The following is a 110,548-nucleotide window of genomic DNA, read 5'->3' as shown; positions in this document are numbered from 1 at the left end:
ACCACCACCCCTCGACCCGCTCTGACTGCAATCAGCACAAGAAGCTTCTCTGAGCTTCATATTGAGACTAACATCCTTAATCCAATGTCAAAAAGAAATAACACATACAAGTAATAAAAAAATAACAACATCCAGCGCCGAATGGCTAAATCTTTTTTTCATGTCATCCTCTAGTGGACAAGCAATGTTTATTAGTGTGTAACAAGCCTTGGGACAGGGATCAGAGCAGGCGTCTGAGGACAGAACGACTGTTTTTGCGTCGCTGGGGCTGTGTACACATGCTGTAGACATGCTGTAAAACCTGTAGGGTCCTTCCCCAGGCCCCCGAAGAACACTTGTTTGTTCCTCACCGTGCTCCAATAGTGCACAAATATTTACCCTTAAACACATTTGCAACACTTGCTAACGGACATTGTCTACATGTGTAAAACAATCTTGTAAAAACAGAAGGGAAAAAATTTCCAGTAATGAAGAGAAGAGATCGCTACATTTCTAAGAAAGGGATTCAGCGCTCAAATGCTAGTGCTGCTAGAACGCTAGCACAGCTAAACAAGAAAAAATGGTAACCTGTTTCTGCCCATGGTCCAGCAAAACAGCCGCACCGAGTGCTAAATGACCTGCTCGTTGATTACCACCCCCCCCACCAAACTCCCATCCAGGCAAACAAAGAATCGACTTTGGAGAATTGATGGCTATAAAAGAAAATGCATGTGGGCAAAAAGGCTTCCATGTAGCGCCATGGTCCACGTGCATAAAATGTCAGCTATGATTGATCTGACACGGCCGGCCAGATTTATCTTGCAAATGGAATAATTAGCAAAGGAGCGGAGAGGGTGGTCTGCTGCCTGGCTGATAGTGCAGGGAGAGTGAGAGTGGAGGTACAGTCCCCAAAGGATCCTGGGAACACTAAAAATCCTCCCTAACTGTTGTGGAACAGACTGTCCTGGTCAAGGGTATGATGCAGTCATTCGTCTTAAAGAGTGTTCCTCTGTGTGTGCGGCATGTTACACCCCCTCTACCCCCGCCCCACCAAGAAGAGGAGCATCTTCTCAAGGTGACCGGACGATAGACGCAGCCTTGTAAGGGCTAATTATTTATGATGGAAGTTTGTGGAAGTGGAACAGTGGGAAAGAAAGATGGCATAGAGAAGCTTGGTTCATTTGGTTTATTGTGGTAAAATGAACTGATTTGAATTTGCTGTATCAGTATAATAAAAAACAAAACCTGGTTAGATCTGTAAAATCAGATCTGAATATAAAAAAGTATATAGGTCCACCTGAACTTCTGCAAACTACTCTTTAATATATTCTGGAAGAACAGAATTCTTAGACAAAGACTGCTACTGTTATAATTATTTTTTATTTTTATTCATTTTACCACATTTGTATCCCTGAACAAATTGTTTGTTGTATTAAAATAAGTAAAGATTTCATTTTGTCACTATAAAAAAAACAATTACGCTGTTTCAGTAGTGATAATTTTACCTAATTTTGAAACTCAAAAATGATAGTAAATGACTAGCAAACATGAATAGTTGTACACACTATATACACACACAGTATGCATGTGTGTGTGTGTGTGTGTGTGTGTGTGTGTGTGTGTGTGTGTGTGTGTGTGTGTGTGTGCGTGCGTGCGTGCGTATACACTATTCACTGCAGTTGGAACTATTTTGGTAGAATGATCCATTTATCAAAATGATATACCAGGGTTTACTCTACTGCTTACACCATATAATTTACACAGCCAATCAGCAGTACAAATTTTAGAAAAAACATGCTTACTGGCTTACTGACACTAAGAAAAGAAATTCAATTGAATTTGGCATTGGTATGACACAAAATTTTTAAAAGCAGCATTAAAGTAATTCTGTCAATTTCACATTACATTCAGTCAATTCCCAGCCCTAAAATTATCCTGACCATCCTTGATCTACTGTGCTGTACTGTAATGTGCCGAAAAACTGTGCTCAAACCCACTTACTGCTTATTTCAAAAGCAGCCCAGTTCAAGCTCAGCCCTCTCTCTCTTCTCTCTCCTACACGCCATGCAAATGCATAGAGTGTCGTCTCAAAAGAATGAGTTTTCCATCACAGGCCGTCACCCCCAGGTTCCACTCAGAAAGCTTTAGCAGCCTCCTCTTCCGTACCTTTATAATTGAGAAAGTGTTGCCACAAATCAACAGTGCAAAAAATATCAACAGGATTTCCACATCACAACGTTTTAGCCCGAATGTGTTTTTTTCCCTCTTCAGGGCTGAGAGAATAAGGCAATTCCTGAGGGTTGTCTCTGATAATGTTTTGTTTATATCACTTTGAGAAAAAGCTCAGGTCTCGGTGGAAAGAATATGTTTCGCAGGTATCCGTCATTCAGCTGTCAATCCGGCCAGCACATTTCACACTCCACTGATACACGCTCCAGCCTCACTTGTCAAATCACTCTCTCTCTCTCTGTCTCTCTCTCTCGCTCCCTCTCTGTGAAACACACACACATTCTCACAGCACCCATTCTCACTCAGACAGTTCACAAAAATGTATCAAGAACAGATGAAAGTAAAAAAGACGAGAAACAAATAAAGAATGTTTAAAAAGTCAGCGTCTAGAAGACATATCTTCCCAGATTGGTCATTCAGAGGCTAAAAACCACTTCACAGTGGTCGAACAAGAGTACTGTCACTAAAACATTTATCCACTAACCCCTTAAGTAAAGTTCTTCAATCTCATAACTACATAGCATAATAGTTACAGAATAATTAGTAGTAGTTGCACTAGTTGTGGCCTGCTGTAATTCTTCCTCAGATATGACTTTTGTATACTGGTACATCACAAATAAGTGCAGATAATGTAACGTGCAAACAGTGTAAAACATGCTAGCATTAGCACCTTTAGCTCAGTTGCTCAGTTAGGGGCCGAGTTTGGTCACATTTCAAATGAAAATGAAAACTGTGCAAACCCTTGGCCATGCCTGTTCCATCTGAAGTAGTCCACTTTGTTTTCGCAGCTGTGGATATACAGGAATGGCTGGTCTTATGGGGACATTAGAACGATGGCTTCTTTCTTAAATTTCCAGGTCCACCTTAAATGGGGCAGCAGCTGCATGCAGGCATCTATATGATGCTCAAACGTAAATGCTGATCTATTAAGCTGGAACAGAAAATTAGAACAAGACCAGGCTCCTGTCTCTTTAAATGCGAAGAGACCTATAAACCCAAAAGCCACAGTAACCTTTCAAAAACATCTAAAATCACTAGTGAAATCTGACAAAACATCATACACAGTTAGCAGAGTTTGGCTCAAGTACTGCAGAAAAACATGCTTTTTCAGCTTGTTCTGGCAATTGCATATGGACGTATCTCCACAGCAAGGGACACCTTTTTCAATTTGCAACTTTACCTGCAAGCTGACTGGCTCTTTTTACTGAAGAGTGGGACATTCCCTGTAAAAAGACGCCACATTGAGAATCCTTATTTATTTTTTTACCTAGTGAACGGTCTCCTTTATAATACCTCTGGCACTGTAAAACCACGTCTGTGTTAGTGCACGCGAGTGGGTTTGAGTTTTAGATTTAGCAGTACCACTCAGGGCTGGCCTGGTCCTGTCACAGGTGCCGGTCGGGTTTGGGCTTTCACTTCATGCAGCGAAACAACTGTCACTAACAACAGAACACCCCTCAAATTACCCAGTCTGTGCTCTTTTAATGTCCAGAATACAGTGATAACACAAACCAAACAAGCTAGCCAGATAATAATAATTATCATTAGCTAACAGAAATGTTTTCTCTCCTAAGAGATCATGTTTATTTTTATCACGTATCATGTAATCTGTTCTCTGCACATATGACACACATGTACACACTCTTGTTTTTGGGGAACATTTCAGCAATGATAACATATTACATACACTAACAACAGGTTTGTTCTGCACAGGACAATGCTGGCAAGCACACAATCAACCACTATTTTAAGCTTCGCCTTCATGAGGTCCCACCTTATTAAGTCTACATTCCCACTCACATTTAGCTCAAAATTTCTCACGGTTGTCCTCAGACGTTCTCATTACAAGATCATGTCTGGCCCCATGAGAGTAGGCATGATCTCACTTGGAGCTCTGGTTGGTTAGGATGTTCATGGCACAAAGAAAAAAAAAGAAAGAACAAACATGGTTAGAGGACTTATTTGCATATTGCAGCTTTTGGAGTGTTCAGTGCTTTTTAAATACGAATAGTGCACAGCATCCTAAAAAAGGCAGTAGGGTGTGTTAAGACATTCAATTGAAAAGCAGGCAAACAAGAAAGCAATCCGAGGGAACACGAAAGACTGAAACAAGCAATGTACACTTCATCAATAACATTAAAAATAGACTGAAAACACTTTTTATAGGTTCAAGTTGTGTTAATCTTTGTACAGAATGTTGTACAGTTCAGAGCATTTGAAAACAGCCAGTACAAGCTTTTCCTCCAATGGTGACTAGAGAGGAGATGCTCTTAAAATTAAACGGTCAGCTGTGATGACATCCATCTATCCATCCATCCATCCATCCATCCATCCATCCATTTTCTAAGCCGCTTCTCCGTCAGGGTCGCGGGGGGGTGCTGGAGCCTATCCCAGCAGTCTTCGGGCGGAAGGCAGGATACACCCTGGACAGGTCGACAGTCCATCGCAGGGCAGACATACAGACACAGACAGTCCTGTGATGACATTTTCCGCAAAAGTTGAGTTTTTCAACTTAAACATGTGGTTTAAAACAGTGCTGTACACGCCAGATAAAACATTTTAGCCACTGTGCACAATTCTAAATAGACCACAACGAAAATAAGCATGCTTAAGATTGTTTTAAAAGGCATCGCCTGAGCACCTCCTTCTGCGGTAGCCGTATTGCAAAGGATACATTGCGCAACCCTAGCCGTTACTGAAGTAAGCCTAGAGTTAAAGCACTGGTTTGGAAATACAATTTATACATAATGTTCTTCACTTGTGTACTATTTTTAAACTAATTCTCCATTCTGTAACCAAAATTTTGTGCACACCATTTTGAATCATACAAAAAATAAGTTTATACCATGTTGTTTGCAAGACTGTTCAAATCAACTTAACCAGATTAACAACACATTGAAAAGAAATGCATAGTAAACCACAGTACAACAAAGAATTAACATCATGTAAACTAAAAAATATGTAATGACACCTTATTCGGATTTTCAGTAAAGTGCAGTGACGCCTCGTCAGGGGTGAATCTCTGTGCAATTTTTCACACACTTTTAGTGACATGGTTGGTGTCAGCGCTGCCACAGTCTAATCTTCTGTGTGTTGCTTGCATGTCTTGGTGTCAACAGGCTTTTAATAAGCTTTATAAGTATTACACTGATGCGTGTGGTCCTCCTCCAGTGCTGCCACACTGAGCTGGCACTGCGCTTTGCCAGGTATCATACAGTAGGACAACTTAAACCTGCTTTACTCCTCCTCCACATTCACTTGCCACAGAGTCAGCACCTGAGTACTGACTTTCAGTCTCACATCTCTCTCTCTCTCTCTGTTTTGCTATCATGTGTTCATGAAAAACACCACACTTGGGCCTTTGCAGCCAGAGAAAGAGAAAGACAAACAGAAAAAGAAAGTCAAGGGGGAAAGAGAAAGTGTGAGACACAGAAAGTAATAGAGAAAGAAAAAGAAAGAGTGAGAGACAGAGAGAGAGAGAGAGAGAGAGAGAGAGAGAGAGAGAGAGAAAGAGAGAAAACTGAAAGTGGAATATAGAAAAATACGGGCAAAAGAAAGAATTCTGATAGAGAGAGCAAAATAGACAGAAAATGAGAGCGTGAGAGACAGAAAGATGAACAGAGGGAGACAGAAATAAAGAGAAAGAAAGGTAAAGAGAGGGACAAAAAGTGAAAAAATGACAGAGGTAAAAGAGGAAGAACGAGAGAGAGAGAGAGACAAAGAAAGTGAAAGAAAAAAAGAAAAATCAAGAGACAGAAGCAAGAGTGAAAGAGAGAAACAATAAAAGACATTAAGAGAGAGAGAGAGAGAGAGAGAGAGAGAGAGAGAATACCTCTAGATGAATCCTGTGTAGTACACTTAATTCCCGGAGGAACACGGCGTGTGGGACGCCTCAGAGGGGGGGCAGAAAGGCGCGTGTGGGCAGATTAAGCATATGAACAGTAATATTGCTGGCTGCTGTGTGTGCGCACCGCATGGGATTACAGGGCTCTCAGGAGATTAACAGCAGGGAGAGAAGGGTTACAAGTCCGCAAAACTTTTCATCTTCACCCAGACCATACAGCAGACGTACGCATACACACACCCCACTCCCCACACACCCCCACCCAATCACATACACACACAGAAAATCTGCAAGTGACATGTACTTAGACACGCCGTATGAGTGCCATCTTATGCCTTTCTACTCTACATGCGCAACTTCACATCTCTTTATTTAAACACAATACAGTCCAAAAGTTTAGCATCAACTGCTGCGTAAGAACTGTATTGTATTATAAACTCGGCACGATTAACATATTTTTAGATCTTTTATCCAAAACAATTTATTTTGATTAATAATATATTGCAATTAACCATTTTCACAATTTTTGTCGTCATCTACCCTTTCATTTGCACTTTTGATTTCCTCTCATTAACTACAAGTTAATCATTTTTTCAATTTTAGAAAAAAGGTAAGACATCTATCAGTATTTACATTTCCTCTCTTCCAGAAGTGGGAACCCTACTAACACGTCTCCTTCCATCCTTGCAATCTTAAAACCAACAAGTTACAGATGTGGCCTCCCAACAAAAGCTGTTCCCAAAAAATGTCACTGATATTATGTTCCCAATTCAAAAAGACACTAATATTCACACAAGCAACTAAACAAACATACCTTAGCTGCCTTGCACGTTTGTTTTTGTGTACATCTAGAATAACTGGATAAGCTTCACTTGTATAAATTTACTTGCATAATGAAGGGGAAAGTTAAAGAAAAAAATGAATATATAGGGAAAGATATAGGGATATATGAAGATATAGGGAAAATGGGACTCCTAAAAACTGTGCATGACCTGCTAGACCACCAAAACTGTCAGATAAATAGTAGTTTTCGCCTTTGAATGACATCCACAGGTGTTTCTGTCAGTCCTTCCACTGTAAGAATACAACAATATGGGTCTGAAAGGCTGTGTAGATGTCAATAAAATGAAATAGACAAAAAAACACATTTGCACTAGAACACAGACAGAGCCCAGATGAGATCACCTTTGAATGTGTTTGAGATTAAACGTTTTGTGAGAAACAGAAAATGCAACCAATTTCTAAGATTGAGCTTTGAAAGTGTGGAAAAATTTCCCTGCAGATTTTTTTGAAAAATGAAAAACAAGTCACCTGAAAAGAATATGAGCTGTAAAAAAGGCAAATGATGTACGCACTGAATACTGAAAAAAAAAACCAATATTAATACATGTTCAGGCTTCCTGTTTAATATGATTTCTGCTTTATTTCCTAATGCAGCAAGATAACTAAATGAACCTTCAGATTGGATCACCACTTTTCAAAATAAGACATATCATATAACATAATAATACGTAAACATAAAAATCATTATTATATTGAAAACAGTGCTTCCAAGCTTTAAACAGTACTGTACAAACAGTGTGCTAACTGTAGTAAAGGCGATGTGGAGACAGGAACTGTGCAGTAGGCTATGTTTTCCTGACAGTGATTAGAGCCTACACTGACCTGCTTGGCTTGATTTGGGCCCTCGGCACCAGGGTGTTTCCCTTAGCACAGAGCGGCCGGCAGGCAGCCAGCGGGCCACGTGTCTGGAGTAAAGTACAGGAAATCAGTCGCAGGAGTCAGCTTACAGCACGGCAACCCCGCAATTTCCCTCTGCGCACCTTCCGTGTGAAGAAAACACACAACACACGCACGCTCTGCTCTGCCGCCATGTGCTACCAATCACACGCTTTAATGAAGGCCAGTCAGACCAACCAAGTGGTGTTATTGTGTGTGTGTCTGTGTGTTTTGGAGACAGGGAGGCCCTAAGGGGCTCAGACAGGCATCACTACCAAAATTATCCAAAAGTAAACAAGAACATGCTGCTGTTTTGGCACAGCACAATCTGAAAAAAGACAAACAGCAAGATTTCTACTTTTACCCCCCAAAACCACAAAATAATCATTCAGTTAATAGTGTTGAGTTGTTATTTGGAGATGATTTGCACTGATATGGAATTTATGTGCTGATGATGATAACCAATAGCAACCACGTGCTACAACTGATACCAATACCAACAAATAGGCTGCATCAACAATTATTTCTTCACAGCCAAATTTGCTGGTCACAGTTGTTTTAGGGCTGGATTTTGATTCATCATTTTTTTCAAGCCACAGCCAACAAACACAATGACATTACTTTTTTACCCAAATCACACTTTGCAGGCTAAACGAATACAGTGATATGAAAGAAAGTCATGAGAGATGCACAGACATGCGCTTCAGACTAAGCATTCAGAAAAGTTTCACATAAAAAATGCCTTACAAGGTTCTCACCCTAAGTTTTTAAATATATGACAACAGCATCCAAATTCAGGCGTATTTTCCATAACACACAGTGTGGGCATAAAGTAATCTGCCTGAAACCAACTTTAACAGCCAGCTAAGCAGAAAGCTAACAGGGTAACATGCTCCTTCAGTTCTTCTGCAAAAGGTTTCTAAACTAAATTAAGTTTTACTTTGTATGGCCTACAAAACTTATAAAAGAATAGTCTGGACAGCTTTTTGTCTTATGAGTGGTGAGATAAATTGCCCTTAAGTTGTAATTTTTACTGAAGGATGCTCATTGTAAAACTACAACATATGAAGTATGTGTTACACATATGTCTTACAAACTAATGCTACGTGATGGCCTAGCAACACCTTAGCAACCACCTGGGATTCCATGGAATAGACTAACAACACACTAGCAACCACCTGGAATATCACGGCAATGTATAGGAACACATTAGCAACCATCTGGGATACCATACCAATGGCCTAGCAACACCTTAGCAACCACCTACAATTCCATATCAGCGACGTTGTCAAACCGACTTAAAGTTTGTTCGTAAACTTTCCCCTTCTAGTTTAAACAAATTTGATCGCCGCTTGCATATTAAGAATGACAATCAGTTGATTATGATTCTGATTCTGGTCCATACAAATTGTGCACCCATACCAATAAACAAAGATCAACACTTGCAAACATACATGCATGTTTGATTGACTGACTGGTTGATTGATTAATTTAGTACCCTTATCACACTGTATAGTCATTGTCACTGGACTGCGCCTATATTTAATTACTACTATGAAACTAATATGCTGAAATGAGTGCCCACATACAGTCCCTTTAGAGTATAAGGCGTTAATTTTCCTTCTGAAACAGGAGAGAGGGTGAGTTTTATCTCGACAGCGAAACGCTGAGGTGTTTCCAGGCCGCAGACGGCACTGGCTTTGTAGCCATCGCCGAGGGGCCTAGCGCCTGATGTGAGGAAGGAAGGAAGGAGGGAGGGAGGGAGTGACATAGCCGCCCCATGCAGCGCTGTGCTCAGCCGTTAGCCCTACCATTCCTACAGAGCTGCCAGTTCAAAGAGAAACCCTAGAAAACAGCTATCGCCACCCCTCCCATGCCTTTCCGTTCAGTCAGCTTCCGATACGCAGCCACCAGTCATCAATTAGCCATCTGACGGCCGAAGTCTTAACTTAAATGCAAGCAAACATACACACGTGTCACATACAAATACAGCCACTGTTTAGGGCTCCAGGCGACTTAATGAGGCTTGACATCCAAAACGAACGCTGAAGCCGGCCTTTGACAAGCAAAGACCTGCATGTTGGTGAAAATGGCCAATAAACTTATTGTTCCTTGTGTACCTTAGCGTGAGAGCTAGAGCCACCATGTCAGGGCAGTTTTACAGGTAAATATCTTTGCAGTGAGAGGATATCTCAATAGTGTTGAAGTCCACACTGAACTAAGCGGAATAGGATAGACAGATAGCCCTTTGGGGAGTGACCCTTTCTAAAACATTTAAAGGTTCAACCTCAAAGGTTCTTTGCTTGTGTTTATGGTTCTAGGAAAAACTTTTAACTGATACAAGTCCTTAACATTATGTGGAAATTCGTAAAACTTTAAAAAGATTCTCTGCATTCATAAATATCCAGTGGCGAACCATGACTATTAAAGCTAGGCCTTTCAGAGTTCAGGCTATAAATGTTAAAACTCTTGTCTAAAACAAGAAAAAAAAACATGCTAAAATGTATCACAATCCTCAATGAGATTGTAGTAGTATGTTAGCGCTACGCTGATGGCAATTGACATGAACATATTTTGGCCATTCTAGATTAAACACATATGCAAAACTTGTAAAACATATTCTGTGCTTTTTGCTTATGGACATATTCATACTGTACCTGTCCAAAATAAATAAAAATAAAATATCTCCGAAATGGCAATTTGACCACGAAAGTAAAAAACTTTTTAATGTAGGTTAATGTAAAGAGACCTTTTTCCGATTTTGGACCATTTCCATTGGTCTATAAATCAGCAATTTTTTACACAATGCAAAGGGCAGCCACTGTGCACAAATGATACAGAAAAACACAAATACAAAAACTGATCCTTTTTTTGTTGTTGTTCTTGTTTTTTTTTTAAAGATATACGTTTATGTGTTAAAAGTGATGTGATAGTAGTATGGAAATTGATTATGAAGTGGTGTTACTTCAGGGGACAGCTTGGGAATGCCCACACCTGTATAAGTTGTCATCTTGTGAGTGAGGCTGAACACTGGTCAGCACGCTTATGATAAAGCGATGTGAATTATCCAAGTTCTAACGAGGCATGACATTAGGTGCCAGACTGATGGGACATTGCATTTCTGAATCGTGCAGGCATCTAACACTCCTCGATCCACTGTGTCACGTGTGTACCAGGAATATATCATAGAAGGCATTACCAACCACAGTGGGCAATGCAGTGGCCGTGCACAGGTGCTTAATGGCTGCCGGAATCTGGCTAGAAATGTCCATGTGAACAAACAAGCAACTCTGGCAGAAACCACATCCACATTCAGTGCAGAAGGCCCCAGATGCATATTTCGCAGGACAGTGCAGCATTCTTTATCTTCCATGGTATATGGGGACAGAAGACCCACAAGAGTACCTTGTGAAGTTGCTGATTGGGACCCAGAGAAATGGCAACATGTAGCGTGGTCCAATGAGTCACAGGACCAATTGTTTCGGGCTGATGTTTTGTGTGGCACAGACCCCAAGAAGCCATGGACTCCAGATGTCTACAAGCCACTGTGCAGTCTGGTGGTGGTTAAATACTGGTGTGTCAGGTGTTCTCATGGCATGGGTTGGGTCTGCTGGTCCACCTAAACATGCCACTGCTTGGTGAGCATTTGCAGCCCTTCATGGACTTCACACAATGATGGGATATTCCAGCAGGATAAGTCACTGCGCAATCAGTCCCAAGTTGTCCAAAATTGGTTCAAGGAGCATTCTGGAGAGCTCCAACAAATGTGGCTTGCACTGTCACCCAACATGAGCCAAATCAAGCATTTATGGCTTAACATCATGGCTTAACATCTCTCCAGACATCTTCCATCGTTAGAGGAGGTCCTACACAATCTAGTTTCTGTCTCTTCGGTGTATTTTGCCTTGTATGGTCCATCAGCCTTCAGTTTTCCATTTCTCACAACAAATAAACACAACATTCACAGTCTGCGATGTATCTAAGACTTCCTGAAGGCCTAGAGTGGTGTTTCTTCTCACAAAATTAATCACACAAATTTTAAATCAAAACATAATTGGTTGATTCCACTGTCAGTTGCTAATTATGGTCCTGAAGTCCTAAGCAAGTGTGATTATCCTAAATAAAAATTAACAAAATATTAAGAAATGTATTTTTTATTTCACATTCATTATTAAGTCCTGAGGGCTCCCCACTGCAAACATCTCCTTTACAAAGATGGTTCATTAAAGAATCTTCCACTGAAAATTATTTTACTGTAAACTATAATGGTATTAGTATGGCATCAAATCCTTTTTTTCAGCAGGACCATATTATACTGTTAAGCCAACAATTCACAACAATGATTTCACTATATATGCCGCATTTTTCACCTTTGAAAATCTACACATAGTGTTTACAACCATTTATATCTTTTATAAACGAAAGCCTAGAAGGTAGTCCTAACATGCATATTTATACATATTGTCTTCAAACAAATAAATATTGGGATGCACCAAAATTGAAGCCTCTAAAAAGGCACTTTCAGCTTTCTGCCAAAAACAAAAATAAAAACAAAAAAAGCAAAAGATTAAATAGGTCTACAAAGTAGTGCCTTAACAACACTTAACAAATAATAAAAATGATAATGAAAATCAGAAACAGTGATTAAAACATTCGTTGTATCCTTCACTTTCCTAAGCTAGTCAGCACAGGCACATTCAAACAGTTTGAGCAGCAGCTGATAAACAGTGAAACGCACATTTTAGCATTAACTGATTTAATAACTTTTTATCTAAAAACTCATGCAAATAATACTGACTAGCTTACTGTTTTGATAATAAACTTTTTTTAACCTTTCATTTTGAAAGTTACTGCAAACGTACACTCACCGGCCATTTTATTAGGTACAGTAAAAGGCTTCACCCCCTTTTGCCTTCAGACCTGCCTTAATTCTTCATGGCATACTTTCAACAAGGTGTTGGAAACGTTCCTCAGAGATTTTGGTTGGTTATTTGAGTTCCTGTTGCCTTTCTATCATCACAAAACAGTCTGCCCATTCTCCTCTGACCTCTCACATCAACAAGGCATTTTTGTCCACACAACTGCCGCTCACTGGATATTTTCTCTTTTTCAGACCGTTCTCTATAAACCCTACAGATGGTTGCGTGTGAAAATCCCAGTAGATCAGCAGTTTCTGAAATACTGAGACCAGCCCGTCTGGCACCAACAACCGCGCCACGTTCAAAGTCACTTAAATCACCTTTCTCCCCCATTCTGAGGCTCGGTTTGCACTTCAGCAAGTTGTCTTGACCACCTCTACATGCCTAAATGCATTGAGTTGCGGCCATGTGATTGGCTGATTAGCTATTTGTGTTAACAAGCAACTGAACAGGTGTACGTTTATTGTACCTAATAAAGTGGCTGGTGAGTGTACGTTAGTCAGATCCAGCTACGGTTTACGGCTGTTTGTTCTCTGAGTGAGGAACAGTAACCTGACTTGCATGCTAACAGCGCCCCTTGTTTGAGAAACTTCACACTGCTAGGCGAGAGTTCTTTAGACACAAAAAAATTAAGTATTTCCAGATGTTATAGAAGAGGCGCTCTGGAATTCGCCGTTAGATGAATTTACGAAACCATGAAGTGTTACATTTTCAGAATTTCACCATTTTTATATTTTATATCCCTGTGATGGATTGTCAACCTGTCCAGGGTGTATTCTGCCTTCCGCCCGATGACCGCTGGGATGATAGGCTCCAGCACCCTAACCCCCCCGGTGACCCTGAGGGTGAAGCGACTTAGAAAGTGTGTGTGTGTGTGTGTATTTTATATTATTAGTAAGCTAAATAACAGTAAATTAGACCTGTAGTTCTCCACAATCTATTTCCAAACACCATGAGTATTGCTTTTGAAGCATCATCACTATTATTTCATTCATTCAAAAGCAGGATTAAAACTGCTAAATATATATTTAGATTCTTAGCCTGAAGAATTTTCATTTCAGTGCATTATTTATCACTGATAAATACAGTGTTCATTAAACTGTACCATTCAACCCTGTTACTAAAGGGAGCACTGTACCTTTAACCGGCCACAGCCAGGACATGACTTTACCACAGCAAGCCAATGTGCTCTTTACGCATATGATTCGCATATGATTCCAGTTACATGGTGGAGCCTCATTGCCATCTTCAGGATTGCAGAGGACAAAAGTGATCCGAAAGCCTTCCAGAATACTATTTAAATTGCCATCAGGGAAAACATCTCAATTCATAAACCATGGCATATATCATTATTGAGAAAATGCTGAGAATGAATTATAGCATGCGTGTAAGCCGTGTGAGCACTGACCCAGGAACAGCCTCAAGAGAGCTGAGGAATTCATTTTCATATAGTAAACGGTCACCCTAATCATCACACTTTATTGTTCCATGGAGGAGATTCACACGACTAGGACTGGCTCAGTCAAAACAATGGTTATTGTACTGAAGAACTCAAGGGCTAAGGCTAATGTTGAAAAGTGCAGAAGCCTTGTATGGATCACATATTTAACTCAACCATGAAATTATGCTGTGTCAGGGTAGTTACTCAAAAAAAGTAATCCATTACAAATTACTAATTACTTCTGTCAAACTGTAATGGGATTACTTTCTGTATTCTAGAAGAAGTAATCTCATTACTGCACTAAAACCCATATAAATCTGTAACAACTGGAAAGTACAAGACAAAAGTCAAAAGCACTTTTTTTCACATTTTTAGAAAAAGAAAATACTTTTAAATACAAAATAGCCCCTTATGAGGTTCGAAAGCCTAGCCAGTACAAACAGTCCAGAAACAGAAGCCTCAAGAAATAAATATTTAAGAAAAAAATGTAAAGCTCACAGAGCTGTTTCTGAATGAAAATTGAGTCGAGTCCATTTAGGTGAGGTTGAGCATCTCTCTTCTTCAGTACAGGGATCTTCATCCATCAATTTCATATTACCCTGATTATATAAGTATGCAAAAGTATGGGTGACCCTGGTCAGATGACAAGTTTTGCTGATTTTCTTAGTTAAAAGTGATAAGTTAACACATTCTTTATAGGTAACAAACTTCAATATGCCACTGTCTGCTAATTTTAGTGCACAATTTCTATTTATTAGCTTAACAGTTTAAAATAAAAATAAAATATACAAAATATGAAAAACAACAAAACATGATATGAAATGTGCCATAACGTCTGCGCAGCCAATATTTTATGCAGCCCTAGCCCTTAGTTTGTTACATTAAGCAAATAAATAGTAATTGTGCATTCAAAAAGGATAAAGAGGAAATGTATGTTGAAATGCATTGCATGTAATTAATATTGTTCTCTAGTAACAAAAGAAACATAATTCTTATTAAGTCAGTAACTCTGATGTGACTACAGGAATTTAAACAGTAATGTGTTACACTACTTTGCTAGTGTTACTGTAATGTGTTACTTTATGGCTTATTATTCAGTAATTAGATAATAATGCAATCTGAGTTATTTCTAGTTTTTAACAATGTTTGGTCATGTAAAAGTGTTAAAATTTGATGCTATCTACATTCATATTTCTAAAAATCTGGGTGCACATGGTCAAATAACAGGTTTCGCAACAGGTTTTGCAAAGGTTTTGGTACATTTTTTATTTCAGGTGTTTTTATACCATATAAAGTTCAATTAAACCAAAATTGTGTACTAAACTTTGCAGAAAAATGTCAAATCTATTTTGACAAAGTTATTGGGCACAATGCTAACTTAAGCTTTGATCAGATCAGAGAATAGGGAAGAATAAAAGAACAGAGCTCAGTAAGTCATCAGGAATTAGTTACTGTGCAGTGTCTAATCACACAAGAGCACGTAGTCTCAAACAAGCAGGCAACACCACTCACATAAAAGAGAGCATGTCTGCTACTGAGCTATCACTGACCACTGTACTTTGCTATAAGCCTGGTACGCTAATGCCAAATTCAGTCTGTATCACCTCGACTAGCTAGTGATGTTAACTGGTGTCAGGACAAAAAAATGGAATAGGTTACTTCCTGTTTCAGCGAAAAGTAATCATGGAGGGCTTGTAACTATAGAGATGGATGTAGGTCATGGTGATAGTGACCTTTGCTTTCCGTATTTGAACCCCCAACACCCCAATCTCATACGCACATGCTCCTAGCAAGCCTGATCCCTCTTTCAAAGTTGATGGAGCTCTTAAATGATTTAGCACAGTGATCTGGAGACATGCAGAGCAATTTCATACGCCACTGATATTCACAATGCAGCACATATGGGATTTCAGACACACACCCACATCCAAAAATCACAAAAGCGAGTCTGACATTGGTATAAGACGGGCAAAAAAAAAAAATATTCACTGTCCCAGATGCATTACTGAAATCTAAAAAATAATGCTGGGGATTAGGTCTTGATACTCGGCCTTATTTACTCATACTTGTATTAGGAAAAACACCTGGCTCCTGCTTCAATAGGATCAAGAGATTAATCTTAGTAAGTCTTAATACATACAGATGGTCAGACAGGAAAAATTAGAAAAATATGAAATACGAATACATTCGTCTTGTATAATTTGAAATATGATTCATCTGCTGGGGAGATTACGGCTTGATGTATTGGTGTACTTAGCAAGGAGACAAAGTTAATTTCTTTATAGGCCAAATGTTGCTGGCAAGATCCCTGGAATAATAATGATTCTTCGGGGAATATTATATAAATTAAACCGAAGCCGTCTCTTCTGTTTGCATATTAATGGCTGCCGCTCCAGCACAGGTTTTTGATTCATACGCTGTCAGATCCCTCTACGGCCAACACAATGCACTTCACGCGGACGCATGACAGCTTAGGACATCCTATTTATTTATTCAGTGCAGAACCAGGCATACCTTTAATGTGGCAGGCACGCTGCTGAGCCAAGGATTAGGGCACCTTTTCAACAAGGGCCTGCATTTATGCATGCTGTATTTCGTATAAGGAAAGCTGTCTGGGATCAGGTTCTCTTTTTGTCCTCATTCAGGTTTGTCACTAGTGTGCCACATTATGACTGATCCTGAATCAGCTCTTCTAAGAATGGTTGCTTTGATTGAATACACTGTGGCCATTCCACCTGGATTCGTATGCAATAGAACACTTGAGGTTGTGTGTTATTGCATATAACATCACAGCTGTGACCAAATCATAGCCATGATGTTATACTTTATAGCACAACCTCAAGAGTTCTATTGCACAGTGAATAAACTGGGCCGCATTTAATGTGTTTTAATGTCAGCAATTCCTTCTGCCAAATTACATTTCCTTAACAAGCAGTTTGTTGCTACGTCACAGTAATGAGCTCCGCTCACTCGCTGCACAGCCAGCAGTTCGTTCTCCAGCTCCTTACACTACATTCTGAAATGGTCAGCACCACTGAGCAAGCTTTTCTGTTTTTTATTGCAGTGGTTTTACGACTCACTCTGATCTGGTCAGACTCTGAAGATCAGACTACATGTTAAGCGAATGTTATCTGGTTAATTTCTGGCTGATTCCAGCTTGTTAAGCTGTTCTTCTGTCACAGCTGCCGACTGAAAAGCTGCTCAGCGGTAATGACAGTTTGGGAATTTAGTGTAGTCTCACTTTCAGAGTCTGACCAAATCAGCTGTTGGTCAAATGTGATCTTAAAAGTATCCATTTTCTTTTTGTGCGCAAAGTAAGAAGTACAAACTTATCAAACTTGTTGCTTAGCAACAGCGTCTTAGCGGAGTGACACAATGTTTGTGAAAAACCTGTGATGTTATGGTGTGATATGACATCTGCACGGTTAGAACACTTCTCAACCAATCAGCTTGCATGAACTGTTGTATAATTGCTGTCATCGCATCTTATTTGTAGTACTGTGTCAGAAGGAATATGTTTTGTCCCGGTCGATGCTGTCACACAGTATGTGTAAGTGACTTTTGTGACATTCAAAATGATAGTTTGGTCAAAAATCTACTTTGCACAATTTGGCCCTTATCAGAAATACACTTAATCAACCAAGACATGTTTTGTGTTTGAAGTTTGCTTTTTTAGTTTTGGATGGGAGCTACAAGTAATGGAAGCTTATAGGCACCAGTTACCAGTTAACTTGCCTTAAACTACTCTGAGTTGTTAAGTAATCGTGAACAGTTTTGACAATGTATGATGTACCTCCTTCTAGGGGTGTAACAATACACAAATTCCATCATGGAGTTATTACTTTAGTCCATTCAGAATCAGCACTTAACAGCTGACTGAATCCTGAGGGGAGAAGCAGCAGCTGTATGTTTTGTCCTCGCTGTGGTAACATAGACATTGGTGATGTTTACACAAACATGTAAGCATAGCTGAGGTACTGGCAAAGATATTTCTTGCTCACACTGAGGACGCTGTCACTGTTCTGACTGGCACTCTTTGCCCATCATTATTGTACTCGTCTGGGAAATCAAACGGTTCCCGAACAAGAGATCAAAAACGACAACAACTTCACTTTTTCTACCCAGGCTTACTCTCTCCACTCACTGTTTCCAACAACTTGGCTTATTATCCATTCAAGACAAGGCTAAACGTTGCTTCTTAATTGCCAGCTTCTTATTCCTGTTCTTATGCATTTTATAGCATGAAATCAGTGTGTATCATTTCGCACATCCCGTTTGAAAACCCCCCTACAACCTATCAAATAGATAAAATATATAATTCAGGCTTCAAAATGGCTTTCAGCCCTGCAATTTACTTTTGCCCACTTTAATTATTTTGGTTAATAATATCATTCATTGATATTGGCAATCTACCGGCAGGTCTATGAAGTTAAAGAGGGTATGTGACTTGAGGTTCTTTGGAACAAGTATATGATCATTTATTTATGCACTTTACACGATGCTAAATCACTGACTATATGGTTCCATTACTTTTTAGCTATATTAGCAGTGCAAAACTAGAATAAGAAGCAAATTTTAGGCTCCAAACAAAAAAATTCACTTAAAATCAGGGCAAAATCTGTACAAAAAAGTGCAGAACAGAGACATGTCTGACCTCGCTATAGCTATGAAACTGGTCTTGGAAGTACCTGACGGCTGAAAGGTGATACAGTAATTTATCACAGTGGGCTCCCTCTCAATGCCCCATGGGCCTCCCCTTCCTGACAAAGGTCTTACTCAATATCCTGGATGGAGGGAGCAAATAGAGGAGGAGGTGCAGGAAGAGAGGAGAAGGAAAGAAGTGTCGTGCCAGGTCGTTGTAAATATGGAAAGGAGAGGCCAGATTTAGATCACACTGCAGGAATCAATGGAGGCAAAGCTGCCTTACCGGACACAGCAACATCCTCAATGTTTAAGCATTGCTCAGGTGAACACGTACACAGACGCACACAAGAGGTGGGTAGAAAAAGGTTTTGCTACTTCAGTGAAAAAAAAATCAGTTCAATAAAAGTACCTTTCCAGTACAAAAGTCCAAAAAAAACCAAGAAAGGCACTTATAAAACCGCAGTGAAACAACATCCACTTGAAGTAGCAAAAAAAAGATATGAAATCTAGTCAATATGTACTACTTCTTTTCAGATTTATTATAATTTATTGTAAGATTATTTAACTTATTTCTAGCCTTTTTTTACTTGTTCTAAAATATTTCAGTAGGTCAAATTATCTTATTATATTGGCAGACAATTTTAAGTCATAAGACTTAAGTTTGTAGGAAATATGAATTAAACAAGCAGTTGTTTAATATTTTGACTCACTAAAATCGCTTAAAACAAGTAAAATATAATCTTAGAAGATGGTCTGTTTAAGTGAGGCTGGGGCTATTATTCTTCAGCAATGGAAGTTGTGTGTGCGCACAAATTATGGAAAGAAATTAAGCAAAGACAGATAATATAGGTCAATAGATATAGATAAAATAGGCCAATTTTAAAATACAAAAAATAAGTATATCAATTGCAATTGTTCAAACACTGAGAATGTTGTGAACCCATAAATTCATATTTTATCTAATTTTAAATAACATTAATTTAGCATTTTTTTCCATCTAGATGGAATGGCTGTGGCCTTAAAAAAAGTCATGTGGTGTGACCATGATTTATGTCAAAATTAATTCATTTCCTTGACACATGTAACCTTTTTTTTTTTACAAGTTCTCCATAATATGAAGTGTTTAGAAACAAAGGGTTTGCATTATTTTTGAGTTTTATAAATAATAATCTCATATTTTTGTTCTGTAATGTCTCAGTCACCTTCTTAAATGAACACTTATTTTTCCTGCAAATTGCATAAAACATTTTTCAAAAAGCCATTAACTCAAACATACTGCATCAGCAATTACGATTTCAGCCACAGAAAATAGATATTTTATTTTAAATGTAATACAGTTATTGCTATTATGTGACAAACCACATGATAAGGAGTCATAGTAATGGTAAATTCCATACAAAAAAATACATTTTTTTACTAAAAATCTCATCAAAATTCATAATAAGTGCATAATCAGCGTTGTTTAGAATTTTATTTAACCTAACAATGGAATAAATTCACTTTGATTTTCAAATCATTTTCATCAGAAAGTATTATCTATTGTTTATTCTCATGTAATCATGGTATATAACAAGCAGTTTTAATTGAAGCACACATTCATGGCCTTGTTGTGAACAAACATTTCTTTTCAAACTTGACAATCGTCATGCTGCTAATAGGTATTTGGAATGTCCATCTAAAAGTGGGCCATGTGACTGACCCTGCATATGTTTATTTTTAAATGTTTGCACATCTTTTCTCTCCATTTTTGAAGTTACCTGTTTCCATTGTAATAAAAATGGCAGACTATGCACAGAAATGAATTTATCATATATTATACACTGAAAAAAGTTTGTTGGTTCAACCTAAAAAAATACTTCTTTCATTTCTAAAAAATGCTTCTTTCATTCAAAGTATTTTTTAATTGAATAAGACTCATTTAATAGCTTTTTACATGAAGTAATTTTTTAGGTTGAACAAGGCACTTTTTACAGTTGTTGACAGAAAGGAATTTCAGTGCTGCACAGTGATGTGCAAGAGTAAAAATAAGTTATCGCATCTCCTACAGTGAACACACTCAATTATTACATGTTCCTGCGAATTTATGCCATGAATTTATGTTTATCTGCTGAGTTTAAAGATACGAAAAACTGTACTTCCATTGGCATTGCTAAATAAGAAAAGTTTGACATGAACCTGACACACCACACAGCTCAAACTGTGCTGTCTCTTCCTTCAAATGTAAATCCTGCATTTGTAAAAGTGGGCAACAAAACAGGACAACTTCTATTTCTATTATACTATTTTTACCTGTGGAACATTTCCTTGCCATTTTTTTCTCTGGTACACAGTAAAAAGATTCAAAGTAAAAATTAAGTAAAATTACTTAATGTGGTAATAAGTAAATTAACACATGTTTTACTAACTAAATTACCTTGAATTAAAGTTATTTTGTAATCAAAGTAAATTGTAAAGTTGAGTACAGCTAATTCAATTGTTACCATAAAGTAATTTTTAGGTAGAACTGAAGAAACCTTTTACAGTGTAGGTAAAACAGTAATATAATACAGCATCATACCATAAATCTGCGTTGTACAGTTTATTTTCATTTTGGACTAATGATAGATAGCAGATGCAATTTTAACAAAAAATTAATTTCCTCCAAGTAATGAAAAAATACACATGAGCAATTTTTACTTTAAAAAAAAAAAAACAAAAAAAACATTCATTTCACTTCTACTAGCAAGGTACTCTACTCTTGTTACAGAGTCAGAATTAATACACTGCCCATGTTGAGAGATATTTACAATGGTATCTGGTAAAAAAAATTAAAAGTTATAGATATATAAATAAAAGTTAAGTGAAATTACATGTGCTTTATTTTCTGCATTTTCTCATTAAACATTCAACATTAAACATGTCAGATTAAACATAAACTGTTGTTTCCAACATATTAGAAAAAATTACTGAAATTTCATTAAAATTGATTCTGAAAACTCATGTATATATATATATTTGAGGTCATACCACATGATATACAAAAGTGGCAACGACATGCCAGCCGTTAAAGAAGATAAAACTATTCAATCCATTGCTTGTTTTTTTCTGTTAGCAGATCATTTTGTTTATTTCAAGAATTTATCTGTAAACACAATAAAACCATTTCACTAGATAAAATTATTTAAACCAAGAACAAATGTAGAGTTATCTTACTATATAGTTTCAACAATCTCAAAATGGAAAATATTAGGACTATCGACTGGATTTAAGATTTCACTTGCCAAGATATATTTTTGCAGTGTAATTTCAGAGGAAATGTCTGAATATGATTTTACTGTGAACAAAATAACTTAGGTTTGTTGTAAAACCCTGGTTATAACAGTGTACATGTATACATATTGTGTCCCCATGTGTTTAGGTTGTGTGGGGTTGCAAAGTCGGCAAACACTCCAAGTAATAACACTAAAGCATTAACAAGGTGCAGAGGCTGTTGTGCCAAAAGAAAGTGTCAGAGCTTTATTGGATCACCCTCTCTTTAAGACTGAGGGGCAAATCTCAAATTAGTATTGACAGGAGAGGAAATTCACTTTGGTGAGGAACTTGTGACTTGAGAACCAAAACAGCACTGCATTGACACCTCTAGCTTTTCCGGAGAGAGGCTCACTAAGAACGACAGACTCATGAAAATCAGAAGATATAGTTATAAATATTTTCTTAAAGGTCAAAGGATACACAGATGTTCATGTGTTTACATGATGTAAAAAGGTACGTTACAGCTGTTGATATCTGGAGTTTTTCTTGAGTACGACCAAAATAATCATATTCAACTAGGCTAAAATTTGACATTTTGTGATGAACTGAACCATAGGCTAAAGCATCAATTAAATTGATTGTAATAATATTCAACAAAATATGCGCTTAATTATTGGCCAAAACAACATAAACATTAGCTCATTCCAATGATAACCCCCACCCCGGGTTATAGTAAATAACTCCTCCAACTACATATGTGACTGGAGTTGAGTGTATATTATTCTCTTAATATAATTCTGAATAAGGAAATCAAATTCAACTGTAGCAAAATTGGACATTTCATGATGCACCGAATCATTACATAAAAATGCAACCATAATACAATATTATGAAGTAATGTTTGTCCAAAATAAACTTTTTGCCCCTCCCCACCCAAAAAAGCTTTGTGGTGTTTTGTTTGAATCAGAATAAGAATCCTTTATTGATCACAGAGGGAAATTGCAGTTATTACAGTTGCAATAATTTATGTAAAAGAATAAACACTTTAATCATTTAAAACAAAGGAGAAAGAGAAATTTGTAATATGTACACGAGATTTAAGTTCTTATGAATACAATAAAGTGGCAGTGGCTGTGATAATAAATATGAAACATCTCGTATAAAGCAGTTAAATGATTGCATCCCTGAGTTATTGCACCCAATTATTATTATTACACATGTGAACAGTACAGTTAGGTATTGAGTTTTGCACAGATGAACCACACTCTGTGAATCACACATTGAGGGAGGAGTTAAAGAGTTTAATGGCTACAGGTAAGAATGACTTCCTGCTGCGCTCTGTGGTGCATTTCGGTAGAATGAGTCTTGCACTGAATGAGCTCCTATGTCTCATCATTGTTTCGTAGAGTTGTTGGGAGCCATTGTCCATAATGGCCTGCAGCTTAGACAGCTCCTCCTCTCCGACACTGCCATCAGCAAGTCCAGCTCCACACCCACAACATCACCAGCATTGCAGATCAGTTTGTTGAGTCTGTTGGCGTCCGCCACCCTCAGCCTGCTTCCCCAGCATGCAACAGCATAAAGGATAGCACACACCACCACAGATTCACAGAAGCTCCTAAGCATAGTCCGGCAGATATTGAAGGATCTCAGGCGCCTCAGAAAATAGAGACGACTTTGGCCCTTCCTGTAGAGGGCGTCAATGTTCTTAGTCCACTGCAGCTTATTGTCAATTTACACTCCCAGATATTTGTAATCCTCCAGTGTCCACACTGACTCCCCTGACGGACACAGGGGTCACCAGTGCCTTGTCCCTCCTCAGGTCCACCACCAGTTCCTTTGTCTTTGTCACATTGAGCTGCAGGTGGTTCCGCTCGCCCATGCGACAAAATCTTTCACCGTCACCCTGTACTCTTCCTCATCAACCTTGCTAAGACATCCAACTATTTCAGAGTCATCAGAAAACTTCTGAAGGTGGCAAGTCTCTGTGCAGTAGCTGAAGTCTGTTGTGTAGAGGGTGAAGAGGAAGGGAGAGATGACAGTTCCTTGTGGAACTCCAATGATGCTGACCACTCTGTCCAACACACAGTGCTGCAGGTGTACATACTGTGGTTTGCCAGTCAGGTAGTCAACAATCCAGCACACAAGAGGGGCATCTACTTGCATCACTGTCATCTTGTCACCCAGAAGAGCAGGTGAAACAGTGTTAAATGCGCTGGAGAAGATAAAAAAACATGGCCCTTGCAGTGCTGCCTGGCTTGTCCAGGTGAGCGTAGACTCGGTTGAGCAGAAAGATGATGGCGTCCTCAACTCCCAGGCGGGGCTCATAGGCAAACTGGAGGGGGGGTCGCGGTCCAGGGGGGGCTGGACCATGGGTTGATCCAAGACGAGCCTCTTCATGGTCTTCGGTGCCTTGTAACTCTTCTCAGACCATCTGCTCACTGTTCGTGTGGTCACAGGCTGACTCTTCACCAGCAGCACATAACAGGGACTGAGGTTCACCAAGTTGTGGTCTGACCTACCCAGAGGGGGGGAGGGGGGAGCAGCTGTATGCGTCTTTAACATTAGCATACAGCAGGTCCAGTGTTCTTTCCTCTCTGGTGGGACAGCCCACATACTTAGTGAAGTTTGGTAGTGCCTTGGCCATATTGAAGTGGTTAAAGTCACCCGATATGGCGATAGTCACTCGGGTTTTGAGTTTGGAGACGCGCTATAGTTGAATAAATGATTTCACACACCTACGTCAGGTTGGCAGAGGGGGAACATAAGCAGCCATGATAATAGCATGGGAGAACTCCTGTGGTAAATAATATTGCCTGAGTCCAACAGCCAACAGCTCAATGTCAGGGCAACTGACATGTTCCTTGATGGTAATGTGACCAGGGTTACCCAGCGGTTATTAACTAGCACAGCAAGCCCTCCTCCTTTGCGCTTACCGCTCCCGGGGCAGCGCCAGTCGGCCCGAATAGTCTGAAAGCCATCGATGGAAATGTTGTCATCCGGAATGTCTTGGTGTAGCCGTGTCTCCAAAAAGCACATTAAACTACACTCCCGGTACTCCCTCTGACTCCTGGCTAGTGCTGTTAGCTCTTCCATTTTATTAGCCAGTGACCTAACATTGCCCATGATGAGAGAGGGGAGACACCCCTCTTCTCCATAAGCATTGTTCTCAAGTCTCACGCTTTGAGCGTGTGACACACGCACCTCAGCGAGTTCACACGCTCACACGCCACACATGCTATTTCTCACTCTTGATTTTTTTTTTTCTAAAAAAATCAAAAATTAATTCTCCCTGTCTACAAACAAGTCACAGCCACTGGTCACTGCGCTTCTGTGCTCAGAGAAGTTACCCAGTTACCACACCCTATTCAGCCAATCCATCGGTTGCATATTATAAAGTACTTTCGTTGAGCCAATCAGAATATAGATCGCGCTGTCGTTTGGCAGATCCAGTCAAAGAGGGTGGAGTTTCAGCCAGAGTGTCAGGCGCGAAGACCTGTCCGATTCAATTCTGACTAACACACGTCGGTGAACAACTGAAGGAGAAATTTGATCAAATCAAACTTGTTCTCTTTTAAGTTGAACACACTTGGAGGGTCAATGGGCCGTTGGCTCGATGGGTGACCCCCCCAAAATCTCACTCCCACCAAACTTAAAAACTTGAGAGCCCTGTCCATAAGCCTCCGTCGTCTCACCTTCGCTTTCCCTGTGCGCTGTTTTGTTCCCACTCTGCATCCCCTGTGCGTCCTTCTCCAAAGCTCTTAAGGGATGTTATCTGTCCTGGTCGCCATGCCGGCCAGCTTCAGTGCAATCAGCTGATCCCGGATGTAAACAAAGCAGCCATGTTGTGCGCAGCAGTGGACCAAGAGAGTGAAAGAAGCACTTTCACAGTGAAAAAACAGACCAAGACTGTCTCTACTAGCATGTTTCGAGAGGGTACAGTTGCCTTGTCAAATAAATAAACTATTAAAAAAAAACGAAAAAACACAAACGGGAGCTACTGTAACAGGCAGCATGCACACACGCGCATGCACACTAGATTAGTTGTATTGTCCATATTTCACTACTGTGTAAATACTGCCTCCAGTTTGCAGTTATTGCAATTTTAAACATAATTCTAAATTGTAGCAAATTCATTTGAATTTTTGTAATTTCTTGCTTATTTCCTACAAAAATGTAATTGAATCAAAACACTGTAAGGTTAGAGATTTGTTTATACGTGGAAAGCCTGTGATAACACTGGCAGATTGATTTTTCTTTGACTATAAATGACATTAGTTATTAAATCTTCAGTAAGATTATTTTTGATTCCATATCGTGAGCAATCAAGACACTTGCCCTTGCTTCTTCAGCAGGGATGAATCTGTACAGCTCTGAAAAATTCATCTCCTCTGTCAGCTCACGTATATTACTGTGCCCCATGCACACCTGGGTGAATATTTTACAATAACTAAAAGCAATTCAGGGTAGCCATGCATATTTCATCTGCGCCTCCATGCACACACACTTCTTGACACCTATGGGAGTAATCTGTCTACAGCTTGAAAAGGCATCAATATTTCAAGTTGGTAAAAAGTAAACACAGATTCAAAAGAAGCCATGGGCTGATGCTCATTCTCTGAGCTAATTTCCTTCAGTAAATCCATCCAGAGCAGACATGCCTGTACCAGCCAACTGCTGGCTTTCTCCATTAATATGGATGTGTCTGCACTTAAATTAAAATCTGTTCTGAGCTAATCTAAATGTCAGTAACAGTCTGATTGTTCTATGATAGAGAGCTTTGTGTGTGTGAATGCTGTCTAGGTGTGTCTGCTTGTATGTCTGTGTGGGTTAAGCCTACTTGTGTATGTTTGTGTGTTTGGAAATGTCTATGTCTGTGTACCAGTATAATATATCTGTAATCCAATGACGCAATATTCTCCAGCAGTTTATCAAATATGTTAGGGGGATCAGGGATGCCACTTTTCCCTTGGACATCCGATGCCAACACATTTATATAAGGGGTACGCCGATTTGGGAATTTTGGGTAAATTGCGATATCTAATTTTTCATTTACTCATCTGTCACTGCTGATACATTTCTGTTAGGAATGCACTAATTTGGAGATTTTGGTTCAATGACAATATACAGTATTTTTCATGTACATATCTCCCAACTGTACCACATTTATATTAGGGATACTAATAGAGCAATTTTGAGTGGATGTTAGTATCCAGTGTTTTTCATATACCTATCTGCAGAACCCGACACAATTATATTAGGATGCACCGATATGGCAATTTTAGGCTGATGCCAATATCTGAACATTTTCATGTACATACACTCCATGGACAAAAGTACTGGAACACCCTGCCTAATTATTGAGTTTAGGTGTTTCAGCCACACCCATTCCTAGAAAGTGGATAAAAATAAGCATCTAGCCTTTAAACATGGCACTGTCATAGGATGCCACCTTTGTCACAAGTTAGTTTGTGAAATTTCTGTCGTTAGATCTGCCCTAGTCAACTGTAAGAGCTATTATTGTTAAATAGAAGCAACTAGAAGCAAATAGCTTACTCACAAAGCAGCAGACCATACAAACTCAAAGAGAGGAGTGTGCAGAAGCACACAGTTTCTATCCTCTATTGAATCACTCATGAAAGAATTTCAAATTGGCTCTGGAAGCAACATCTCCAAAAGCACTGCACATTAGGAGCTTCACTGAATGGGTTTCCATGACCAAGCAGCTATACACAAGCCTAAGATCAAAATGCACAATGCCAATAAAAACGCTTTACATATGCTTTTCACAATGAATGGGCAAAAATTCCCCCTGACACTCTCCAAACTCTTGTAGGAAGCCTTCTGAAAAGAGTGGAAGCTGTTTTAGCTGCAAAAGGGGACCAACTCTACATTAATGTTTTGAATTTAGGATGGGAAGTCATGAAAACTTCTGTAGGTGTAGGTGTCCCAATACTTTTCTCTATGCAGCATTGATATATTTATATTAGGAATTCACTGATACGGGAATTTCAGGCTGATATTAATGCTGACAGCTGATCATTTTTACGTACATATGTGCTGATGCCAGTGCCAATATCAGACACCTTTCTCCACTTACAGATCTACCAATGTACTAGCATGGGAATTATAGGAATTTTAGGCTGTTACTGATATCAGATCATTTTCATTTACATATATGTTGATGTCAATACCAATAAATTTAATTACACATGCACCAATATGGGAATTTTGGGCCGATGTTTTACCGATACATGAACTTCTATAAATTGTAGAAACACTAGGACTATGCTGACATGAGCATTACAGAGAAATGTTGCATTTAGTTATTAAAGTATAACAAATGCAGTAAATTGAATAAAACAAAACTTTCTGCTCTTCTGGAGCACAATAAATGCATCATACACTGGTTAAAATTACCAGTCAAAATTAAACATCTGTCCAATACCAATCATTCTTTAAGTAATTATCTAACGATACCAACTTGATTCTTACTTATAACGCGTGTGCGTGTATTTGTTTATACACCCAGAGGCAGCACAATGAAGCAGCCTTGTCTTGACACTTGCCCGAGTGCCTGTGAGTTGCAGCCACAGAGTGGCGCGCACACATTCCCGTGGCACATCACAGGCTGGCGCACAACCGCCCCCCACCCCCTTCCCCGACACGCAAATCATTTACATGCTCTTCTCATCAAAGCAGTGCCTCACAGCTCCGCCGAGACACCGAAGCCTCCCACCGCATCTCCAGGCGCAGCGGCTAACCTTTGCGACTTGCCAAGAAATGCTGATTAATTTTTTAAATGCAGCTGTTGACCTATTATAGAGAGCAGCGCGTTATTCCATCAGTGTTTACAAGCCGCCTCTAAAGGAGAAACAGAGACGAGCAAAAAAGCATTAAACAGAAATCATTCTGGGTCACGTTGGTGTGCAAAACGTCAATCAAAGCGAAGGCCTAGATCCATCATGTCCCGCTTTCGCTTCAGCAGTCACATCAGAAACAAGAACGATGGCACAATAGAACAATAATTACACCGCGCCGCTTAGGCTAAGTCCCAGGTCTGCTTAATGCATGCATAAATAAAAGATGATGGATTCATGTTCAATAATTAATCATAATGTTTCCATCATGCGATCACAGCGAGGTGTATAACCACGCTGTTATGAAGTACTTAGCAAAATTAACTTCTGTTTAAGACAGATTTATTGGGCGTGCCAAAGCAGAATTGCATTGTTTAGCGGGTGATTTTTTTTTTCTTTGCTCCTTTGACATAAGAATCAACTTTCAGTCTCAGTCAGCGTGGTTTTAAAAGTAGCAGTTCATTGACAAACCAAACGTACACAATTTCCCTCAACTCACAGCTAGCAGCAGTCGTTTTAAAGCCTGAATGCTCACACTTTTTCAACTCCTATAACAATAGTATTGCATTATACAGTGTCAGAAAGAAATAAGAAATTAAAATGTGGCATACAGTTTGTAAAGTGCTAATTTTTAGATTTTAAGGGTGCCAGAGAATGCATTTTTCAGTATTTTACACCATTCTTTGATGTCTACATAGTATTGTGACATTGGTCAGGGCAAAAAATGCCCAGATGCAGTTTTACATGCTCAGTTACAACCCTATGATTTGGCCCTAGAATGAAACAAGCTGTTTTCCCTTTTTTTTGCTGGGATCATGAATAATTTGATGAGCTCTGCTCCGATTTGTTGGTGTACAGTGAAGCACCGTGATGGCAGAACACAGAAGCAACATTTCAAAACAGACAAAGGCATGAAAATCATCATCATACTATTTAGTTAGCTAAGCTAGTTATGTGGAGCTTGCTAGTTGCCAACGTTACCTATATTAGCTGCTTGCATCAACACAACGTGAATTAAAGTTGTTGGCTCACTATGAAACTTTAAGTTTAGTATGATCTGGCTTCAACAGTCAAAAAGTAGATACAATCACACAGCATGGCTAGCTACTTGCAGGTTGCCGTTGAGGTTGTGATGCTAGCTAATAATATAGGAACTGCCCCTCTCTTCAGTGTCAAAGACTTTCATTGCTTGACAGCTGCATATCCTTTCAGACCTACAGAGTTGAGGTTTCATCTCACAGTTGAAGGAAGTCCAGAAACAAGGGTTGATTTTTTTTAAACCTGAAGCAAGATTGGAACTGGAATCTCTTGAAGATGAAAGCTGTAATTACTGTTTATCTGATGAAGACTGTCTTGTCTACAAAGTTTTCCATGGTTTTTAAAACTCCTATATGCTCTATATGTTTAAAACCCAGTTTTTCCACTTATATTTTTCACTTTTTTATTCTCCCCTATGCAAGTGGATTATATGCAAACTCTTATATGTAACCTCTTCAGAAATATCCCTTGAAAAAGGAAAAAACTTGTACTTTTGACTGGAAATTAAATGAAGGATGGTTTCTGAATGAAATTGTTTCTGAATGTTTCACATAACTGTACATCAGCTTCATAACTCCCAGCACAAAACTAAAGAACAAACTTTACCACCCAAACATGTCTTGGCTGATCATCTACTATTGGGGTAAGTATTTGGAGTGAGTGGAAAGAAGTGCAAAGAAGCATCAGTTTAAAAAACACACCTTAGTTTTAAACCAGCAGCCGTCTTGAAGCCTGAATTTTGTCCATTTTCAAAGAGTGCGACATGTGTCCACCACAGCCATCCAACTCTCAGCACACCAGCCTGCAGAGTTTTTTGGGGACTTGCCGCCAGCATTCACTTTGTAGTGTACACTTGTACTACATACAAACTGTGATTCACTTTGTAGTGTGTGCTTGCACACTTCCACATCAAAACTGGAATGAGACCATAAGGGCTGACAGCAGAGTGCTGAAGCAGAGGGGACGTCCCCGCGCAGCAGCGCATGCGGACACATATGGAGCGGGTCCCAAGTAGAGAAGGCATCTGAGGGTTTGACACCGCTTCTGACATGACCCAGATGAACAGGCCAGCGCTTCTCAGAAATGCCAAAAAGCCCCTTCTGGCCGCTCATGGGCCCAGCAGTACACGTTCCAGTCCAGACTAGAAGATATGAAGCCAAAACACAGTGTAGTGAGCTGGGAACACAGACAGAGTGTATGTCAAAGATTTCTTTTAGCATTCCTCCTATATATACATACGACATGCATAAGTCCAAAGTGAAGATGCCTGCATAACATCTTCAGCAAAAGAGAGACAAACAGATGCTCCGTTTCAATGCTGCCCTCATCATCTTCGCCTCACAACTTGGAATGGCTAAGCATTTATATCACATAAAAGACTGACAGGACAAGAGAGAATGAGAATGAGAAATGGAGCACATCTGCCTCCAGCTAGGTTAGCTTCAATAAGCTGATTAGCTACAAAATGTAGTGATACAAGCCATTTTTTGAGAAGACAGTGTGACAGTGTCACACAGTTGTTCTTCTGAGATGGAATTTTCTCTGGATAAAACAATTCAAAGTTTTGCATTTGCAATTTATAATTGTCTCAACAGTTTTTGAAAAAAATAAACAGTGAGTTCTTAATATCATGCAGTACAGCACGGCTACTCACGTTACACATTGCGGCTGGTGGTGCCCTATGTTTGCTGGGAAGGTACGCCGTAGCACGAGTTTTCTGCAAAAAAAAAAACTTGATTTAATGGGAGTTTGAGATGTCTTGAGAACTAAATGAACATTTAACTATTAAAAAAGACAAATGCCAAACAAAATCTGCAAAAAAACACGTGTTTACAAGTAATCATATGTTTTTTTCACATATGAACACGTTTTCACATGTGCTCACACATTTTTTCATAGTTGGTCACATGTGTTAATAACACATTTTTAACATTATTCTAGCTGCGTTGGTTAAACACTTTGTGCTCTACGGTAAAATCCTCAAACCACAGAGCCAGATTTTAGACTTTGGTCTCAGGAGAGAAATGGCCAGTAAAAACAAGTCCCAGCTCTCTTTCATCAGAGGAAACGGGTCACTTCAAACGGCCTTTGGCAAAATGGCTTCAGAGAAGAAGGCAAAGGGCTAAGCAAAGCAGCCACAAACTCTCAGAGTTTGTTTTACATTCCCAATTTCATTGTTTCTTACTGTGTTTATTACAGGTTTGGGGCCAAATTAAAGATGGCAGTGTACTACAACTATGCTTTTTACTGAACAGTACTTCATTATTTATTATGTTCTGTTATTTGACAAAGATTGACATTCAACTCATACGGTATCACTATATTTCCTCCTGTGGTCACTCAGTGTAAGGGACCACCGTGAAATTACAGGATGACACGATAAAGCAAAGGAAATCACTACCAACCCCCCCCCCCCCCCCCCCCAACCTGGTTTAACTGTTTATCAGTTACTGCAGTTATTTGCCACACGATTACCAGAATAAGAGGACTTTCACATGCATAACTTCTGGGCAAGTTCTGCTGCTGACATAATTTATGTTTATATTTATTGTTCCCTCATCTTTCAAAGGCATCATCTGACAAACTTCACTTGGGGTAGATCAATAATGGAATGGCCCTTAATATGGCTTTGGAATTTCCCTAAGTTGAAACGGCAAGTACAAGTTGACGAGGGCATGTTAAAAACAGCACTGAAAAAGAGAGAGAGACAGATGGGGAGAGAGAGAGTGTGTTTGAGAAACACAATTTTAACAGGCACTGTATCTGGAGCTAACAAAGACAATGCAGAGAAATGCTGGGCTTAGCTTGATGTTTTCACTTTGTTATTTTGTTCAGGACGATACTGATTCTTGCAGAACCGATTTGCATAAGTTATGCATTTCATTTTTAAACTATGTGTATGTGTGTGTTTGAGTGGTTCTGACTGAGTGGTTTATCCAAACCCAACATAAACCAGTTAAGTGTTTGTATTCTGACGACTAGGGGGCAGATAGTGAGCAGAGTAAGAGAGAGAGAGAGAGAGAGAGAGAGAGAGAGAGAGAGAGAGAGAGCAAATTGTTTCAACCTAAAAGAAACCCAGGCAGTAGTGAAAAAAAAACACAATGAATAAAAGAAACAATTTACATGCAAATCAAAGTTTATCAACTCCATCTCTTTTTTGCCTGTTCTTGGCCATCTTTAAATTCTCAAGCCCAAAGGCAATCATTTTAGGCAAGAGAGCCTGTACACATAGTGTAGCAAAGAGACTGAGGAGAGAGAAAGAGAGAGACAGAGAGAGGCTGTATCCTCCTGTCAGTAGCATGAGACAGCGGTATGTGACAGAGCATGAAATGAAGGCAGACTACAGAGCCACAAGCCTGCGCCCATCACGGCCAAACGGACGTTGTGTTTACCGCCGGCCCCCCTCTCAGCATCTGCAGTCTCAGCACTGAAAAATTAACTCCCTTCAATGCTGAGAGATTTGCAGGACGAGATAGGCAGAAGAAATCCTGTTTGAGAGCACTCTGACTGTTAGATCTCTCCGTTAAGTCCTCCGGCTTTCCTTCATAAAGAGCCCACATCAATATACTGTCGAGTCTAATCCTCCACACGAGAAAAGAGAGATGTCAAGTGGAGTTAAAAGAAATCCAGGAGTGGATACGCAGGCCTAGTCAAGCTCAATAAGCCCTACTGAGGACTCATCAAAGACTGCAGTGCTGTAGCCTGCCACCAGAGGGCACTCATGCCCTTATTGTTAAAAATCACCAATCAGCCAAAACAAGAAACTTGTCACCAGCAATGAGACACCAAATATACAGACACAACTGTTAGACAGCCATAAAATAATCTAGAAAGCATTATATGGAATGTGGTATTATTCTATGTCAGATACATTTATTATGGTCGTTTCTGACCATAAATTTCATGATATACAGTTAGTGAGGTATGCATGTGTCATTAAAGGGAAACTCCATCAATTTCTCAAAAATTCTACATAATTAAATGGTTGTTATGTAAACAAAGTCATTCAGAGTGGCCTGGTGTGAAATGCTTCATTCTAAAAAAACTTACTGAGTCAGAACTGTTCACAGTGCTGGTGATAGAAACCAGATATCCACCTCTAAAAGCTCCGTGAAGAAAGTTATTACATGAAATTATTAGATATAAGCTGTCCAAAGTCTGATAAATAGTTTTATGAGAGTTATGTATTATAGTTTTAGCTGAAAATGTATTTTAATTCATTCATGGTGGAGGGGTACATGTAGGACGTTGTGAGATAAAAATAGATCCCAAAGATTTTTTTTTCAGATTTACCACTATTTTCCCCTCAATATAGCATTCAGAAAATATGTATAGGTTCACCAATGTTTTTGGATAGTAGCAAATAAAAATGGCTTTATCTGAGTCTGTACGTTTCTTTACAGTGAACCACTCTGAATGACTCTGAATTGAAAAATTGGTGGCTCTCCTGTAAATACATGGCCAGGCTTGTACATACCTAATTTAAATATACTATATGCCTACATTTATCCAGACATCCCTTCTGATGGATTATTATAATAATTCTGATTATTCCAACAGCATCAACTGTAGAGAGTTCTTCAATTTTGCACATAACTAATATCATCTCCATAGAAAAGGACTGCCAATATAATAGGACGCTCTAAAGCAGTCACAGGTGAGCCTGTCTGATGCCAGGTGTCTGCATTCTCTGGAGTAATGAGGTCACGATCAAAACTTTTGGGATGAGTGACATTTTTGATCCAGCACTAAACATCCAACATCAATACCTAACCTCACTAACGATCTTATGGCTGAATGCAATCAGATCTTCACAGCTATGTTTTAACACCTTGTCTAAAATCTTCGTAGTAGAGTAGAGACTGTTGCAGCAAAGGGGGAAACAAATCCCCTATTAACACCCTTCATTTCAGAAGACATGTTGGAGGCAATGCTAGACTATAGGCAAGCATGTAACTTCAGATAATGACCACTAGAGGGAAGTATTTTCCTTCTTAGAACCAGCTGAGAGAAATTCAGCCTTCCCCAGCACTTTTCAGAGCAAGGTTTTCTTGTTTTTCTTTCTGACTTACGTTTGCTAAGATACAGTGGTTTGTATGTCAGAATAAAGAATAAAGTATTTTTGCAGCTCAACGTGAAAGTTTGTCCATGACCAAACGCGCAAGTTTACCCATGACTAGAGCATCCTACCGTCATGGGTCTATCAAAAGAGCGCCAGCTTTGGGAGAAGTAGTTCAGTTTAGGTACTTATTTAAACACCAGGACCAACATATGTATGAGTTAAACTGATTCAAATAAATGATCAGACCAACAACACATCAAATAGACAGAAGATCAGAGATTAGTATCCACATCCAGATTCCGTATCCATAGAAGAGTTTGAAAGTGTTACCACTATTCTTCTTACAGTACTTGAGTAGAATTAAATCATGGTAGCTTTATTATGAGTTTATCACAGGAAAAAATGCTACGTTTTCCCGCCACTGCATGTTAATAAGCTAATATTACTTGCAGAATGCAGTTGGTCATTGTCTCAGTGTCCTTTAAGTACTTATGAAATCCATGATATGCTCAAAAACCATACTGTGATGTAATTTATAGTGATAAATGATAACATTTCATATTGCCCACACCTGTCACAATAACATTACAATTACACAATTAATTTTAAACATACTTCCATTGCACAGTACTGGAGCTACCAGCATAATGTTGCTAACAAAAACTAGAAATTAATAATCACCCACATCTTTCTGCAAATAAATACTCAAGACTTCTCACAATCCATTCAAACTGCACACAGGTCATCATTTAGGTCTAAGAGATCTGTTGATGGTTTAGGACACAATATGACTTGCTGCACGCTAGTGTAATAATGCATTGTGACATTAAGGTATCGCAATGCAAAATATGATCATGTTTATCATGGAGGTGCATCGTTGAAAGCAGGCGTTCTATTACTTATGCCATCTATTGAAATTGCATTGTTTGAACATCAAACCTCACCAATGACCAACACCAGCCAACAACACACTCCTGCCTCAGAGCTGTAGTCTCATTACAATGTTGTGCAACAACATGGACACATTCATTTTCCTTTTCCTCTATTCAGATACAGTGGGAACATTAGATTATAAGCCCTATATTGTGAATTGAATGGTGGGCAGAGTGTATCGTCACACTTCTACTGAGAACTATAAAAATAAAAAACTTCAGTGTAGCTGAACGCTACAGGCGGCTTATAGGCAGGTGTTGTGCCGAATTCCCATTCCCCTTTTTGTGCAGGCATGTAACACAGGAATATAGTTAGACACTACAAATTACATTAGTGATTACTGGAAAACTGTATAAGTCTGATTTTTCAAAAGACTACTCATGTAATGTACACTTACAGAATGCACAGGGATCAGTATCAGCACTCGAAACCTTCTACAGCCCAGTGAAATGAGGAATATTTTCAGGCTACAAAAAAGAAAACAAAATCAGGACAAAGTCTTACTTAGCCAGATAAGTTCTTTATTGTACTTAAGGATTTTGATTGTATTAAAGTAAATCATCACTACTGTAGCTAGCTAACAGTACTTACCGATTACGGCTCTTTATATCCTGATTCTGAGTTAACCTTGCTGGTCATCGCAGTGCAGCATTCAGTGCAACCCTCTGGAAGAAGTAGGAAAAAAGACCAAAAAAAGAGAGAAAATAACTGACCTGTGTTGCAGGTCACATTCAAAATCAACCTTTACAGCATCAATCCTTATGGGACAATTTGCCATATAGGTCTATTAGAAATATATTACCTTTCTAGGATCTCAACAATAATTACTTCTCCTTCCTAGAAACATCTCTACATGCTTTAAAACAACACATCATTTACAACCTATCATTTACAATATAACACGGTTTTGAAACAAAATGCATTGTGTTTATTTTATCCTGAGGAAGACAACTCCAGTGCAAATCATATAAAACTACTGTTAAGTAGCTTTTAACATCTATCGTAAGTAGCCAGCACAGCTGCTTTTCACAGCCAGGTTAGCTAGTGAGGTCAACACTGCAACGTTAGGTTCACTAGCTAGCTACCTTAAAGCAGCTAGCAGAGTCGGTTTTATTTAGAGGTAACGTTAACGCAGTGTTATCACTTCTTTTGACACTTTTTACTTGAACATAAACAGAAAAAAAGTATTTTAAACCAATGACAACTGGTTAGGTTTAAAAATAACAAATTAAGTTTAAAAAAAGTCCGTGGTAGGGCTTCGTTTCAGTCAGGCTGGAGAGTGCTAACCTGAGGAAAATTCTGGAACAGACTCGGGCATCAGTTCACCAAAAGAAGGTTAACTTACCAAACCTCTTGGTTCTCTAGGCTGTTAATGACGGGTTTTCCAAAGTCTGTTGAGTTTAAATTCCGTCTTAAATTCGTTTCTTTATGTATTCAATTCAAACTTCCCTTCCCTGTTTCCCTGCAGAGGGCGCTGATGAGCTGTAACGGCTCCTTGCCCGTCCTGAGTGCTGATTGGTTGGATCTAATACGGCTTTATCTTTATCTTATAATATAAAACATGCTGAAAACATGCACACAACTGTAAAAAAACATTGTAGTTACAGTTATAATAATTTTTAAATTGATTATTTTTCCTGGTTCCTACATGACGTAAGGACTGGAGAAGCGAATTAAATTCCAGTTAGAAGAGAAACAGGGCTGGTTGAGAATTTGAGAACTTCTGTTAAGAGAATTGAATGAAGAACAGAAGGAAGAAGTCAACACTATGTTTACTTAAAAATGGTTCTTCAGGGGTTCTTTAGTAAGGCAACGTTAACATTTAGAACCATGAGTCCTACATTGAACCATTTCATACTTAATTTGTTGTTTGTATGGTGAAATGAACCATTTAGACATGAGACAGTTATATATAGAACTCATGGTTCTACATAGAACCAATCCTTGTGTCATGTTTTGTGAGAAGGTAAGGGCTCATTAGTGATATTATTTTAACAAAAAAATCTTTAAGATTTAAGAAGTAAAGTATGACGACCCACCTCAAAAAACGTCTTCTGATTTTTGATTATGTCACGCGTGCAAAATAGCATTAAGCAATAACATCAGGTGCCACGCCCCCTCCCACCTCCTCCACCTATCAGAGCAAGACGCTCAGAGAGCTCCGCTGAGGAGGAGCAGTTGCTTTAAGATAATTAGCTTGTAGTTTAAACTAAGTTCGCTGCTTAGGAACACGTTGCTACAAACAATATGCGAAAGTTGTCTCAAAATCACTGAGATAGTGTGTAATTAAATAGTTTTCTGTCAAAACAGAACCTGAAACAAAGTTCAAGTTGTAAACAGTCTTCAGTAAGCCATAAAGCAACAGCGGATGACACGTTATCATTTTTCCAAGGGAAAAACTTCAGGTTTCAGCGTGATTGCAAAACAATCATGAGTCTGTAACATCTGTGATTCCGAGCAGAGGCCGTCTCCTTTTTCACTTGCCTACAGACGGCGCACTGCACTCACCAAGCCAAGGAGCGACACAAAACAACTGTGACGCCGGACTCTCGAACGAATCGATTCTTTTAAATCAGCAAATCAAATCGAGTCAATAGTCCAAATGAATCGAACTTTTTTTTTTTACAGTTCAGCATTATGAAGTGACCTCAAATAACAACATTGTGGCCAGTAATTTTTTTCTTAATTTGAAAGGGTATCATGGTGAGTAGAAGTGCATTCAAAAGGGTTCTATAAGCTAGAGTACAAAAAAAATAAAAATATTAAAAATATTATATATATATATATATATATATTTTTTTTTTTTTTTTTTTTTTTTTTTTTTGCAATAACAGTGAAACCATCTTTAGTGCTGTATAGTACGAAAGTCCATAGAGGCCATAAGCTAAACATAAATGTGCTGTGGATTGTTTTTTTTTTTGGTGCTACATAGAACCCTTTTTAGAATGATTCTGTATAGCACCAAAAAGGTTCCACTATTCTTACAAGCCAAAGAACCCCCTTTTGGTACTATATAGAACCTTTTTTCTAAGAGTGTATATCACACTTAAAGCGATAAGACAGCTTACTTGACTTCGTTGATTCATCTGAGTCGTTGATTCATCTGAAAAATCCAATTCACTGGAACGGACGATTGGAAAGAATCGGTTCGTAAAACTGTATCGAACTTCCCATCACTTCAAAAAAAAGTGCAGGCGCAGCTGTTTTGTGCAGAGCTGTGGGTCATGATGTGCTGTTGAGGAGCAGAGCTGTGCAGGCGCAGAGACAGAACGGCTCGCAGTTTCGGAGCGCGCGGTGCACTGCCGTGTAGAACGCCCTGCTCTGCTCTTCCAGCCAAGGCTCCTCGATAACAGCTCGACATGAACTGTTTTACGGTTTCCAGCTGCCGGCATTTTGTGCTGAACGCTTTCCTGGTGCAAGTCCTCGCGTCTCTGGGAACTTTCGCTGCGCCTTCGCCTATTATCAAGTTCCCCGGAGATGACACTGCGCCACGGACGGACAAAGAAGTAGCCTTGGTGAGTTTGACTCCGCGAGACCGGCAGGGGTTTGCATCACTACAGTTTGTGTAAGGAATAAGGCATCCATTGATCTTTAACACGCGAATTAAGCCAAATAATTGTTCTGTTTATGTATCTTGCCAGAGGGAATGGAACTATTACATTGTCTTTTTAATATTCAGACACCTGAATGCTTATCAAATGTATTAGTGTGCAGTATCGCGCAAATCTGGGTCTTATGTTTTCTAAGTTTGGTCTTTTGGTCAAATATGGTGAGCTGAACACTTTTTGTAGGATGTGGTTTGAGAAAATTGGAATGTGGTATGTGCTTCCAGGAAGGTTAAACTCTGTAAACTGTTCTTGTTTTCTCTCTCTCTCTCTCTCTCTCTCTCTCTCTCTCTCTCTCTCTCTCTCTTTCTTTCTCTCTGTCTGTCCCTCTCTCTCTCTCTCTCTCTCTCTCTCTCTCTCTCACACCCCGCCTCTCTCTCTCTCTCTCTGTCTCACACCCCACCTCTCTCTCTCTCTCTCTCTCTCTCTCTCTCTCTCTCTCTGTCTCTGTCTGCCCCCCCTCTCTCTCTTTTTCTTTCTCTCTGTCTGTCCCCCTCTCTCTCTCTGTCTCACACCCGCCCCTCTCTCTCTCTCTCTCTCTCTCTCTCTCTCTCTCTCTCTCTCTCTCTCTCTCTCTGTCTCTGTCTCACACCCCGCCTCCCTCTTTCTCTCTCTCTCTCTCTCTCTCTCTCTCTCTCTGACTCCCCACCTGTTTCTTTCTCTGTCTCTCTCTCTCTCTCTCTCTCTCTCTCTCTCTCTCTTTCTCACTCCCTGCCTCTCTCTCTCTCTCTCTCTCTCTCTCTCTCTCTCTCTCTCTCTCTCTCTCTCTCTCTCTGTGTGTGTGTTTGTGTGTAAAGCACTATCTGAATAAGTTCTATGGCTGCCCAGAAGACCGATGCAACTTGATGGTCCTGAAGGACACCTTGAAGAAGATGCAGAAGTTCTTTTCTCTACCAGAGACTGGGGAGATTGACCAGAGGACAGTTGAGATTATGAAGAAGCCACGTTGTGGAGTCCCAGACGTTGCCAATTATAAATTCTTCCACAGATCACCCAAGTGGGAAAATAATGCCATTACATACAGGTTCAGAGACTATTTTTCATTGTTGTCTATGTGTTTGTACCCCAGATACTCCTAACCTCTTAGCTCTCTTTTGTAGACCCTAAATATTTCTAAACCAAAAAAAGCCACAAAGCCCATATTTGGATGTATTCCAAAGCAAATATTCTGCTAGATAACAAAAACAACATTAGCAATGTCTCAAGAATGTCCTAAACTGTCTGTGTTGGCTAGATCTGACTGGAATTATGGTGTTAGCATTACTAACACCGGAAGTAATTAGAGACAGGGACATAGCAGGAGTGTTGACTTACTGAAAATATATTGGTCGGCCGTGTTTACATGCTGGGTGTACACATGTATTCAAGAAGCAAATTACCTGGTTAATATAGCATGATGTTGTCATGATGAATTGGCAACAAACACTCTTAGGAGATGTATGTCGTTTATGTGAGTGTCTGTGTGTCTTGTGAGAACAATCCAGAGGAGTGGACAAAGCTGCTACAAGGCTTTATCATTGATGAAAGGGTGAAGAGCTTGGGTAGTTTGGCTTCTGGAGCATTTCTTGTAAATGAATCATAGCCTTAAGTATGCTTCGTTAGCTTTTATTATGTCTAACACGAAGCTATATCAAAGAGAGGATCTAGTTTTAATATAGCTTAGTCTAGAGTTGGCTTTTGTGTTTGGAAAACATTCCCACTCTTTTGTCATTGGCTAGGCTTTGTATTGCGCTAAGAAACTTCTTTTTAAAGGTCTAACTACCTATCTCCTCTTTAGGATCCTGGGCCATACTCCTGACCTGGATGAGGAGACGATTGATGATGCATTCTTCCGTGCTTTTAAAGTCTGGAGTGATGTTACTCCTCTCACCTTCACACGCATCATGGACGGAGAGGCCGACATCATGATCAACTTTGGTCGCAACGGTACTCAAAAACACTCTCTGGTGTGATTTGGCTGGAGTTTTCAGTCTATGGCACCTGTATAGAGTATTGCTGTAAACGTGTGTGCTGTTCTTATTCTTTATGAGCCTTTTCAGGCCTCTTAAATCTCCCTTCCATAGAAAACATTGAGTTTTTGTTGCAGTTTGTCACAAAGCAAATGCCTATATGCCACAGAGTACTGAGGAAATGGAAGTATGTGATACTGAATGCTTGATATACTTTCAGAGATTATGGCTACACTCAAGTGACTGTCTGCCTAAGCTGTGGTTTGAAACAGCTTTAAATTATACAGTGAAAATGCAAAGTGCAGCTCCATGGACTGGAAATTGTGGCTCATGCAATCATGAAATCTATATTGTCCAAAGAAATAACCAGACAGTTACTCACATTTGAAAACATTTATTCAGCAAGATATTTTAGTCAAGACGGAAGATTACATTATATTATAACATTATTGAGCTGATGCTGCAGAACCCAAAGGGATAATATGACATAGCAACTCACAGTCTTCATGGCATAACTCTGGTAATGAAGTAAGAACACACTAATATGGGATTTCTAGGCCAATAATACTAACTAGTCGTCAAGATCTTGGAGCCAATACCAGTAACCAAACATTTTACTTCACATTTAAAACAATTTTACACTGTGATCTGTAGTCAACTATGATTAATTTAGCATAGCTATGAAATACAGCACTGTACAAAAGCCCCAGACTACCCTTGATTTATTTTAATTTCTGGTCAAAACAGCCATTAACGACGAGTTTTTATTTTTTAGCATATTTGACAGAATTACGCAAAAGCCTCAACAGCTTCAACAACTAAATATTTCTAATTTTTTTCAGTATTTAGGGTGTCCATCTTTTACCTTTATGGTAAGAACTGTCCATTCTTGTCAGGTGGCCTGCTTTCAGTTTTTCAAAGGCATCAGCAGATATATTTTACCTCCAAAGTTCACAATTCAAAGTTCTCAAATACAAAGTAATCTCAAACACATTCAGTGAAGTTGAGGTCTGGACTCTGGGATGGCCCTTATTCTCAGAATACCAGCAGATTCTTTGTGTAATTTGCAATATTTCTTCTTTATATCAAATTTTTTTTTATCATTTTTTTAAACTCCACTTTTTAAACTTTTTTTTTTCATTTATTTTCCTTTGACTTCCACCTTCCTTAAGCAAGTGGATTATTTTGTATATAATCTCCTTTAGAAGTGTCCCCTAAAAATGCACAACATGGTCTATAACTTTTACACAATCAGACATGGCAAGTCTAATGTTGCTATAACAGTGGCTTTCCTGCCTCCAGGGAATAATGAACCTATAGGGAAGCAAACCTCCATTTTCCATGTTTTGGATAGTGGTGTTATGTATTATGCTACATTTGAATGTAGTGAGCTAAAAAAGAGTCCACTTCTACTGACCATACATGCATGCATTCATGCACGTAAATGGAGTGCTGTGTTGGTTGTAATTATTGGTTGTGAATCCAAGATCAGGCTGATATAAATTCCATTTTAATATTTACCTTCAAATGAATTTGGCCACTGGTATGTTGTACCTCTTAGTTTTAAAGCCTTTCCCATGAGTTGTAGAAATCAAGATAAGCTGAATAACAACAAATTTTGTTCTTGTGTTAAATGTCCTGTAACTGCATTATCGGTTTAGCTGGAGATTTTGGGTTCATGGTCTGTAGTGATTTTGCATTGGTTTGCTCTGTAGAGCATGGTGATGGTTATCCATTTGATGGGAAGGATGGTCTCCTGGCCCACGCATTTGCTCCTGGACCTGGAATTGGAGGAGACTCGCATTTTGATGATGATGAACAGTGGACACTGGGTGAAGGGCAAGGTACCTCTACTTTATTTCTTTTTTAGTAATACAGAGGTTTTCTTCTGCATGAGCAAGTTTTCCTCCATGATCAAATGTTTATGCAAAATACAGCATCCAAAAACTATTCATAGCCATGTGACTGGTTTATATTAGAATGATTTTCAACGGCTTTGCCCCAAGCAGAACTGGGACTCTAGAAGCAGTATCTTGTATACTTGAGCTGTTTCCAACCATTGTGTGTCTCTCTCTCTATCTCTCTCTCTCTCTCTCTATCTCTCTCTCTCTCTCTAGTTGTAAAGGTGAAGTTTGGTAATGCAGAAGGAGAGTTCTGTAAGTTTCCATTCCTCTTTATGGGGAAAGAATACACTAGTTGCACATCTCAGGGACGTGATGATGGTTTCCTCTGGTGCTCCACAACCTACAACTTTGATGATGACGGAAAATACGGCTTCTGCCCACACGAGCGTGAGTAACCTGGCTTCCAGCATGGTCTGCTTGCAAGAGTACCCTTTGTTCTTAAATAGGCAACTTGTGTAAGTGTCCATTGTGCTAGAATAAACTGTTTTAGATTTTTTGTCTCAATCCAGGGCATTATTGCATGGCTGGTAATGACACTTTAGATATGAAATTACCTTAAATGCTCCCTGATACTGATGTTTTGTTACATAATATGGTGTAGTCTCATGTGCTTGCTCTGAAAGGTAAATCTAATTAATAATGGAATGAACTGCTCAAAACTGGTAATCCGTATGTGGCATAATATGCTTGTTGTGTTACAGTTCTGTTTACACTGGGTGGAAATGGAGATGGAGCCCCCTGTAAATTCCCTTTCACATTCCAAGGGGATAAATATGACAGCTGCACCACGTCAGGTAGAGATGATGGGTACCGTTGGTGTGCCACTACCGAGGACTATGACCGGGACAAGACCTATGGCTTCTGTCCTGAGACTGGTACATCATTATTCTCTACTGTACACGTTATCTCAGTAAATCATATGTTATTAGAGAGTCCATGTAGACTAGCAGACTAGTACATAGCATTTATATGCACTCTTAAAAATAAAGGTTCCTGTTCCTAAGTGGTACAGTCTAAGAGTTTAGCATATTGTTGGGAGATCCAGAGTTCAATCCCAGACAATGCCAGAGCTATCCATGGCTGGAAGTCTAAGAGATCATAATTGTTCTTGGGAAGGGTGTCCTTATAACTCAGTTTCTGTTAGCTGGGTGTTCACTGAGCACTCTTCTCTATTTATGTTATGCTGTCCAATGATGTTGCGTCAGTGATGGTTTGAAGAGGTGTAAGGGCTTCATGTGTGTAGAGGAAGCACTTGCTAGCTCTCGCCCTCATAAGGTTCTTTTGACCTTTGCACTCATTTTATACCTTATTTCCAAAAACAATTCTTAAAGTACCATCTGTTGACAGGATGATTAGGGAACCAAATGTGGTTCTTCTATAGCATCTCTTCAAACTCTTTTAGCACCTTTATTTTCAAGAGTGCAGTATAATATTTCTTTCAGATAGGAGCATAGTGTGATACAACCTGCCCAAAGAAAAAACCTTCATATCTGTGGCCTCTACTCTTCCTGTAGTCTCCAAGAAGGCTGTAAAAGTCTTCGTTTTTTCCCTGTGAGCTGGCAGTGGTTATTTTCCATTGTGTCAGGGAGCTGGCTAAAGCTAGCCAGGAGAGTAGGCCTCTTCATCTGGATCTAATTCACTGGGAATGCAACTGTGTGTATGTATGCATTTGTGTGTGTGCGGGTTCATATAACCCCCTGACTAAAAAGCAACAGAAGCCTTGAGCTGTGCCAGCCATGACTCCAAATAAAAGCTCAGCAGGTCAGAGAAAGAAAAGCCCCTCACTTCAGTGCCATTTTGGGTTTTCATTTCTTAAAAAAGATTGTTTTGCTGACGTTAAAAGCATCTGGTATCTCTCTCAATAAGGTTCTGTTTTATTCCAATCCAAAGAGTTTTAGAGACATATCGTTTCTGTTCCTCTCAGAGATCTGACCTCTTTGTTCCACTTGCTATTACCTCAGTCATGGCCAAAAACAGACTTGCTGTTAACTTCTAGTGGGACATCTTAGTCATTTGATGGCAGGTGAACTCTTGATTCACCTCTCTATGGCTACTGGAAGGCTATGGTTGCAGTTACACAAAAAAATAAAATGTCAGCTGCAATGTGATCATGTGATCATCAATGTGAGCATTGCAAGGGTTATAATAAGAAGACATTTTGGACACATTTTCATGTTTCTTTTAGTGCTATAAACTACTAGTGATAGTGTAGGCATAATGTATATTAAAGAATAATTAAAATTTTGGTAGACCAAAACATTTTTGGTGCAGGTGACATTGTTTGTATTTATGTAAATAAAAAAAATTTAGTTTAAATAAATTTCATTTTAAAATAAGAACATTTTAACAGAGTAAATCTGAAGTGTTTTTATTGTGCAAAGCAGTAAGAACAAAACTGGGCAAACATAGATAAAGCTATGTCAATATTGCTTTTGGTGCTAAATGTTGTTTCACGTCTTAATTTCTACAAGGCTAAAGTTGGCCTCTTTGCAGCTGTTCTATTTAAGATGGAATAGAAAATTCAAACAAAAAGCTGCATTCCATTCTGGCACTGATTGTAACTTTTCCAGCGTTTAAGGTGGATTGAGAAATTAAGTAAAGTAAGATGCCATCCATAGCTTCATTGCATTTCTTAAGACATTTGTCTCATGTGTGCATTGCATACACTCATGTTTCCAACCAACAGACACGCTAAAATTTTGAAAATATTAGTCATTTATGCGTCAGTACCAGCTGGTCGACAGCTTGTTGCATCTAGGTCAAACAAACAACGGGGGCCGAAAGATGAAACACCATACAAGACAAAGAATACATCAAACAATACATCCAACACACAATACAAAGACCAGCAACCAACTAGGCAAAACACAGGGCTTAAATACAAGAAGGTTCACAAGATACAGGTGGAACAAATCAGAGTCAAGAAAACAAGGGGGGGCAGACTTGGAAGGAATCAAAACAAGGAAACACATGGATTAAACCAAAACAAAAAGCACACAGAAGACTGGGAGGGGCCAATCGTGACAGTTTTGTGAAAGAAAACAAAAACCATCTGGTGTGTATGTCAGGCTATGGTTAATCCCCCTAAAACATCAAACATTCCTTTATGTTCACTGCCTCTAAAACAAAGTGGAACACTTTAGATGCAACAGATTAGACAGTAGGAGGTGATTGATTAACTGGTGCGTTTTCAGTTTCATTTGAATTGATGCATCCCTGGCTCAGGAAAATGAGTAACAATAGCATGGTTTGCATTGCTCTCATTATCTGCACTTATTTGTAGCATACACTTATTATAGGTGTGACAAAACTCTTATCTGAGGAGGAATTTCAGGTACTACTACTACAGGTCATGAAAGCCATAACTGTTGGCTTTCATGCCCATCTATGTTCCATTATTCAGTTGCCCTCATAGCATTTTGGCTAAAACTACTTTACTGTATGTTTATAGGTTCTCTTTTATTTGCTAACCTTTCATGAAGCTGTCCTGTGCTCCTGCAGCTATGTCGACAGTTGGAGGGAACTCTGAAGGCGCTCCCTGTGTCTTTCCGTTCACTTTCCTGGGCAATACCTATGACTCATGCACTACGACTGGCCGTAGCGATGGGAAAATGTGGTGCGCTGTCACTAAGAGTTTTGATGATGACCGCAAGTGGGGCTTCTGTCCCGATCAAGGTGACTAATCATATGACTTATGATTGTTAGAGGTAAAATATAACATCAATTTTGCATTTTGTCCAGTCATTATTGAGCTGATAAGGGGAGACCAAACTATTGTTTTGCAGGCTACAGTCTCTTTCTGGTGGCAGCTCATGAATTTGGCCATGCTTTGGGCCTTGAGCACTCTGAAGACCCTGGTGCTCTCATGGCTCCCATCTACACCTATACTAAGCACTTCAGGCTCTCCAACGATGACATCAGAGGCATCCAGCACCTTTACGGTGAGCACAGAAGCTCATACAGAATACATTTGTCCTCTTTTTTCCTACCGAAGATGCCATCTTTGAAAACAGACATATGAATAAAAAGCAGCACATCCAACTGAAAATTATTTTTCACTTCCTCTCTCTTTCTCTTTCAGGTGTGCCGACAGACAAGCCTCTTCCGCCCACTCAAGGTCCAGTCACTCCTATGGATATCTGCAGTGAGAACATCATATTTGATGCTATAGCACAGATCAGAGGAGAGACCTTCTTCTTTAAGGACAGGTAATTGTCAGATTCATTTTTAGAGGTTCCTGAGCCAAATCCTCTCAATTCCTCTCGTTATAAGCAATATAATTTGAGGCCTGTCCCAAAGTCCAAATGTGTCCCATAACACACCCTTTCACACGTCAGATATACTGTCTATCATATTGTAATGGGGAGCGAAGAGGCAGACTCATATGCAGAGAGTAACATAAGCAAATTTTATTAAGGGCAAATCCAGGGTCGTGGTCGATACAGTCCAGGTTCAGGTATCCAATACGGAGAGCAGGAGGGACAGACATAACAAAAAAGAAACACAGGATAAACAGAGTACGAACGCTGGAGTAACAAACACCAAACAAAACAATTCAGACCATACATCAAACAACAAACAACATCCCAAACAACACAAAACAAAGACCAGCAAAGACAAGGGGCAAACACAGGGCTTAAATACAACAGGGAATGTGAGGGACAGGTGGAAATAATCAGGGTCGGAGTCATGAAACAAGGGGCCAGACTAGACGGAAAAACAAATGCACATGTACGATCAAAAAGTAAACAGAAAAAGCAAATGGAGTAACAACTGTGACACATATATTTGATATGTGAATATATGAGTAAATATTATGAATATGAAATCAAATACAAGTAAATTGAGACCATTTCTGTGAAAAAAATGTTGATATTGGAAAAAAAATGTGTAACGTGCCAAATCGACATTTAACGTTTTATTTTTCCCAGTATATTAAATTAATTTAATTATGTAGATTGTGCCAACGTTATGGCATGTTACACATTTTTTTCCAATATCAAAACCGTTTAAAAATTTAAAGAAAAATGTGTTTTCAGAATTGCAGAAAAAAATTTATATATTTTTTTTTCTCTAGATGTAAAATCTACACATTTGTCCAATTTAGACTTAGATGGCTGTTTTGTGCTGTCCAACTATTACGCCTAAGGCAGCATAACGCCACCGATTCATGATGAAATTATATGAAGTGTTTCAGTCCTCACTGTTTTTTGAATGAGGCACATTACAGGGCAGCCAGTTAAAATCATTATATCAGTTCTAAATGCATAGGAAAAAAATAGCCTTTTTGATTCTAAAGGATAAACACAGGTTGGAAGGTGGTTACATAATGTACAAGAATGAAGCATTCTTCCAGGCTGTCTGTGCTTTTGGGATGTAAAAAAGCAAAAAAAAAGCCGCAGACACATTTAGATACTACACAACTACGCCAGTTTTTCATAAATATTTAGGTTTCTATTTTGCTGATCTGAAAGAACTTCATAAATTGCAACATAAGGCAGGAAAATCTTGGGGAAAGGTTACTTTGAGTGGTAGGCTGGGAGGATATTTAGTGACTTCCAGGCAAGACATAATCACTTCATCTTTTTTTGTGGTTTTAAAAGAATCTACTGCCAGGAAATGGGCCTGTGACCACAGCAGGGAAATCTAACCTAGTTTATCTTCAAAAACAAAATCAGATCTGTTTGAAGTCATCATAAGTAGGAATAATAATGTCATAAGTACTTGAGCAAATGATGTTGTTTTAAAAGAAGGAGGTATTCAAGTTATGCCATTTGCAGCCACATTGCTATTCTGAGGTCCAGCAATGAAGCAACCCTGGATTTTTAAGCAACCCCTGACCTTAACTTACTTCACTGCATGGAGTGAGTGTATTTGTCTTTGTGTGTTTGCATGTGTGTGTGTTTGTGGATAGGTGGGGTACAGTAACCACAAATCTTGCCACATATTCCAAAGCTAAACTGTTGTACCAAAAACAATAGCATACTTGATGGGAGTCTTATGTCTATTGTGCAGCCTACAAACAGTCTTGCTGACTGTACCATTTTTTTACAATTACATAAGTACGACCCACATATGACATTCCATTTGTCTTCTGTAGACTTTCCAGCGCATCACCAAGTAGGGCATTAGTCAGGGACTGTTTTTAGGGGCTGAGTGGTGGCTTGATTTTATATGCCAAACTCTTTTGAATAACTTGCAAGAGCGAAAAAGAGAGAAACTGCTGAACAGATTTGGCTGTGAAAGCCACAAGACTGTCATTTGTGTCTGTTTAACCCCTAAAATGGCCAGGGCCCACCAGTGCGCACAAAGTTTTATTACACACTTTTATAACCTAAGAATAGCTCAGACAGTTTGCATGTAGTTACTAATTAATAGGTTTTAATATGTAATAAAGGATTACTATGTTGAATATGTTGATGTCAGTTTGAAATACAAATCAATACAGGTGAAAAACGTGAAACGCAATTCACACATGACATTACTTTTCCATAGTGACATGCAAAATTTGTGCCAAAATCTCTACATTACATTGCTTTTGTTCAGACTCTTTACTGAAAAACAGCACATGAGGATTTACATTTAAGAAAAATAAATGCTGAATTGTTGCAAGAATTGAATACAATCCCACTTGAAATGTAATCAGTGCCAGGTATATTGCTTTCCACCATACAGTACCTCAAACAAGGTTAAATCACTGTAATAGGTCTTTAACTTTTTTTACATTTTGCTGCATTTTCATATTGCATGTACATGTTACTGTTTAAGTGCAGTCTTTTATGTGCACTACATTGAACTTTTTCACTGTTATGACTGCATTTATAGCACTGCATGGTGAAAAGCATTGTAGATGTGACTTGACCACATTTCAACGTGGGTTGCACTTAATTCTGACACAAATGTAGCATTTCCCTTTTTTAAATGTAAACCCTCTTGTTTTGTTTTCAGTCAGGTCACATAAAAACAACATAACAGAGGTTTTGCTTTTCATTTTGGTACATATTTTGCATGTCACTATGGAAAAATAATGTTGTGTGTGTTGTATTTCACATTTTTCCACAGAAGTGACTGATTTTCAACTTAAAATTTCAAATACAATTTTCTCCATGTTTGGTGCCCAACTTTTGCTTCTTTAGTTTAGTGAGGGAGCTATGTAGCTAAAGTTGCTAATGCTATAACTCGGTAGTCACCCAAATCTTTTCTGTAAATACATCCCTGGAACCTCTTTCAACCCACTTAAACCACATCCAGGTCTTCATTAAGGACATTATTAACATCTTTTGCATTGTGGATTCCTCCAGCACTAACCTAGCCTGGGATTTGACCTCCAGTTCAAACCTAAAGAAGTTGATGCTTCTAACAATGAATGAAAGTAAATAGCCGCCAATTAGCATTAAAGACTTGCCATTTGTTGCTAGCAGTGTTAGCATATTTGGTCAAATCTTTCTTTATGCAGAGTGTGACTGCAGTTCCTCAGTGCTGCCAACACCCACACATAGACGCACTCCACATATACAGACATCCGTCCACTCCAGATGTGCTCTGTTGGGGACCAGGTCTGTTGGGAGCAGCTAACCCAAATAATACAATACTCGGTGCAGACGACTTTGAAATCATTGGCCTGAGCACACACACACACGTCAAACAGATATAGAGATGGACTAGATTCACACCTACGCATACACACTCTGTAGGTAAATTTTAAATGGAACATGCGGCTCAGTGTCCAAAGCAAACAGCAGTGAACTGAAAGGCCTTCAGTAACAGAGCTTAGCTAACATCCTCTCAGAGCAGAGCTGGTGGAGTAAGAGAGCCACCCACCATCCTGCACACAGACCCATCTTTAATAGGAATAAAGTCCTTATGCCGCTGTGGCTAGCGACAATAATCAGAAGACCACACACACATACTGAGTGTATGCAGGCTGTCTCTTAGCTGGAAATGATGTACTATAAAACTATCTTGAGGATTAGCTGTCATGGTCATGTGCATTGACAAGTTCTACTCAATGAAACAGCACCAAACAGTTTTTAATGTCGAATTTCTGTTTAAATTGTTTTAACTGACATTTCTGATAGTGTGAACAACAAATATGTTGATGAGCAGAGTTCTCTACAGCTAATCAGCTAGCTAACGTTAGCTTACACAATAACCTACACTGTGTGGCCCCTTCTAATTATTGAGTTGAAGTGTTTTAGCCAACCTATTGCTAACATGAGTATAAAAACAGCTATACAATCTCTGTTAGAGATACATAGGCAGTAGAGTGGCTTATACTTGAGAGCTCAGTAACTTTAAATGTGGCACTGTCATTGGATGCTACATTTGCTACAAGTCAGTTTTTGAAAATTTTGCCCAGCTCATCCACGAAGTGGGAAACCACACAAACTCACAGAGGGGGGCTGCTGAGTGCTGAAGCACTTAGGGTGTATAAATCGTCTACCCTCTGTTGCATCACGCACTACAGTGTTCCAAACTGCCCCTGAAAGCAAGATCAGCAAAATAACTGTGCGTCAAACAGTGGCACCCCTGCCTAAGATATCTATGTGCAATGCCAAGTGTCATCTGGATTGGTGTACAGCATGCTGCCACTGGACTGGTGTTCTCTGGAGAGACAAATCATGCTCTATTATCTGACAGTCTTTTGGACGAATCTGGATGTGGCAGATGCCAGTAGACCACTACCTACCAGAATGCATAGTACCAACAGTAAAGTTTGGTGGAGGAGTTGTTTTTTCAGGGCCCCTTAGTTACAGTAAAGAGTAATGTGATGGGTAGTGTCAATGCTTCTTCTATTGTTATAGCTTGGCAATGTAAGATAAATCTTTGTGTTCATAGTTCTATATAACTTACTAAATAATGCTTGAAAAATCATCTTTTGTAAGAGTGTAGGGTTAATAAAACCTGGCCATTCTCACCCCTGCTTAGAACACATATCCTCTAAAACAGTCTCCTGTGGTGCCCAGTTAGGCTCAAACCCTCAACCTTCTAGCTGTATCAGTACATCTACTCACTGAGATTCATTCCATAAGTCAGTCATTTGTTTATCTGAGGATAATGCACCATGTGCTTCAAAGAGTTAAATTTTTTGCAAATAATGGAATCACTATTTAGTAACAAAAATTAGTGGAAATGTGCGAGGGCTATGATAATAAACGTATTACAGTATGATCATGCAATTTCAGAGTCAGCAAGTAAAGAGGCTTACTTTGCTGTGAGGGAGGATGACTTTAGCCTTCAGATATTCACACAACTGGGTCACTTGCCATAGCTGTTTAAACCATCAGGGAGACAGAGACAAACAGTGAGAGGGTGAAAGACTCATCTATGGCTCACATCCTTTATTGTATTTGTGCAGCTGCCTGGAAATCCACATTTCTTCTCTTATTATTGCTTTAAATGTAGCATATTGCATTAATACATTCTTTATCTCCAGTTTAATTGAAGTCCTGGAGTTTTCCACTGAGTCGGAGGAGCTTTAGGCAGTTTTCTCCCGCTGTCCTGTTGGAGCATGTGTAAAAAGGGAATGCTGACATGTCTGGATTCACTGAAGGCACAGTTTTGCTGCTAACGCTGTGCTAGCAGGGTGTGGTGTCTGGAGGCTAGCCACTTTGATCACCTCTCATTAAACTTTGTTTGCCATTCCAAACCTGTCTGGAGGTATAGGCAGAGTGCATTCTTGTAGGAATCTGTTGTGTTAATCAGCATGAAGTAATGGAGAAAATACATGAACAAATTTGTCTGTTTTCTAATCATTCTAATCATTGTCTGGGATTAAATCTTATGGCCTGTGACTATACCCAGCACCCAGATTTGTACATCACCAATTGTTATATTTTAGTCTTAGACTAGACTTGTTTTGTTGTTACTTGCAAATATCCACAGATTCAGTCTACAGCAGTTTAGCCCCGCCCATTCACACTGTCATTGAACATGGTGGGCAATCAGAATTACAACAGTTTTTGGTACATAAACCCACACAAACAATAAAATCATGGATTTTTTACTCAAGGAAAAAATCTAAATGCAAGAAAAACAGGATATGGGCCCTCTAGAAGTTTAAAAAAGCTGCTTTATAAAATATAATGCTGTAAATAAAATATTTAAGGTAAAATCCAAAGATTATGAATACAAAAGTTAAAAAGGTATATATTGGAATAAAGTGCTTTGACTGGGGTGGTCATACTTTGTCTTAGTTTATAGCTAGGCATAGGTCTAAAAATGGATATCTGAATAAAAAGCAAAGTTAAAGGAGACTGCTGCAGCAACAAGCCTGATAAGATAATCTCAGATAATCAGCTAGACAAACTAAGAAAAAAAACTGACTTATAGAAAAACTTGACCTTTCCAGTCTAGTTCATTCCTCTGCATCATATGTGACTCGAAGGGTGGATGTAATGAGTTAAAGTTTACAGTAGCGAGAAGTGGGTCGTATTTGCTACGCATCGAAATGCAGTGTCCAGATCTGCCTTTTCAGAGGCTGAAATATTTTGGCCATTGGAAAAATAGGTCAGTGGAAAAGGGGTTGGGGGAAGTGGGTATTGTTGCTGTGCTGAATGTTGGAAAAGCGGGCGAGTTTGGGCCTGTTCCACTGGCTCCGCTCTCTTAGCCGCCTGCCATAATGAGAAACAGATGCTGAAATGAATCACCCCATTGTGGCTAGGCCATAGATCTACTAATACAGACTCTCTCTCTCTCTCTCAGTCTCTCGCTGTCTCTCACTTCTCTTCCTCTCTCGCCTCTGGCTGCCAGTTCTCTCCCTCTTTTGATGTGATGTTGTCATATTACTCATAACCCCCTCCCTTGATTTCTCCATTTTGATTTGTTTGTAGTGTCATTCAAGTTCAGCCATTCATAAGTCATGCCTAGTTCATGACATTCTTTCTCTCCCTCTCTCTCTCTCTGTCTCTCCTTCTCTCTCTCTCTTTCTCACTCTCTCTCAGGTTCCTCTTCAGGAGTCCTAATCCACAAACGAAGCCAACAGGCCCACTGTTGGTGGCCACATTCTGGAGTGAGCTCCCTGAGAAGATAGATGCTGCCTATGAAAACCCTCTGGAGGAAAAGACAGTGTTCTTTGCAGGTAAAGTTGCACAGCAACATAATAATGAAAACAGTGGATTATCATTCATTTAGGCTACATTCTGCAGGTCAAAGTGGCCCATAAATGTTGTTTGGTTGTTCAAATCATCTTTTTTCATGTAGTCTGTGTGGATCATTATACTGGATTGGTCACATTTTAAACTTCTAACTGAGGATTTGACTTTTGCTTTGAGTGACCTTTTATCTTCATTATTTATATTTTATTAAAACAAATGACTGAATATTCTATTTTGTCACTACTAAAATGGCTAATTTTGAGCAGAAATAAATGTAGCCAGTACATAACTAGCAGACACAAATCTGAACAGTATACACTTGAAAAAATTTTTTGTGCTTTTTCACTGAAGGATGAAAAAGTTTCCTTAATTACAGAAAATATGTGTTTCGGTAGTGACAAATAATGTTACACACTCATTTTTAGACTTTTAATATGGTTTGACATTAAGCCGATTAACAATTCAAGGGTTTTCTTCCTTAGCAAGAAGATATTGACAAGGACATGTTGTTAAGGACGTGACTCAGCAGGCAGAGAAAGTGCAGTTTACTTCAAAACTTTGAGAACTAAGACCCCATTTACACGTGGTCACTTCATGTGACTAGTATCTGGATTATATCTTGAGAAAATGCATTTAGTTGGACTGAAATCTGATTGCTGTGTGAGACAGAGTATGCAAATATGCTCATTACATGGCTACCAATTATCAGTTGTTTATCAGTTCAGCCTCATCATGCAGTTTGTTTTGCACAGTAGTGTCCACATTTTTTAAGCATTTAATTTTATCGGGTTTCCAACTATGTGCATCCTCTATTATATATCGTTCTCGTAGACACAGATCAACCTACGGATCAACCCCTATACCCAAGGGGAGGGGTTTCAGTTGTACTGGGAGGGGATTTGGTTGTTGAAAGTGTTTTAGAGAGACGGATGTGTTTACGCTGCTATATTGTGATGTAAATGCGTCTCAAAGCACCTCCTGAAGTGGTTTGAGTGATCGGATTTGTATCTGTTTTAAACAAATCTTGGGTACATTTACACATTTACATTCTTACATGGCTTGGCCTTTTCCAACTACAGTCCTGATACTCAAGATGGATTAAGTGATCAGGTATAAATGGGGTCTAACTGCTCACCATGAGGCCATGATAGACAGGGACAGTCTTGCTACAATACAGTGGTGGGGCTAGCTGTTTGTTTGGGTAGTGACATGAAAATGTGGGACAGCATTTTTGAAAAAAAAATTTACTCGGGATAAATCAGAATCTTTTAACTTCACTTAAAAGAAAAAAACATCTAAAACATGTACATATTATTTTCATGAGTTGAAATTTAGGAGTAGGGTTTTGTGTCAGGCACCTCTCAACAGAAAGCACCCTATACATGATGATTTTGTATATATTAGCTTACTACTGTCTCAATTTATAATGCTTGTGTATATAGGGTTAAAATATATCATATATTTAAATATAAATATTAAATATATTATAATATATAAATATATATATATATATATATATATATATATATTTTTTTTTTTTTTTTTTTTTTTTTTTTTTTTTTTTTCCTGTGGATCCTCAGTTGAACTAATTTAGTAGAATGGCCCATGTTTAACATCAGTTTAAACAGATTGTGCTCCTAAACTGACCCACCTGCACAAAAGAACAACGATCCACCTGGCACACTCATCCAAAAACACAGCTGCCCTCTTTTTGCGTAAGATTAATAGGCTTCTGTCTCATGGCATCAAACTTTTACATGTACAAACTGCTCCTTTAAACTTGCATGACGAACAGCAGACACTAAAATGACCATACTGGACAAAGTTAACAGAAAGTAATCAGTTTCACTGCTTTTTACATGGAAGCAGACCACAGAGATAAAACAAGCACAGTTTCTCATTTTAAATTAGGAAACATTTAAAAAAAATACATTTGATTTTGAATAGCTGTTAGTTTGCTTTGTCTCATTAAGTGCTAAATTTAATTGTTTACCACTGTCCGCATTTGTCTCTCTCATCCTGAAAAACAAAATATACAAAGCATCATCATAGTAACAGGTATGTTGATGTTACCATAAAGGGTCTATTTGTGGCCTGTTGTGTTAGGTTGACCTAAAAGTCACATGAATTCCAATCTGTTGTAATACTGCCGCATATCTTATACATATTGGACTTAGGTGACATCTGATTCAGTGCGTTTTCTGTTGTTTGTACTACCATCTGTGTCCTATATGAAGAAAAAGGTTTGGTCCCCTTTAACCATCAACATAAACATAGGCTTAGTGTTGCTAAAATCAATCATATGATCATGTTCAGCCGTGCTTACATAAAAATAAGACGAAAAAGAAGAAGGAGGAGGAAATCATTAATAACTTTAGCTACGTTAATAACTGCTTATATAAAACTATTTTAGGGCTAATAGGACCCCCCCCCCCCTTCTGTCTGTTAAACATGAGTTAGTTAGTAAGTGAGTGAGAGACATACAAAGATTGAGAGAAGACAGGGGCATACAGAAAGAGGGGGAGAAAGAGAAGCCAGGTCCATGAGGTGCTTTGTATTCAAAAAGGCAAAGGAATTTGGTCATGGAAAAATTTTAGTACATAAAAGTAATGGATTTTTTATTTGTATTAGCACTGCAATCATATTTATTCCCTGCATTTCCAGTAATAGTGTTTAGTTCAGTTCTTTACAATATACTGTACAACATTGGACGTAGGACTGCTTTTCAGAATTTTGCTGAGCACCTTTTTTTTTTTAATATGAGCTATTCAGCCTGTTCCTTTATTTCTCCATTATTTAACAGTGGTGTAATGTCCTGTTTCACAGTGGTTTATTTAACCTCTGTTGAAGCTCTCACACATGGATTATGGGCTAAAGAGTTCAGCAGGTTTAAGAGATTTATACATCTGTGCCCCTCTTTACCTTTTAATTCCAGATGCTATCCTTGGCATATCAGGACTTTGGTGGTTTGTATGCAACTATGACCGTTTTATGACTTGCATTGCCAATAATAACGATAAAAAGCTTTGACTTCAGGTCTGTGGTCTTATACCTGGGAGAAAATAGGCTCTGAACATGATTAACTGAAAGGTAGGTTGAGTCATTGGCCAGAGGAAACCTTCTTGGAAAGCAAAGCATAGCTGTATTTCACAGTACAGTGCATTATAAACAAATTCACAGTAGGTAGAGCAGGTCAAAGCACACTGCAACATAGACATACACAAATACTACCATAAGCATTTTAATCATCTCTTGATAAGTGCCAATGACTATTCAGTTTACCAGATTCTTAACAAGGACAGACTGTCTGATGTAAAGCACCACTCTAATGAAGCATCAAAACCTATTTGACTGCTATTGGCACCCTCTTGTACAGAATTTGTGACTTGCTGAAAATGAGTGAAAGAGTACGTTGCAATCCACTTCCATGAGGTGCCTTGCATCTAAAAATACTTAACCTACATCCAAACAGCATCTTTGTGGATATGTGAAAGATGTGATAATTGTCTTTATTTGCATCACAGGTGATGAAATGTGGGTGTATTCAGCCAGTACTCTGGAGAGGGGATATCCTAAGAAGATCTCTTCCATGGGCCTACCAACAGACCTGCACCGCATAGATGCAGCCTATTCCTACCACAAGAGCAAGAAAACATATCTGTTCTCTGGAGACAAGTTCTGGAGGTACCAGCCCAATTTCTAATTAAAACAGTGATTAAATTAAGCTGTAATTTGCCCACCTGTTTATTTCATGGCATGAACTTGCTACATACATTAGTTGCCTTTGACTTTAAGTAGCCTAGATTATTGCTGCTCCTTTCTACATGCTATTGTAATTACGAATCATTGTGTCACATAGATAGATAGTCTATTTGAAGAGCAAAAAAAAATTGCCACCACTAAGGTAGCTTACTCAAAATATTTAATGTTGTTGGATTGACTTTACTTTAATAGCCAACAGGTGTAATTATGATGTTTACTGTTTTGCCAACTGGCTGTTGCTGAAGGCATGCTAAAGGCATACTTACACCTAGATGTACACTATATGACCAAAAGTATGTGGACCCCTCTCCTAATTATTGACCAGTTTCTCAGCCATAACCATTGCTAACAAGTGTACAAAATAGCCATATAATCTTCATAGACAAGTAATAGTAATAGAATGGATCACACTGAAGACATCAGTGATTTTAAATGTGGAACTGTGGTAGGATACTGTCTTTGCCACAAGTCAGTTCATGAAATTTCTGCCCTGCTAGATCTGCCCCTGTCAACTGTAAGTGCTTTAATTCTGAAATGAAAGCTGTCAGTTTAAAGGAGGAAGCTAGTTAAGAAGAACGGTACCTAGCTGAATGTATATTGCCAACAGTAAAGTTTGGTGGAGTAGAGATAATGGTCTGGGGCTGTTGTTCAGATTTTGGGCAAGGCCCTTTAGTTCCAGTGAAAGGTAAGGTTGATGCTACACCAAGACATTTTAGACAATTCTGTGGTCATGGTTATATGGTCCTTTCATGTTCAAGCATGACTGCCCCTGTGCACAAAGCGAGATCCATAAATACATGGTCTGGTAGTTCTGGTAGTTAATATGGTTTGACATTAAGCCGATTAACAATTCAGTGGTTTTCTGCCTTAGCAAGAAGTTGTTGACAAGGACATGTTGTTAAGGACGTGACTCAGAAGGCAGAGAAAGTGCAGTTGGCTATTGTGTGGCTTTTCCACTAACTACGCTAACTAGCTTACTCTAGCTGATTTTAGGTCCACAGTGAAAACAGTGAAAGGCATTTCTCTGACACACTAACATGCTGGGATATAGTTCAGCGAGTAAAAGGCCTCATGTAGAAGACAAGTTTTCATCAGTGCTTGACGGCATACCAGTAAGCTGTGCTTTAGTTTCAGCAGATTAGCTCATCTAAGGCAGCCTCCATTGCTTATCCCACATGAAAACCTAAAGATTTCCCTTGACCATTTTTGAATAATAAAAGAGGTTTTCACTACTGAAGCCTTGTGACAACAGTGCTGTCATCTGATATGTAAGTTTACAGTCCTAAGTCTGTTTTTTCCCTTTTTGTTGTAGAATTTTCCTACTCTGTGGTTAACTGGATATGCATGGATACTTGAATATCAAAGTTAGTTGAAATCCACATCACTAGTTACAGCGATATAAACCTTCTAAGCATTATATATCTATGGGGAAGCACACAAAATGTAATAAAAATGCTAATTGTAAGGGCAGGAACTATGAAGGTTCTGTGGCATGTAAGCAGCCCTGATTTGTGCTGTAATAACTGTACAGGTACAATGAAGCCAAGAAGAAGATGGATCCAGGTTTTCCCAAACTTATTGCTGATTCCTGGAATGGTGTTCCTGATGATTTGGACGCTGCCTTCAGTATAAATGGAAAGGGTAAGAGTTCATATCAGAAAAAAAGCTTAGACCTTCTTTTTTTTTTTGGAGGGGACATGAGTGGGAGATTTGTGTAATATTGCTCAGACTAACCAGAAATATCTTGCACAACACTCGATGTGTAAAGTTAATATCACAAATGAACCAAATGAAAACAATACAACCATGATATTTCTGAGGCGAAATATTGCCATGTGGGAAATCTGAACCAAATGGTTAGAAATCTGTTGTTGGCAAAGCACTGACATTTTGATTTGGTGCCAGTTGTTCTTGGGGTTAGTGTAACTCTAGCTTTAGTCTGACCCTGGGCATGTGGGTGTATGTGTGTGGGTGAGTGAGTTCAGAGAACCGATGTGGAGTCTGGTACAGAGTCCTTGCCAGTTACACTCAGACCTCATTCCATCTGGCATTAGTCCATCACTAGCAATAAAAAGTCAAGGAGTGCTTTTACCTAGCCATCATCTGGGCTGCAAATGGGAGCATTTTATTCACAGCTTTAGAGCTCTTAGTACTAGAACTTGTTATTGTGGACGCTTTGAAATGCATTTTAGTCAAGCAAGTTGCAGTTTCTGAAGCGGTGGTGGTGTAATTGTAGAACAAAGTACACCTATGTAGTAAGTGAAGCTGGTAAACTGGACAATGAACATAGAGACAAGGTGGTGGTCATTATGTTATGCCTGATAACATAAGCATGAAGAGAAAGGGAGTGCAAAAACATCAACTTAGGCAACATGCAACATGCAAGCACAGTCTAAGTCCTGTTTTAATGCTTAATAAAAAGACTTAATCCCATTTCTTATTTTTACCCCTACCCCTTGTTTTCAAGTGTAACCCTCCCCCTTGAAACTGAGTTAGAAGGGGTAGTGGTTGAAATCTTCCCCCTATGAAATGAGACAACCCTTCAAGAACCGGCAACGTCATCAGTTTTCGTCAGCGACTTTTACGTAAACAGACAAGACGAGGTTTTCCGGCTATTTCCAGTACGCCGCCTCTGGCTGTGGTGATCACACTTGTGTGTCACATGACAGGACATTTAAAATAGCTTGGAAAAATAATCAGTACGTGTTTTCCTGCTTTGTCTCCAATACTATAGCAATAATGGTATATCACACTGACATTTGCCGTTTATCCGAAGGAGACTGAAAAGCATGAGCGCTCGCGATTCATTCACAACTTCAGTTTTACGCATCAATCAATCAAACGATCAAATCAAATAAAAAAAAAGTACAAACAAAAAACTACATTACTTCATTAACAGCTACTAGCACTGCTCTGCAGGCAACCCTGCCCAGAGGATGGGAAAGTTCAGCTCCTCACTGCTTAAATACATTTAGGGCATCATACGCCTTCAAAGAGGTGACGACAATTATTTATTAGTGCCACCAAGAATTTGTCGGGACTGAGAGCACCTCATCCTCCGCCCAGAGTCCCAGACGATGTGGAAAAATCGTTTTAACGTTTAACGTTTAAATTTTAATTTAATCTGTTCATAATCTGTAATGCGAAAAGGTTAACAAATAGAAAGGAATGAAAAAGCATTCTTGCAAAAAGTCAAAGAAAAGTGAAAAACCAAACTTCAGCCGCTGGTTCAATTTTTTTTTGAAGAAAGGAAAAGGCCCTCTTCGTTTGTTAAGTTCCAAATGACAAGATGGCTCCCAGACAGGCATAATGCAATGATCATTACAATACATTTCACGTTATACCCCTTCTGGATGCGTTCATCACCCCTCCCTGGGGTGACTTCATTACCCCTGCTTTTTTTAAATGTCCTTGGTCCCAAGTTTGATTCCCAATAAGTCTAATTTTCCTGAGATGTCTGGTAACCATTATTTCTTATCCAATTTAAGATGTTTTATTAATTAATTTTATCGGCTTTGTTTTATTGGGTCTTCCTGTCCTTCCTGAAGCCATCATTTGTAACACTTTCTTATTAATTTGGCTCAAACCGGTTCTTACCAACCCTTATCAGCTAGTCTTCCTATTTCCAGTTAACTCTTACTGTACAAGCAGTGTTTCCCACTCTCCCTGACCTTCCAGGTGTTTTCTTACCACAAAGCATTCTTTCATGCAATACCCTGCTTGTATCTGGAGTGGAAATTCAGTCCATTCCATATAGGGAAGCACTAGGCCTGCTCTTCCGCTGATTCGGTCCGCCTGTCTCAGTTAAATGCTTATAGGCCTGTCTATCTCAGTTTAGTGCTTATAACTCTCATTTCCAAGCTAATGATTGTTACAAAACTTTTATTAATTAGGATTCAAGGACATTTTTCCCGACAAATTCTTCAGTGATATGAAGCTGAACTTAGCGTTCTGATCGCCCATTCCAATTTAAATGTTGAGGCAACCTCACATACCAGAACATAACTGCTGCACCATTTAAGGTGGAACGGGAAAATTTGCCCAGGAGCGACCAAGACATCAGCGTATTACTAGTGATTTTTATGCGTGTTATGAAGGAAATTACCATAATGAGCTATTACAATGGTTCTCTTACAAGACAACAGCTTTTTACGTTTATGTGTCTCTGTGGCCGCTTGTGCAGCCGTCTTGCCGACGATTCGCATAGCATGCTGTGAATTTTCTCGTAACACTCCGTTTGTAGTGCGCCTCTGAAAAATCTCTGTCCAAATAACCCTAACACTTCACCCCTAACACTTACCCATCCATCTCAACAACAATCAGGACAACCCTACCCCTAGACGTGAACTCGCAAAACGGAGAGGTAGGGCTAAGTGTTAGGAGCAAGGGGTGAAATGGGATTGGGCCTTAATATACTGCAGCTGTTCTGCCCTTAGTATCCTTGCTTGAGCGGTACTATCATATGTAGAGTCAAACAAAGTTTAGATTTTTCTCTTTTTCAAGTGTGAAAATCTGACTCAAAAGCACTTATTCTGTGGCCACTAGCATAGATGCTAATAGTGTAACCTTTTTTTTTCTTTTTTTGCTTTATGTCAATCTCTCTAAAAAGTAATAATTGTAAATATAGCAGCTTGCACTATAACAATATCAACTTGCCAATATGTCGTAGTTCATGTTCAGATGTTCTTATTCGTCATGTAATAGTTCAAGGTGACTTCTTCTGAAGGAGTAAAGAATTTGTTAAATTGTTTTTAGCTTCAGCTGCAAGTGTAGAGGATCCCTCAGTGAGATTAAAGCCCTATTTCGATTTGGGTGCTGTGATTTATTTCTGAGGAGGTCTGTGATTTTGAGCCAGTATGAATCTGCAATGCCCGTAGTTTTTACAAGCAATAGTTCTAGAGCAAATTACCCTCTGTAGCCTATTTGAGCTTTAATAGTTTTACCAGAGGATATAATTTGTACATGATTTAACTGGTTAATTCATACAGGATAAAGTATCTGTGTAATTTTCTCAAATTAACCCTGAATAGCTCGGATCGAAATATTCTGCATGCGTTTATGTCGGAATTATGCGACAAATGGCACACTTCTGATTTGTGTGGCTAAATGGCAAATGAAGATTGTTTTCTTTCTCCTTCAGCCATCACCAAAAATGTGGATTTCAGTTTTGTCTTGAAGTTGAGGATTAAAGAATTGGGTCAAATTAAGCGGAGGCACCACTTTCCATTGCCCGTTGTTGTTATTACACCACTGTGTTGTTGATTTAAGAAGGACTGCTGTTACTGAAGGGGCACAGAGATTGGCAAATTATAAAATATAATTCGCTCCATAATTATTACTTAGAAGACTTGTAAAAACTATGGACATTACAGATTCATACTGGATTAAATTCACAGATCTCATCTATATTTACTCACCTTACAGCACATCCCCAGATAAAAGCCAATCCAGCACAGACATGGCTCATTATAAACTGAATAACCTCGGTAATAGCAATCTAATTCAAATCAACATTACAGCCATGTGATAACAAAACCGGGTAATAGAAAGTGGCACCTGCATTTTTTGCTTTTTCTTCATCTGAAAACAAGGCTAACAGCTACAGTATATCACAAAAGTGAGTACACCCCTCACATTTCTGCAGATATTTAAGTATATCTTTTCATGGGACAACACTGATAAAATGACACTTTGACACAATGAAAAGTAGTCTGTGTGCAGCTTATATAACAGTGTAAATTTATTCTTCCCTCAAAATAACTCAATATACAGCCATTAATGTCTAAACCACCGGCAACAAAAGTGAGTACACCCCTAAGAGACTACACCCCTAAATGTCCAAATTGAGCATTGCTGGTCATTTTCCCTCCAAAATGTCACGTGACTCGTTAGTGTTACTAGGTCTCAGGTGTGCATAGGGAGCAGGTGTGTTCAAATTTGTAGTACAGCTCTCACACTCTCTCATACTGGTCACTGAAAGTTCCAACATAGTACCGCATGGCAAACAACTCTCTGAGGATTTTAAAAGACGAATTGTTGCGCTACATGAAGATGGCCAAGGCTACAAGAAGATTGCCAACACCCTGAAACTGAGCTGCAGCACAGTGGCCAAGATCATCCAGCGTTTTAAAAGAGCAGGGTCCACTCAGAACAGACCTCGTGTTGGTCGTCCAAAGAAGCTGAGTGCACGCCCAAATGCTGTCTTTGAAAGATAGGAGTGCTGTCAGCATTGCTGCAGAGATTGAAGAGGTGGGGGGGTCAGCCTGTCAGTGCTCAGACCATACGCCGCACACTACATCAAATTGGTCTGCATGGCTGTCACCCCAGAAGGAAGCCTCTTCTGAAGTCTGTGCACAAGAAAGCCCACAAACAGTTTGCTGAAGACATGTCAACACAGGACATGGATTACTGGAACCATGTCCTATGGTCTGATGAGACCAAGATTAATTTGTTTGGTTCAGATGGTCTCAAGCATGTGTGGCGGCAATCAGGTGAGGTGTACAAAGATAAGTGTGTCATGCCTACAGTCCAGCATGGTGGTGGGAATGTCATGGTCTGGGGCTGCATGAGTGCAGCAGGTGTTGGGGAGTTACATTTCATTGAGGGACACATGAACTCCAATATATACTGTGAAATATGAAGCAGAGCATGATCCCCTCCCTCCGGAAACTGGATCGCAGGGCAGTGTTTCAGCATGATAATGACCCCAAACACAACCTCTAAGATGACTACTGCTTTATTGAAGAGGCTGAGGGTAAAGGTGATGGACTGGCCAAGCACGTCTCCAGACCTAAATCCCATAGAACATCTTTGGGGCATCCTCAAGCGGAAGGTGGAGGAGTGCAAAGTCTCAAATATCCACCAGCTCCGTGATGTCGTCATGGAGGAATGGAAAAGCATTCCAGTGGCAACCTGTGAAGCTCTGGTAAACTCCATGCCCAGGAGAGTTAAGGCAGTTCTGGAAAATAATGGTGGCCACACAAAACATTGACACTTCAGGAACTGTCTCTTAGGGGTGTACTCACTTTTGTTGCCGGTGGTTTAGACATTAATGGCTGTATATTGAGTTATTTTGAGCGAAGAATAAATTTACACCGTTATATAAGCTGCACACAGACTACTTTTCACTGTGTCAAAGTGTCATTTTGTCAGTGTTGTCCCATGAAAAGATATACTTAAATATCTGCAGAAATGTGAGGGGTGTACTCACTTTTGTGATACACTGTAAATTGTTTTTAAAATTATTATTAATTATTCAATTATTAATCATTAATTGAATTACAAGGTGAAAGAACATGAAATATCTCAAAAGAACCTCTTGCAAGGCAATGTATTTTCTGTCTTGTTGGGAGGCATTTGCTAAATTAAATGAACCAGTGAGAAATTACACACATACTTTAGGCACATTACCAGACCTTCTGTAGTTTAACTAATCCAGTTCAAATAGGGCTTGATACTGCCTATAGCAACTTTACTTGCTTTTTAAAGCTGGAAAATGTGTGTAAGAATCCATTTTATAATTGGGTCCAGACATAACATCCACAAACGTAGGTTGTTTCCCTTTTTTGCCAATGTTTGGTCTGTGTGTGTTTATTGTAATTTTCATGCTGCCTGGATGTGAATTTTCCATCCAGAAGGACAGCCAACCTTGATATTTACAAACATTCTCATTTGGTCTATTACCCTATTAAACCTACTAAACGTTTTCAGTCCAGCCCACTTGAATTTAGATTGAGTGTGACATAAATTATCTCACTCATTCCTACCATCACTAACACACAGTGTAAAGTGGACTTCAGAGAGAAAAAAGCAAGAAAATGGGGAACATGGGCCATGTATGAATTACTGTATACAAAACATACACTTAAATTTATATTCCAACACACAGGAGAGTACAGAACACACACATTTCTACAGAAAGAAACACACACTCAGACTTGCACTAGTACCCACAGGCACACACACGCTCTCTCTAAGAGAGCTGTTACATAGAGCAAGTCTGTGTAATGTGTGAAAGGAGCCTCTGTGCTGGTAATTAACCACCTTAACGCTTGGAAAGCAGAGATTGTGTCTTTAAGCAGTGATGGAGCGTCAGTGCTGATGAACAGATTTGTACATCACTGCTTCTGCCTCTTCTAAAAGCTGGCACCTTCTTAAACAGACAGAAGCCATTTCTAGTTCAACGGCTTTATAATGAATGCTTTCCTTGTAGTTCATTTTGCTCTTCCTGTTAACTTTACTGCATGTCCCCATTCTCAGCTGTGCCACAAGAAGCTTTGCATATATACATATCTTCATAAAACTGACAACGTCGCTCACAAAATCAAGTCACACTAACAGAGCACTGCTTGGATTGTGCCTTAATTTTTGCTCATTTTAACTGATTTTAACTGTTACATTTAACAATGTAACTCCATTCATGCTTTTCATATGCCAATGCTTTCCAAAAGAAAAGGAAAGTGGTAAAAAACTAAAATAATGATAAATACAATAAATAATAGCAGTTTAAAAAGCATATAATAACAAAATAATACAACCCAGTTTTCAAAAAAGTTGGGATGTGCAAAAGGTAAATAAAAACAGAATGCAATGATGTACAAATCATTTGTATTTTATATTTAACAAAATAATACAAAAGCAGCGTATCATGTTGAAACTGAGAAGTTTTATTACTCTTTGAACAAAAATGATGTCAGTAAAATGTTTTGAAAAAGTTGGCAGAGGAACAACAAAAGAATAGTAAATTTGTGTAATGCTAAAAACAAACACCTGGTAGAACATCTCATAACTGATTAGATTCATTGGCTACAGGTCAGAAAGATGCTTCAGAAACACTGCTGTCTTGTTTCATTTAAGATGGACTAGGGTGAAGTGGAGAAGTGTCCTGTGGTCCGACAAATCAAAAATTTAAATTCTTTAATGGAAATCATGGACCATCCAGACAACGTCTTTTTCAGAAAAAGCCTTGTTTATTTCACTTAGACAGTGCCAAACAACATGCTGCAGGTGTTACAACAGCATGGCTCTATAGTAAAAGAATCTAGGCGCTAAACTTGTCTGCCTGCGGTCGAGTCAAGATTCGTTGAAAACATTTGTCACATTATGAAATGAAAAACACAATAAAGGAGATCCTGAACTATTGAACAACCGAAAGTCCTATATCAAGTCAAAATGGGAAATAATCACTTTCAAAATTACAGCAATTGGTCTCATAGTATTATTGTGGCTCTGTCTAAAAGCCATTAGGCTGAGCTGGAGATGGTGGAGATGAAGATGCTGAGATTTTCGTTGGGAGTGACAAGGATGGACAAGATTAGAAATGAGCAGATCAGAGGGACAGTGAAGGTGGAGCAGTTTGGAGATAAAGCCAGAGAGGCCAGGTTGAGATGGTTTGGACATGTGTTGAGGAGGAATAGTGGATATATTGAGCAAAGAATGTTGGAGATGGAGCTGCCGGGTAGAAGAAGAAGAGGTAGACCTCAGAGAAGGTTTATGGATGTAGTGAAGGTGGACATGGAGATGGTTGGTGTGAAAGCAGAGGAGGCAATGGATAGGGCAAGATGGAGGCAGATGATCCGCTGTGGCGACCCCTAAAGGGAGCGGCCGAAAGAAGAAGAAGAAGGCCTCATAGTATTAGTATGAGCATAGTAGTAACCATGCCCCCATCCCAACTTTTTTAAAATGTGTGGCTGGTATCAAATTCCAAATGGGCATATGTTTTTGATTTTAATTGATTTTAAGACAAATTATTATTTATTTACTATAAATTATTCAGTAAGTACTTTTAAGTATTCAGTAATGGCCTAGCAACATCTTAACCCCCTGGGATACTATAGCAACAGCCTAGTAAAATCTTGGCAACCACTGGAAATACCCTTGCAACAGGCTAGTAACACCTCAGATATCACCAACCAATGCCTTGGCAACAATCAGGAATATCGTAGCAACCTTGTAGCAACATCATAGCAACTGCCTGGCATTGTTTCAACTCTCTGTGATGTTCTTGTTCTTGTTTGCTCTACAGGCCACAGCTACTTCTTCAAAGACTCCCACTATCTGAAAATGGATGAGAGCCTGAAGATCGTCAAAGTTGGCGAGGTGAAAACGGACTGGCTGCGTTGCTGAGCAACAGCACAATCCTGAGCCACAAGGTGAACTTTAACCTTGGGTCACCACATCACATTCCACCATGGTCAGACTGTTCTCTCCCTCAGCCTGGTGAGGACACTCTAGCCTTAGCTAGCCTGTAAGACTTTATCATAGTCATTAAGCTCTGGGTGTCTTCCGTAATGGAACATGGCTAACACCAGAGAGATAATAAAACCATTTTGTATTGTTATACTGTGTGATACTTGCTGTTTATTTTCATTGTTAAAGTGTTTTTTGTTTCTTTTTATTTTGGCCTTTTTAAAGAAAAAAAATAATTTGTGTATTACCACATTTGCAAAGACATCAGGTATGTCCCCACTGAACATTCATGCAGTTTTTGCCTCATTGTAGTATAGTTATTGTCACTTAAACTGGATTCATTCAAGTAGGACTGCAAAAGTACAATTAAGAGGGCAACAGTTTGAGCAACGTTTCAGAAATGTGCCTGCTGTTTTGAAAAGCATTAACAATAGTGCCTCAAATCACACGTTAAATGGATAGTGGAAAAGTCAAGTAATCTGAAGCAGTTCTTTTAAATGTATATCAGATCTAAGTTTTACATTTCATAAGGGATAGCACTTTGTACATTGATTCTAATTGTGTTCTGCAGTAACACAGAGACCAAACATATCAGTAGCACACAAAGTTTTACTTCTCGTCTGTCTGATTCCTTTCATGAGAGTATTTCATGAGGTCATTCAGGGCACGGGTTGCCTGAGATTGTATAGGGGTTTGTTGCATGATGGACTCATCACTAGAAAGTATCATGGAAATGCTGTTGATTAATCGTATGTACTATTATTTTTATCTTTTGAATTGGCATTATAAATCTTTTTTTATTTGCTTTGTGCACTTTGTCACTACATGTAATTCTAAAAATAAAGACAGATTGTCTAGTAGCCCTGTATCTGTTACTTTATTTATTGCGTGCTTGTTTGTTTAAACCAGTCAAAAATGGTCTATGGCAGTTTATGTCAGTTTGGTATCGGAACAATTATGTGTACATCCAGTTGTACTACAAAATATGATCATCTCAGCAAGGGAAAACATCTTGAATCTTGAAGTTTCCTCATTTATTCTTCATTATGAGACTGGTGTAAGAATATTGTAATGTTGTTTAACTTTTTTTCTGTTTTAAGTAATGTTATCTTATCATCCTGTTTTATTGGCAGATAATTTCACTACTTTTAAGCATTATTTCTTAAAGCTAGCACAGCTACTTGTATTATATCTTGAAACAAAACAGTCTTGCAATGGAATAAGACACTTTCACTAGGTAAAATGTCTTAAAGCAAATGCAAATGTATAGAAATAGGTGGAATAAAGGTGGTATAATGTTACAAGGATCTCATATATGAGAAAATGTATACATATAGACTACATTCATTTTTACAGTATGTCATTTTCATTTTAGAATATCCATTGTTAGACTAACATCTGATCACTTTATTGTATAACATCTACCTAGTACTTACACTCACTCACCACTTTATTACCAAAGTTCTAGATCTGTCATGATCATGCAATTTTAGCTGAATTGCCATATGAATAATGGCTAATGATGATTTAATTGTCTTTTATTGTTCGCTGTAGGGAACTACTGCAATACAAGCCTCACATGCCCAATTGGCTGATTAGATATCTGTCTTCTTAGCTATGCTCACTTAGCAGCTGACACAGGTTGCACTGTCGGAATGATACACTACACTACACACGCACACAAATGTCTCAGTCACACAGATTCATGTGTAGAGTGAAGCAAAGAAAAATCTTTCCTTATGAGTGAAAATATAGACATAACACTGTGAGCATGCTTTAAAACTGTTACATAACTTACAAATAAATAAATGCGTTATATAAATAAAAATACACTGATTTGGCCTTAACAATAATTGTTTGGCAAATAATATAAATTCTGTTTGTCATGGCATAATATTAATGTGAAATCGAACACCTGTGAAGGAGGATTGCAGTTAGCCTAAATAATTGCACTTAAGAGATAATGTAATAAGAATGTAATTGTGATTATGTAATAATTGTGACAAGCCTAATTAGACTACTGTCTAAGGCATGTGTCAGGCTCCAATTTTGCAGGCCAAACCACTGCAGACTTCGGCATGCTACCTCATTAAACACACCTGATTCAGCTCCTCAGCTAATAAGCAAGACCTTTATGAACTGAATTCAGAGCATTAGACGAGGGTAAACACTAATACCTGCAGCACTTTGGCCCGGAAGGTCACCTGATATAAGGGTACCTACATAGTAGGCATATATCGGTCTCCTGGTTTATTAAGGTCTGACTGTATGCCAGCTGCTAGTTCACCGTCTGATTGACCTGATTAATGTCCTGCACATAAAGGTCTAACTACTTTTTGATCTTGTCAACAGGCTTTAAATACACATAGTCTTTTATGTTGGAAAATAAGCTAAGACAAATATTCTAAACAACTGAGAGGAAAAATAATGACTAGGCCTAATGTAAAATTATTTACTTGAACATGTTCCTAACACTTGCTAAATTAATAATTTACAAAAGATAAAAAAAGAAGCAAAAAGGAAAACGACCCGCCATACCATGTTTATAGTGGAATGAGGGCCAAAAAAGACAAAACGAAATACAAAGAAAGCTAATTTTACAAATTTAATTTATAACATTACACATTACATTTTGTTATAGAAATGCTTAAAGACAAAAATGTGTTCTCATCTTAAGTGAAGGGGTGCCTTTAGAGTGCCTCTGATGCCAAATCAAGTGTCCTTACATCCAAATTTGGCCCATGGGCCACACCTTGGGCAGCTATGCCATCTACTGTCTTCCATGATTTGTCAGCCAACCTTGAATCTGTTCATCATTGGTCATTTTCTGACCATCCAGATGTCATTGGATGGTAGTCCGTTCTCAGCACAGCAGTGACAATAACAATCTGGTGGCATGGTCATATGTTCATAGCTTGAATTTTACACACCAGTGCCACTACTATCCAGCAAACTGCAGATGCTGCTGTACAAATCTGCCTTTTTTTAATATTTGAAGATGGCTCACACAAACTGTGCATGTTAAAATGTGAGCTGTATTTTGTTACTGTAGGATTTTCAGCTGGACAGTGCAGGTGTTTCTAATAAAGTGGCCGGTCAACATTTAACATTTGAATAAACAGCGACATCTTGTGGCTGTTTACCAGAAGACGTCATTCACGGCTGTAAATAATATTTAACACATTACACAGGGGTGAAATTGCCAAAATGTCAGCATAAAAATGCGTTTTAGACAAAAACTTCAACACAAAGCTACCAGTCAAACAGACACCAGGCTACGGGCTACGTGTTTAGAGGTAGAGGTCAGGTTCACCACCACTGGGAACAATTGTGACTCGGAAAGTTTCTGTAGAGCGAAGCATTTAACACGAAGCCAGGCTGATTAGCTTTTTTTCACACGTCTTAACGATTTCATCACGCAGAAAAATCACAAAATCAGTGGAAACCCCCTCTAAGCTCGCGAATAGGAAGCTGACCTCAGGTCGTTATTACACCAGCGACGACGAGGACAGCAGTTGCCTCACGGTGTCACTGCGCTTCAGAAGAGGATTAGCTTTAGGAGAGCTTTTTTAAAAACCTTCCTGAGCTGATAACATCTCAGGAGGGGAGACGGAAGGTAGAGGCTGGCCCCCATTGCTCAACAAGCCAAGATGCACATCAAGGAAGTTTCACATGCCTAGCGGCAGCTGAAGCAGACAGAGGCTCGCGGCGAGCAGTGCTCTGTGTGACCATGCCTCCCCAACGAGTGTTCGCTCTGCCCAGGCAGCAGTCTCTGTTTCTGCCCCCTGTTCTCAACCCCTTTGTGCTGGAAGCCAAGCTGACGAGAAGAGAGAAAATTAAAGTGAGTACTGCGTATATTTGTTTTCCTCATTTCATGCCTTACTAACGTAAGACTCGGTTAAGAATGGCAGGGAAGGCAGTGCTGTGCTTTGGCTAACGCGTCCACTGACTGCTTGTAGTAGTTAATCTAATCCGATAAAGCTTCTGGCCACTCGTGTGCTCTTCGAAGAGCAGCCCAGGGTTAGATAAGGCGTGTAAACACAAGTATTCTCACATTCCGGTGTTCTGACGAAATGTTCTACCTCAGCGCTTATTTATAGGTAGCTTCATACATAAAACTGTAGGAATTATATATTGTTATCATAAATCACTGGGAAAGATAAGGCCACCAGCAGCAACGCTACAGATAAGATGCGGATTTTGATAGCCTAAAGCGTCTTGTCAGAAAATGATACCAGCATTAAATTATACTTTGAATGTTGATATTTTGATAGACTAAATCTCTTAATCAGGGGGTAAGTACTTCTATTAAGCTGAGTCTGTACTGAATTAACACTAAGAACACAACAAAACGTTTGAAACACAAGTTACTACACTATAGTAATGATATGCGCATGCTGGGCAGGACAGCTCAGTGGGTGACTCACTGTTTTCAGGTGATATAATTGTGAGTGATATAAGTCTGTTTCATGATATTAAAGGGGAACTCCACCAATTTGACTGAAATTCTACATAATTAAATGGTTGAAATGCCTTTAGAGTGGTTTGGTGTGAAACGCTCTCTTTAAAGAAACTTGCTGAGTCAGGATTATTCACACTGGTGGTGAGAGGAACCAGAGGTCCACCTCTAAAAGCCCCCTCACAGGAGGTCATTACTCGAAGTGGTTAGATACATCCTGCCTGATGATAGTTTTGTGATAAAGTTTTGGCGCAAAATTTATTCGGATCCATTTATTTTAATCCATTTGTTGCGGGAGGGGCACAAGCAGGATGTTGTGAGGCAAAATAGTCCCCAAAATGTTTTTTTTTTATCAGATTTATGACTTTTGTTTACCGTCATCATCATTACATATAAAAACTCAGAAGGCATGTGTTGGTTCACTGGTGGTATTGTATAGTAAATAAAATGGCTGTGTTTGTCTTGGAGACATTGTGACCCCTGGTTCCTATCACCACCACTTGAAAGAAATCAGAGTCTGTAGGTTCACTACAATTAATCATTTCATGTCAAACCAGTCTAAATGACTCTTATTTACATCTCAAGGGCCGAATTAATCTCAAATAAAAATGGTGGAATGTCCCTTTAAGACTTGTAAATGTCTAGTTCTAAATACAGCCTCAGACAAAGCTAATGAATCAGGCTGTAGCAATACACAGATTTGGTTGACTATAAATATAAGATAAATAATCAAGCCCTTTCATAGTACTGTAAGATTCATAAATGAAGCATTCTTACGAACTGGTGCTTTTTAAAAATCGGTCAAACTGCTTCAGAAGTCCTTAAAAAAGTCTGTACTTTGAAGAGTGTAGCTCATCATCACTGATCAGTAAAATGAAAGAATGCGTGCCAAGTGAAGTAGAGATAAAGAAAAATGATGAATATGGGAATCACGTCAGTACAGCAAGTAATTGCTTAAATGAAATCATCAGACAAACGTTTAGATTTTTGATATTTTAAATGAATGTTTGATGATGTATTTATTGCAGTGCAAATTATATTTATGTATCTAATCCAGGTGGATCCATTTTCAATTTCTACATGTTATAGATGTATATGTTTTGGCATCAGCATTGGTAGATATTTACATGAAAAATAGCATGTAATAAGCCTGGGATTTTAAGAGGGTAATCAAAGCGTTATGTAGCATCTTTGTAAAGTTTTGTCCTTGTTATAGACTGAATAACTGAATAAAAAATAATGTTTCATAATTTAACCTCAAAAAACTCATACATATTAGGCTCTGCAGAACCTGAGAGCCGTTGTGGCAGTTCCTGACCGGTCTAAGCCAAACTTTATCACTTCCCCAATGTGTTCACCTTAATGTTTTAACTTGGTCAAACTGGATAGATACCCTGGTTTCTGCCATGTTCAATGCGCTGAAAGCTCAATAGAGCCAGACCCATAGAGCACTGTGACCTTATAAAGACATTCAGGCTGATAACAGAAATATGCAGTCATGAAATAAAGCACATGTTAAAGTCATTTCATTAACTCTCAATTTAGTCTTACTTACACTGCAAAGTAGTGTTAGTATTAAAGCCCTGGCTTGAACACTGATATTTGAGGATGCAAACAGACATTCATGTAATATTTTTTTAACACTTTATGTTGGACTAGATAAAGACAACATGTTTTTGTTTACATCAAAGTATAAACACTGCTTCTTTGTATAGTTTTGTGTGTTGGCTGTGGTTCACATTGTCATGTAGCCCTGTGTTTGTAGAGTATTGGTTTGATATTACTGAGTCATTCCACTTTGCAGCACCTTGGCATGAAAATCAGTAGAATTGGACTTATTTGGATTTATTAAAGCAAACATTTCAAAAGAATCAGTTCTAGTCATTTGAGTACTGGTACACATAAATCATAAGCTCAACCTCTCTTTGCCCACTTTACTCTGATAGGATGCACACATATGCCTAGTTTTGATCACTGGCAGTGTTTTTAATACACTAGAACATTCATTTTTCCATTTTTTTGATACTGTATTGAAATTGTTACGCTCTTACTAAGGAACAGGGTATATGCGTTAATATTGTAAAATGCCTGACAAATCTGTGGCTATCACAACGCCTGCTTTAGAAAGCTGGAGCTTTGAATACTGCACTTCAAAATAATGCTCTATAGATGTTATGTCTATGTCTGTGTTTCCTGTTACTGTGTTAACTACTAATGAACAACAGATGCCTTATTTTGCATACTTAAACCTCATATCTGTTTATGTACACAGTGTTTCCTTCTGGGAATCATCCTTGTGCCACTGCGCTCCATTTTCATGGTGTTGGTTCTGATGGTAACATGGCCGGTTGCTGCCTTGATAACATTCAAGCGCCCTTTGAAACGAGATGTGAAGCCCTTGACTGGCTGGAGGAGGTACATACATGGACATAAAGTCTTCTTTGGGGTTTTAAATATGCCTTTCAAAGGTTTTAGATGCCCCTTGAATTGGCCATTGTGAGTTGCCTGTACCATTTATCTCTCAGCATTGTCCCTGAAAAGCTTTATGAAAAAACAATGGAGATATGTATCATCTAACTGATCACCAGGAACAAGTGACTTTATTTCACTTACAAATGATTTTACAAGGTATCTTTGCTGACACTGCCTTAAATAAGTGTGACAGAGTTGAGTTTATTAGCATAGGATTTGCAAATGCACATACAGTCGTCTGCAAAAGTTTGAACAGTCCTTGTTGCGCAACATTTTTTCTGGATTTTCTAAGTAAACAGTAAAAGTTTACACATTCTCTACAGGGACAAAATAGTAAATATGGCATTTTTGTGCAAATTTTAGTGCACAATTTCTATTTATTTGCCAAGTTTAATATATTGGAAAAAATAAAACACAAAAAATAATAAGTATATAATATGTAACTATTGCACAGGCCGTATTTTAAGCCCTTTTTAAACCTGACATGTTAAATTCTTCATTAAAATGTGCAAAGGTTTGTAGATGATTTGCGTTTATTTTCACTTAGAAAATCAATATAACATTTCATTTGACCAGAACAAGGACACTCAAATCTGTGCAAAAATAATATGATTTTTGAAAACATTTTAATTATTGTTTTTGAAGATAACATGTAGTTATAGTTAGCTGGAACAGACAAAATGCTAATTTCTAAGTTCTATAAATATTTATTTCTGACAACAAAGTAGAACACGTGTCAGAGAAGCAAAAATATAATCTATTTTAATCACATGGCATGCATAGCATGTTTTTGATGAATCTGTGAAAAACAAGTTTTTAATTTATATGAGGAGATGTGGGCTTTTGTCATTTTTACCTTAAGAGGCTTAGAGGTGCAGATTTTCTAATGTTTTATTGTTGCAAACCTTGTTTTGATGATGAAAAGCAGCTGTTGCAGTTTATTTAAGGTTAAGTGAGACTTTTTAATCCCACAAATGGGGAAATTTCACCTCCACATTTAACCCATCCATACAGTGAAACACCACATACACACCAATGAGCACACTTGCCCGGAGCAGTGGGCAGCCCTATCCACGGTGCCTGGGGAGCTGTTGGAGGTTAGGTGTTTTGCTCAAGGACACCTCAGTCAAGGACTGTCGGCGCTGGGGATCAAACCGGCGACCTTCTGGTCATATTTCTGTATCAGTGAAGAATGTGAAGAGTGTAAATGGGGCAGTGCCTCATTTTGAAGGTGCTCTTTACTTCGTTCCTTGTTTGCGCTTTGCTGTCTGTTACAGAAATGTCACAGTCACAGTTTAATACACTGTACAGAGCTAAGAGGACGTGTTCATCACAAGTTCAAATGATGCAGTTGCCAATCAAGCAAGATGCACTCAGTGAAATTAAACAGGGATTTTGTATCATGTGTTCCAAATACACTCGGCACAGAGCTCAGGTTTAGCTCAAATCACTAAAGAAGTGTGCTTCAAAACACAAAGTCAATATAATTACTTATTGCCTCAATTTCTTATTTATTATATTGAAATAATATCTTATTTTCTCAAAACAATGATATCTCATGTCAAAGTAATCACACACTCTCTTAAAGAGTAATCATTTATTCTTTGGTCATTAATTTGGCCTACTAAATCAAAATATTGAAAAAATAAGTCATTCTTTCTACCAAATAACTCACAGAATTAGAGAAAGATAAAAGAGCCTACCTGCCAACCTGGCATGTGAGGCAAACACATTCTTATATTGTGCTGCTTTTATGTTAATTATGAAGTTGTGTCTGGGTTCTTTTGCATGGATATTCTTAGTAGATAAGCCACTGCATGGTCTGTGCCCACAGAAGTGTTGGTAGTCTGACACTAATTAGTGCTTCTCTTAGTAAATCTGCCCATTGCTTGTAACACTGTTACAACTAACCCTGCCATGAGGAGACTGTACTTTACTCTAGATAGCTCTCACTGTTGTTTACCTGCACAACATGGAGGTGATTAAAGCAATATAGATTTAAATTTCTGTGACTGCAGCTCAGTAATTGAAAATATGTTCTTTTATGGTATAAAACAGGTCTCCATGGTGAATCTGAAGAAATATCTAATTGCTGACAAAATTAATCGATGAAGTTGCAATGGGAATACGAGAAAATACCTAAAAATGTTCTATTTAAAGCTGTTTAATTACATAAAATATGCCTTTTACCCCACATTATTTTTTTTTCCCACTCTGCCCTGTGTATCTTTGAATTTCTGGTCATGTCTGTGTGTGTTTGCAGGTTTATGTGTCGCACAGTGATGGGGTTTCTAGGTCGGCTGTATTTCTTTTCTATGGGCTTTCGTGTGGTGGTGAAGGGGAAGCAGGCAAGTAGTGCTGAAGCCCCGATCCTGGCTGTGGCTCCTCATTCGTCGTTCTTTGATGCCATTGTCTGTATTGTGGCTGGGCTGCCATCCACCGTGTCCCGCTCAGAGACTCTGGCCACTCCCATATTCGGTCGTAAGTATCCAACAGCTGTTGGTTTTGGCTCTCTGACTTTGAGAATAACCTTAAAACTTTGACCTTATGATAATCCCATCTTTGTGTGATGGATGAAAGCTGTTTTATCCTTAGCAGATTTATCCTTAAAAATAGAAATGTCTGTGCCATCTAACAGACTAAGCTATACATGAAAGGAGTGTAAAACTGTTGTCAGAAAGTAATTGATCTTTATCTTAGGCTGAAGCTTCCAAGAGAGGAGCTGACAAGAAGGTTTGCTTAGACACCATTAACATTAGAATGTTAAAGATTTGAAAGCATATATGCTGCACCCTGCTTTGGGAAAAGGAATGCAAGGGGTTTACAACACTGCCACCATTAGAGATGTCTATACCAGGATTGGCCAAAGTTAGCCCTCACAGATATTTGAAGGAAGGAGTCAGGAGACTGGAGCTTCAGTGTTGGCTGGAGTTTATTTCCACATACAGTGTATGGGTATAGCATGGTCGATCAATAGTCAATCAGTAATAACAGGAGTCTAGTCTTATTCACATGCATGCAGACAATCATGCATGGCCACAGCTATGGCCACCAGTCTAGTCTGGTCACCAGTCTGATCAGCAGTCCGGTCTAGTCAGTACTCCAGTCTGATAAGAATATTTTGGAAGGACCTTATATACATTGAAAACTAAGGGGGAGGAAAGAGGAGGTAAAGGAATTTGAGGAGGGATAAGGAGGGTTTGTAGAAGGAGAATATTAAATGAGATGTGAGGGGTAGAGATAAGGCGGGTGATTGTTATCACCTTCAGGTTATGAGACAAAGGGTCATCTCAGTACAAACAAAGGAGTGAGCTGACAAGGTTAGAGTCTTAGAGTCACCTTTCACCTCCTCCCTTTCTGCAAAGGGTGGGGGACAAGTATTACTTTTCTACAACAAAAGGCCATTTGCTAAAACTCAGTAAACATGGTTAAGAAAACAAATGTGAGGGAAAACAACATATATATTCAGAATATTTTCTCTCACCCGAGTTTACCTAATCCCCTCACCCAGTGAGATAATAGGGAACTTCTCATGTTTCCTGTATGGTTTTAAGGAAATTTATTAACAAAGTAGTGTAAGGTTACTGAATAGTAGAATAATAAGCAAACTTTGAACTGGACATCGTGTAATTTTTGTACCAAAGGAAATTGTATGTAGTATTGTACAAATAATTAATTATTGTATGTAGTAATTGTACAAAAGTAAAAAAAAACACCTTTCATTTAATGTATTTCCAGTCAGAATAACTTTTAAATTATTTAATGTTTCAGCATCAGGAAAAAAATATTTGAATAGAAATTCACCACCTTACCACGCCTTACCAGCAAAATGTAGTGTCAAATTTTGCACTCTTTTGTGTGTTCGCTTTTTTTGTCTTTATTGCAACTTGTATTCTTTTTAGGTTTTTCAGAGAAATCTGCAGGGATATTTTTCCACACTACCAAAGTTGGGTCTTAAATGTTGGTCGCATTTTCTATTTTCTGTCCCATTTTATATATTTTTAATTATTTTTTAACCTAGAAATTTAATAAATGAAGGGTGGTCTCTGATTTTTGCACAGTACTGTAGACCTGACATTTATTAGAGGAAAAACTATGAATAAATGTAATGCACCCATGACTTAATTTAAAACCCACCTGCCACCTTAGCCAAAAAACCCACCTTGTACATTGTTTTGTCTTTTTACCCTGAGCTTCTGTTCAAAGACAAAATGTTTGGACAGCTCTGCTCTGTATAATCAACTGTGTACCAAAGACCCTGAAACAGTTCATATGGCTTTAGGAGTAACCCTTAAAACTTGGAAGCATCTGTGCATTTTAAACCACAATGATAAAGAGAAAAGGTCTGCAGAGCTAACCGGGTAAGTAAACAGCACAATGCATGCTTTACACTGTGTGTCTGAAGTTGTGTTGTGTGCCTCAGGGTTTCTACGGTGCCTGCAGCCTGTGCTCGTCTCTCGCAAAGACCCAGATTCACGCAAAAACACCATCCTAGAGATCAGCAATCGGGCGAAATCTGGAGGCCGCTGGCCACAGGTTAGAGTAAACCATTGATAAGGCTTTTTTTTTCTATTTCCTTTCTCAAGTAGAATGAGAATCATGTGTTCATGTACAAGTGTTGAGCAGTATATAGTAGCTCACAACAGGAACTTTCCACTTGTGCAGTCACAGTTATTCTGAGTTCTGCCTTGCATACATACCATCAAGCAAACATGCAACTTGAAGGAATACAGTATGATGTAATTGAGCCAACAATGGCAGTTTCACAACCAGTCTTGAAAAGGGAATTTCAGAGTTGAGTCTTTGTGTTTCGAAAGCAGGAAATTACTTGGAGACGTGTATTTCCTGTAAGATATAGGAAGGCCCGTTTTTTATACTTCCTCCACATTTAACCAGAGGAAACTTTCCAGATAAATATATTCCTAATTATATTCAATAAATATAAAATAGTCCTAAAATGTTAGATTTGTGAAAATAAGTGATAACTTTAAAACCTATATACACAATAGGCCAAAAGTATGTGTATATCTGACCATCACACCTCCAGAAAATATGTTATCACTGCTCCAGAGTCCAGTCTGACGCTTGGCGTTGCGTATAGTGATCTAAGGCTTGTGTGCAGCTGCTCAGACATGGAAACACAGTTCTTGTACTGTTGTTGCTTCTAGACACCGTTTGAAATTCTGTACTTAGTGATGCAACAAAGGATGTGTGATTTTTACATGCTATGTGCTTCAGCACTCATCGGCCCCCTTCTGTGAAACTATAATGAAACTATTAAGGCTTGTTTTCTGTAAAAAAATATTTTTTAGTCACTTGTTTGTTTGTTTTCAGGTATTGATTTTCCCTGAAGGAACATGCACAAACAGATCCTGTCTCATTACTTTCAAGCAAGGTAATGGGACCATGCTCTTACCTAATTTGTGTATTTGTCTATTTGCCTAATATTTGTTTACATTAGTTAGTGATTTTTGTTAATAGGATCAATACTGGCAGTCATTCCAATGGAGCTTTTGCAATATTCTGAAACGTGTTTTTAAAAAAGCTCACAATCTTCAACTTGTTCTAACAGGTGGCGTAAGTGTCAGCATAATATGAAAAGAATGTTGTGTCTGCACAGACATGGACACATTATGAATAAAGAGTATGTTGAGTTTTGTTTGCTGCACATGAAATTAACCAGTGTAGCAATTTGCCTGTAATGCAAATGCACAGAAAGGGAGGATGAATGGGGCTTTCATGCCATAAGCAGCTTGCTTTTGCTTACAGAAGCATCCAGAATGCTGTTTACAGAGGCTAGCAAAACAGGAACAAGTTAGAGAGAGAGATGTGAAATCTTTTAGATATGACCTTCATACTAGCTACTTCCTTCTTTTGTTGTTATATTTGTTCGATAATCATACTTTAGATCATTTCGGTCATGCAGCCATTCAGTTCAGGATGCTCTGCCATCATCAATATGTATTGAATTGGCTCAGTAATCAGTAATTATTGACTGACTGAATGAGACCATGCTGCACAGTAGGATAAATAGGATGCATAATCTAGGACACAGTCTGATTAATGGAGTCTATTGACTGACATTCAGAGCAGCAAAGAATGTTAACTGATATTCATCCTCTGGTCTGGGGTGAAGAAAGGGTTAACTTGTGTGTTTTGTCTCAATTGTATTTGCACTTTGAGTTCAGTTGTTAAATAGAACAATCAAGGTTGGGAGTACAGATTATGTATTGCGGTAGAAACTAATGATTAAAAATAGCAGTATCTCAGTGATATAACTTTAAAAATACTTTAAAAGTAATCAGATTGCATTACTTTGATTGCTTGTTGTTTAAACTAGTAAACCTTTGGATTAGGTTACATAATGCATTTATTAACTAACCTACTTCATTGTAGCTTCCTCAAGCAGAGCTTAAAGCTAACTGGAACATTTTTCTACAGTTGTTAGATATAAAAAGTCGTATTATCAGGGTTACTTAAAAATGATTAAAAAGGTTATTGATTACATGTTAAAATGGTGACATTTTAAATGTAATATGTAACATAATCCAAAGGATTACTATTTTAAAGTAATAGAATCTGATTATTTTGGATTCATTTTGGAATTCTTGTCTTTTTAAAATCTTATTAAATAAAGACAATTCAAACAAATTTCAATAAGATGTTTTTAAACAAGAAGAACATGTGAACTAGGGAAGCCCTTTAGGGTAATATTACAAACTTTATTTATTCCACTTTATTTATTTTTTCTGCCACCATAACTCACCAAACAGGCAAAAGAAAAATATTTGTAGCATCAAAAAATTTGTAGCATTCTTACTTTTTTTCTCATCATTACTTTTTATAAAAGTGAAAAAATACTGAAGCTATCTGGCTAACAGGAATTTTTAGCACAATTTTTTACCCAGTCCATGAAGGGAAAGGGGGAAAAATACAGCTGCCCCGACTGGTCAAAGATGGTGTAACGTGCTAAGTGGAAGCCAATATTTTTATTTTACACATTATCCATGTGGCATTGTTAAAATTACTGCTACTAAGTGCTGAATGGATGAATGAAACAGTCTGCACACTGATGTCATGAACATACATGAGGCACTGTCCTGTAACTGGAGTTCAAAAGCCTCAAAAATATAACAGCAGTGTTAAAATGTTATGCTGTTCTGAATGTATTTTTCTATATTAAATGTTTAAGCATTTACAAATTTGGATTTTGTTAAAATGCTCCATATTAATGGTTCTCCTCTTTGCAAATTCTTAGATGTGGCTCCATACTGACAAAACAGAAGAGAACTTAATCTTTTTGATGTTCTTTAAAAGTATTTGCTAGGACCTAATCATCTGGTGAACTTGGATGGATGTTGCTATGCTAATAGACATCAGATGAATAGAACATCACTTTTTTTGCTAGCTGAAAAGTGGAGTGAGTGGTAATGTAATCAACCTCATGTGTAATGCCATTACATGTGTTTCATTACTACTCAACTCTGCATTTTATTAATGTATTTTGATGCTGTAGGTTGAGGCAAATCAGTAAAAATGTACTGCGTCATGTAACGGGGAGCGAGGAGGCGGACGCACATGCTGAGATAAGCAAGATTTATTAAGGGCAAATCCAAAATCAGGTTCGAGACAGTCCAGGGTCAATGAGCCAACATGGATAGATCGGGGACCAGATATGACATAAACCAGAATCAAACAAACAACACCAGTACAGCCAACACAGCATATAACACCAACAACACAGACAGAGATTCAAATACAACACGAACACATGGACAGGACCGGGAGGGGCCAATCGTGACAGTATCCTCCCCAAACAAAAACACAATAGAACAAAACCAAACAGACAGGGACCAAAAACAGAACCAAACTAGACAGGGTCAAGAGCTGGAACAGGACACGGGGTAGGCACAGACACAGAAGCCGGAGCAGGAGAATGCAGAACAGGAACCACGGGCACAGAAACATGAAGCGGCCACAGAAGCAGAAATGGGCACAGGAGCGAGAACACGGGAACAAGGAACAGAAGACAAGGGCACAGAAACGGGAGACACAACACCAGACACAGGAACAGAACAAGGACGAAACATGGAGGGAGGACAAGGAGGCACAACACAAAAAGACGAATGGAGGAACAACAGGACGAGGAAAACAAGCCCACAAGACAGACCATGCAAAAGACAGGGGAACAGGAAACAAAATCGAAACAGGAACAGAAACCGATCCACAGAAAGAAACTGGCACAGAAACAAAAGGAGACACAGGAACGGGAATCACCACAGGAACAGGAACGGGTACAGACACAACAGAGAGGAAGAAGACAAAACCAGGGACAGAGGAAGGCAAAAACAAAGGAGCAGAAAAGGAAGATCCACAAGCAGACACAGAAGAAACAGGAGACCCACGGGGAACAGAGACAGGAGAAACAGGAGGACCACGGGGAACAGCAGACACAGGAACAGGAGGCCCACGGGAAAGAAACACAGGCGAGTGCGGGAACAAAGGGGCTGCAATGTCCATGGGGGCAGGCAGGCCTGCAACAACGTCCACGAGGCGGGTCTGGCGGCACGGCGACTGGCGGCGGGTCCGGAGGCGCAGGCTTGCCGCTGGGTGCGGCCACGGAACCAGGCTTGCCACTGGGTGCAGCTACGGGATCAGGCTTGCCACTGGGTGTGGCCACGGGATCAAGCTTGCTGCTGGGTGCGGCCTTAGGATCAGGAGCTGGGGACAGCTGCTCCAACCTGGAGGAACAAACAGAAACGGGACCCACTCCCGTTCCCAAGGCTCACTCAAGCGATAGGCAGCTTGCAGTGGTGCTTGCAAATGAGCCGAGTACCATAGAAAGGGTTATCAGAATGTTCCATCTGTCTCACCTCGTCTTGTGCTGCAGATCGCTCCTCCCTGCAGCATTCCTCAAGACGGGCGGACCCAAGGCGCTTACCTGAGCTCTCATTGTCCAGACACAAGGCGGGAAGGTCCTTTGCCTTCTTGCAGGACCGACAAGACGCCCGTGTACCCTCAGCGCCAGGGGATTTGCTGTCTCCGGCTTGGTGGCGTTGGGACATGTCGAACTCAGGCTGCTTAGAAACAGCCAGAGCTTCATCCCAACGAAATAACTGCATACTAGAGTCTCACTTACTCGCTGCGTCCTTTGGTGACTGGTCTTTCTGTAACGGGGAGCGAGGAGGCAGATGCACATGCTGAGATAAGCAAGATTTATTAAGGGCAAATCCAAAATCAGGGTCGAGACAGTCCAGGGTCAATGAGCCAGATAGATCGGGGACCAGACATGACATAAACCAGAATCAAACAAACAACACTAGTACAACCAACACAGCATATAACACCAACAACACAGATAGAGATTCAAACACAGCACGAACACATGGACAGGACTGGGAGGGGCCAATCATGACACATCACATCATGGGCCTTTTGACTTTTGAAAACAAGAAACGTTCTAACTTCTAATTTGGTACTGTAAATATTTAGAAGACCGTGCAAATAATGTTTGTATATATACGTTAGCCATGTAGTTGTTTGGCATGTATGCTAGCAAAATGAGCATTTTTTGCCTATATTTTGACATGTTTTGACTCTTCCCCTGATTCTCTGTAATTTTGACATTTGTGTCAGTGTGTGTAGTTCTATCATTTTGTGGATACAACTAGCGTTATTTAGTAAACATAGCTAAGAAGCTAGATAGCTTATCATGCTGGATGCTGGTACGCTGGTTAGTAGCAATGGAAGTTATTATGCTGATCATCACAAAAACCAGAATATGTTGTGTTTTGGTTGATAAACCAGCACTAGACTAACATAAACCATCTTACACCAGCTTGGACTATATGCTGTTTTGAGCTTTTTTTCAGCAGGGCAACTAAGGCTGGTACTTTAGTAGCTGTATGAAGTGAACAAGAAAACACAATTCAGTTCAAATATTTTTATGGTAAATATTTGTCAGCTAAAATTTCATGATTGTTACAATCCTTACTTTTCTATCTCTCTGCTTCTCCTTTTTAGGTGCCTTTGTGCCAGGAGTTCCTGTTCAGCCTGTGCTTTTGAGGTACCCCAATAAGCTGGTAAGTGGCACTTGTTCCCTGTCTCTTAATGCCACATTCTTTAAAAATGGTTCATTAACTTGTGGTACCTTAAAGAACCTTTTAATGGATGATTCATGTAGAGGAAGTGTGTGTCCTGACACCCACAACATAAGGCTTTTTCTTTATTAACACGTTCTTAAGCTTTCCAGTCCACTTCTACTCAATATTACCACTCTATATTTAGTACAAAAAGAGCATGCTGTGATAAAAAAATGAAAACGTGATAAAAGAATGAAACATATACACTCTTACGTACTAGTGAGATAAAGTCAAGAGCAAAGGTTTGAAGATTTTCTAAGTAAAAATATGTTAACATTCTCTACAGGTCATAAACATCAACAGCTTGACATGGTTTTTTAATAAACCCTAATTGTGTGGTAAGGTGTAATACAAGATGTGTTCTCATTTTCTCTTACAAAATCAACAAAACATTGTATCTGACCAGTGGCGCTTGAACTTTTGCATACAAACTGTAATGAAAAGAAAAAAATGAAGGCAAATTTTCAACACTGCATTGTTTGGGTACTTTCAGTACAACCCATGGTGCATGCAAAATTATTCAATATATAAATATTAATAATGTATGCCAATGTATAATAATATATGCCAGTATCTTTACATCAAAATCACTTAGTTTAATTGTGGTTAACTTACTGCTTGCTGTGCCATTCAACATGATATATAAACAGCAATGAATGGGTCATACTAATGAGAGCTCAGTGACCTTAAACTTTGCACCTTCATATGATGCCACGCCTGCCACTAGTCAGTTTGTGAAATTTATGTACTGCCAGATCTGCCCCAATCAGGTATAAGTGCAATTATTGTGAAAGAGAAGTGTCTAGGAGCAACAACTTAGCCACAAAATGGTAGACCACACAAACTCACAGAGTGGGGCGAGTGCTGAAGTGCACAGTGCCTGCCCTCTGTTGAATCACTCACTAAAGAGTTCCAAATTGCCTCTGGAAACGACATCAGTGAAAGAACTGCACGTTAAGAGTATCATGAAATGGGTTTCCATGGCTACGCAGCTACACATAAACCTAAAATCAAAACACACAACGCCAAATGGTGGTTATAAAGTACACTGCCACTGGTCTCTGGAGCAGTGGAAATGCATTCTGTGGAGTGATGAATCACACTTCTCTATTTGACAGTCTGATTCACAAGCTTGGGTATAGCGAGTTTAGTGTAAAAATCGAGGTCCTTAAAGACATGACTGGGAGAGATTGGTATGAAAAAACTTGACTGGCCCACACTGAGCCCTGACCTTACCTTCATCAAACACCTTTGGGATGAAATAGAACAGAGATTACAAGCAAGACTTTCTCATCCAACAGTGTCTAACCTCACCAATGCTCTTCTAAATGAATGGGATAAAATTCCCAAAGACACACTCCAAAATCTTGTAGAAAGCTTCCCAGAAGAGTGTCTTATAACTGCAAAGATGGGACCAACTCCATATTATTGCCCAATGGGATGCCATAAAAACTTCTGTGGGTGTAATGTGCTAATGTCCCAGTACTTTTGACCATATAGTGTATTTGTGCTGAAACGATTTTGGGATGAAGTCACTTTGTTAGAATGCTATACTACAAGATACAAAAAACCCCCAAAAAAACAAAGACTGGTGTTATATATATCAGACTAGTAATGGAAAAGCTGTGATTAGAGGTGGAAATAAGGTAAATCTGGTTACAACTGTGCCGCTTGATTTATCAAAACCCACACAAACTCAGCTCAGTAGGAATATCTGAGGTTGGTCAGAATGCTCACAGCTCATAATATAATAAAAACTATAATTTCTTAAACAATTAATTTGCATATTGCACCCTTTCAATATCAGGATTATATAAATAAGCCAAAATCATGTTGACGATTAATAAACAGTAGTTTGCCCTTTGAATAATTGATCAAGCATAGACTAATACCAGAAGTAAGCAAATCTGTATTAACCGCGCATAATTACGCAACCGCAACAGTATTAATGTACATGTACTGTTACTGCCAAGAAAGACTACATACAGCATACTACATACAGCAATTCCTGGAAAAATAGTGATTACAAATTTTCAGTCCTTAAACTGAAGCTATACAAATTACATTTTGCACATCAGTCACATTACAGTATACATTTTAAGTAAGTAAGTAATAACTGGGAGACTTTTAAGCTCTGTGGGCTAATTATGTAGCTGCGCATCATTGGAAATGTACCTAAGCATCACTCTTGCGCCCAAACAGAAACTGAGTAAGTTGCTGTATTCCATACAGTTATTTAGTCTCTTATTTTCTGTTTCAGACCTTGCTTACTTTAGTCCTTAACTTGGACAGTAAACAGTTTATCTGTGAAATACTACTGTGAGTCATACTTTCACGCTGACAGTTTATTTTCTGTGTTTCAGGATACAGTGACATGGACATGGCAAGGGCCCAAATCGTAAGTGCTGCAATTTTCAAATCATTAAATGAGTTTCATTTGTATAAAAAGCTCTCAGAAGCACATACAGTCATCACTCAAACTTAAGATGATTATCTTCACACCATCAGGACCTCACCCTCTGTTTGTTTATCAGCGGTCACTGAAGCACTAAACATATTTATCAGTTTTTTAGAACTGCTTACATGTACATATACGTATATGGTAAGTTCATGTGAGTAGTGTGGCTACAACTTTGAACACTTGCTTTCACATATTGACAGTCCTGTATGTTAACAGCATAGTTATTAGTGTTTAGCTCCAGTTTCTAGTATGTCTGGATTACATACACTACATATGCTGCTTGTGGTATTTTGCATGCGATTCAAACATTCCCAGGAAGCAAAAAAAAAGTTTTACCAAGTAACAGTTTGAACTTTTCCATTAATATTGTTCCAAAATATCAACAGGTAATAGCTCCAATAGGTGGGGTGAGAAGCAAAAACTGTTGGCAGAGAATTTTTCCCCCACACTTAACCCTCAATCTACTGCCAATTTGCGGTCGTCTTACTACGCAATGGCATGCAGCCAAAGGGAAACACCTCTCACCTCAGATTTACAAAATCTTTAGTTTTATACAACATAATTCTCATTAAATACAATATATTCCCCCAAGTTTGTACACTCATCCATTGTTTTCCGCATGACACTGTTTTTGCAATATATCTCCAGCATATCTCCTTCCTGTTCCTCAGTTCTATGTCAGTTCTACCATAATTCAAAAGGAGTAGGTCCAGCCTTCTAGCTCTAAGCAGAAGCCACCTAGAAGTCCAGTGTAAATTCTCAAAGTTCTCTCCCCTTCAGTCAGTCTCCCCTTATTCTACCACTGTATGTTGAATGCACAGTCCAAACTGGCAAGTAGGGAGTTTGTTCCCCCTTTGCTGCAGTAACAACCTCACCTCTTCTGAGAGGCATTACACAAGGTGTTGGAACATTGCTGTGAGGATTTGATTGCATTCAGCCCCAAGAGTATTACTGAAGTCAGGTTTTGATGTTGAAAGACCTCAAGGGTATTACATGGACATTCTCATTCCAGAGAATGCAGTTTTGCTGCTATGCAGCCCAATACTGGGGGACTTTATCTGTGTGTGCACCTTAAATTAAAAGACTTGCCTAATTAGAAAAGACGTCTACAAACATTAAGACGTGTAATGTATTGGAAATTCAGTTGGATCAGTTTAATCAGTACACTACTAAAGTCATTTATCTGTGCTTCTGTATTCATATAAAGATAGTCACACCTGGGTTGTATCTCAAGCACTTGAGCCTGCCTAGCCCTGATTTTGAATGTACTTTGAGAACAGGCTACACCTAACTAATATTTTTTCCTTCTCAGTCATATAACTGCACAGATGGGATGATGTGGGATTTATAGAAAGTCATACTATATTCTTTCTTGTTTACCACCCATGTTACGCCTGGACTTGCTTGCTTTAATTCCTTGAAATTGTGCCAAATCCAGGTGTCACTACAGACTTGCTGAAACATGAAAAGTGTTACATCAACTCCTGTTGATTTTAAGTGAACATTCAGTACATCGTTTAGAAACAGATGTATTTTCTCTGTGCATATCCATATTACCAACCTAGATAGCTGTGATTATAGTATAGTATAGTAAATTATGTGATTCACAGCAGGGATTGTACCAGAGCTGCCGTGGATGTGATTAAATAGCTCAAAATCAGACATGCAAATGGAAAAAACTTTTGCAGAACTAGTGTGTGTCATATTTGTTAGACTTGCATATTGTTAGCTTTTATGTGTGCATGTTTTTTTAATTGTTCTTGGCTGATAGCAAATAATTAGCAAATTACAGAAAGCCCCTACAGGGAGATGTATTGGAGATGTTCCTTTAATATTACATCATTTCCTGCTGTAGCATTTTTCTGTCTTGACATTAACCCTGAGAGGTTATGAGAAGGTGGGATAACATCACTGTTGCTTCCTCTTGCAGAAAGGCCCTGCTTCTTCGCACACTGTGTCAGCTCTACACGACGGTGGAGATTGAGGTTAGCCACCTCCGGTGACTACTTCTCTGTTCTAGCTTCTGCTTGTGAAATATCTCAGCTCTTCATTAAGACTAAGTGCAAACAGCATCAGACGGTTTTTACATAGCCAAAAATACTTTTTCATGACTATAAAATGACACACACACACATACACACACACACACACACTCACATATATATATATATATATATATATATATATATATATATATATATATATATATATATATGTGAGTGTGTGTGTGTGTGTGTGTATGTGTGTGTGTGTGTCATTTTATAGTATATATATATATATATATAAAACATAGAATTATAATATGTATTTTATTATAATATAATAAGTGATATATAGTTAATGTGAGAACAGTTTTTCAGATATGTCTGATTCAGAATAATAAAATCTAAGGTATCAGACATCAGGCTTATAAAGAAGTACCATAAGCATAGTCATAGAATAGAATAGAATAGAATAGAAGAGAATAGAATAGAATAGAATAGAATGCCTTTATTGTCACTATACACAGTACAATGAGATTAAGAGCAACTCCATCTCAGTGCAAACACACAATGTAAACAAATGACACGGAATAGAATGGGGAGGGGTTGTGCACAGTTCTATGCGTTTTGTATATATATGTATATGAAATAAATATAGAAACAAAATAAAAAAACTATGTTTTTTACAAGATATAAATATGGAGATATTTACAGCTGTATTGTATGTACACTAAATATTGCCCATTGCTAAGTATTGCACATATTCCAGTATAATGTACATACATGTACAGTATGATTTCCGTATGCAGAGTATTGCACAGTAGCTGGTAATGGAGTCTGGGAATAGACTGGTATGTAGGTGGTGATGGAAGTCTGGGGATAGACTATCAGTGCATCTGTGAGTTGAGAAGTGTTATTGCTTTTGGGAAAAAACTACTTAAGTCTGTTTGTCCTTGATCTGATGCATCTGTACCGCCTTCCTGAGGGCAACAGGTCAAACAGTACAGATCCGGGGTGCGAGCTGTCCATTGTGATGCGTTTCGCTCTGCTGACGCAGCGGGAGGTGTAGATGTCCATCAGGGATGGGAGAGGGCAGCCAATAATCTTCTGTGCTGTCTTTACTACCCTCTGAAGCCTCTCCCTGTCTGCCATGGTGCAGCTGCCGTACCACACTGTGATACAGTACGTCAGCAGGCTCTCGATGGAAGAGCAGTAGAAGGTCAGCAGCAGGTTGGAATCCAGGTTGTGCTTCCTGAGGACTCTCAGGAAGTGTAGTCGCTGCTGAGCCTTCTTGATGACGGCTGTGATGTTGTCTGTCCAGGTGATGTTGGTAGAGATTTGGACTCCAAGGAACCGGAAGGTGCGGACCCTCTCCACACACTCGCCGTTGATGGACAGGGGGTCTGGGTCAGTGCTGTGCTTCCTGAAGTCAACGATGATATCTTTTGTTTTCTTGGTGTTCAGAGCCAGGTTATTCTCTGAACACCAAGCTGCCAACTTCAGGACCTCCTTCCTGTAGGCTGTCTCGTCTCCTTCTGAGATACTACTACTGTGGTATCGTCAGCAAACTTGACGATGAGGTTGCTGTCACAGGCCGGACTGCAGTCATAGGTGTAGAGGCAGTACAGGAGGGGGCTCAGCACACAGCCTTGTGGTGAGCCGGTGCTAAGCATACGAGTGGAGGAGAGGTGGGGGCCAAGTCTCACAGTTTGGGGCCGGTCAGTGAGAAAGTTCTTGATCCAGGCACATGTGAGGGGGGGGAGTCCGAGGGTGCCCAGTTTGGTGATAAGAATGTCCGGGATGATTGTGTTGAAAGCAGAGCTGTAGTCCACAAAGAGCATTCGGACGTAGCTGTGCTGCTGCTCCAGGTGGCTCAGTGCAAAGTGGAGAGCTGCTGCTATGGCGTCCTCTGTTGACCTGTTTGCACGGTATGCGAACTGGTGGGGGTCGAAGTCTGGGGGCAGAGAGTCTTTGATGTGCTGAAGTACCAATCTCTCGAAGCACTTCATGATTACCGGTGTGAGGGCCACCGGGCGGTAATCATTAATGTTGGTGATGGTAGACTTTTTCGGCACTGGTATGACTGTGGCTGACTTCAGGCAGGGCGGGATGATGGCTTGGGCCAGGGAGAGATTGAAGATCTTGGTGAAGGTGAGGGCGAGCTGGTGGGCACACGTTTTGAGCACTTTGCCGGGTACTCCATCAGGACCAGCAGCCTTTTTGGGGTTCACTGCCAGGAGCACCCGTCTGACATCGCGCTCCTGTACAGTGAGTGGAGTGGTGTGGAAGCCGGGTGGGGGTGGAGGTCGGGCAGGAGCAGAAGAGTGCTGTACTCTGTACTCAGTACTCCTGCTGTCACATCACAGCCTCTGAAGTTTGTGATGTTCTGTATGCACCGCCACACCTCCCATGAGTTGTTGCTGGACATGTGGGACTCTATTTTCCTCTTGTAGTCCGCCTTGGCTTTTTTTATCCCTCTCTTCAGGTCAGCTCGAGCGGCGATGTACATAGCTCTGTCGCTTGACCTGAAGGCGGCATCACGGGCTCTGAGGAGAGAGCGGACCTGGCTGGTCATCCATGGTTTCTGGTTTGGGTAAACCCGGATGATTTTGTCCACAGTCACATTTCCGATGCAGAACTTGATATAGTCCAGCACCGTTCCTGTGAATGTTTCCAGTTCCTGGTGTTCAAACAAGTCCCAGTCTGTCTGTTCAAAGCAGTCCTGTAGTTTTGAGAGTGCATTGTCAGGCCAGGTTGTAACAGTCTTTATGGTGGGCCTAGTTCTGCGCCGTAGGGGGGTGTAGGTTGGGGAGAGCAGAAGGGAAAGATGGTCTGACTGTCCAAGGTGGGGGAGGGGTATGGCTCTGTACGCGTGCTTAATATTCGTGTAAACATGATCCAGAGTGTTCTCCCCCCTAGTTGAACACTTTACATGCTGGTAGAATTTCGGTAGTACCGTCTTCAAGTTGGCCTTATTAAAATAGTCATATAAGTATAGCATCATATGTCATGTCATAAGTGTCAGTTATAACTGTAAGATAGCAAAGGAAAGGAAGTAAAGGAAATCATTTTTTTGAAAAATCTGTTCTCGCTAGATTTATATAGCTAGCTGTTGTAATTCAAGCTATTGGAAAGTGCTTTATATCTGCACCTACTCTGAATTTGACATCAACTTGCCTGTTTTGTGAGTACGTAATAGATTTCTACATCACTGTTATGTGTAATACAGTCATATGGAAAATTTGCATGTAATTTGTATGGCCATTAATACACCATACATGAGTTACTGAGTATAACATATATATATATATATATATATATATATATATATATATATATATATATATATATATATATATATATAGAGAGAGAGAGAGAGAGAGGAAAAAAATTAAACACAAAATATAAAATGTGCCATAACCTCTGCACATACCACCCCCCCAAAACAGTAATTGTGAAGATGAGTAGAAGATGTGTAGTAATTTTCACTTTAGTTTGCCCTGTTTCATCCAAACGTTTGCATAAGACTGTACTTTTCTGGGCAAGCACCCAGAAAAGCTAAGAGAATAAAGAGAACAAGAACTTTACAACAGTAGCCGTTAGAAGCTAAATAAATATAATTATAAAGAAATAAAAGAATACAAAAAACACAGTGATAGAATAGAGTAAAAATATATATATAATTAAAAGTTCCAAAGTAAAAGTACTGTTAAGAAAGATTATGTTTAAAAGTTTTCACAGACTACACCAACCTCTGCTCCTCAGGCAAGGAAAAGAAAAAATATAGCTTGTCTGTTTAATCTCTTACCAACAGTAATTTGTATTTTCTTGCTATGTCCATTCAGAGATTATACAGATGACATTTCAGATTAAGTTTGAGTTATAACAGGAGGGGTGGTCAACATGATGTGATATCATCACGTCAAGTTACATCACCATATGTCTTTCTGAGAATATAAAAATAAAAATAGTAATATTTATTTAAATAATACATTATGATTATAAATAATCTTTTTCATCATTGTGATAAATTACATTACAGTACACTTTTTCTGAGCATGCTGAGGATATCACTAGTGCTTTAAGAACACTGACAAACTACGTTTTATTGCAAAGAGAGCATAATTCATCTTGTTTTATTAAGAATTAAGTGCTGCTATTTTAAACAAATATCATATACTTAATATCACATTTTATTTTAAATGCCACTACTGGGGCTTTTTCCTGTCCCAAATGATCTGTCATCAAAAAAGTTAATATATAAATATAAATATATCAAAATATATCATGACGTATCGTGTATCATGAAAATGTCTTCAAGTATCATGATATTAAATTTGTGCCATATCACCCACTCCTAATGCCTTGAGACTGTTTTTGAAAATAAGTGGTCTTTAAAATATATTTAAAACCTAAACATCACATGTTCTCTTCTATTAAGGCTGAAGTTTAGTTACAGTAAAACTTTCCTCAGTTCTGAACACTTTATTGTGTAAGATGTAATTTACAGTAGGGGTGACATCATCTTGAGCATGTGCCTTTCTGTTTTAGTTTCTTCCCCCTCATATTCCAACAGAAGAAGAGAAACAGAATCCCAACAAGTTTGCTCAATCAGTGCGGACTGTAATGGCTAAGTAAGGAAGGATGATTTACATTTCCATTTTTAACACAAAATACAGGTTTGTACCTGGATACTGGCAGACAGCATGACTGTACTGATGAATTTATGCTGTGTATGTTGTCAGATCACTTTGTGTCCCGGTAACAGACCACACATTTGAGGACTGTCGTCTGATGATCTCTGCAGGGGAGTTGACCCTACCCATGGAGGCAGGGCTAGTGGAGTTTACCAAGATCAGTAGAAAGCTTGAGTAAGGCTTGACACTTCATTTTTCACATACTGGCTGACTGTTAGCAGTTGTTATATTTGTAGTTATTAGTTATATAGTATATTATTTACTTATATGCAATAGTTGTTACTTTCATTTTCGTTATAATATTCAAATAGAGTGGTACAATTTCATATTACATAGTTTCATTTAAACTTTCATATTACATAGTTTCATTCATTCATTTAATGAATTACATTTACATTGCACATGTATTCTGTATTAGTAGGTTGCACTACTGTCTTTTTCCTGTTTATCTGATTCAATGTCAAAAAAGGGCAAACGCTTTGGTTGCATCATCTCAAACCTACTATATTATAATTACTTTGTAATTACAACTCTTGATTATAATAATCTGTGAATAATAACATTAAGCATACTTTGCATATGCACCAAAGCTCTCTACTTATAGACACTAACCAAACAAAATCATTACATAAGCAGCTGTCAAGTGAGTTAATATGGAATGATGTAATTAGTAGTGGTTACTAAATGACTTAATTATTATCTTAAAAACTTTCTGTTTCTGTGCCTCCCTCAGTCTGAAATGGGACAATGTGAAGAAGGAGCTGGAGAATTTTGCCACCATAGCATGCTCGTGCAAAGGAGGCAGAATCAGAATCGAGGAGTTTGCCAATTTCCTCAAGCTACCTATCAGCCCAGCCCTTCAGGAGCTCTTTAGTCTTTTTGACAGGGTGTGTTGCTAGCTGTTTGTGTAACCAACACCCAGTGTTCTGTGTGTATATAGCCAACACCCAGTCTTGTCCATATGTTTTGTTGGTGGTATTGCAAATTGAATGTCCTTAGCTATACTAACAATAACCTACATAATCTGGTCCTTTTAATAGACAGAAATAGCATCCTTTCATAGAATAGACAAAACTATTATGGTAAGGTGACGTGTGTGAATGAGAAGGAGGCAGGTGGAAAGGTGAAGATGCAAGGAGTAGAGGTCATAAAGGTGGATGACTTCAAATATCTTGGGTCAACCATCCAGAGCAATGGACAGTGTAGAAAAGAGGTGAAGAAGAGGGAGCAGGCAGGATGGAGTGGGTGGAGACGGGTGTCAGGGCAGATGTGTGACATATGTGTGATGTGTGAGGATAGCAGCAAGAGTGAAAGGGAAGGTTTACAAGACAGTAGTGTGTCCTGCTATGATGTATGGTTTGGAGACTGTGGCTCTGTCTAAAAGATAGGAGGCTGAGCTGGAGGTGGCGGAGATGAAGACGCTGAGATTTTCGTTGGGAGTGACAAGGATGGACAAGATTAGAAATGAGCTGATCAGAGGGACAGTGAAGGTGGAGCAGTTTGGAGATAAAGCCAGAGAGGCCAGGTTGAGATGGTTTGGACATGTTTTGAGGAGGAATAGTGGATATACTGGTCAAAGAATTTTGGAGATGGAGCTGCCAGGTAGAAGGAGAAGAGGTAGACCTCAGAGAAGATTTATGGATGTAGTGAAGGTGGACATGGAGATGGTTGGTGTAAAAGTAGAGGAGGCAGTAGATAGGGCAAGATGAAGGCAGATGATCTGCTGTGGCGACCCCTAAAGAGAGCAGCCGAAAGAAGAAGAAGATTATGGTAATGTGACAGTGTCTGGGGAAAAGTGAGGACTGCCCAGTAGGGATGCCCTCTATTTGCTGTTCTATTGAACAGGCTTGGCTTTTGCCTCATGTAGCAGACTGAGAAGTCTTCCTTTGTAAAATACTCACCTAATGATTTGTTTACTGTGTGTTTTTGTAGGATGGGGATGGCACCATTGACTTTAGAGAGTATGTGATTGGTGTGACAGTGTTGTGTCGACCTGCTAACACAGAGGAGGTCATCCAGACAGCATTTAAGGTACATACTCATTATATGTATTAGATAAGTATTTCCTTAGATCGTTTTTTCTGTTATTTTTTGAGTATATTTTAGGGTTGTTCCAGATGACTTTTGAGCTACAGAGCTTCCGCAGTATTTACTAATAAATATTTGAAACATAGTCCCATGGATTAGGGGGTTGGGCTGAGAAAGTTGTTTAGAAAATCCAGATCTGATGCCTGTGTTGAAAGCAAATCCGAACCTCTTGGCTGGTTGCTTCCCTTACTGAACACTCACAAAGCACCTTCGTCCTGTCTACCAGGCCCGCTAGCCTTTCTTGGCAGCAGTCTAGGGGCTAATAGCATGATGCATGCATGGGTTAATCAGCACTTCATGGAGGTGGTGTAACTTGAGGCATGAAGGGCGTATATCATAGCCCCAAGGGTCCAGTATGACCATGGCTTTGTTTCCAGCTACCGTTGGAATACGTACCATCTATTATTGTGTTAGCGTGACATTCACTGCTGTGAGTTGCCCGAGCTGGGATGGTATATGTTTCCATATTTTAAGAGTGCAATTAAAAAGTATAAATATAATACAAGAATGTCCTGACAAAATCTATCGTGGTGTTGCATTTTTTTTAAAGAGAAGAAAAATTCATGTTGGGCTTTTTTAGGTTCATTCATACACAGACTTTTATGTTTAGGAGCCTGAATATAGCGGAGTGGAGGGGTTTCCGAAGTAGAGGGCTGTGTTTAAGCTGTTAACGCTGGAGAGACTGCTTTCAGCAAATTAAAAATAAAGCTAACATCATCTTAGTTTCCTGATAATGCCAAACATTACAGTATTTTGCAGTCCAACTTTATTAGCCTACATTTAGCAAAAAAAAGTCTGATGGACGAATGTCCAAATAGTCAAATATTCAGGTCAAGGCTTTTATTATTTATTAATACACTGTTCAAAAGTCTCCTGGCACATTTTTTAATAAATTAATTCAGGTGCTTAAAGGTGCACCCATTGCTAACCATGCATTCAGTTGTGTACGTGCAGCTTATATAATCTTTATAGAAAAGCATTGCTAATAAAATTAGGTATCCTGGAGCAACTGCACATGAGGTCACCATGCGACATTTGTGGTCCAGAACTTATGTTCCAACAATAGAACCTGATCTCATTAATGCTTTTGTGACTGAATGCGATCAAATCCTCACATCAAGAAGAGACGAGGCTACTGTTACTGCAGCAAACTGGGGACAAAATTCTTTATTAACACATTTGATTTCAGAAGAAGCAATGGATATGTCTACAACTCCAATTCCAATGAAATCGGGACGTTGTGTAAAACATTAAATAAAAACAATACAATGATTTGCAAATCCTTCTCAACATATATTCAGTTGAATACACTACAAAGACAAGATATTTAATGTTCAAACAGATAAACGTTATTGTTTTTTGCAAATATTCACTCATTTTGAATTTGATGCCTGCAATTTGAATTTGAAGCCTGATGCCTTGATGTCAATATGGCAAGTACTGCACAGTTATTGCCTGTCACCTCTTGCCTCAGCTCTTTGATATAGATGAAGATAACAACATTACACTGGAGGAGTTTGCTGGCATTCTACGCTCCGCTGTAGGTGTATGTGACCTCAACGTTTCCAAACTCTTCAACGAGATTGATGCTGATGGATCAGGACATATCACATATGGTATGTTTAATGTCATTCTGTAGTTGGTGTCATGTGCATATTAGGGTTTGAGCAGATTTCTCAATGGGAAAAATGTGAGAAAATGAGAATGAAAAATGAAAAAAATTATCTACACAATTTCTGATATTAGTGGGCTGCACGGTTGTTAAGGAGTGGAAATACAGTTATTGCTACATGCAAGCTAATACAGCTGTACACGGTATTGACATCAGTCCTCTTGTTTGGACAGTAGTGAGTAGCTGGTGTTCTTATATAACGTGTTATAAAATACTGCTTCTGTGCAACGTCATTTCAGTGCTTTAGCTTGTTTGTAGTATGTGTGTAGCATTTCGACTGCTGAACAACATTATACTTCAGTTGGTCCAGTAACACTCAGTGGGGGTGCTCTGTGACTAACCTTCATGATGTATGATCGGTGTTGTGTTCAAACTGCTGATTATTTCTTTAAGCAGTGTACAAAATAACATTTATGCATTTATAAGCTCTAAATATTTTTTTTCTAATATTTCCTGATGTAGATGAGTTCCGCTCCTTTGCACTCTCACACCCTGAATATGCCAAACTTTTCACTACATACATCGAGCTCCAGCGCTACCAAGGCCTCCTGGGGGAGGGGCCAGACTCAGACGCCATCTCCCACTGCTGTAATGATTCCCCTAGCGACCACCAGGAAGACAGCAATTCAGACAAGAAAGATGACTAAGTCCCCATGTGTTATTGCACTACTGCATGTGGGTTCTGTGAGATAAGTAGAAAATCACTGGAGAACTTCCAACAGAACATGGATTGCTACTGATCAGCTGGCCTTTTATTGCTTTTGAACAAAACCATCCCCTGGATGAATTTCTGCCATTGTTATCTTAACCCGTGCCTTAGAAGTGTATAACCGCTTTGGCCTGACCATATGGACCATATGCAACATTTCTCCAAAGGTGGCAAATCTCCTTTACATACAGTTCAGCAAAACTGAGTTGAGCTGTGCCCACCTGGTGTTCACATATATTGTCTTCAGATGTTGCTGCTTGCATCAGCTGTTTTATTTATAGCATTCTGTAGCAGTGTTCTGTATTTTACTGTGATTATGGCAGGAGGCATTTTTATTTGTTGCTTCACCAATTGAGTCTGAAATGCTAGACTAGGAAACATGCTATGCTAATAATCTGGAGGGTGATGTTGTTTTTGTTTATCTCTGAAGATTAACAGTTGGCCCTATGCAAAGTTCTGAAAAGACCCTCCTCCTTTAGTTATCATTGCTACATTACTCACATTTTTCAGCCTTGTGCTTACAGACCCAAAAGGGTAACTGCAATACATTAAACATTAGTCATTATTATGCAAAAATATAAGTGGCTTTACAAGATGTTCAGCGTAAACATAAATGTTGGAGAAATGACAGTATGATTGAAGGCCAATTTAAAGCAAAAAGTATTCTGGAAACCATGTTTATATTAATCATACCAGGTAGATCATTTAATTTCTTTAAGCAAACTGTAATGCAAAAAAACATGAAGGCATGCATACGAGCGCATGACTATGATCTTTAATATTTTTATTTGCAAATAATTGTGAGCACTAAAAGGTCCTGTTTGATCTGTTTTCTCAAGCTAAATATCAAATATAAATATTTAGCTAAAGCTAAATTAAGAAGAGCTGACATATTTCTGTAACATTACCTTAGAGCCAGCTTATGTCTGCCTGTTAATAGGTTTGCCTTTGAGCTATGAGTGCAGTCTGTAGTTCAGTCCAAGTTTTCTACCTTCTGGAAAGAAATAAAAACTGTGAGTCTGACACTTTGCACCTCTCTTAGCCAATTAATTCAGATTTATTTATTGCCAGCTCCGTTCTCACAGCAGGTTTATTGTGAGGGTTTTTGTCTGGGTTTTTCCTTCTTTTATAGTATCACGAAAAGGGCTGATTTGCTGAGAGGCACATTAATCATTATTTTGCAAATGGTCAGTTATAATAAATGTTAATTTAATTCCAAAAGTTCATACTGCCATACTGAGAAATCACTATTTTGCAGCTTGTCAGTAACTGCAGTATAAAGCTAGTAATTGCTAATATTTATTCTAACATAATATAATGTCTGGCCAACACAGAGCTGGAGCGAGATCATTAGTTTGTAATGTACACGCAGGCTTGTGATAGGACAATGTAGGCAATTGCCAAACTTTTTATCACTTTGGAAAATGGGTTCAGCAGCTGAAACAGGCCAGTTACAGAAAGTTGCATAAAGAAAAAAAAGCATATTTTTAAAGATGGCAGTCAGATGAACTATAGCCCAAGGGAATGCGGTTTTTCTCTCTATTGCCTTCTTTCTCTTTTCTATTTCTCTCTCTCTCTCTCTCTCTCTCTCTCTCTCTGCTCAGGGACTCTGGTGCGGAAGGTTTTCAATAATCAAAGGTTTTTTTGCTCGGCATCTGTTGGTATTTGCATTTCTATTGAGAAGAGATGTTGCTGAGTTAGCACTCTGTCTCTGTTGCTTGTTTAGTCTAATGCTCAACCAGCAGCTGAAAATAGGCCAATTTGTGAGCAAACAGGCAACACAACAGACACAGCAGCACGTACCAGGGGTGGGGTTGCCTCGCTGCAGCGCAGGTTGCAATTAGGACTGTTTTTTGTTAACACAGCATTGTGCTTTTATTTTGCAATAAAAATACACTGAATTTTAACAACCTTTGCTTATAGTGTCTTTTATGTTACGCTGTTTGAACTCTTGTTTGGGGAAATTTTTCCACTGGAGAGAGCTTACGATAGATACACAATGGGAAATGCCAGAGAGGAAACAGCAGTGTTCTCATACTGAGATCTTCCACCAGGTGACAGCAGAACACTGTTCTAGAGCAAGCGCATTGACTGAAGACGGGGAGCAATATTTAGTCTGTGTTTTTCAACATGGTTCAAAAGATGTTGAAGTATCTTATGATTGGGTTGTTGTGTAGTTTGTGTATCTGTGTGTTTATGTGTGTGATCACAACTGCCATTCATCCAGCCCTAAAGGTCACTGCACAGTGCACAGAGGTCAAAGGGGGTGACCCTACCTAATGCCCTTCTGTTGAACAAAGCCAAACATAAGGCATTGTTATCACTTCTATTATCAAAACAAAGCTAAAGCTGAAAGCCAACTCTAAACCACCGTGAGTATAACACAATAAGAGGCAGACCTACAGACCAGCTCCTGTATAGACTAGAGCAGAGTTTAAGTGAATCTCTGGAGCTCTACTGTTATGTTCAGTTGTTAATCTGTTGTTCAGCAACTACTGTGAATTTTTCATTACTGTGCAAAAGTCTTAAACCAGCTACTAAAATAATTTCTTATTGTTTATCTAGACAGTGAGGGTGTTTTGGCTGCAAAACAGCATACAATAATAGAATCAATACATTAATATAGTAAAAATAACAAGAATTTATGGATGTCAATCAAGTTATTGATACACTACCAGTCAAAACTTGAGACACGAGTCTGAAGTAGCTCTCAAGGATTTTCCTTTATTTTAGTCTTATATTTGACACATTTGAGCATAAAGTGAAGACTTCAAACTACGAAAACCAAAGTTGTTGGCATCCTGCATCTGGCAACCTGCCCAGGGTGTTTCCTGCCTTACACCCAATGACAGCTGCCCCCCACCCCAGCCAAGCGAGCCAGGAGGATAAGCAGCTTAGATAATGTGTAATGTATATTTGTTAAACTTAGCATAAAGAATCATGAACAGAAACTTTTTCTTTTATCCTATTTGATGTAGTTTTATTTAAGCGTGGTCCATGAGGATGTAATAAATAAAAAATTACATAAATAAATGCATAAAGTCTTAAATTTTAGATTGTTAAAAGTAGATATTTCACCTGGATGTCAACTGTATACATGCTTGATCATGCGTTTTTAACAGACACACAGGCTTTTGTTTTTAAAAAAAGGGATCCCTAAAAGAAATACATAATCTAAGCATTTGTTTAGCTAACTATATAAAAAATATAGTTTAGTATATAGTATTTTTGTCCACATTACAAATAACAGCAGTGTGGAAATCTACAAACAACAAGCTGATGTCAAATAAAAAGTTACAATGCTGCAATCTGCCCCAGTACTGGAGTCTGTTCTAACAGCAGATTATATGGGTGATACAAACCATATACATTATTTATGAAAATATTTATTTAGCTATTTGTCAGATACTTTTCCATGTCCCCTCATGTCAATTTTTTAGTTTTCTAAATAGACCATATCATGGAAAACTAAATTTGAAAAAAAGTTTGATGAAAAGTTTTGTGTTTAGCAAACATTGTTTCAAAATGTACCATTCAGTCCATATAGTCCAAAGCTGCAAAAAAGCACATTTTTAATTAGGAAAGGCCATTGACATTTCTATATAGTCCAGGAGGAAGCTTGCCCATGAAACCAAACCTTTATTTTAACAAATACTGTACCAGACATAGATATCATGTACATATGTACCAACCAGACTGAAACAGACAGAACAGACACTACTGCCTGTTCAATATCAATGCTTTGGGTCGACGATGATGATGGCGATGTCCTACAGGAGGACGAATGTTCCTCTCTTGTTAGGCCCAGCCAGATGAAGGATGGAGCGGCGCTGACTTCATTAAAGCCCTGCTGTTCAGCACGCTGTGATTAGCAGCTGCGATTTGCACCCTCAATTTGTTTTAACCTTTTCAGACGAGAGGAGCCCATTTCATTTTAATCACAATTGATGAGATGGCATGGGATCAATTAAGTAACATTGTTGCCTCTCTCTCTCTTGTTCTCTCTCTCTATTGTTCTCTCTCTCTCTCTCTCTGTCTCTCTCTCTGTCTGTTTCCCCATTTTCCTACTTCTCCTTGGTATTGCTGTATCCATTTCGCTGCAGCCCCAGGTCGAATCTGTCCAGTCAAATCGCGGACAATCAATGTCACTAATCTGGTTTTACTTGCACAAACCGAAAGAGTGTTGGCTATCGGGGCTTCAGAAAGTCGCTGTCTGCCGACACAGATGAAGGAGGGACTGATCAGATGCTCATCTCAGAAAGGTCAGCGCTGATAAGCAGGACCACTAATTGACAGCTTGCGAAACAGCTGCAAAAATGCACCAAAGGCTCTGTCCCAGTATGGGCAAGAAAATGGTTAGTGCGTGCAGCCAAGGCCTTTTCTCTTTTCTGAGTGAGCTCTGTGACATTCTGCATCCAGTCATTGCTGATATGTGCAATATTTTTTTCATTTTTTAATATATACATTCCCTTCCTCTTCAGACTATGGGGCCACTTCCAGAATGTGTCAGTACTGTGATGTATGCTCTCTCTCTCTCTCTCTCTCTCTCTCTCTCTCTCTCTCTCTCTGTGTGTATTTTACACCATGTAGAGCCTGCTTTTAAGTCAATATCACTGTGAGTAAAGATGAGGAGGGGTTCACCACTCTGTGAAGGAATGCACGATCAAATAGTGCAACAGTTCAGGAACAACATTTCTCAACATAAAATAGCAAAGAATGTTTGCTTTTTTATGTTTTGCATCGTCTATGGTTCAAAATAACATTTTAAAAATTCAGAGAATCTGAAGAAATCTCTGTATGCATGGGACATGTATCTGTAGGCCTCGCTTATTTCAGCAAGACAATGTCAAACCACATTTTGCATGCATTACAACAGCATTGCTCCATAAGCCTGGGTGCTGAACTGGCCTGCCTGCAGTCCAGACCTGTCACCCACTGATAGTTGTTCAGGCTTCTGTGTAATTTTCTGTCAAATATCTGTTTTCTTTTTTTCATGATGCCGAAAAAACTTGTATTTAATGCTCAATTTTTGGACTGAAATTGAATCTAATGAATCTAAACCTAATAAACTGGCAACTCTGTTCACGGTGATATGTTATACTTTTGTGTGTGTTTGTGTGTGACTGTGTTTTTTGAAGTGTGGTTGCCATACCACAAATATTTTGCAGCCTCACACAGTTTCCCTAACCCCATCCCTCTGGAACACACACAACCTGCACTCTTACTTGCCTTTGATCTAAGGAAAAAGCCTCGGCCTTGGCCATCTGGGACAAAAGCCATAGCGGCACCTTCAGGACGGCGAGACATAAATGCACACCGCCCTTCCTCGAAACCGCTGAATGGCACCATGTTGACTGTTTCTGTCCCATTCTTCTACAGAGGAAGAATTTCCCATAATATCCGACTTAAAAGCAGAAGAAACAGGTAAGTCAAAAAAGCTGTGAAAAGTCCAATTTCACACTTTGCGTGCTATCTCAATGTGTGCTTTGTATCTCTCCAGATGTAGTTAAGGGTCGATTGCTTTCCAGAGGATTGCCTCCAGGTTTCCTGGAGCAAAGTGCAAGCAGAAGTCAGTGAGGATGCTCTGGGCCTCAACTCTAGCAAAGATGATACTTAACATCACTTGTCATAAATTTTGAAGTATTCATGAAAATACAAAAGATTTTCACTGGGAGAGATGAAACATTATCAGTTTTTACCCCGTTTGCGCTCGTTTCAGTTGATATGATCTTTATATAATTGAGATTTCATCTGATTTCCTCCAACTTGACTCCGACTGGCACTTAACTGACTCCTAACTCGAATCACAATCACTCTTAACTCACTGGTGACTTAAAAAGCATGAAGAAAACTGTGCCAAAGTGAATTAGGAACACCTTACCATCCTTAATGTGGTAAATGAATAAAACCTCTGGCTCATCCTTTTGGAAAAATGATAAAATGTAGTTAATATCCCAGAGTAGCAGATGAACCCTGGAGTCAGCTAGGGGCAAAGCTCCCCTGGGTCACCCTGACTATGGCCTGGAGGCAGAAATCGGGAGAGATAAACAGAAGTAAAGCCATCGTTAAGCCCCTGTAAAGCCACGGTGAGCCCAGACCTCGGCTTGGCTTTTTTCTTTCCAGGGAGGAGCAAAGGTCAGACAAATAGGAGCATTCCTGATCTGAGGTGGTTTTGAAAGGAGCACGTAGTTCAGTAAACAATTAATGTTAGCTGGTTAACTAGTTTGTTTTTCTGCAACTGACAATTTATTGACTGAGGAATGTGTCTCTGTTAAGTATTTTTCAGAAAGTCCACAGATTGCCATTTTGTTTCCTACTGACTGACTCTGCTAACAAAAAAACAGCACTAATAAGCATAAATTTCACGCTGGTCTAAGTTAGATTATGCTGGTCTGATGCTGTTTTAGCTGGTCACCCAGCGCACCTGCATCCTAGATACAATATATGCAGGTTTTGCTTGTGACTAGCATATTAATGTCCATTGCTTCTGACCAGCATGCCAGCATCCAAAACTGCTGTTGGAACAAAACCTTGTATCTTCAAAATGGCAACTTTACTTTTAATGCAAGTCAGTGGTACCAGACTTTCTTCCGAGTCATTTTGGGTAATTTCTTTTAGCCTATTCACCATGAAATTTACATACAATCAGCAATCTGCTGATTTTGCTGGTGACCAGCCATGCTGATCTCTACTTTTTTAGCAGAGGGTGCTTCCAAGGTTGGCTTATTTGTGGGGTTAAAGTTCAGCTAGTTGAACTCGGCACAAAGCAAAATTAGCACAACCAGAAGTGGAATGGTTTTTTCCATTCAACTGAATGCATTCGGTGTGACCATCACTAATGTTATTCTTAAAACATCTGATGTAGCTCAACAACTGATTACTGAGCCATTCATGAGCTGATCAGGTGTGTTGGGTCAGGAAATAATTGCAACTGCAATGCTGTGAGTCAAGGGAAATAACGTTAAGGTAGCATCTGTCTACAGTAAAAACAGTAAAAACAGTAAAAAAAAAAAAACAACAACCAAATGTAAAAACAGTAAAAAGTGGAAATTACATCTTATTACTACCAGCTATGTTACTGCTGCTGTGAGATAGCTTATAGGCAGAAATGTTTAATCACTACAAAGGAAGTAATGTTGACATGTCATGGTTGCCCGTTCTAGTCTAGTGTATATAAAGGCTTTTATGTCAATCTCTTCTTGTTTCTACCCACAGAGTGCCTCTGTGTCAGCCACTGAAACAGGCTTTGTATGTCAGCACGCCCATTTACAAAACGCTGGTGCTCCAAATCACTGTCTTTACAATAATGCAGTGAACCAACGCTAGTAATTCAAGCAGTTTAGTTCTATAACCAGTATGTCTTATAGTTAGCTCTAGAGGACATTGCTGGCCTAGTTAGTGCTAGCAGTTTGAAGGTGGTACAGCTTCGTAAAAAAGGCCAAAATAACAGTGATATCTTTTTTTAGACAGGCCGACACAGGACCCATAAACATCTGTTACATTAATAATTTAAAATGACAGTTATTGCTCATAATGTCAGATATCATCATATATAAGCAGTCAGAAACAAAAGAAACAATTCAGAAGCAAAAGAATGATTCCAGAAGCAAACAATACATAAGCAAAATCAGCAAATATAGGAAAAATGAAAGCAAAGTCAGTAACTTTCAGTAACGAATTTAAACTCAAATGAGGCAAAATGAGTAAAATCTTTTTTGAATTTGTATTTGCAACACATTTCTGATATTTTGACACTCGATATTTGCTCGTGCATTTTATACTTTTATTTAAAACATTTGACACAAAATTAACTGCCTTGAAAAGCTTCGCCACAGAAAGCTATTATGTGAAATGGTTATGAATGTTGAGACCTTGTTCTATAATAGTTTTGAGATAAAGGTTCGGCCTTTTTAAAATCTATTAGCAGTCCCCAAAGAAAAATGTTTTTCTTTACAGCTATTTTACCATTCAACATTACATTTAAGTCACGTGTAGGTTCACTGGTGGTTTTGAATGGTAAATAAATGGCCTATATTTGTGTGGTAAACAATCTGATTCTTATGGAGTAAGCATGTTTCTCTACAGTGAGTGATTTCACATTAAACCACTCTGAATGAATTTCTTAATACCCCAGAGCTCAATTTAGGCAGAGATTTTGAAAAACTGGTGGAATTCTCTTTGCAGGTGCAGTGCAAAATTAATTTAATTTTATTTAATGTGCAGGCGTCCACAGATTTTTTTGGTTCAAATATTTTGCTAGTTGATTTTAGATTAACTGTTACTGTGTTATTGCAGTTTCCACTGGTATGTAAAAACATACTGTAATAATGCTGGTGTCTGAAAACACAGTTAGACCCCAGTTAGTGGCTTGTCTCTACAATCAACAACTCTATTTGTCTTTCCCATGGTATTCTTGAAGTTGGGAAGCAGAGATTGATTAATTCAATGTTGTGAATTGACAAACTGCAGTCTCTGAACAAACATAGCATGGTTTAAAACCTTCTACCTTAAGATTGAGCAATGAGCTTTAAATGTAGTTATACATATATATATATACAAAATAGACAATTAACCTGGTAGTGAGACACTGTGTACATGTGAGATATGCTCAGACTTGCTCAGATGAAACTGTGCTACTTGAAGGACAGAAACATGCTGTTTTCTTGTTGCTGTTTTGATGTTGCTGAATGCTGCTGCTGTGATGAACCACTTGGGTTTTATAGATCTCATATCTCCAAAATGATAACTTTCCAGGAGAAGGAAAAAAACATCTTTACTTTTAATGTATATCAATTGAACCAGACTTTTTTCAATTTTTTGTCCATTCTTTAATTAAATGCATTAAATTTACACAAAATGTAAAGAACAACACACATTTTCAAATTATGTGAAAAACTGAAAAACAACAAAAAGCAGTGAGCTAAATTAATTATTTGGCTAAATTCTGGCTTTATATACATTTGTTTGTGTAAATTAACTTTTTGGGTGACATTTGACTCTATACCCTAAGGCTGCCCATCACCTGGCTTTTGCGTCATCAGGTCTACCCCCCTGAGAGGACATGCTCTCAAGCCTCCTCTTTCTTTTATTTTCTTTAGACTTAGACTTAGGATAGACTTAGGAGGAACTGCGAAGTACAAAGGCCAGACATAGAGGAACTTAGTCTAACACAAAGCATTCTAAAGAACAGTTTTACTAGAACAAACAGAGAACAAAACCATGTGGCACACCTTGAAAGCATGTACTCGAAAAAGCATATAACCATGACATGGGTTTTGTTTGATTTTAAAGCATATGTGCCAGGAATGTCAGAAAGGGCAAGGGGAAAAAAGTTGCATGGTAAATGCTGTGGAAGCTGACCAGAGCCCACGTCTTGAACTTACCAAGCAATCCAAGATCTGAGTGCAACACCTCACTATGGTGCAGAATGAAATATCAGGCCAATACCATTTATGTACTGTAGAAAACCTACAAAAACTTTTGTCTACTAAAGACATACACTGACCTTCCACTTCGTCAAGTACAACTCCTTGTTTCTACACTCTTTGTCCATTTGTATGTCCATTTACCATACAGGTACCACTGTATCTCTGCATGCTTTGTACACCTCTTTCACGCTGTTCTTTAGTGTTCAGGACAACCACAAAGTAGTTATTATTAGGGTGGTGGATCATTCTCAGCACTGCAGTGACGTTGACATGGTAGTGTGTGTTGCACTGGTATAAGTGCTACCAGAGTTTATTACCTCGTCTATTTACTATTAGACCTTCATGATTCATCCACCTTGTAGAAGTAAAGTCAGAGACAGTAGCTTATTTGTTGCATAGATTGTTTTGGTCATCTTCTAGTAGTCACAACATATAAAGCATTGGCCAAGCTAGTAGTCAGGATGAGGTGACACCACAAGTATTAATGACATATTTAAACTACATAAACTTGTGAATTCTGTCAAACAGATGAGACTGAGTGATAGAGTGCTATAGAATACTACATAGCATATTAACTTCTACAACCCCAATTCCAATGAAGTTGGGACGTTATGTAAAACATAAATAAAAACAGAATACGATGATTTGCAAATCCCTTTCAACCTATATTCAATTGAATTCACTACAAAGACAAGATATTTAATGTTCAAACGGATAAACTTTATTGTTTTTTGCAAATATTCACTCATTTTGAATTTGATGCCTGCAACACGTTCCAAAGAAGTTGGGACAGGGGCATGTTTACCACTGTGTTACATCACCTTTCCTTTTAACAACACTCAATAAGCGTTTGGGAACTGAGGACACTAATTGTTGAAGCTTTGTAGGTGGAATTCTTTCCCATTCTTGCTTGATGTACAACTTCAGTTGTTCAACAGTCCGGGGTCTCCATTGTCATATTTTGCACTTCCTAATGCGCCACACATTTTCAATGGGAGACGGGTCTGGACTGCAGGCAGGCCAGTCTAGTACCAGCACTCTTTTACTATGAAGCCACGATGTTGTAACACATACTGAATGTGGCTTGGCATTGTCTTGCTGAAATAAGCAGGGATGTCCCTGAAAAAGACGTTGCTTGGATGGCAGCATATGTTGCTCCAAAACCTGTACGTGAAATGCAAGTTTAGAAACATTGCTCTTAAACTGTTGGACTGTTTGCTCACGCAGTTGTTCACAAAGTGGTGAACCTTGTCCCATCCTTGCTTGTGAACGGCTGAGCCTTTCAGGGATGCTCCCTTTATACCCAATCATGACACTCACCTGTTTCCAATTAAGCTGTTCACCTGTGGAATGTTCCAAACAGGTGTTTTTCCTCAACTTTCCCAGTCTTTTGATGCCCCTGTCCCAACTTCTTTGGAATGTGTTGCAGGCATCAATTTCAAAATGAGTGAATATTTGCAAAAAAACAATAAAGTTTATCTGTTTGAACATTAAATATCTTGTTTTTGCAGTGTATTCAATTGAATATAGGTTGAAAAGGATTTGCAAATCATTGTATTCTGCTTTTATTTATGTTTTACATAATGTCCCAACTTCATTGGAATTGTAGTTTTAAGTCAAAAAGCCCTTTAACTATTGGCAACACATTGGTCAGCAATTCATATGACATGACGTGAACAACAGAACAATAATTTTAGTCCAGCTACTGCAGTAAACACAGGAGACATAACCTCAAAATGTGTTTACAAGTTTTATGAGCTTTTATGTAGATAAGACAGTGTTTATGAAACTCTTGTAGTCTTATATAACTGGCCTTCAGTTACATCACTGTATCAGTACAACATTTGATAAAATGGATGCTTTTCACCAGATTGATGATGGTGGACGATCCAAGTGTAGGGTACTTTACGCCGAAGTGCAAGGACATCTTATTTGTTTGTTTGTCCGAGACCCTCGTTGGGGTCACCTTCTCCCCTTCGTACGGCAACGTCCTGAAATAGCATGTACAGATTCCAACTTCCAGAGAAGGAAAGTG

The 110,548-nt window shown here is 38.9% G+C and overlaps 2 protein-coding genes and 1 long non-coding RNA gene across 4 annotated transcripts; 2 read left to right on the top strand and 1 right to left on the bottom strand.

Moving 5' to 3' along the window:
* Positions 1-31,325: 31,325 nt before the first annotated feature.
* Positions 31,326-39,071, bottom strand: LOC108443373. The gene is made up of 4 exons (XR_001859127.2): positions 38,968-39,071; positions 36,491-36,564; positions 36,297-36,366; positions 31,326-31,621 (listed from the first exon to the last, which is right to left on the bottom strand). It is a non-coding gene; the product is annotated as an uncharacterized LOC108443373 (long non-coding RNA).
* Positions 39,072-39,115: 44 nt separating this feature from the next.
* Positions 39,116-69,271, top strand: mmp2 (matrix metallopeptidase 2). Its single transcript, XM_017723983.2, has 13 exons — positions 39,116-39,414; positions 40,302-40,528; positions 41,282-41,430; positions 43,169-43,297; positions 43,571-43,744; positions 44,059-44,232; positions 46,859-47,032; positions 47,143-47,298; positions 47,439-47,565; positions 54,301-54,437; positions 57,978-58,137; positions 59,747-59,856; positions 68,240-69,271. Exons 1-13 carry the CDS (start codon positions 39,259-39,261, stop codon positions 68,338-68,340), a joined length of 1,974 nt encoding a protein of 657 aa, XP_017579472.1. The 5' UTR covers positions 39,116-39,258; the 3' UTR covers positions 68,341-69,271.
* A 2,632-nt stretch (positions 69,272-71,903) lies between these two features.
* lpcat2 (lysophosphatidylcholine acyltransferase 2) lies at positions 71,904-100,992 on the top strand. Of its 2 annotated transcripts, XM_017723982.2 has the most exons (14): positions 71,904-72,244; positions 75,135-75,277; positions 77,598-77,815; positions 79,758-79,870; positions 80,669-80,729; positions 85,358-85,416; positions 87,840-87,874; positions 89,868-89,922; positions 94,471-94,553; positions 94,665-94,790; positions 95,350-95,503; positions 96,549-96,647; positions 98,179-98,320; positions 98,839-100,992. In XM_017723982.2, exons 1-14 carry the CDS (start codon positions 72,134-72,136, stop codon positions 99,021-99,023), a joined length of 1,584 nt encoding a protein of 527 aa, XP_017579471.1. In that variant the 5' UTR covers positions 71,904-72,133; the 3' UTR covers positions 99,024-100,992. The 2 variants fall into 2 exon arrangements, with proteins under 2 accessions (XP_017579471.1, XP_037390630.1); XM_037534733.1 differs by lacking the exon at positions 75,135-75,277.
* The last annotated feature ends 9,556 nt before the right edge of the window (positions 100,993-110,548 follow it).

This window comes from Pygocentrus nattereri, chromosome 25 (assembly GCF_015220715.1).
Source record: "Pygocentrus nattereri isolate fPygNat1 chromosome 25, fPygNat1.pri, whole genome shotgun sequence".
Classification (NCBI taxonomy): domain Eukaryota; kingdom Metazoa; phylum Chordata; class Actinopteri; order Characiformes; family Serrasalmidae; genus Pygocentrus; species Pygocentrus nattereri.
Note: the sequence above shows the minus strand (reverse complement) of the source record. Positions and strands in the feature narration are given on the sequence as shown.

Excerpts from the sequence above, each read along its gene's own strand:
- mmp2 (XM_017723983.2), top strand. The coding sequence starts at position 39,259 with ATGAACTGTTTTACGGTTTCCAGCTGCCGGCATTTTGTGCTGAACGCT. Across the intron at positions 43,745-44,058 it reads CGGCTTCTGCCCACACGAGC|TTCTGTTTACACTGGGTGGA; the intron begins GTGAGTAACCTG and ends GTTGTGTTACAG. Across the intron at positions 58,138-59,746 it reads TCTGGAGACAAGTTCTGGAG|GTACAATGAAGCCAAGAAGA; the intron begins GTACCAGCCCAA and ends ATAACTGTACAG.
- lpcat2 (XM_017723982.2), top strand. The coding sequence starts at position 72,134 with ATGCCTCCCCAACGAGTGTTCGCTCTGCCCAGGCAGCAGTCTCTGTTT. Across the intron at positions 77,816-79,757 it reads GGCCACTCCCATATTCGGTC|GGTTTCTACGGTGCCTGCAG; the intron begins GTAAGTATCCAA and ends TGTGTGCCTCAG. Across the intron at positions 85,417-87,839 it reads TGAGGTACCCCAATAAGCTG|GATACAGTGACATGGACATG; the intron begins GTAAGTGGCACT and ends TCTGTGTTTCAG.